This window comes from Salvelinus namaycush, chromosome 35 (genome assembly GCF_016432855.1).
Source record: "Salvelinus namaycush isolate Seneca chromosome 35, SaNama_1.0, whole genome shotgun sequence".
NCBI classification, from domain to species: domain Eukaryota; kingdom Metazoa; phylum Chordata; class Actinopteri; order Salmoniformes; family Salmonidae; genus Salvelinus; species Salvelinus namaycush.
In genome coordinates this window covers 17829078-17954045 of record NC_052341.1, presented here as the reverse complement: position 1 = coordinate 17954045, position 124968 = coordinate 17829078, and the positions used below count along the sequence as shown (strand labels likewise).

General features: G+C 44.2%; 2 protein-coding genes across 3 annotated transcripts; one reads left to right on the top strand and one right to left on the bottom strand.

Moving 5' to 3' along the window:
• Positions 1-5971: 5971 nt before the first annotated feature.
• cep170aa (centrosomal protein 170Aa) lies at positions 5972-68445 on the bottom strand. Of its 2 annotated transcripts, XM_038975110.1 has the most exons (18): positions 68271-68445; positions 57029-57188; positions 49569-49658; positions 43409-43487; positions 43089-43147; positions 39232-39439; positions 36220-36357; positions 29464-29925; positions 21161-21750; positions 18939-19082; positions 16868-17003; positions 15182-16750; positions 11806-12061; positions 9645-9804; positions 8942-9198; positions 8744-8837; positions 8568-8619; positions 5972-8384 (listed from the first exon to the last, which is right to left on the bottom strand). In XM_038975110.1, exons 2-18 carry the CDS (start codon positions 57131-57133, stop codon positions 8128-8130), a joined length of 4656 nt encoding a protein of 1551 aa, XP_038831038.1. In that variant the 5' UTR covers positions 57134-57188; positions 68271-68445; the 3' UTR covers positions 5972-8127. The 2 variants fall into 2 exon arrangements, 1 of the variants encoding a protein (XP_038831038.1); XR_005473601.1 differs by lacking the exons at positions 5972-8384; positions 8568-8619; positions 8744-8837; ... (10 more) ...; positions 43089-43147; positions 43409-43487 and adding exons at positions 47515-47983; positions 48748-48807 and having other exon boundaries at positions 49064-49658; positions 68271-68425.
• Positions 68446-68703: 258 nt separating this feature from the next.
• Positions 68704-121161, top strand: sdccag8 (SHH signaling and ciliogenesis regulator sdccag8). The gene is made up of 18 exons (XM_038975214.1): positions 68704-69071; positions 69372-69518; positions 72294-72379; positions 72702-72815; positions 73061-73186; positions 73290-73394; positions 73569-73633; positions 73774-73965; positions 74449-74587; positions 75914-76066; positions 76495-76629; positions 82309-82425; positions 82798-82940; positions 103837-103964; positions 105982-106090; positions 110433-110564; positions 119061-119187; positions 120784-121161. Exons 1-18 carry the CDS (start codon positions 69005-69007, stop codon positions 120823-120825), a joined length of 2127 nt encoding a protein of 708 aa, XP_038831142.1. The 5' UTR covers positions 68704-69004; the 3' UTR covers positions 120826-121161.
• Positions 121162-124968: the final 3807 nt, after the last annotated feature.

The window sequence follows — 124968 nt, the reverse complement described above, 5'->3', positions numbered from 1 at the left end:
TGTCGTGGAAGCTCTGGACTGTGGAGGCGCACTGAAGGCCTGATGCGTGGGACCGGTACAGGTGGTACCGGGCTGATGACACGCACCTCAGGGCGAGTGCGGGGAGGAGGCACAGGACGCACTGGACTGCGGAGGTGCACTGGAGGTCTAGAGCGCAGAGCTGGCACAACCCGTTCTGGCTGGATGCTCACTCCAGCCCGGCAAGTGCGGGAAGCTGGCACAGAACGCACTGGGCTGTGAAGACGCACTGGGGATACAGCGCGTAGAGCCGGCGCAGGATATTCTGGTCCGAGGAGGCGTAATGGATACCAGGAGCACTGAGCCGGCACAACCCGTCCTGGCTGGATGCTCATTTTCACACGGCAATTGCGGAGAGCTGACACCGAGCGCACCGGGCTGTGAATGCGCACTGGAGACACAGTGCATATCATCGCATAACATGGTGCCAGAACGGTCACACGCTCCTTAAAGCGAGTGCGGGGAGTTGGCTCTGGTCTGAAACCTGGCTCCGCCAACCACCCCGTGTGCCCCCCCCAAATAATTTTTGGGGGCTGCCTCTCGTGCTTGCGTCTTGGTTGCGAACCCCGGAGTCGTCGTTGATCCTCCTTCGCTGCCTCCGTCTGCTTCCCCGGTAGGCGTTCATATCTCTCCAATACCTCCTCCCAAGTCCAGGCTATTCTCTCCTCAACCTCCTCTATAGACCAGGATGCCATCTCCTCCCGAGTACGCTGCTTGGTCCAGTTGAGGTGGTGGGATCTTCTGTCACGGTCGTCATAAGGAATGGACCAAGGCGCAGCGTGCGTAGAGTTCCACATATTTTAATAAATAGAAAAACCAAACAAGCACAAACGAAACGTGACATTCTGGACTACTCACAGGCAGCTACACAAACACAAGATCCCACAAAGCACAAAGGGGAAATGGCTGCCTAAATATGATCCCCAATCAGAGACAACGATAAACAGCTGCCTCTGATTGGGAACCATAACAGGCCAGCATCGACATATAAATGCCTAGATGGACACCCTAAATCACACCCGACCTAACCAACATAGAGAATAAAAGCTCTCTATTGTCAGGGCGTGACAGTACCCCCCCCCAAAGGTGCGGACTCCGGCTGCAAAACCTGACTCAATAGGGGAGGGTCCGGGTGGGCATCTACCGTCGGGGGCGGCTCCGGTGTGGGGCGAAGTACCCACTCCGCTCGTGGACACATCATCGGAGGAATCGGACTGTGGGTCGTCGCCAGAGGAACCGGACCGTGAATCGTCGCCGGATGCTCCGGACCGCGGACCGTCTCAGGAGGTTCCCGGACCGCGGACCGTCTCAGGAGGTTCCCGGACCGCGGACCGTCTCAGGAGATTCCCGGACCGCGGACCGTCTCAGGAGGTTCCCGGACCGCGGACCGTCTCAGGAGGTTCCCGGACCGCGGACCGTCTCAGGAGGTTCCCGGACCGCGGACCGTCTCAGGAGGTTCCCGGACCGCGGACCGCCTCAGGAGGTTCCCGGACCGCGGACCGTCTCAGGAGGTTCCCGGACCGCGGACCGTCTCAGGAGGTTCCCGGACCGCGGACCGTCTCAGGAGGTTCCCGGACCGCGGACCGTCTCAGGAGGTTCCGGACCGCGGACCGTCGCCGGAAGCTCTGGACCGTGGAACTGTCGCCGGAAGCTCTGGACTGGGAACTGTCGCCGGAAGCTCTGGACTGGGAACTGTCGCCGGAAGCTCTGGACTGGGAACTGTCGCCGGAAGCTCTGGACTGGGAACTGTCGCCGGAAGCTCTGGACTGGGAACTGTCGCCGGAAGCTCTGGACTGGGAACTGTCGCCGGAAGCTCTGGACTGTGGAGGCGCACTGGAGGCCTGATGCGTGGGACCGGTACAGGTGGTACCGGGCTGATGACACGCACCTCAGGGCGAGTGCGCGAGGAGGCACAGGACGCACTAGACTGTGGAGGTGCACTGGAGGTCTAGAGCACTGAGCCGGCACAACCCGTCCTGGCTGGATGCTCATTTTCGCACGGCAATTGCGGAGAGCTGACACCGAGCGCACCGGGACGTGAATGGGCACTGGAGACACAGTGCATATCATTGCATAACATGGTGCCTGAACGGTGCGGGGAGTTGGCTCTGGTCTGAAACCTGGCTAAATAATTTTTGGGGGCTGCCTCTCGTGCTTGTGTCTTGGTTGCGAACCCCGGAGTCGTCGTTGATCCTCCTTCGCTGCCTCCGTCTGCTTCCCCGGTAGGCGTTCATATCTCTCCAATACCTCCTCCCAAGTCCAGGCGATTCTCTCCTCAACCTCCTCTATAGACCAGGATGCCATCTCCTCCCGAGTACGCTGCTTGGTCCAGTTGAGGTGGTGGGATCTTCTGTCACGGTCGTCATAAGGAATGGACCAAGGCGCAGCGTGCGTAGAGTTCCACATATTTTAATAAATAGAAACTCACCAAACAAAATAAACAAGCACAAACGAAACGTGACGTTCTGGACTACTCACAGGCAGCTACACAAACACAAGATCCCACAAAGCACAAAGGGGAAATGGCTGCCTAAATATGATCCCCAATCAGAGACAAAGATAAACAGCTGCCTCTGATTGGGAACCATAACAGGCCAACATCGACATATAAACACCTAGATGACCCACCCTAAATCACACCCCGACCTAACCAACATAGAGAATTAAATCTCTCTATGGTCAGGGCGTGACAATAACAAACACAGAAAGTTGGCTAAAGCACAAACAGACTGGACCACCAGGCTAACAGGGGCCAGTGGAGTTCAGACACGGTTCATACCGTGTCTTTCTGGGCCCTCATGGAGACAATCTGTAGTTCACTGTACTGTAGGTTCCTAGGCTGGGTTCTTCAGCTCTCTGTGGTGCTCACTGGTGCAAGACAGGAGTAATGGATTAGTATCACACACACACATTGTAACGTGATTGTGTGTGGGTGTGCAGTAGTGAGTGTATGTGTGAATGAGAGGGTGTTTGTCCATAGTGCAGGAATTACCTCAGGAGGAAAAACGACCTTGAACACTTTCTTCCACAGATCTAGAGGGTTTTTAGCATGCAGAGTCCCAATGTCAACATCAGTAATTGGGGGAGAACCTGGGAAGTAGAGTGAGATCAAGTGTATCATATTAAAATAACAGATACAGTAAGACCAAGGAGCTGATCGTGGACTACGTGGGGTGCACACCCCCATCCACGACAAGATGGCCGCAATTTGGCATGGTCCCTCAGATCCTCAGGAACTTTTACAGCTGCACCATCGATAGCATCCTGACTGGTTCTATCACCACCTGGTATGTCAACTGCACTGCCCTCAACAGGAAGGCCCTACAGAGGGTGATGCAGACGGCCCAGTGCATCACTGGGGGCGAGCTCCTAGCCATACAGGACGTACATGACAGGCGGTGTGTGAGAAAGGCCCCAAAAAATTGCCAAAGACCCCAGCCACCCCAGACATGGACCGTTCTCCATGCTGCCGTCCGGCAGGCTGTGCTAGTACATCAAGGCTCAGACCAACTCCTATACAGCTTCTATTCCCTGGCCATAAGAGTGTTAAATGGCTGACAACTACTGCTTTCTCTCTCTCACAGACTATCCACACTGACTCTATGCCCATTCACAGGTCTCTACCCACTGACATACATACACCTTCACTCTTACACACACACACCTTCACACCTACACACACACACACACACACACACACACACTGCGCCAGTGACCGCTGCGCCACTCCTACTTATCCTGCTACTGTTCACTATTACTCCTTTTTATATGTATATATTACTATTATATGTATATATTACTATTAGTATATTACCATAAGTATTTATATATTCCTGCTACCAGTCACTTTTCAGCCCTGTTTACATGTATATACTACTACAAGTCACTTTTTATGTATAAACCTACCTCAACCACTCGAGTACCCCTGCACAGGGAATAAGGTACTGGCTCCGACCTGTCTATATTCACATTTTTTAAATGTTTTTCCCTCCTATTTTCTCTTTTTTGGTGCTGAGGAGTATTTCTGTCTGTAATAAAGCCCTTTGTGGGGAAAAACTCATTCTTATTGGCTGGGCCTGGCTATTGGCTGGGTCTGACACCTGCCCAGTCATGTGAAATCCATAGACTAGGGCGCAATTAATTCATTTCAATTAACTGATTTCCTTATTTGAACTGTCACTCAATATTTTGATTTTGTCCCACATTTTGCTAATTTTCTCATCTCCGAAGCATTTGATCTCAACACAATTTTATGTTTGCATAACTAGAATCTGTTATGAACAGAGTTGACTAGGTTTTGTAGACTTTACCTTTTGCCAAAGTTTCAAAAAATGGCGGTCTTTAGGAGTGTAAGGCTGAATTGAGTTATTGCACACGCGCACTTCACAGAGTAGGCGTTCCCTAATGGAAATATGCAACTACATGCTGGAATTTATGGGATTATTGATGACAGAACTACTTGAGTTTGTATTTTGAATTTCGTGGTCCACATTGAGATGCGTTGTTGCAAGTACAATTCGCAAATGTGTAATTACATTTTTGCAAGCTTGTGTCATGATGTGTGAAAGATGTAACGGTCGCAAACTTGTAACTTGATATTTGAATACATTAAATAAGTTTTGCAAGTATAATTTATTTTCAGAATTATTACAAGGCCATTTACGAGTATGAATATTCTGCTGTGAATCAAAAATACATATGCAGATTTAGAATCTACGAGCGCTCAGAGTTCTGTCACTGTTGTTACGTTACCAAGAGATATTTAAACTTGTAAAACGTTTTGTAAATTTGTAGACAGATATTTGCAAGTGGAAATGTGATTGGCACTCTGGACCTTTTACTCCTGACCAATCACTCCCCTCTGGCGAAACCACAACCGCCTAACCATTGGCTGGATTGTTCCATCAATCAAATCTCAGGAAGTAGCTCCCAATATGAGCAAGAGAGGATGAGGGTAAATTAAACGAAAACTATCTACTTGAAAGTAATCGTCTCTTTTATCTGTGTACATCAAAAAAATGTATGTGAAAAGGCATGGCAGTAGTTTGTTTATCATGTCGAATATAATGGTACATTTCAGACGAACTTCAGACCAGTGTTAACTAGCTGGCCTCTGACATTCGTCCTAGTTTTACTATCAACTGGCTAGCTTTATCAGGCAGCGAGGGTAAAATGAATTTACAGTACCAGTCAAAAGTTTGTACACACCTACTCATTCCAGTTTTTCTTTATTTTACTATTTTCTACATTGTAGAAAAAGAGTGAAGACATCAACACTATTAAATAACACATATGGAATTATGCAGTAACCAAAAAAGTGTTAAACACATCAAAATATATTTTATATTTGAGATTATTCTAAGTAGCCGCCTTAATGACAGTTCAAAATGCAGAAATACAAATTGTTGAAACTGTTTGCGCCCCTTTCTACCAGATGTGACATATAGGTCACATTGCATAACTATTGCTAGGAGTGTTTATTTATTTATTTTACAAATATGTTATTTGGGGTGCCCTTGGCCAGTCCTAGTCACTGCTTAATTTTCATTCACGGAAAAGTGGGTCCATGGGATAAAATGGTTAAAGTTCAAAAAGTTAAAACAGTATCAACAATATTTTGACAAACAATCTATGTTCAGTCCGTTTGTAGATGCTAAGTTGGTTTGGTGTTTGTAGCTTTCAACTATTCAAGAACAGTGGCGAATCAAAATATTTCCCATTCAAGCCTATGGAGCTTTTATGAACCTTTAAAGGACAACCACACCTCAAGTATTCCAGACCGGTCTGCCTGTTTTAAAGTTTGAATGGCATTTCTAGCTTAACTAATTGAATACCAACCTGTTTTGTTTCACCAGCTAAAAGAAATGTCAATCGGGAAAGGATCGACACTTTTTATTTTATTGAAAATAAGTAACATATGTAAAATAACAAAAAACATAAAACACATGAATTGCAACAATAAAATACATTGAATGAACAACAAAATAAATAAAGTTGTGGTTTATACAAAACATGAAACAGAAAAGTAAAACACTGATAAGATAACAAATGTGTAAACTTTAAAAATAACCCCCCAAAAAGTGTACTGAGCACTTAATTTTTCCCATCGCTTTCTTTTTTTTAAATGTCATATACTGACAAACATGAAGGTTATGGTTAAGATAGTGTACTGAGAATAGCTACACAGAGGCAAGGCATCTAATTCTGATATCTGTTGTTGAATTTAGGTTTTTGGTTTTGTTCTTTTGTATCCAAAAACCACTCATGGTGACACTTGAAGAGCCTTTGACACATTTCATATTTTCTCACACTGCGATGTGCAAATTATATCATTTCAGCCCACTACTTGATGATTACTCATAATTTAAAAAATGCCATTCTACTATTCAAACTGGGCACTTAGTGACATCAAAAGTCTGTATACAAAGCAGAAAAGATGGAGAGCATGTCTTCTGGTACCTAACTTCACTATTGCTTAAGTGTCTAAATACTGTTGCACTATCTTGAATTATTTTATACTACAACACATAACTTTACATGGAAAGGCTTGTACAATGGTCAGGCTAACCCTCCAAAAAGGAACTACAGAGAAGCAGCAAACTCAATGCGGAGGTCTAGGTATATACACACATACCGTATGAGTACATGAAAACATCCTCCCTTATGGAAATGTAGAAGAGTGAGCGATTCAATGTCAGTAAAAGGCTAAAGAAATCAAATGACTTATGATCATCATTCATACATGAAGTAATGACAGTGGTTACAGCGAATGAAGCTTTGACAGTAAGCTCTTTGCAGTCATGTTGTCTGATACAATTTCAAAAAACTATGTAAGGTCCTTGTAAATAAACACTAAACAGACAGAGGCCCCTTTGAAAGAAGACCCACCAGCTTTCTCCAACCAAGGCCATTCAGGGTGGACATCTTGTAAACTGTTATGGACTCCAGAAAAAGAGCATGTTACTGTATGAAGTGTTACAGTAAATAAGGCTGATTCAAAACAGCCCAAGCTGAAACAAATAGGGTCATAGTCAGATTTTTTCGTTTCCACTTCCAGTTTGCAAAGACACCACATATAAAGTAATGCAAATCATATGAAATATGTCACTCAGGTCAAGGACCAGGCTTACAAGCAGCACTGTACTGTAATATAGTCTAAAACCGTTTCAAACCGTATCAAAATGGTTTTGTGTGAATTGCATATCACCATAACAATGTATTTGATTCGCTGGGTACATAATTGCTCAGAAAAGTTTAAATTCAGTATTTTAGTCAAATGTGTGCAGAAAACAGATAGAAAACATATTACCAGCAAAACAGATAAATTGCCATTCAAAATACAATACGTAACATTTCTTGAGTTTGCTCCACAGTACACTTATTTCACTTCAGGAAACTTGGCTCACATTAAAAAAAAAATCTGTACTGTTAGCTTTGGTAAGTTTGAATTACTATAGTATAAGAAGAACATTTGTTTCCTGAAAGCAATTGTTTTCATACAATCGACAACTCCTACTAAATTAGTATGATTAATTTCGATGACACAAACAAGTTTTCCGAAAGAGAACGCTCTACTCAGTCGATCTTGATACTAAATGTCAATGCTACTTGTTGCGACACAAATACAAAGTGTTCACTGTTTAGCTGGTGCCAGTATGAAGGGTAAGAAGAAAGATGGGGAGGCACTCTAGAAGTTGTCTTTACCACAGGGTGTGTCTGTGGCCAGTTTGCATGGAGGAGGATGGTAACCAAACTCCAGAATGCAAATATGCCTGGCTAGAGGTCGACCACACACATTCCTGACTGCCACTCCTCTGTGTGTATCGATTGATGCGAGCTGCTTGACTTAGTGGTGTTGTTCATGTCCATTGACATTAATAAATAATATGCCATTTAGCAGACACTTTTACCCAAAGTGACGTAGTCATGCGTGCATGACTGTACGTCTAAAGAGAAGGGAAGAAATCCTGCTTAAGGCCTGTCCTGTTGGGTTCTGACATACAGGAGACTATAGGATGGTGGATCTTCATTCAGAAAACTTCAGAAAGAGGGGAAATTGTTCTTTGAGGTGGGTGTTCTACATATGAAGCTGCGCAGAGGGTGTGAATGTCACTTCTGGGGGATGGCACTCTCTTCTCCACTGGGGTGGATGCGGTTGAATTGCAGGCCTCCCAGGTCTCTGGCTGACCCAGACCCCTCAGTGGGGGCTGAGGAGGCGGTGTTGCCCCTGGCTGAGGCTGTGGGGCCTGGGAGGGCCTCCTGGGGCCCCTGAGAACCAGGAGTGGGCTTGGGTGTAAGGGGGCTGGTCAGGCCAAGGCTGCTCAGGGCATCCAGGGTGCCGTCAGGATCCACCATTACATTTATCACTAAATGAGAAATACAGGAGATTGGTTCAAATGAATGAGCTTGTGTTTGATTGGGATCATACAGTATATGAAAAAGCAAGTGGAATGTATGTAGTGAAACTAAATGTGTTTATAAGTCTGAATCTATTTGCAATACTGCTGCCCACAGAGTCTTCTTAGTGGTGGTCTACCATGCTATCTTACCTTGTAGCTGCTTCTCCACTCTCTTCAGCTCCACGAGGATAGAGGAGATCTGCTGTTCCAGGAGAGAAAAGGGGAAGGCAGTGACACGAGAGAGGAATAAAAGGTTGCTTCGTCATGACAATTCATTTCTAAAAATAAATAAGGAAAAATACCTTTATAACCCGTTTCTTCCTTACCTTGTTAGAGGTTTTGAGAAGTGGTATGTCGCTCTCAGATCGGAGTTTGCTCTCAATCTCATCCCAATTCCTGTCCTTGTCTTTGAACAATATTCTGGAAAAATCATTGACCATAAAGTTGCTTTGCTTAATATCTCCTTGATCTCTTGTGAATGTCAGATATACAGATATAAACAACTTAAAGAGCTTGATTGTTACCGTATTTTTCCTGCTGTTTTGTCAACAGACTGTCTGATTTTAGCTGACAGCTGAGAGACAGATGTGAGCAGCAGACTGTCCACCACTGCCTCATCCCTGTTCCATGTGCGTCTGCGGAGGGCAGAGTGGGAGTCCAGGCTGTCTGGGGCGCGGGGACGGAGCTCCACAGGGCGTCCGTTTATCTCAGGGGCCTTGTTCTGCACCATGGGAGGAATCTTCCTGAAGTTGAGGCTCTCGTCAAAGACACGGTCAACCAGCTATGCGGGGCAGAGGAAGACTTTGTTAGTTATATGGGGCAGCTGTATGATTGTTAACCATGAATGGAACATTTATACTGTATCTTCTCTGTATGAATGTATGTATGCTATGGCCATGCTACAGATTAACTAGATTATCATAGTTATGAGTTACATAGTTATGAATTAGGTATTAAAGAAGTTAGCAGAGAAAGGTCAATGAAAGCTTGTTAAGAGAATGCATATACACCTTTTAGTCATATCTGATCAGTATACAGCAGGTATACTCAAAATGGGATACAAGAAATGCAGTTCACAGTCCACACCTTCGGCAGCAGATCAAAGATAAAGCGACGCTGAAGCAGAAGCCATTGAGCGTTAGTAGTTTAGAAAAGGAAGGAAGGAAGGTAGGAGAGAATAAAGTAAATGTCAAGCACCTTTTGCATGCCCTCCTGCGTGCGGCCTACCTCTTCGCGGGTATCGATGGCGGAGCCGGGCGTCGTGGCGGCGGTGCTGACCGTGGTGCTGGGAGCCGTTCCAGAGGAGCTGACCGAGTCGATCTCTCCGGCCACGTCATGGATCTCCCGGGCGAGGATGGCCAGGTCCTTGGCCAGGTCTTGACTGATCCTACGCACACAGGGAAATAACCTATGATACATCAGACGGGCTGCTGGAGCTGGGCAGAGAGTGACACTTCAATAAATCAGTACACACAAACAGATATCTCACAATGATATAAACCAAGACTACTCATTAGACATTGAGAGACGTCTGCATGTCAGCCTCAACAAAAAGCAATTTGTTTAATGTATAATTAACTGACACAGCACAACACAGAACCATTCTACATACTGTCCACTAGATGGAGGTAAGACCATTTTCAATGTGAATTAACAATATTCACTTGTAAATGATCATATCCTTTACAAGCATTTTATGCAAGGAACCTGAACTTCAAAAATGCTTTACTAAGAGCTGCTTACGATAACATATTGTCCTCCATTACTTTAAATGTCCTTGTCTGATGCGTAAGAAATTCCTTGTGCTTGCTCTTATGAGGCTGGTTGAATCAATCCTTTTCTCACTGCTGTCTGCTCAGTTCAGTCTCCCTGTGACTACTAGGTCAAGTGGAAGATATGCAGGATGAGGAAGGGTGCAGGGAAGAGGAGAGAGACAGTGACTAACGATAAACCAACCTTTCCTTGCAGGAGAACACAGGAGCTCTATGTCTAAGATGGTATGGTTCTATCTCATGACCACCATACTGTGTGAAAGTCCCTGCTGAGTCGGGAACCATTTATTACAGCTTCACAGAACAGAGTCAGAGTGGACTTACTAAAGATGACCGTTGTTTGATCAGACAGAAAACACTAAGCCATTCATTGGGCAGCCCTATCTACAGTATCTTATTTACCAATTGTGCCATGTCCATGAGGCATATAAACTGAACTGAACTTCCTTGTGGATTCAAATAACAAATATTTGTGATATGAATGAGTAAAAGTAGATGGATTCTTGTGTGTGTGTTTGTGTGTGTCCCAGCTAGCACATTTGGTTCCATGGAAGTTGTGGGGACGTACATTTTTTGTTTCCCATTAGTTCTGGGAATGAAGCCATAAGTTTCCAGACCGGTAAAACTGAGCGTTTTTTAAATGAACATTTTGCCTGTTCTGGGAGTGTACATTTTTAGGTTGCAGGGAGGTTCTGACAACATTTTACTATGGTTCCCTGAAAGTTTACGTTCTGAGAATGGAAATGAAAAAGGTAATTAAATAATGTTCTGAAAACATGTTTCAATAATGCTTTTAATAATGCTGCTAGCTTAGTTTGGGTTAACTGTTTTGAACTCCATGTACAGATAGGGCACATGGAAATTCATTTGCTTAGGCATCAGTCATATTTATTTTTTATTGTGGCACACAAACCTATGATCTTCTATTATCTATCCATGGAATTAGTCCACTGCGCCACCAGGATGGAGCTCACATGTCATGTTTTTTAAATTCATACAAAGCTGTTCATTTTAGTCTATTCAAACAGACCCCATTTTAAAGGAAACAATCATTAATTGAGATCAGGCGTGGCCAATTAGTGGGTGCAGCCAACTCACCTGAACACTTAACAACATAGGTGGGAATTTCAGTACTTCAGCATAACGTTTTCTACATGTTTCCTTATGGTTCTATTTAAAGTAATGTTCTCAAATTGTTCTGAGAATTTTAAGAAACACCTTTCTTCTGTGGGAATTTCAGTTCTTCAGCATAATGTTTTCTGCAAGTTTCTCAGAACACAAAAAACATTAGTAATGTTCAAAGAACGTTCTAAGAACGCTATTTAAAAATATCCATTCCGTTCTCAGCTCAACAAAACTCTTTCTATCTTCTAAGAAACATATGGTTCTCAGAACATTATGTACTAGCTGGGTATCCTGCACCATTCCCAGAACGTTGTGGGAAGGTTGTATGCTAAATAACCATAGGACAACCACGCTCTCACCAAGCTCTAAGAAACATATGGTTCTTAGAACATTATGCGCTAGCTGAGGTGTGTGTATATGTGTTTGTGTATGTACACGTGCAGTCTTGTGTATGCATGTGTGAGTATGTATAAGTCGGAGTAGATGAGTACCTGGCAATCTCCTCGCTGTGAGCAGTCCAGTCCTTGATGTACTCCTCCTGCTCTCTCATGCGGTGTTTGAGGACCACGCCTCCAGGGCCAACCTGACCAGAGTTAAGGCTGCTGGTGGAGCCCCCTAGTCTGGTACCCCTCAGGACCGAGTGGGGGCGCAGGGGGCGCCCGGGTTTGGGGGAGTTCCTGTTGGAGCCAAACTCCTCCTCTGAGGTGGATCCGTACTCTGGGGGCAGCCGTCTCCACCTGTTAGAGGCTAAGGTCAGGGAGAAAGATATAGTTATCAAGAGATAATTTGTGTTTTGTTTGAAGTAATTTCAGTCACTCAGAAAGCACCGGATGCTCACAGTGTCTAACGCATTCTATCTTAAAGTTAAAGCCAAGCAGATTTCTGTAACTCTGAACTCTAGACAAATAATAGACAAGATATTCTGTAGGCTGATAGCCTGACATGAGGCTGGTGGAATGTAGGCTGATAGCCTGACATGGGGCTGGTGGAATGTTGGCTGATAGCCTGACATGAGGCTGGTGGAATGTAGGCTGATAGCCTGACATGGGGCTGGTGGAATGTTGGCTGATAGCCTGACATGAGGCTGGTGGAATGTAGGCTGATAGCCTGACTTGGGGCTGGTGGAATGTTGGCTGATAGCCTGACATGAGGCTGGTGGAATGTTGGCTGATAGCCTGACATGAGGCTTGTGGAATGTTGGCTGATAGCCTGACATGAGGCTGGTGGAATGTTGGCTGATAGCCTGACATGAGGCTGGTGGAATGTAGGCTGATAGCCTGACATGAGGCTTGTGGAATGTTGGCTGATAGCCTGATATGAGGCTGGTGGAATGTTGGCTGATAGCATGACATGAGGCTGGTGGAAAGTGGTCTGGTGGTGGAAATGTATATGGTTTTAACAGTGGCACATAATCAGAGAAGGTATACCACTTGCTCTCTCCCTCTAGCCAGACAATATTAACATATATTGTTATAGTAAGTTATAGTATTGTCGGATGTTGCCACAGTGTCCCCCGACCCCCCCTGACTCAGCCTCCAGTATCTATGCTGTAATAGTCTATGTGCCAGGGGGCTAGGGTCAGTAATTCTCCTGTTTTATCTGGTGTCCTGTGTGAATTTAAGTATACTTCCTCTAATTATCTCTTTCTTTCTTTCTCTCTCTCTCTCCCCTCCCAGAGGACCTGAGCCCTAGGACCATGCCTCATGACTACCTGGCCTGATGACTCATGGCAGTCCCCAGTCCACCTGGTCGTGCTGCTGCTCCAGTTTCAACTGCTCTGCCTGCGGCTATGGAACCCTGATATGTTCACCGGACATGCTACCTTGTCCTGCTATTTTCGACTCTCCCTCTCTCTACCACACCTGCTGTCTCGACCTCTGAATGCTCGGCTATGAGGTGCTGATCTGTTGCACCCTGTACAACCACTGTGATTATTATTTGACCCTGCTGATCATCTATGAACATTTGAACATCTTGAAGAACAATCTGGCCTTAATGGCCATGTAATCTTATAATCTCCACCTGCACAGCTAGAAGAGGACTGGCCACCCCTCAGAGCCTGGTTTGTCTCTAGGTTTCTTCCTAGGTTCCTGCCTTTCTAGGGGAGTTTTTCCTAGCCACCGTGGTTCTACATCTGCATTGCTTGCTGTTCGGGGTTTAAGGCTGGATTTCTGTATAAGCACTTTGTGAAATCTGCTGATGTAAAAAGGGCTTTATAAATACATTTAATTGATTGATTGTAATGTATCTTCCTAGGTAGACCTGAATCCAGTCCTTGACTGTCTCAGTTTCCTGTTTCCAGTGACGACACTCTTTAAAAAAAAGGTGCTGTCTAGAACCTAAAAGGGTTATTCAGCTGTCCCCATAGGAGAACCCTTTGAAGAGCCATTTTTGGTTCCAGGTAGAACCATTTTGGGTTCCATATAGAAACTTTTCCACGGAGAGTTATATTGTACATGGAACCCAAAAGGGTTCTACCTGGAACCAAAAAGAGTTCTACCTGGAACCAAAAAGGGTTCTCCTATGGGGACAGCTGAAGAACCCCTTTGGAACCTTTTTTTCTAAGAGTGTACTGCTCTGTTAGAAGGTGAGGTCACTGCCACACTCATGGTGGATTAGTTACTCATTTTAGGGAATGTGTTAAGCCATCCCACTGGGCAAAAACAGCTTGAATCAACGTTGTTTCCTCGTCATTTCAACAACAAAAAATCTATGTGATGATGTTGAATCAACATGGAAAACTGATTAGATTTGCAAAATGTCTTTTTTCACCCAACTTTGAACCTAAATCCAATAACACAGTGATTTTTTGTTTGTTTGTTGATTTCACATTGAATTCACGTTAGCTGACAACTCAACCAAAGGTGAAATTAAAAATAGACATTGAACTGATGTCTGTACCCAGTGGGATCACAATGTCACATCTGCGCCTAATGGCCTGTAGCCTGTACATGGATGACTTAATGCTCTCTCTAGATTTCAAATATATTAATTGGATTCACTGTAGTAACATTTTACTTAACTACATGACAAGTTCTAATATGCTATGACAATGTCTTAAATTAATATTTCCACTAGGCGGAGTACAGCCACTAAATAACACAATCCAGCGCTGCCCACAACATTTGCTCATCTTGCATCAGCAATGATGTTAGGTTGGCTCAGTAACACTTGATGTAATCATTTTGGCTCTGTAACCCTTAGCTTATTGGCAATTAAGATTGAATAAAAGATTGGTCAGCTTTTGGCCAATAAGAGGGTTTGGGCAAATAACAATTCACTTCTATCCAATTTGAAACTTGTGTCCATAGTAATTTAGGGTACCTCTACATCTAACAGACATAAACAGTTCCAATAAGATATAAGGTTGGAGTAGAGCATTAGGGTTATCATTGTAATGGCAGGTTGAAGAGAGGGACACATCACACACACACTTAACACACCACACTAAACACACACACACACACAGAGCTCTCTCTGGTACAGTACCCATGAGCTCCTCCTCTGAAGGGTCAGGCTCAGGCTCAGGCTGAGGGCTCTCTGAACAGGACAGACAGCCAGACAATGAGAGTGATTTACACTGATCACAACACACACATGGACAAGGACAAACAATGACCAAGAAAGGACAAGAAGCAGGGCGAGCCTATTCAAAAACTGCAATGATGTAATAGTGGAAAAATCCTAAACATTCCTTTACACCAGAATGGGGGGGAGACAAAGGGCTGGGAAAAAAACACACAAGATAGCATTTGACTTGCTCCTTTACCCCTTAACTGTTTTTTACATTAAATAATAGAATACTGAATGTTTCAAGCTGTACCTTATATCAGAGGGAATGTATCGGAGATGAGAGCAGGATCTCACCTGAAGGAGTGCTGTGAACGGAGGGGCTGATTCTGGACTTGGCCTCGGTCAGCTTGGACACACTGTTGGCCCTCATGCGAGGAGCCATTTTGTTGTCGGTGGGGGTGGAGGAGCGGAGTCCCAGACGCAGGGCGGTCTCTGCAGACAAGCGAGGGGAGGAGGTGCTGCTCCGGCCCACAGTACACTCTGAGTCACTACGGGCCGAGATGGAGCCCAGCCGCGTCCTCCTGGGCTGGGCCAGCATGTCCAGCCGCGAGGGGCCTTTACGACCAGACGGAGGCTTGGATGTGGAACTGGTGGTGGACACCTCGGAGGCCACAGACATCCTGTCTGCATCGGGCAGGTCCGTGTCGGACGTGTCCCCCAGCCGGGCCCGGCGGAGCAGGGACGTTCTGGTAGGCCGTGGCTGGGGCAGAGAGGCCTGTTTCCCCAGAGAGGAAGCTGTGGCGGCCTGGAGGGTCTTACTGGACTTACTGGAGCTGGTCTTGCTGCTGGATTTGGCCTCCAGTTTTGAATGTAGCAGGTCATCCGTAGAGGTGAAGTGGCTGCGGCCGTACGAGCGACTATACAAACTCTCCTGGTCAGAGGAGAGGATGTCGGAGATGGGGAAAGACGAGGTCTGATCGTCATCCGTGAGGTCCTGGGATGGTTGGCGTGCCCGCGAGGAGGCAGGCTGGACGGAGCGGCGGACATCTGGCCGGCTGGGATCGGTTCTGGTTTTGGTCTTTCTCTCCAGGCGCTCGCGGGCGTTGGTGCTGGCAGCGGTTTTGGAGGTTGAGCTCAGGTTGCTCTTCTCCTTGTGCAGGCTGCTTAGGGAGCGGCGTTTCTGGTGGGCTGCTTTCTTCTCTCCCTCCCCTGCTGCCTGGCTATAGGTGCTGGCCGTGTCCACGTCTGACTCGGGGGAGATGGAACCTGCCCGGTTGGCTCTGTCCAGCTTGTTCTCATCCCTCAGCTTGGCCTCCAGGAAGGCCATGACAGCCTCTGTGTCCTTCAGCAGGGTGGCTGTGTCCATGCTGCCCACAGAGTCGCTGCGCTCGCGGCCCAGGACACCAGCACCACATTTGATCCGGGGGATCAGCTCAATGGGCACCACACCACTGGGCTTCTCGATGGTGAAACTGCCCTGGCGGACCAGAGGCTTGCCCCCTGACTTCTCCCCCCCGTCCCCTCCTTCTTTGCTGTGGTGCTGAATCCTGTCCTCCGCCCACCTCCTTCTCTCCTCGGACCTCTTCTCACTGCTGCTCATAGGTCTGAGAGGGGGCTTGGAGGAGGCCTGTAGCGGGGCCTTGGTCTGTTTCTGTTTGCCCTTCATCATATCCCCCTCCTCTACGGAGGTAAAGCATGCCCCGTCTCCTTTATGCTCCACCTGGCTCTTCTCCTGGGGCTCCGTGTCCTGTTTCTCCCCGATCTCTGAGCGATGCAGGCCTAGGCCGGACAAGCTCTTCCCTGGCTTAGCCCGGGGGTCGTCGATAGGGAGCTGGGGGAGGGTCCTGCGTTTGCGCTCGGTGAGACTGGAGGTGGCAGAGCTGGCGCTTCGGATGGACACGCCCGACTCAAAGGCATCCGCTTCTGGTAGAAATAAACAAAAATAGTAAAGCTACATTTATAGAAGAAAATACACCTTCACTAATACAGATGCAGATCCACATGATCCTGGTTTTGGTAAATATATGAGCCCTACTGTACCTCTCTGCTGATGGACGAAGGCAGGTGACTCAGCCCCAGACCCTTCTGGGTCAGTCCTGGTGTGGTTAGCAGATAGACTGGCCCACTGAGACACCCAGCGACTACTGCCCACTGCCACCGGGTTCTCAGACACACTCTGACGAGAGAGAGACAGAGAGAGAGTGCAAGAGAGAGAGAGAGAGTGCGAGAGAGAGAGAGAGAGAGAGAGATAGACAGAGAGACAGAGAGACAGAGAGAGAGAGAGAGAGAGAGAGAGAGAGAGAGAGAGAGAGAGAGAGAGAGAGAGAGAGAGAGAGAGAGAGAGAGTTAGCCTCTCTTGACAGACTCATGGCACTTCACCCCATTGAGATATAGTGGCTGTGGGAAGAGCCAGTTAACCTAGCAAATCAACACGTCCCTGCTACTGGCCACATAGAGCTGGAGGGAGTATCCACATGTAGCAGGACACAGAACACAATGCTGCTGACATTCGTTCACCTCTGAATGGTCTTATGTTTCAGTGATGAGCCTGAAGAGTCAAATCATATTCATTATGTATTAGCTGATTCATATTTTAAACTAAGCATGGGAATGTCAAATGATCTGTCTCTGGCTATATCAGTTTTTTTATTACACTCTAGTGCTACTGAGGAGAATATATTGTTTTCACAGAGCCAAAGTGTATTCCTTTGCATGGAGTCCTATCAGAAAATCACAAGCTAAAGCAGAAATAGTACTGAACAGAATATCGAGATCAGAGATCCACATATACATCAGATAGACTATTGTAGCCTACTGTATATAAAGTCTCCTTCCTCCCCTCGTGCTTGAATGGAACTTGCCTGGAGGGGGAAAAGTGTAATTTCTCATCGCTCTATGAACTAGGTCAGGCACTGAGTGGCCTACTCTGTCAATAACAAGGAAGTGGTCAAGTCAGGGAGTGCCTGGTTGACACAACTAGTCCACTACTCCCCTTCCAACAGAGTCATCTTTATGCAATCAGGAGCTCTTGCTTTCCTCCATTTAGAGTAAATAGATATGCCACTTTAGACAGGCCTCTGTCACTCATTTCTGGTTTGTGCATCATTCCCCTCATAACACGAAAACAATGGGAGTTCCACTGGAAAATAAATGCTATTTTGGCATATTAACACTCAACAGTCTTCAGAGGCTGTCCCGTCCCTGAGAAGGAATCTGAGGGTCACAGAAAAAGACAGCGAGCGACTCCACCCTAGTACGTCAGGGTCATAGTAATGAATCTCAGTAATGTTTACATTTCTCAAGCATCACATCACTGAATGAGATACAGTTGAGGTTTACATACACCTTAGACAAATACATTTAAACTCAGCTTTTCACAATTCCTGACATTTAATCCTAGTAAAAATTCCCTGTTTTAGGTCAGTTAGGATCACCACTTTATTTTAAGAATGTGAAATGTCAGAATAATAGTAGAGAGAATGATTCATTTCAGCTTTTATTTCTTTCATCACATTCCCAGGTCAGAAGTTTACATACACTCAATTAGTATTTGGCAGCATTGCCTTTAAATTGTTTAACTTGGGTCAAACGTTTCAGGTAGCCTTCCACAAGCTTGCCACAATAAGTTGGGTGAGTTTTGGCCCATTCCGCCTGACAGAGCTGGTGTAACTGAGTCAGGTTAGTAGGCCTCCTTGCTCACACACGCTTTTTTATCCTATCAGAAGCTTATAAAGCCATGACATCATTTTCTGGAATTTTCCAAGATGTTTAAAGGCATAGTCAACTTAGTGTATGTAAACTTCTGATCCACTGGAATTGTGATACAGTGAATTATAAGTGAAATAATCTGTCTGTAAACAATTGTTGGAAAAATGACTTGTGTCATGCACAAAGTAGATGTCCTAACCGACTTGCCAAAACTATAGTTTGTTAACAAGAAATTTGTGGAGTGGTTGAAAAACGAGTTTTAATGACTCCAACTTAAGTGTATGTAAACTTCCGACTTCAACTGTAGATGCTATCAGGTGTTGGTAGCCTGGTGACTATGATGACTAAAAGCTGTGAGAGATTGGGTATAATAATTTGTGTCTCCATGGAAGGGGTGTTTTACCTCAGATGGAAGGCAGCTTGGTTTCGCAGTTTCTCCCGTCTCTGTGGTCTTCCTCCTCTCCTTCTTCTCCTTCCCCGCTTCTCCCTGTTGGTGTTCTACTGGTCCTGAGACAGACGGGTCCTGTTTCTGCTCCACCCCAAACACCTGGGCATCAAGAAAATAAAGAGCTTCATGACTCATCACTGCCACTCACGGTAGTCTACTACATAGACAAAGGTGGCTGATATTGGACCAACATGAGGGCCAGTTGGATCAAAGCACTGCCCCCACACACTTCATACATCCATTACGGCCATGTAAAAAGACAGGGAGCAGTATGCCAATTACTGTGTCAGCTAATTATAGGAATTACCATCATCACACTTCTAGTTTAGAGAAGACTACCCAGTCTATGCTCTAAATAAATCTGACAACCAATGCCCCACCCACTCTCCACTTACTCCATGCCCAAATTACCATCTTTTAAGTCCCATATAAATATTTAATGAGTCAAAAATGACATCTCAGGGCTACATGTTGAAAAGTTTAAACTGAGCTTTTTGGGGGGAATCTTAAGCCAGCAGTAAATCCTTACTTCTCTACTTCTGAGACTTGCCCTTTTAGAAATCTTTTCATTCAGCATGAGAAAGCATGCAGGCAGCTGTTACATAAGCAAACCGGTGGTTTTCTAAACTCCCTGGAGGACGATCGAATAATGGAGAGAGCTCGATGGTGAGCCCCATTAGATTTGCTCAACAGCGGTATGTAACATGTGGAATGCTGTGTTCAGAGTGAGCGCTAGCTAAAGGCTAACCTTGTTTTGCAGCAAGGTATTATGATCATAAACTAGTCCCTAGGTGTCAATAGAACAGTGCATTTGGAAGAAGGCGAGGATGGATGATGACATTTCTGCTCATCTTTTCTAAATTGTGTATGCTTAAGGGAGTTACTCATGAGTCTTATGAATGAGTCTTGTGCATGAGTCTTATGAGTGAGTCTTGTGCGTGAGTCTTATGAGTGAGTCTTGTGCGTGAGTCTTATGAATGAGTCTTGTGCGTGAGTCTTATGAATGAGTCTTGTGCGTGAGTCTTATGAATGAGTCTTGTGCGTGAGTCTTATGAATGAGTCTTGTGCGTGAGTCTTATGAATGAGTCTTGTGCGTGAGTCTAATGAATGAGTCTTGTGTGTTGAGTCTTATGAATGAGTCTTGTGCGTGAGTCTAATGAATGAGTCTTGTGTGTGAGTCTTATGAATGAGTCTTGTGCGTGAGTCTTATGAATGAGTCTTGTGCGTGAGTCTTGTGCGTGAGTCTAATGAATGAGTCTTGTGTGTGAGTCTTATGAATGAGTCTTGTGCGTGAGTCTAATGAATGAGTCTTGTGTGTGAGTCTTATGAATGAGTCTTGTGTGTGAGTCTTATGAATGAGTCTTGTGCGTGAGTCTTATGAATGAGTCTTGTGCGTGAGTCTTATGAATGAGTCTTGTGCGTGAGTCTTATGAATGAGTCTTGTGCTGTGTTAACTGTGTTTTTTATTATGGCAGCTGTTGCACTGGATTGTGACAGCCAGGTTATGCAGCAGGTTATATAGCTCACTCTCTCATTGTGTATGGCTGTTTATATGAGCTAACCCTAATTAGAACAGAGAGACTTAAGGGAAATTGATCGCCACATCAGCGCAAAGACCTATGCTGCTGGGTATACCATTTCCTGACAGAAACATTTCTTTGTTATTATACCATTGAAAATGTGTATATTAGTGAGTGCCTGATCAAGACCTTCAGTGTATAAAAGTGTTAGACTACATATTGTACAATGTAAATATTTTCAATTGGTCTCGCAACGACCACATTCAGTTGGAAATAAAATACATTACAAAATTAAATCCAATATACTTTTACCCATGGGTCAGAGAGCATCAGAGGACATAGTAAAATGCTTTTCATTCGGAAAATAGCGATGTAATAATTCATTATGACAGATCATTACAGCTTCAAAAGCTCAGCATGCTTAGTGGATGTTATTTATGGAGAACATTTTAGAAAACTGAAGAAAAATAACATGACCTTTGATACAGTTAATTCAAGACACATAGAACTTGGCCATTCTTACATTCAAACCAGGTCAGCTTTCCTACCTGCAATTCAGAAAATATTTTTTTCAAATAAAAATCGGATTCACAGCATCCCAACCCATAACGATAAATCCTTGAGGTGTGTGAAAATACTTCAGAAAGCTGCCCATACCTTGTCTATCATGCGCCTGGCCTCCTCCTCCTCAGGGTTGCGGTTCTCCAGCTCAATGGTGTAGGTTCCCTTATCGCTCTGGTCATCCTCCTGCTCCCTGTCCCCCTGAGACCGAGGGTTCCTCAGACCCTCCTCACTGGGGCTGGGCTCAGTGGTCTGGTGACCCGTACTGACCGAGCTCCTTCCTATGCTCTGGTCCTCAGACCTCTGCTTCATCAGGACCCGGGCGGCCGTGGGGGCACCCGCTATCAGTGCCGCTGATAACGGGGCCTTGCTGAAGTCTGTGGCTGTGGTCGTGGTAGAGGGGGACTTAGGGTGGGAGGGGGGCGTGGGGCACAGAGCCTCCCCGGCCACGCCCCCAAGCAGCGGTGCAGTCTGGGAGAAGGAGTAGGATCGTCGCTTGCGGGGGTTGTCGTCATCGTAGAACTCGATCATGAAGGCGGTCCTGTTGCTGGTGGTCCGGCCCCCCTGACCCCCCTGTCCTCCCTGCGCCACCCTCAGCCTCTCCTCCAAGGCCAGCCTCCGGTTGCCGAAGCGCAGACCAATCCCGTTCTCGGAGTCGCTCTGGGTGCCGTCCTCATGCTTGCTGCCTGGGAGGGCCAAAAGAGGAGAGCACATACCTGAGTTACTGTGCATACAGGAAACACTAAACCTCTAACCTCTGACCATTCAACTGCTAATTATGACTTAGCGCGAGAAAGCGAGAAGGACAGGCCTCCATAGCCCTCTATGATGCAATCCAATATGCGGCAGCACTCCAGACTTCACCCAGCCACAGTAATACCAGCTCTGCCTCCTCAGTGGGCAGAGGGGGAGAGAGGAGGGGGTTGGAGGAAGGAGCAGGAGCAGGAAGGGTGGAGGGAGGAGGGAAAGTGGGTATTCTTTAGCGGGGGCTCAGGAAATAGCATGAAATCAGACCTGACAGTAGTGGGTTCAGAGGCAGAAATCACCAGGCCACTCTGGAGCCTTTCATGCAGCAGCCCCAGACAAAGGAACTGTTAGGAGCCTCACAGCGCTGCCTGTCTCTGAGTGACTAGAGCTGGCTGGCCCCGGGCCCACATGAGTCAGACTGCAACTCCTCCACCTCATCACACACAGCACATAGACACATCTAGCAAAAACAACACAGTTAACCCTACTACACAGTACAGAACAAACAACACAGTTAACCCTACTACACAGTACAGAACAAACAACACAGTTAACCCTACTACACAGTACAGAACAAACAACACAGTTAACCCTACTACACAGCACATAACAAACAACACAGTTAACCCTACTACACAGTACAGAACAAACAACACAGTTAACCCTACTACACAGTACAGCACAAACAACACAGTTAACCCTACTACACAGTACAGAACAAACAACACAGTTAACCCTACTACACAGTACAGAACAAACAACACAGTTAACTCTACAAAGCACAGAGGCACATCCAATCAAATAACGTTATTAACCGTAATATACAACATAAAGAGACAGCCAACAAAACAACAGTTAACCCTACTACACAGCACAGCAGCGTTAACCCTCTAACACACGGACAAATGTAAAAACACACAAGAACATTCACAACCTTCTACAGTAAGTGAGTAAAACCACCAAAACGTAACATAATTATTAAACTGTTGGTTAATTTACATCACAAACAACAAAGTTAACCCTTACTTTGCAGTGTAAAAGCTACACAGTATCTCCAGGCGGTCCCCATGCACCCCGTGCACCGCATGCCTCTCCATCCATTGTGTTTCAGAGACCCACCTGAGAACATGAATATTAACACAGCAGCCTCTGGCTCGTCTCGCTTTCCCGTCCTCACGCTTGACGGCACACACACAGCTCTCTGTCCCTGGGGCTGACGGCAGCACTGAGCACCACTGAGCACGACTCAGACACACATGTACGGTTTATACACACACCAGGCTCCTAAGCTCCCAGTCCTGACTGCCTGCAGCATGACAACTCCAACCTCAACACCGACCCCTGTTTCTCCCTCCTCTCGGTCCCACAGCTAGACTCCCACCACAGCCTCTGGAAGGCACAGCTTCAGAATAAACCCCAGAAACCGAGTACAGGAGCCACACCTAAAACTGGAAAGACTGCATTGTCCAGCAGCATTGTATGTACTGTAGCACCCAGCAGCCCAGCCTCTGACTTCACCTTCATACATGCTATGTGCTTCATAAATCTCTATTCATACCATCCTGTCTGCGCCCCACCCCCAGACACAGCTATCGCACACCATAAATTAGCAGCCATTTAATTAGCCAGCTCCAAAGAGTAGCTAGCGCCCAGCCCGCACTCTCTCCTGTGTCCTGTCAAATAGCATCCCACAGCAAAATAACCCTACTCAGCAGTTAGCAGGTAGAAGAGGTGGGGAGAAAGAGAGTGAGAGAGAGCAAGAGAGAGAGAGAGATTCATGTTGTCATACCCAAAAAGTGCATTACAAAAGGCCCAGTGATGGTAATAAAGATGCAGACAGAGATAGTGTTCAGGCTCCAATTAAAATATGAAACAAAGGGAAAGCACAACTAAAGCACTATGTGGATGAATCATTAAGGAGATGGGATGGATGTGGCCTGGCTCCTTGGTGTTCAGCAGGAAATGAGTGCCGTAGGCAGGGAGAATGGAGAAAGGGGGAGGTAGACAGGCAGGTAGCCCACTGTGCCATCCATGCTAAGCTCAGACAATGGGTGTCAGAGCTGGGAGACGGCTGGGGGATTTAGAAGTACTGGTGACTAATCCTGAGGAAGTAGACAATATTCTGACTGCCATTAACAGAGCCATACTGTATGTAGTCTCTGGGTTTATGTAGGGCAGAGAGCCATACTGTATGTAGTCTCTGGGTTTATGTAGGGCAGAGAGCCATACTGCCTGTAGTCTCTGGGTTTATGTAGGGCAGAGAGCCATACTGTATGTAGTCTCTGGGTTTATGTAGGGCAGAGAGCCATACTGTATGTAGTCTCTGGGTTTATGTAGGGCAGAGAGCCATACTGTATGTAGTCTCTGGGTTTATGTATGGCAGAGAGCCATACTGCCTGTAGTCTCTGGGTTTATGTAGGGCAGAGAGCCATACTGTATGTAGTCTCTGGGTTTATGTAGGGCAGAGAGCCATACTGTATGTAGTCTCTGGGTTTATGTAGGGCAGAGAGCCATACTGTATGTAGTCTCTGGGTTTATGTAGGGCAGAGAGCCATACTGTATGTAGTCTCTGGGTTTATGTAGGGCAGAGAGCCATACTGTATGTAGTCTCTGGGTTTATGTAGGGCAGAGAGCCATACTGCCTGTAGTCTCTGGGTTTATGTAGGGCAGAGAGCCATACTGTATGTAGTCTCTGGGTTTATGTAGGGCAGAGAGCCATACTGCATGTAGTCTCTGGGTTTATGTAGGGCAGAGAGCCATACTGTATGTAGTCTCTGGGTTTATGTAGGGCAGAGAGCCATACTGTATGTAGTCTCTGGGTTTATGTAGGGCAGAGAGCCATACTGTATGTAGTCTCTGGGTTTATGTAGGGCAGAGAGCCATACTGTATGTAGTCTCTGGGTTTATGTAGGGCAGAGAGCCATACTGTATGTAGTCTCTGGGTTTATGTAGGGCAGAGAGCCATACTGTATGTAGTCTCTGGGTTTATGTAGGGCAGAGATATTTACGTATGAAGAATCACCAGTCAGAGTGGTAGGTTGTACGTAGAGAGCCGTAAGTGTGTGGGAGGGTGATTATATTTGTCCTATATTTACTGTATATTTGTACAAGTGTGTATTATTCACATGTGTGAATTATAGAATTACATAAATCAGACACTATTTGAGATAAAGGACCTTTAAATAGTGCAGACAGCCACCTATCATTTCATGGAGATGGTGTGACTTCATAGGGAATTTTGTCTGAGCAGAGTTTCCTGGAGGAGAATAATCATACAGCTAGATAAACCACTAAGATGAGTAGCGAGCAAAGCCTTCTCCCAGGATGAAAGTCAGATCAGGCTACAGGGGGAGTAAACACGCAATGGCCTTTCTTTACCTTCTCTCCTGTCTGCCTGCCTACTGTAGCTTAGAGTACGACTGCTGCTACCGGCATTAGCAAAGTAGAAGACATGCTTCTACTGGAAGGTAACATTACCTCCTCCACAGTGATCCTCAACACGGGGGCCCAACAAGGATGCGACTTCAGTTCCCTCTTGCACTCCCTGTATACCCACGACTGCATGAGCTCACACAGTTCCAACTTCATCATCAAGCTCACCGACGACACGACAGTACTAGGCCTGATTACCAACGGCAACGAGACGACCCACGGACATGAGGTAGGCACTCTGACGATGTGGTGCCAACGCCAGCAAAACAAAGGAGCTGATTATGGACTTCAGGATTAACCAGGCTGGGCATGACCCCATCCTTATCAACTGGGCCGCCGTGGAGACAGCGAAAAACAAATGGTCAAACCAGGCGGACACCGTGCTGAAGAAGGCACGACAGCGACTTTTGAACCTCAGGAGGCTGAAGAAATTCTGTCTGTCCCTGAAGGCCCTCACAGTGTTGTACAGGAGCATCATCAAGAGCATACTGTCGGGCTGCATCACAGCCTGGTACGGCAACCTCCCCACCGCTCCCCGCAAGGCTCTACAGAGGGTGGTACGCTCAGCCGAACGACACCATGTGTCACAGGAAATCCAAGAAGATCATCAAGGCCAAGAAGATCATCAAGGACCTCAGCCACCCGAGCCACGGCCGGTTCTCCCCGCTTCCATCACTCAGACGTGGGCAGTATAGGAGCATCATGGCAAAACTGTCAGTCGGCCAATAGCTTCTACCCCCAGACCATCAGGCTGCTGAATATTTAAAAAAAAATGTATATATTAAATTGTTTATTTTACCCTTATTTTACCAGGTAAGTTGACTGAGAACACATTGTTATTTACAGAAGTGACCTGGGGAATAGTTAGAGGGGAGACGAGGAGGGATGAATGAGCCAATTGGAAGCTGGGGATGATTAGGTGGACATGATTGTATGAGGGCCAGTTTGGGAATTTAATAATAATAATAATAATAATCATTTATAAAATGTCTATAGTACTTTTCAAAAGCAAAAAACCAACACGCAATGCATCACCATGAGTAGCCTAGCTAGTACATCACATTGAGTAGCCTAGCTAGTACATCACATTGAGTAGCCTAGCTAGTACATCACATTGAGTAGCCTAGCTAGTACATCACATTGAGTAGCCTAGCTAGTACATCACATTGAGTAGCCTAGCTAGTACATCACATTGAGTAGCCTAGCTAGCTAGTACATCACATTGAGTAGCCAAGCTAGTACATCACATTGAGTAGCCTAGCTAGTACATCACATTGAGTAGCCTAGCTAGCTAGTACATCACATCCAGTGATGTACTGGTTGACCTAACTATAGGTCAACCAATAGAGGCCAGGTCTTTGAGTGCATGCATCCCCCAAAGATGGAGATGGACAGTTCATGGCTTGATCAGAGGAAGGTGATGAGGGAGATGGTTGATGAAGAGTCTGGTGACAATCATACAAAGGGGTACTCTGGGAACCAGCCTGAGTCGTGTAGCTACTGGACTTCTCCTTCTTCCCAATGTATGGTACCCACTTGGGTGACGCCTCAGCAGCTCTGGGCGCCAGAAAGCTCACCCCACAGAGTTCAGAATTGTAGCCAGTCGTCCTCACTATGAGCCCTCTGCCTCAGCAGCTCTGGGCGCCAGAAAGCTCACCACACAGAGTTCAGAATAGTAGCCAGTCGTCCTCACTATGAGCCCTCTGCCTCAGCAGCTCTGGGCGCCAGAAAGCTCACCCCACAGAGTTCAGAATTGTAGCCAGTCGTCCTCACTATGAGCCCTCTGCCTCAGCAGCTCTGGGCGCCAGAAAGCTCACCACACAGAGTTCAGAATTGTAGCCAGTCGTCCTCACTATGAGCCCTCTGCCTCAGCAGCTCTGGGCGCCAGAAAGCTCACCCCACAGAGTTCAGAATTGTAGCCAGTCGTCCTCACTATGAGCCCTCTGCCTCAGCAGCTCTGGGCGCCAGAAAGCTCACCACACAGAGTTCAGAATAGTAGCCAGTCGTCCTCACTATGAGCCCTCTGCCTCAGCAGCTCTGGGCGCCAGAAAGCTCACCCCACAGAGTTCAGAATTGTAGCCAGTCGTCCTCACTATGAGCCCTCTGCCTCAGCAGCTCTGGGCGCCAGAAAGCTCACCACACAGAGTTCAGAATAGTAGCCAGTCGTCCTCACTATGAGCCCTCTGCCTCAGCAGCTCTGGGCGCCAGAAAGCTCACCACACAGAGTTCAGAATAGTAGCCAGTCGTCCTCACTATGAGCCCTCTGCCTCAGCAGCTCTGGGCGCCAGAAAGCTCACCACACAGAGTTCAGAATAGTAGCCAGTCGTCCTCACTATGAGCCCTCTGCCTCAGCAGCTCTGGGCGCCAGAAAGCTCACCACACAGAGTTCAGAATAGTAGCCAGTCGTCCTCACTATGAGCCCTCTGCCTCAGCAGCTCTGGGCGCCAGAAAGCTCACCACACAGAGTTCAGAATAGTAGCCAGTCGTCCTCACTATGAGCCCTCTGCCTCAGCAGCTCTGTGCGCCAGAAAGCTCACCACACAGAGTTCAGAATAGTAGCCAGTCGTCCTCACTATGAGCCCTCTGCCTCAGCAGCTCTGGGCGCCAGAAAGCTCACCACACAGAGTTCAGAATAGTAGCCAGTCGTCCTCACTATGAGCCCTCTGCCTCAGCAGCTCTGGGCGCCAGAAAGCTCACCACACAGAGTTCAGAATAGTAGCCAGTCGTCCTCACTATGAGCCCTCTGCCTCAGCAGCTCTGGGCGCCAGAAAGCTCACCACACAGAGTTCAGAATAGTAGCCAGTCGTCCTCACTATGAGCCCTCTGCCTCAGCAGCTCTGGGCGCCAGAAAGCTCACCACACAGAGTTCAGAATAGTAGCCAGTCGTCCTCACTATGAGCCCTCTGCCTCAGCAGCTCTGGGCGCCAGAAAGCTCACCACACAGAGTTCAGAATAGTAGCCAGTCGTCCTCACTATGAGCCCTCTGCCTCAGCAGCTCTGGGCGCCAGAAAGCTCACCACACAGAGTTCAGAATAGTAGCCAGTCGTCCTCACTATGAGCCCTCTGCCTCAGCAGCTCTGGGCGCCAGAAAGCTCACCACACAGAGTTCAGAATAGTAGCCAGTCGTCCTCACTATGAGCCCTCTGCCTCAGCTCTGCATTCCTCTACTGCATCTCCCATTCCTCTCAAGCTTCAGGTGACTTCAATTTATGTTTTCAAAACATCAGGGACCAGCAGCCAGGTGAAACACAAAAGCTGATACAGTGTCCAGATGCATCATTCAAACAAAAACGATTAGCCAGCTAGCTAGCCAAGTCGAAACGAGTTGACCTGCCAGTCCATCTGCAAATCTGTGGGTCAAAACCACCAGAAATATGCAATAAAACTCAACGTTATCAAAAACAAAACAGCTGATAAAAAAACACTTAAAAACGATTAAATATGTACATATTTCCAGGAGCTCTCTGCTTAGGTTGCTACTAGGGCGCCATTGCAACTACAGAACTACTAGCCACCGCTAGGCTGCTACCTGCTCCCTCTGATGTATCATTGTTACAGTTGTAAATATGTATATATTATTATTTGTATTATTGTTTCATTCACTTCTCACTTCCCCCCTGATGCTTCCCCTATGGACATTCCCTCTGGGACCCCTCCCACCAATGGACAGATATCATTGTTATTGTTGTCAATCCGTAATGCGGAAATTCAGCGTTACAGCGTGATTGTAATTTAAAGGCAATGTTCCCGTGTTAGTGGAGACTGCATTCACAGCAAACGCTGCATATGTCAGCTCAAAAGTAAATTACCTTTAATTTCTAGCGGGCAATCTGTAACGCTTCAGCGATACAGATTGAATAGCGCCCTAGGAATTTCTGGGTCAAACACAAGTCTTCTTTTAGAGGATCAGATTGACCAACATTTTAGGATCTGTTAGTAGCGAGTAAGAGATAAGCTTTGTTAAGAGGATGCATTTTATAGGATCTCCCCAAAAACCTCCCAAAATAACACTCAAACACTCATGGTTTTTAGCAGTAAAACACATGTTGATCAGCTTAATTGTGAGGTTAGCAAGGCCAGATGTAGAACAGTTAGTAGAAGATACTGTAGTGTAGCTATAGGGAGGAATAAGTGCATTCGCTGATCTGGCAACAGATGGGAGACAGAGAGAAAGACAGGCAGGGATATAGGGAGGAGAGCAGGCAGGCTATGGCCCTCACCTTTGAGCCTCTTGAAGTGGACAGGGACATCACTCTTGATGCTCTTGCTGTCCTCCGTGGACTCACTGCGCACCGTGGGGGGGTCGTTCTGGGCCAGCCAATCAGCCACCTTGCTCTCAGAGACCATCATGGCGGCCTGCAGGGTGCTGAGGTCCTTGCTGCCTGAATGGGAGGCCTTCTTAGGCCGGGGCCGGTGGTCCGGAGTCAGCTTGGACACGTGGTCCTTGATCGTGACCTTGCCAGGGGAGGTGTCGTCAAACTCGATTGTGAAGGCGTGAGGGGAGGCATGGCCCTGAGGGCTGGCGCTGGCGGTAGCAGCAGCCCCCTCAGTGTCTTTGGTGGGGATCTCATGAATGCTGTCCTCGGCCATCTGAGCCTCCTTGGTGGGGATCTCAAAGTAGCTGGGCTCTGGGTCCAGGCCGTCCTCCCTAGGCCTCTCACTCCTCTTAGGCTCTCTGCCGTCTGTAGGTTCACAGAGAGGAGAACACTGGGGATCAGTATCTAGAGGTCAGAGGTCATGCGCCCCACATGGGCCGTTCAGCTGTGTCTGTTCTGAGTCTCACCATTAGTCTGAATCAGTGTCTGAGGCCCTGGCAGAACACAGCCCTCTAAACAAAACAGGTCAGGCTGAGCTGGGGCCCAGGTAGACAGGCACAAAGCCATGTAGTTTCCACTTTGACAATAACTGATGAGGAAGCCAATCAAAACCCCTTTAGGCTATTACATAATAATGATTGTGTAACTTAATTTGATTACATTAAGTGGCAAGGCATTATGGGATGTGGAGATGATGGATGATCTGATTGGACCATCTGGTTTATATGTATGACAAAGTGAGTAGCTGTGTTGTTCATGTAACATACAAAAAAGTTGGCTTTGCACATTTCCTCCCTAACAGAGTAAAGGAACTATATCAAAGTCAAATATTGAAGATATAATACCTACAGGGATTTACGACCCCCTATAAAGCCAAATCTTTCTTGAAAGTTATATCTTTCACTTCAACTTAAAAGTACTTTTTGTCTCTTTTTGAAAACAGATAAACTCCCCATGTCTGCAACGAACTGGGGCTTTCAACAAAGTAAAAAAAATTGTGAAATGAGACATAATGTTGTCCATATAGAGAACTACAGTACCTTTGGAAAGTATTCAGACCCCTTGACTTTTTCCACATTTTGTTACATTACAGCCTTATTCTGAAATGGATTAAATAAAAAAATCTACACACAATACCCCATCATGACAAAGCAAAAACAGGTTTGTAGACATTTTTGGAAATGTATAAAAAATAAAAAAATAAAAAATGAAATACCTTATTTACATAAGTATTCAGACCCTTTGCTATGAGACTCTAAACTGAGCTCAGGTGCTTCCTGTTTCCATTGATCATCCTTGAGATGCTTCTACAACTTGATTGGAGTCCACCTGTGGTAAATTCAATTCATTGGACATGATTTGGAAAGGCACACACCTGTCTATATAAGGTCCCACAGTTGACAGTGCATGTCAGAGCAAAAATCAAGCCATGAGGTTGAAGGAATTGTCCTTTGAGCTCCGAAACATAATTGTGTGTGGAGGCACAGATCTGGGGAAGGGTACCAAAACACCAAGACCACAGTGGCCTCCATCATTCTTGAATGGAAGAAGTTTGGAACCGCCAAGAGCTGGGCGCCCGGCCAAACTGAGCAATCGGGGGAGAAGGGCCTTGGTCAGGGAGGTGACCAAGAACCCGATGGTCACTCTGACAGAGCTCCAGAGTTTCTCTGTGGAGATGGGAGAACCTTCCAGAAGGACTACCATTTCTGCAGCCCTCCACCAATCAGGCCTTTATGGAAGAGTGGCTAGACGGAAGACACTCAGTAAAAAGGCACATGACAGCCCGCTTGGAGTTTGCCAAAAGGCACCTAAAGTCTCTCAGACTATGAGAAACAAGATTCTCTGGTCTGATGAAACCAAGATTTAGCACTTTGGCCTGAATGCCAAGCGTCATGTCTGGAGGAAGCCTGGCACCATCCCTACGGTGAAGCATGGTGGTGGCAGCATCATGCTGTGGGGATGTTTTTCAGAGGCAGTGACTGGGAGACCAGTCAGGATCGAGGCAAAGATGAAAGGAGAAAAGTACAGAGAGCTCCTTGATGAAAACCTGCTCCAATTTTTTACAAGTTAGCAAACACTTCTAAAAACCTGTTTTTGCTTTGTCATTGTGGGCTATTGTGTGTAGATTGATGAGGAAAACAAACATTTTAATACATTTTAGAATAATGCTGTAACGTAACAACATTTTAAAAAATGAAAGGGGTCTGAATACTTTCCGAAGGCACTGTACTTTCAAACTGGTACCACTTGCATCAGGTCCTAGATTATAGTCACCAACAGGTCTGGCGGTAAATAAGGCTGTGCTTTCAGGTTTCATCCTATCCAAGCATCAATAACACCCACTGCTTCCCCGAACAAGACAATCAGAACTTAAGCATAGAACTTCCCTTTTTTATAAATACTACCACCCTTCCTCTAATGATCACATTAAGACTCATGTGACTGATGTGAAAACTCAACTCAAAAGCACTGAGGGTCATGGTGGCCATTCATTTAACATGGACACTCAGTGTACTACTGTACATTAGAGTCCATGAGACATACAAAGCATTACTAACAACACCCATGTCATTACATATTAATGACAGGAACCAAATGTATACTTAACAATATAATACATCTAAGTAATCTGGCAGGACTTTAGGTGTTTTACACTCATTAATCCACTGCCCTGAAGTGACCAGAGTGCCTTTAAAAGTGAGAACACATACCTCAAAGCTGAAACGGCCTGACTGACTGAATATCCTCCTGAAAAGCCACAGGTGACCAAAGAAAGTGCAAGTTCAGGCAGAGGTGGTTCCCTCTTCAAAATTAAAGCCTCAGTTCGGATTCCCAGTAAACTATGTCCTTAAATTGACTAATTAGCAAAACAATATATATAAGGACTTTAGCAAGTTACTAATTTAGCAAGTTACTATAGACTAGATAGCGAATGAGAGTTTCAGTGTTGGAGAAAGCGGTTTGTTTCAGCGCCCTGTGAGAGCTGGTGCAATGGCGTAACCCAATAGCCCTGAGTGACAATACATAAGGATGGGGGCTGGGGGCGGCTACAACAGAATCTATTCAATAGTACATGAGACCGTTCCTCTAAACTATCTCACTTCCCCTCCACTGCTACCTTCTGTTGTTAGTTAGCCTCTCTCTACTAGGGCAAGTGGGGGTAGTATGCCCTCTCCACACTACAGAAATAGCTATGGGAGGAGATTAGATTATAAATTGGCTCTTTGATGTGGGGAACTGTATTGTGTGTACACCTTATTGGCGTACCCTTATTATGTGCCTTCTTTGGGCTCCCAAGAGACTAGGCTTTCAGGAAAATAATGCTGATTCATTAAAAAGGTTTTCTATCTCTCCTCCACACCAGTCGAAGTTCCCTTTGTTGACTAAAGAATGCCTGCAGATAATGCTATTCAAAGCTGAAGGTTCCTTGGCTAGATAAACTCACAATGTATGCTCCTGCGAGAGAAAGAGAAAAAGAGAGAGAGCGAGTGTAGCTGGACGGTGAGGAGAGGAGGGTGGATATGGTGTCTTGTTTTGAACAGAGAGAGTGTTGTCCTCAGTGACTTCCCTTAAGTGGCATTCGAGGAGGAGGGTGTGAGTGCTTTCAGATTCAGTGCAGTTTGAATGAGAAGACGGAGCAGTTTCTACACAATCACATAGAACTCCATAACATTATATGGGTATTCTATAGACTTCAGCACCCACTACCAGCCTACCACCCACGCTCACTGCAAGCTGTCTACACTGCACACATATCATTTACATTGAATGACCATGAATATAACCCCGGATCTGTTTTTATGCCGCCGTAGAGACATGGCTTACAATTACATACATAACATGCCAGTGCACTCTGTTGAAGCTTGGGGCTGTCACTAAAGACTGGTCAGGAAGGCCCACTGTTTGTGACACTTTCCTTGGGGATGCTGCCCATATCAACAACGGCTGACAGACCAGTCAACTGCCCTCTACTGTGGGCCTCTCAATACCAGAGATAAGGACAGGTCAGTGGTCACAACATACCATCTACTGCACATAAGAGCACTGCTTTCACAATAATATTGCAATTTTACAGTTGAAGTTGGAAGTTTACATACACTTAGGTTGGAGTCATTAAAACTCGTTTTTCAACCACTCCACAAATTTCTTGTTAACAAACTATAGTTTTGGCAAGTCAGTTAGGACATCTACTTTGTGCATGACACAAGTCATTTTTCAAACAATTGTTTACAGACAGATTATTCCACTTATAATTCACTGTATCACAATTCCAGTGGTTTAGAAGTTTACATACACTAAGTTGACTGGGCCTTTAAACAGCTTGGAAAATTCCAGAAAATGATGTCATGGCTTTAGAAGCTTCTGATAGGCTAATTGCCATCATTTGAGTCAATTGGAGGTGTACCTGTGGATGTATTTCAAGGCATACCTTCAAACTCAGTGCCTCTTTGCTTGACATCATGGGAAAATCAAAAGAAATCAACCAAGACCTCAGAAAATAAATTGTAGACCTCCACAAGTCTGGTTCATCCTTATGAGCAATTTCCAAACGCCTGAAGGTACTACATTCATCTGTACAAACAATAGTACACAAGTATTAAAACCATGAAACCACCCAGCCGTTATACCGCTCAGGAAGGAGACAAGTTCTGTCTCCTAGAGATGAACGTACTTTGGTGCAAAAAGAGAAAATCAATCCCAGAACAACACCAAAAGACCTTGTGAAGATGCTGGAGGAAACAGGCACAAAAGTATCTATATCCACAGTAAAATGAGTCCTATATCGACACAACCTGAAAGGCCGCTCAGCAAGGAAGAAGCCACGGCTCCAAAACCGCCATAAAAAAGCCAGACTACGGTTTGCAACTGCACATGGGGACAAAGATCGTACTTTTTGGAGAAATGTCCTCTGGTCTGATGAAACAAAAATAGAACTCTTTGGCCATAATGACCATCGTTATGTTTGGAGAGAAAAGGGGAGGCTTGCAAGCCGAAGAACACCATCCCAACCGTGAAGCACAGGGGTGGCAGCATCATGTTGTGGGGGTGCTTTGCTGCAGGAGGGGCTGGTGCACTTCACAAAATAGATGGCACCATGAGGGCGGAAAATTTGGTGGATATATTGAAGCAACATCTCAAGACATCAGTCAGGAAGTTAAAGCTTGGTCGCAAATGGGTCTTCCAAATGGACAATGACCACAAGCATACTTCCAAAGTTGTGGCAAAATGGCTTAAGGACAACAAAGTCAAGGTATTGGAGTGGCCATCACAAAGCCCTGACCTCAATCCTATTGAAAATGTGTGGGCAGAACTGAAAAGGCATGTGCGAGCAAGGAGGCCTATAAACCTGACTCAGTTACACCAGCTCTGTCAGGAGGAATGGGCCAAAATTCACCCAACTTATTGTGGGAAGCTTGTGGAAGGCTACCCGAAAGTTTTCACCCAAGTTAAACAATTTAAAGGCAATGCTACCAAATACTAATTGAGTGTATGTAAACTTCTGACCCACTGGGAATGTGATGAAAGAAATAAAAGCTGAAATAAATCACTCTCTCTACTATTATTCTGACATTTCACATTCTTCAAATAAAGTGGTGATCCTAACTGACCTAAGATAGGGAATTTTTACTAGGATTAAATGTCAGGAATTGTGAAAAACTGAGTTTTAATGTATTTGGCTAAGGTGTATGTAAACTTCAGACTTCAACTGTACATTTCCCCCCAAAATGAACATGGTCATAATACAAATATCCTTACATTAATCGACTGTTGTTTAATAGAATTGTAATTCAAAGGTAGCCTACACTATACTTTCTACACATGTCAATGGTCACACAAAGAAACTGTTAAATTGCTTCAACTTACTGAGTTCCATGGTAGATGCAACCTCTCCCATACTTGAATTAAAATAAAAGTCCTCCAGGCTTTCCGATCACAAGCCTCAATTTATCCCAAAATGTTGGCTTTCCTAAGGGCTGCCGAGGACAAGCACTGCACTGGTGCTATTGTCCAGCTCTGACTGTTGATAGTGTAAGGACAGCTCTATGATCTAATAGTCTAAGAGGTCTGGTCGGCCTTCCCCCAGTCCACCCCAGCACCCATTGGGTGTCCTGCTGCGTCCAAGCCTGGCCTAATCTCTAATCCTGTTACTCCTGCCCAGCACAAGTTAATGGGATCCCAGTCCTCCGGACAAACACAGACACACACACAGTGTATATACACACTGTGTACTGCGAGTCCGGATGGCCATTACCCTCAATACACAGAAACAGGATAAGCCTGGGAATTAACATAAAGCCACCATTTCACTATTTACAGAAAGTATTCTGCACTTTATGTTCCAACGTTGGCATGCTATAGTTCTGTTATAACCACGGGATTATTTCAGAACAAACATTGCATAGGCTACAATGATCAACCAGGAACGTCTACAAACAAATTGCCAGTTCAAATTCCCTGCCAATTCATAAAAACTAAACACGAGTAAAAAGATAGCAGATCAGTTTATCTTGATTTGAACTCAAGCCATCAGGAATGTCATTGGATCATGTTCTTTAGGCCTTAGAGTATACTGTACAGTATGCATGTATCTGAACATCTTGCCATGTACACATTTGTTTTTATTTGAGATATGATGAGGTCATTTTTTTTGGTTCTTACCTGCTGCAGAGCTGTCATGCTTCTTCCCACACGTCTTGGTCTCCTGCTTGAAGGAGTTCTCATCATCTGCGTCCCCATCCCCCCACCAAGATGGCTGTCCATACAGAGGGGTTCCCCGGTGCAATGCTGCTATGTCACCTATAACACAAACACAAGAAGTTTCACTAGATTTAGATTGAATAATCTACCCATTGTGCTTGTGAAACATGCATGTACATGAATGAAATCAATGGACACAGCAACAGACCAGTAGTTACTGTGATGGTCATGCAATACTTCCTGAGCACAGCTGCACTAATGTATTTTAATCCCTCTGTCTTAAAGCTGGATGATGGGTCATGGAGCATTGATTTGGCTTTAGCCATTCCACTGACCTACATAACCCAGTCAGCAGGACACAGAGGGACAAACCCATCAACACCATGCTCTGATCCCTTATCACCAATGAGCTTAACTCAACACACAACTAACACATATGGCAGATCTGACTTCAAACAGACTGGCTGGAGGTTGGCTGTGTTTATCGGTTGAAATGTTTAAGAGGAGAATCTCTTCCTGGACTTTGTCTGAACCTCATTTGACCCAACGGACACATTTCTCGGTGTTACAGATGGGATATTTCTACCTTCTCCTCTCCCCGCTGCTAAAGGCCTGGAGTCATAAATAGATGTATGACTACCAGTGTATCCCTCTAAGACTTCACAACAATACTCTGACTTCACCCAGCTGAATCCAGCTATGATGTTTACATTGGTGTGACCAGTGCTTGACTTGGGCAGGAGTTCACCAGAGCTGAGTACCGGCATCTATTTCAGTCCAAGTCAAGCCCAATAGTATGTTGCTAGTTGAACCCAGGTCGGGACATGATGTGTAGGCCAATTTACTACAAATAAAGTCACAATAGCTAAATGGAACATAATCACTTCAAGTTTAAGTAAGCACTGACTTTGCATGCAGATGCCGGATCTTCATTTGATCACCCTGTTGCAGGGCAACTTTTCTGAAATGCAAGACATTTAAAACTTGTTGTATATTTAAGGTTTAAAAGACTTCTGAAGTTTGTAATTCCCACTTCAGAATTTCAGACTTGATTTTTCCTTACGAAAAACCGATCAACCCCTACAAAAACCACCATTAATTATAATCCACATAATAATTCACATTTCCTGTTGCTGCAGGATAATTTTTCTGCTGTGGCAAACTAGCTCAAATTAAGATCCTACATATGTTGAACAAAACCCAGAGAAAGCATTAATTGCAGCGCATACTTACAGATGCTTGTGTTAAAAATGCCTATAAATGCCTATTACTGCTGCAAGATTGGTGAGGAGCCTATAAATGCTGCAAGCTTGGTGAGGAGCTATGCCTGCTTGCGTAATATCTCCAGTGAACCTATGGTGGTATGCTGCAGAGAGGAAAGGGAACATACAGTGATTCCCTGAGTCTGAGTCGTCAGGGGGGACCAAGACATTAGCATCAAACTGACAATTAACAGGCTAAAATATCCAGGTGGCAGCGAAGGAGAAACACATGTAAACGCTTCCTGCCTCCTATTTTTTAAGGGCCGTCGGGTAATGGAGGAGACGCATGTGGATGTGCCTCTGCCTATCATTATAGGCCTTCTGCTGAAGGCCCCCACTGCAGATGTTGTAATTAAACACATAGTGGGTGGCAAGCAGGGTTGCATGTAATGTTGGTACACTGGACTTATGGATTAAGCATGATGCCCCATATGACAGTGTTAGAACATCTGTTGTTTTGATCCTGAGACTATAGACAATGGCTAAAACCATTCATTAACGACATCTTCTCATATTTCAGAACAAACTACTCAATCCATAGGGACCAAACAGCTTAACATTTAAGTCATTTAGCAGACACTCTTATCCAGAGCAACTTACAGGAGCAATTAGGGTTAAGTGCCTTGCTCAAGGTTATGTAGACAGATTTTTCACCTAATCGGCCCAGGGATTCGAACCAGCGACCTTTCGATAGCCTAGGCTACCTGGCACCCCAGGTAACCTACTGTAAAAGGCCAGTGCATAGCAAAAACTCCCTCTGAGATTCCTAATGTAATGACAATGAACCATGTACTATCACAATGCAAAAGCCATGGTTCCCCTGTTAAAAGCTAGACAAATATACTGTGCCATCTGTAATACAGCAGCTATTCAACTCAAGACATCCCCTCAGCCTCCCACAGAGTATCCAGTATCTGTACCACACACTGTAAGAAACACTAACATCAGTAAAATATCCACTGTTACCTACACCAACACCAGCATAAGCTCTCACTCCAGCTGAGTGAATTGACTATTGAGCGTGTAAACGATGCAAGTGTAGCGGACATTCCTCCTGCCAAGAGCACAGGGGAGAGATGACAGAAACAGAAACAGAGAGAGAGGAGAGCAGGAGCAGCTGCAGACACTCTACTGCCTCCTGTAGATAATTATAGCTATTTGATTGGAATAATACTCATTCAGCTACTGATAGTGGGCACAGGAGCATGCTAGGCTGGCCAATCAGATAAGACCCTCCAGTGGTACAGGGACAGTTGTTCAGATTATTGTGTTGTTTTTAAGGTTGCTTTAACGAGATTCAGCTGGATTTACAATGTGTTATTTAAACATCCGCCCTAAGCCCTCACTCTTTTATTACAGGCAATACATGAAAAGAAAAAGCTCCAGAAGAGACAGGCAGTGAAAAGTAGAGGTTGATTAGTCTTTTCAGATGACATGTCTATCTATACTGTATAATCTACGGTAGGATCTTGACATTCGTTGCTTACTCATTTAGAATACTGATTCTAAAATGCTATCGGTATTAAATGGAATTATGAATCTAGTCACAACTTGGATGCAGAAATTGCCAAAATCTCCAAATACTGCGTAATGACTGAATCACTTGAAGATCAACAATGAAATATCCCATTAAGTTATTCCCTGAAATGACTGGATCATACCGTAATGTACAACATACATGTCATCTCTTATATGTGCTTCCTGCTCTCACCTGCCATCTTGTCATCTCCCTTGTGTGATTCGGCAGGTTTGGCTGATGGCTCCATGGTCCCCTCGGCTGCCTTGCTCTCGGCTGGTCTGCAGCTGGAGGACTTGGGGGTCTTAGCAGGGGACTTGGCAGGAGATTTGGCAGGTGACTTGGTGGGCTCACAGTTGGAGGGCTTCTTACTCAGCTGGAGCTGGCTGGTGAACTTCTCATGCTGATGGAGGGAAAGAGAGGGAGGGAGGGAGACAGTGAGGGGGCAAGGGAGAGAGAGAGTGGAAGAGACACAGCAGGGGAAGACAGAGTACACGGTCATGGCCAGAAATATCATCTTTCATCTAATGCTGACACACATGCTGACACACACACACAGACACGCTGACACACACACACACACACACACACACACACACACACACACACACACACACACACACACACACACACACACACACACACACACACACACACACACACACACACACACACACACACATACACACACACAAACACACACACACACATAGCCCAAAGTTATATTTGCATGGGGCAAGCTATGAGCTCATGAGTCTACTTACAGTCGTGGCTGTAAGAGAGAATGACACAAATATACATTTTCACAAAGTATGCTGCCTCAGTTTGTATGATGGCAATTTGCATATACTCCAGAATGTTATGAAGAGTGATCAGATGAATTGCAATTAATTGCAAAGCCCTTCTTTGCCATGTAAATTAACTGAATCCCCAAAAAACATTTCCACTGCATTTCAGCCCTGCCACAAAAGGACCAGCTGACATCATGTCAGTGATTCTCTCGTTAACACAGGTGTTGTTGAGGACAAGGCTGGAGATCACTCTGTCATGCTGATTGAGTTTGAATAACAGACTGGAAGCTTCAAAAGGAGGGTGGTGCTTGGAATCATTGTTCTTCCTCTGTCAGCCATGTTACCTGCAAGGAAACACGTGCTGTCATCATTGCTTTGCACAAAAAGGGCTTCACAGGCAAGGATATTGCTGCCAGTAAGATTGCACCTAAATCAACCATTTATCGGATCATCAAGAACTTCAAGGAGAGCAGTTCAATTGTTGTGAAGAAGGCTTCAGGGCGCCCAAGAAAGTCCAGCAAGGTCCAGGACGTCTCCTAAAGTTGATTCAGCTACGTGATCGGGGCACCACCAGTACAGAGCTTGCTCAGGAATGGCAGCAGGCAGGTGTGAGTGCATCTGCACGCACAGTGAGGCGAAGACTTTTGGAGGATGGCCTGGTGTCAAGAAGGGCAGCAAAGAAGCCTCTTCTCTCCAGGAAAAACATCAGGTACAGACTGATATTCTGCAAAAGGTACAGGGATTGGACTGCTGAGGACTGGGGTAAAGTCATTTTCTCTGATGAATCCCCTTTCCGATTGTTTGGGGCATCCGGAAAAAAGCTTGTCCGTAGAAGACAAGGTGAGCGCTACCATCAGTCCTGTGTCATGCCAACAGTAAAGCATCCTGATACCATTCATGTGTGGGGTTGCTTTTCAGCCAAGGGAGTGGGCTCAATCACAATTTTGCCTAAGAACACAGCCATGAATAAAGAATGGTACCAACACATCCTCTGAGACCAACTTCTCCCAACCATCCAGGAACAGTTTGGTGATGAACAATGCCTTTTCCAGCATGATGGAGCACCTTGCCATAAGGCAAAAGTGATAACTAAGTGGCTCAGGGGTCCATGGCCAGGAAACTCCCCCGAACTTTAATCCCATTGAGAACTTGTGGTCAATCCTCAAGAGGCGGGTGGACAAACAAAAACCCACAATTTCTGACAAACTCCAAGCATTGATTATGCAAGAATGTGCTGCCATCAGTCAGGATGTGGCCCAGAAGTCAATTGACAGCATGCCAGGGCGGATTGCAGAGGTCTTGAAAAAGAAGGGTCAACACTGCAAATATTGACTCTTTGTATCAACTTCATGTAATTGTCAATAAAAGCCTTTGACACTTATGAAATGCTTGTAATTATACTTCAGTATTCCATAGTAACATCTGACAAAAATATCTAAAAACAGTGAAGCAGCAAACTTTGTGAAAATTTATATTTGTGTCATTCTCAAAACTTTTGGCCACGACTGTACAAACACTTTTTTATACTATGATATAACCGGTGCTATTTTCATATTTAGCATTAATTAGATATTTCAGCACAATATTGAGAACAAAATAGATATTGTGCACAGTGCCTTCAGAAAGTATTCACACCCCTTGACTTTTTCCACATTTTGTTGTGTTACAAAGTGGGAGTAAAATGTATTTAATTGTCATTTTTTTGTCAACGACCTACACAAATTACTCAAAGTGGAAGAAAAATTCTAACATTTGTAAAAAATAAACCGCTAATATATCTTGATTAGATACTGTAAGTATTCAACCCCCTGAGTCAATACATGTTAGAATCACCTTTGGCAGCGATTACAGCTGTGAGTCTTTCTGGGTAAGTCTCTTAGCTTAGCACACCTGGATTGTACAATATTTGCTCATTATTCTTTTCATATTTTTTCAAGCTCTGTCAAATTGGTAGTTGATCATTGCTAGACAACCATTTTCAGGTCTTGCCATAGATTTTCAAGCAGATTTAAGTCAAAACTGTAACTCTGAGTCTTCTTGGTAAGCAACTCTTGTGTTTTAAGTTATTGTCCTGCTGAAAGGTGAATTCATCTTCCAGTGTCTGGTGGAAAGCAGACTGAACCAGGTTTTTCTTAGGGATTTTGCCTGTGCTTAGCTCCATTCTGCTTATTTTTTATCCTGAAAAACTCCCCAGTCCTTAACGATTACAAGCATACCCATAACATGATGCAGCCACCACTATGCTTGAAAATATGGAGAGTGGTACTCAGTAATGTGTTGTATTGGATTTGCCCCAAACATAACACTTTGTATTTACAATAAAAAGTTAATTGCTTTTTGCTGTATTACTTTAGTGCCTTGTTGCAAACAGGATGCATGTTTTGGAATATTTTTATTCTGTACAAGCTTCCTTCTTTTCACTCTGTCATTTAGATTAGTATTGTGGAGTAACTACAATGTTGTTGATCCATCCTCTGTTTTCTCCTATCACAGCCATTAAACTCTGAAACTGTTTTAAAGTCACCATTGGCCTTATCGTGAAATCCCTGAGCGGTTTCCTTCCTCTCCGGCAACTGAGTTAGGAAGGACGCCTGTATCTTTGTAGTGACTGGGTGTATTGATACACCATCTAAAGTGTAATTAATAACTTCACCATGCTCAAAGGGATATTCAATGTCAGCTTTTTTATTTTTACCCATCTATCAATAGGCGCCTTTCTTTGCGAGGCATTGGAAAACCTCACTGGACTTTGTGGTTGAATCTGTGTTTGAAATTCACTGCTCGACTGAGGGACCTTACAGATAATTGTATGTGTGGGGTACAGAGATGAGGTAGTCATTCAAAAATCATGTTAAACACTATTATTGCACACAGAGTGAGTCCATGCAACTTATTATGTGACTTGTTAAGCACATTTTTACTCCTGAACTTATTTAGGGTTGCCATAACAAAGGGGTTGAATACTTATTGACTCAAGACATTTCAGCTTCACATTTTTTATTAATCAGTTTAAAAAATAACATAATTCCACATTATGGTTCAGTGTGTGTAGGCCAGTGACAGAAACATCTCAATTTAATCCATTTTAAATTCAGGCTGTAACACAACAAAATGTGGAAAAAGTCAAGGGGTGTGAATACTTTCTGGAGGATCTGTACATGTAGGTCTGTGTCTAGTGAAGGTTGCATACACAGGGCTGTGTGGTGTGTGTTGTGTAATGTGTGTTGTGTCTGGAGTTCAGCGATGCAGGAAGTGTCTTACCTGCAGAGCCTCGTCTGGGACAGTCATCTCGCCTCGCACCACCGTGAACAGGTTGGTATGTGAGACAGGTTAAGGAAAGACACTTGTTTGTATCTATCACTGTTTGCATCTATCCTCACAGCCACTTCATTATACACACATAAGTCATTCAAGGCCAAAACCACAATAGAGTGAATGACAGCTTGACACTTAAAAACTATACAGCTTGACAAATGATCAGTGGGACGAGAGCAATTAAATTAACAGATGGTACATGTTTTTAGGGATTGAAGTACTGTTGTGTCACTAAGGTTGTAACAACGGAATGATTGAAAGGATATCATATCCAAACCTTAACTTGTCATCAATCTTCAAAGTGATATACATCTGCTCCTGGATTCGAACATCATTCACAAATGTCTGTATGAAGAGAAAAGAGAAAAAACCTTTTTGAACATGGATTGCATTGTAAATTCACTGCTCTCGGACTCTCTCCAGTGCCAGGCATGCCAGCCCAGTTCTCATTGCTTAAAACCCCCACGGGTAAATACATAATGAATTTAGGGAAACTGTTCCCAGCACACTTAATTTCAGGCTACACTTAACCCAGAATACAATCATATCACCTTTCATTCTCAGATACAAATCATCAAAAATGTAAAGGTGAAAGGGTGATGGCTGGATCAGGGTTGTATTAGATCAGGACTGTAAAAATAATAAGTAAATGTGATTTCTGGTTTTCTTGCAGGTCTCTCCATTACCCCCATAAGAACCAGCCAAAGTGACATTATAAAAGAAAAGACAGCTCTATTTATTTTTTAATGTTTTGAATATACACTACCGTTCAAAAGTTTGGGGTCAGTTAGAAATGTCCTTGTTTTTGAAAGAAAAGCACATTTTCTGTTCATTAAAACGACATCAAATTGATCAGAAATACAGTGCAGACATTGTTAATGTTGTAAATGATTATTGAAGCTGGACATGGCTGATTTTATATGGAATATCTACATAAGCGTACAGAGGCCCATTATCAGCAACCATCACTCCTGTGTTCCAATGGCACGTTGTGTTAACTAATCCAAGTTTATCATTTTAAAAGGCTAATTGATAATTTAAAAACCCTTTTGCAATTATGTTAGCACAGCTGACAACTGTTGTTCTGATTAAAGAAGCAATAAAACTGGCCTTCCTTAGACTAATTGAGTAAAGAGAGAAAAAAAAATTGGACTTGGATTGCATTGTAAAATCACTGCCCTCTGCTTTTTCTCTTTCTTTTTTTCTCTCTCTCGGAGGACCTGAGCCCTAGCACCATGCCTCAGGACTACCTGGCCTGATGACTCCTTGCTGTCCCCAGTCCACCTAGTCATGCTGCTGCTCCAGTTTCAACTGTTCTGCCTGCGGCTATGGCACCCTGACCAGTTCACCGGACAGACCTGCTGTTTTCAACTCTCTAGAGACAGCAGGAGTGGTAGAGATACTCTGAATGATCGGCTATGAAAAGCCAACGGACATTTACTCCTGAGGTGCTGACCTGTTGCACCCTCTACAACCACTGTGATTATTATTATTTGACCCTGCGGGTCATCTATGAACATTTGAACATCTTGGCCATGTTCTGTTATAATCTCCACCCGGCACAGCCAGAAGAGGGCTGGCCACCCGTTATAGCCTCGTTCCTCTCTAGGTTTCTTCCTAGGTTCTGGCCTTTCTAGGGAGTTTTTCCTAGCCACTGTGCTTCTACACCTGCATTGTTTGCTGTTTGGGGTTTTAGGCTGAGTTTCTGTACAGCACTTTGTGACATCAGCTGATGTAAGAAGGGCTTTATAAATACATTTGATTGATTTATTGATTGATTGAGTATCTGGAGCATCAGCCTTTGTGGGTTCGATTACAGGCTCAAAATGGCCAGAAACAAAGAACTTTCTAATGATATTCATCAGTCTATTCTTGTTCTGAGAAATGAAGGCTATTCCATGTGAGAAATTGCCAAGAAACTGAAGATCTGGTACCATGCTGTGTACTACTGCCTTCACAGAACAGAGCAAACTGGCTCTAACCAGAATAGAAAGAGGAGTGGGAGGCCCCGGTGCACAACTGAGCCAAAGGACAAGTACATTAGAGTGCCTAGTTTGAGAAACAGACGCCTCACAAGTCCTCTATTTTAAGTCCCTCTGACCATTTTTTATTCTTTTTACCCCAATTGGTAGTTACATTCTTGTCCCATCGCTGCAACTCCCGTACGGAATCGGAGAGGCGAAGGTCGAGAGCCATGCATCCTCCAAAACACGACCCTGCCAAGCCGCACTGCTTGCTTAACCCGGAAGCCAGCCACAAGGAGTCTTTAGAGCACGATGGGACAAGGGAATCACGGCTGGCAAAATCCTTCCCTAACCCAGATGACACTGGGCCAACTGTGCGCCGCCTCATGGGTCTCCCAGTCACGGCCAGCTGTGACACAGCCTGGGATCGAACCCGGGTCTGTAGTGCCGCCTCAAGCATTGAGATGCAGTGCCTTAGACCCCTGTGCCACTCGGAAGGCCACTATTTAAAGTCACTCTAAAAGAGAAGCAGGGTTGAATTGGGTAATTGAAATCTTTGCTGAGAGGTTGTTACAATGTCTATTTAGGAGATGCAGTTATGACTATAGACTAGCTGTTGTTGTTATCAGGATTTATCAGAACAGAGTCCTGGACAGACAGATTGAGTATACACCTAATAAGTCATACCGCTGACTTTCCTTATGATTCAAGATCTATCCTAAAGATGAGCAAGATGTGCAGGTCATTCAGCAGTCAGGCTCTGATTGGCCCAGCATGGGATGGAGTGCTACTTCCTGTCGCTACGGGCCCTTGGACTGCGGGGGAGGAATGCTGGAGCATGATTCAGGAGAAAGAGGTTATGACTTCAGCTTCCTGCCTTAGATAATGTGTCACAGTGGTTCCAAGCTAGTGGGTTAGCCTACACACTGAGTGATTTACACACTGAGCCATCAGCAGAACTAGGCCTAACTAACACATTACTCACACCATGTGGCGGGAAGAGCACTTCAACATGGTTTACTCTGCCGTGAAAAATCATGGTGTAGAATATGGGCACGTCATATGAGAATACGTTCTGTTAATGCCATATGACACACATTTACAGATGAGGTAATAAACCCAGCCCTCTCAAGACAAAGCTGGAGCAAATTTTATTAGCCTAGAGATGAAGCACTTAAAGGGAAACTTTACCGCTCAACACTTTGGGATGTTTTTCCAGTCTCCCCACATAATTATGAATGATAAGACTGTGTTTCAGACATAATTATGCACTATAGCTGTATTTTCTATTTTCGCACTGGGAGAGTTCAACCAATGACGTCATTGGTTGTTTGAGCCTGCTGTCTGATCTAAAAATGAATGGAGTCATGTTTTGTAGCAATTATTGTGGCCTTTGGGTTTCGCCGATTGCACGATCAGTTAGCAGCGAGTAGATATAGTTGTCCTTGTTCAATAAAGCCATTGAACTTGTCTCAACCATGTGCCTATCTGCCAGGCCATTTCAGGATATTTAGGTTGACTCATTTTCCATTTCCCTGGCTTTGTAAAGATTACAGCCTGACGGGAGCCCTACTTCCTTGTTCCCACCCTTAAAGGCAGACTTTTCCAAATGGGGGCGGTAATAGTTTACAGGTTCACCGGAGCTATGTTACCGTCTATCCGGGATTGCTAAATAATTAGCTACAGTGGTTGCTTCTGATGATTCCTCTTTTCAAGAAAAGCAGGAAGACAAAAACATGTTTTAATGTTCTTTTACATAGGAACATAGATCCCTATTTATTTGAGCCGGAATACACTGAAGAGGAGTTGAGACAGTGAGAAAAACAATTGCAAGACCAAATAGCAGCGGTGGCAGCCTAGACCCGCTAGACCAGGACTCATGAAGGCAATTGACAAACGAGTAAGCTGTTTTGCTGCCGGTAGCTAGCTAGCAATATAAGCTCTCTTCTTACACGCGGTAATGTTTTTCAGGTCATGCTTCGGCTTGCTAGTACCACTACAAGGCAAGCTAGCCAAACTAGTTGTGCATTTGCAATACCTAAAATGTATTATAGTCACCCAAACACACCATATGCATGTATTCCCTTTGTTGAACTGTAGCATCTATTATAAGCGTTAGTGGTATATTTTTCTACTGTATATGTCATACATTGCCATAACTGTTCCTGCATACTGCTATGTAAACTCACCTCGGTCTCCAGAGCAAATAAACCTTGTCTTGAATACAAGCCATGTCTACTTACAGTATTTGCTATATTGACAGACTAATCTACTGTTTTATTGAAACATGTTAACTTGCCAACAAATGTAAGTTCAAATGCTACACCAACTCCCTGCATCATTTGTTTTAGCTGTAAGACTGAAGCTAGTTGATCCAAATACATTTCATGAATATTAGAATGAACTGCTCCAGAAGTTGAAGTCAACTCTTTATTGGTTTCTTATGCAGATGGAATAATTTAGACACTTGTCAGTACAGTTTAAAAATATATATAAAACACCATTATATACATACTGTATGTACAACACCTACTGTAACAATATCTATACCACAATGCAGTTGTGCGCATACTGGGCATTCTATATTATATTACAACATCAGTCTAACTGAATATGGATGTTGTGTTGGTTGAATGTTCCAGGCAGGTTCTAGAATGTTCTTCAGCTGGTGAACCTCTTCTTGTGTTCTTCTTGCTGGTTTTGCAGGCTTTTGCGCTGTGGCGATGTTGGGTTTGTGGGGCTGTGACTCTGGCTCCTTGTAGACAACCATCTGGTTCTTCCTGCACTCCACAGCCAGGTGGACTAGTCTCTCATACACTTACTTCACCACCCACTGATTTGACCTCTTGCAGAAGATTTGTTTGTACTGCAAGTCTCCTGGAAAGATATGAAGACTGATCATGGGGATGTGTAACCATAGAATAAACCATGTTAATCTGTAAACAAAAAAGGGTACAGTAGACTGGTATGTGTTTTGTTACACTCAGAGTCAATAATGGGGCATTGAAATAGGCTGTTAGTGTGTATGAGCACCTACAGTTGTGCTGTTGAGTAGAAAAACACTGCTAACAATAGAGTGAATAGGCTAGAAGAGTATTCTATCAGCCCCTCACCCATGCCAAAGAACTGACTGCAAGAGTGTGAAACGTTTTTAAGAGCACTTGTCTTGTAGACAGTTCAGTGTATTGGTGATTTTGCTTTCATAAATACCTTTGGCTGACGTGGCTTGTTTTAAAGTCAGATCATGATGAGTTTGAGCTATTTCAAGGCTGAAATCTTTCTTCCAATGGGTCTACAGGCTCTGTACTACTAAAGCTGGTGTCAAAGTCTGTCATCAGCAGCAGGATTAGTGTGTAGAACACACAGTAGTCAGTGATTAGCCAACATTTTACAACTGTTTCTCCACCAATACACACTTAAACAAGGTACTACATCCACCCACACCCCTCATGTCAAAAGAGCATGCCTTCACACACAATACCCACTCAGTCACTCACACCATACAGTAGAAGTTGCAGCCTACAGTACTTGTAAACGCACCAACGATGACAACACGACTATGTTCATGCCTAGTTCCAGTATATTTATTTGCTCATCATGGAGTCATGGAAATATTTAGTAGATTTTAGAAAGTGACTTACACTAGTTCCGGGTGCTGAGCTTGATGTTGATGCCTCTGCATATGTTGATGGAATCGGACTCTAAATATAACACAGTCACATTAGCCTCTGCGGTAGTTAGTTAGCTAGCTAATGGTTAGCTAACGTAATCTAACGAAGCTAACGTTTACTTGCAAAGTTACAAATCACATCACCAGATAGCAGCTGGCTAACTACATTGATATAGTTTGGAATGTCTAGCTAGCGTATTATGAAAGCTAGCTATCTAGTTTTTGGTTTAGATAAACAAATGAAGTTCAACGCTAGCTAGTTAGCTAGTTATCGTTAGCTACGTTACCTCAGCTCGACCTCTTTTCTGCTGTTCTGATGTTGGCGGATCAGATGCCTTCCTCTTTGAAGTGAAGGGGAAAATCGATGGAATAGCATCACTTTTCAACATTCGGTCGACATGGTAACCCCATTAGTTGAGACTTCAGTTCCGTTTCGAAACCTTCTGGCTGAAAGTGCTGGCTACAAACACAGATATTTTGATATTTCTCACATCAACTGGATACACCTCCACGGGTGGTACTACGTCCTGAAATCGATATGAATTCTGGATATTGTGGTTTGCTTACAGCCCGGAAATGTAGCTGGCCCGTTTCTACTGGTGAGATGCAGAAACGCTCGTATTTGCGTGTAGTGAGGAAATTCAAAATGTTTATGACACATATGATATGTTAATAGCACATTAATGGACATATATAGTGAAATGGAACAGCGGTGAAATGTCCCTTTAACCCCTGACCCCTTTACATCTCTTCTCTTCTCCTCCCCTACACCTTCACCCTCCTCTCACTCACCCCGTTCAGGCTGCCAAGGTCCTTGACTTTGTGCTCATCGCTGGTTAACTCGTAGTTGATGACTGCATGCTGCTTGTCAACACTCCGCGACTGTAAACACAAACACAACAGTAATGGTGTTACACATTGTTAGATAAGAACTTGACATCAATGCTGATCTTGAAATGTTTTTGACATGAGATAACAGAGTGTGCATTATCATATCAACATCCAATCATGCAGCAATGTCAGTGTTTGAAGGAGGAATAACATGCATTGTTAAAGTCAGATTACATTTTTGAAACACAGAGGTACTGACTGTATATTTCCATTCATAATACTTTTTATTTTTTATATATACTTTTTATTTTATATTTTACTTTATTTTATATATACTTTTTAAAATAATCACAAACCCCAGATAGGTGCAGTGAAACATGTTGTTTTAGAGGGTCAGCCTTAGTAGTACCGTGCCCCTGGAGCAAATTAGGTTGAAGTGCCTTGCTCAAGGGCACATTGACAGATTTTTCACCTTGCCGGCTCGGATATTCAAACCAGCAACCTTTCGGTTACTGGCCCAACTGCTAGGCTACCTGCCACCCTTTTTTACAAGACAGTTAGGCCCTGTATTATTCTCAAACAGACAGAGATGGAAGCACAAACACATATAACACAATATGTAGGGGGGAGTGGAGGGAGGAAGCGAGATAGATAGTTTCGATGTTTTACCATCTCCCAAGAGCACCCTATCAGCTCTATAGAGTTTGATTTGAAACATCTAGATACTGCAAACTTTAGGGAATGTATCAGGGATGTACACTAAACAAAATAACACTTTCAGCATCTCTGGATTCAATGCCAAATTCCAGTCATAATTCTAATTGTCATGAGTGATGGAAAATGGCACTATCATGATCAGACTATGGATAAAGGACACATGGAGAATTCTTTCACAGAGCAGATACTGTATTCTGATGCCATATACACATTTGTTGAGGGCAAACCTTCCCCTGTAGATTAGGTTTGTGATCAAACAAGATCAAACCAGATTAGACCAAGAGACTAGTGTCTGTGACACAGTACATACCACAGCACAGGGACTAGACACATACAATACAGTATAGAGATGAGACCTTTCTGATATCGCTCTAGCCAAGTAGCCTAGGTCTGAGTAATATTGTCTGTTTTGAATACCAGTCCATTTTGAAGCTGTAAGGGAATAAGTGTGTATGTTTGCATGTTTATATGTTTAACTGCCGGTATGGCTAAGTGACGTGTGACAGATATCCTAACTTCACACAAATCTTCCATATTGAATGCGCGACCCAGGCTGGAAAAATTATGGATCATTGCTACTCTAACTTCCGCGACGCATACAAAGCCCTCCTTTCGTCAAATCTGACCACGACTCTATTTTGTTGCTACCAGCCTATAGACAGAAACTAAAACAGGAAACGCCCGTGCTCAGGTCTGTTCAACGCTGGTCCAACCAATCTGATTCCACGCTTCAAGATTGCTCGATCACGTGGACTGGGATATGTTCCCGGATAGCCTCAGACAACAACATTGATGTATACACTGATTCGGTTAGCGAGTTTATTAGCAAGTGCATCGGTGATGTTGTACCCACGGTGACTATTAAAACCTTCCCCAACCAGAAACCGTGGATTGCATTCGCGCAAAACTGAAAGCGTGAAGCACTGCTTTTATTCATGGCAAGGTGACCGGAAACATGACCGAATACAAACAGTGTAGCTATTCACAGTGTAGCTATATCAAACAAGCTAAGTGTCAGTATAGAGACAAAGTAGAGTCGCAATTCAACGGCTTAGACACGAGACCAGCCCCGTAGCGGACACCGACATCTTGCTCCCAGACAAACTAAACAACTTCTTTGCTCGCTTTGAGGACAATACAGTGCCACTGACACGGCCCGCTACCAAAACCTGCGGGCTCTCCTTCACCACAGCCAACATGAGTAAAACATTTAAACGTGTTAACCCTCGCAAGGCCCGCCGGCCCAGATGGCATCCCTAGCCACGTCCTCAGAGCATGCGCAGACCAGCTGGCTGGTGTGTTTACAGACATATTCAATCAATCCCTATCCCAGTCTGCTGTTTCCACATGCTTCAAGATGGCCACCATTGTTCCTGTTCCCAAGAAAGTTAAGGTAACTGAGCTAAACGACTATCGCCCCGTAGCACTCACTTCCGTCATCAAGAAGTGCTTTGAGAGACTAGTCAAGGATCATATCACCTCTACCCTACCTGACACCCTAGACCCACTCCAATTTGCTTACCGCCCCAATAGGTCCACAGACAACACAATCGCAATCACATCGCACACTGCCCTAACCCATCTGGACAAGAGGAATACCATGTAAGAATCTGTTCATCGATTACAGCTCAGCATTTAACACCATAGTACCCTCCAAACTCGTCATTAAGCTCGAGACCCTGGGTCTCGACCCCGCCCTGTGCAACTGGGTCCTGGACTTTCTGACAGGCCGCCCCCAGGTGGTGAGGGTAGGAAACAACATCTCCACCCCGCTGATCCTCAACACTGGGGCCCCACAAGGGTGCGTTCTCAGCCCTCTCCTGTACTCCCTGTTCACCCATGACTGCGTGGGCATGCACACCTCCAACTCAATCATCAAGTTTGCAGACAACACTACAGTGGTAGGCTTGATGACCAACAACGACGAGACGGCCTACAGGGATGAGGTGAGGGCCCTCGGAGTGTGGTGTCAGGAAAATAACCTCACACTCAACGGCAACAAAACAAAGGAGATGATCGTGGACTTCAGGAAACAGCAGAGGGAGCACCCCCCTATCCACATCGACGGGACAGTAGTGGAGAAGGTGGAAAGTTTTAAGTTCCTCGGCGTACACATCACGGACAAACTGAAATGGTCCACCCACACAGACAGCATGGTGAAGAAGGCGCAACAGCGCCTCTTCAACCTCAGGAGGCTGAAGAAATTTGGCTTGTCACCAAAAACACTCACAAACTTTTACAGATGCACAATCGAGAGCATCCTGTCGGGCTGTATCACCGCATGGTACGGCAACTGCTCTGCCCACAACCGTAAGGCTCTCCAGAGGGTAGTGAGGTCTGCACAACGCATCACCGGGGGCAAACTACCTGCCCTCCAGGACACCTACACCACCCGATGACACAGGAAGGCCAAAAAGATCAAGGACAACAACCACCCAAGCCACTGCCTGTTCACCCCGCTATCATCCAGGAGGCGAGGTCAGTACAGGTGCATCAAAGCTGGGACCGAAAGACTGAAAAACAGCTTCTATCTCAAGGCCATCAGACTGTTAAACAGCCATCACTAACATTGAGTGGCTGCTGCCAACATACTGACTCAAATATCTAGCCACTTTAATAATTAAAAATTGGATGTAATAAATGTATCACTAGTCACTTTAAACAATGCCACTTTATATAATGTTTACATAGCTTACATTACTCATCTCATATGTATATACTGTACTCTATACCATCTACTGCATCTTGCCTATGCCGTTCGGCCATCGCTCATCCATATATTTATATGTAGTTATTCATTCCTTTACACTTGTGTGTATAAGGTAGTTGTTGTGAAATTGTTAGATTACTTGTTAGATATTACTGCACGGTCGGAACTAGAAGCACAAGCATTTCGCTACACTCGGATTAACATCTGCTAACCATGTGCATGTGTCCAATACAATTTGATTTGATTCGACATCAATGCATGATTTACACAACCGTCAACTTATTGTAAGTGCACAGATCTCGAATGAAGATTCCCCCCTGAAGCGAGAGAAAGAGAGAGGTGGCCTGCTGGGAGCTTCATCTCTAATCCCATGCACCTAATCTCTGTGTGCCACACTGCATGTCTTATAACAGGGCTTGTTTGATCTGGCCTGACTCTGTAGTAGAGATACAGCCCACCTACAACAGAACAGTATCTCCCAGTTCCCACACTACAGAGGAGACGAGCCATATCGAGTATCCATACAGAGACAGAGCTAAAGCACCCACACATAGGCATACTGGAATCTCGTCTTTTCCATCTCTGTTCAGAGCATGAAAACATTCTATGTGATTCAGGAGAATGAAGGGAGAGCGATTGTCTACAAAATCATGCATGTCATTGCTGAATTTGAAGTAACTAAGTGTCATGGTGAAAATGACTTGTTATATATAAGTGACAAATAAAACACACCATTCACACTCAAATAAACCTACTGTAGATATACTATATACAGTATTGTAGAGAACACAGCATGAGAGACTGTTTCCTCCATGAAAAAAAATATTTCAAACATAAACATAATGCTTTGATTTGACTGTTACTAACTACAAGAGGCCTAGTTGGGAGGGGTCCATATTTGAGTCTGATACCCTTGAGTTGGGAAGCCATGCAACGGATCTTAAACCCGTACATTGCTGAGATACCCATGTGACAACAAGACTGTGGCCGTAAAAACAGTCACATGGCCCAGACCTCTAGGCGTATTTTCCGTTGGCAGACTCACACTAAACAAAGTACCCAGTCTTCTCCTCTCTTTCCTCCAGGTCATCAGAGAGACCCACACAAGAAAAGAGGATCCCTGTTTAAAAGACAGCCTCCTTGTTCCTTTCATTCCAACCCTGATGATTTCAGCAGTAAAACGTTTAAGTATCTTGCTGGCACTCTGAACTGTTTGTTCTTTAGAAGCCATTTAGCACGGTACCTTCTCACTTCTATTGGGGATGTGCTGATGTATTAATGACCTGCTGCTTAATTATATACTCATTAGTAGACAGGGACAAACTGAGGATTGCTGAGGTTGAAGGAGGACTTCTTGATTTGTGTCTCCAAGAAAGTGTATGTGAAGCCTGGGTTTCAAGTGTCTCAGAGTTAAGGAGCAGTGGTATAGTGGAGGGTAAGTAAACGCAGAGTGCCCAACTTTTACTTTTGCCCAACAGTTTACCCACCTTTTGCAGAAAAATACATTGTAAGTATAGGTAGCGTTACTTTTTTCACCGTGTCCGGTGATCTGAGTTTACCCACCATTTTTTTTACCACTATCTACATCACTGTTAAGGACTGAAGCATCATCGGTATTGCCACACATACACTACAGGCAATTCAGTTACTTGTAAATAAATGTACTCGTTGTACAGAGTCATGGCTGAAAAAGGGACAGGCACTAAGTAAACTTGGCCAGTGAGTAATCAACTACTTAAGTTGTTCTGGAAAGTCTAATTTAGTTAGATTCACAGAGTTGACGTCAAGGAGCACAGAATGTACATTTGTATCGTTGTACTGTGACACTTTTTGAAGGATAGTTGTACAACCATTGCCGTTGCTTTGAAATCTATGTTGCTTTAGAATCTATGTCTAAGGCCTAGATTCAATCCGTAGCGCTGAAGATCCGCGCTGTAGCGCGATTGAAATGTAAAAGTAATTTCCAATTGAGCCAACATATGCAGCGCTTACTGTGAATGCAGTCTCCGCAAACGCGGGAACATTGCTTTTACATTTAAATTGCACTATACCGCGAATTGAAACTTCCGCGATACAGATTGAATTGAGCCGTTTTTTCATAAGTATTATATGATATACTGTTGCTACACCACACCCATTCTCTGCGCTACACTTGGCAATGCAGCAGCCACTCTACTTCCTATGGAGCCAGTTCAGTCAGGATAGATCTAACTCAGGAGGTATCTGCCCCACTTTCTATAAATATCTCTGTCTGGGACTTTCTCTCTCACACTTTCATGTGTGGACACACACACACACACACACACACACACACACACACACACACACACACACACACACACACACACACACACACACACACACACACACACACACACACACACACACACACACACACACACACACAGCCTAGAGTGAGGTAGACTACCATTCCCATGCAGCATGCCCTCCCTGAGTACTCCTTAACAAAGCCCATTCAGTTACTATCAGTCTTTATACTATTACTCCTGACTTCTCTAATAACAACAAATGCAGGTCTGTGTGAGGTTAGTGGCTCACAATTCTCCAATTGTCTGAATTACCTCATGAGACAATGTAACAACACAGAACCAAAGAGGCAGAACAGAGGGGGATAAGAGGTTATATAATCAGGTTTCATGTGAATATTCAGGTTATGACAGTTTTCAGGGAGAGCTTCTCCTTAGAAGACACCCCTGCTGAGCCCTGCTCAGATGTCAAGCCTGGTACTCTGCTGAGCCCTGCTCAGATGTCAAGCCTGGTACTCTACTGAGTCCTGCTCAGATGTCAAGCCTGGTACTCTGCTGAGTTCTGCTTAGATGTCAAGCCTGGTACTCTGCTGAGTCCTGCTCAGATGTCAAGCCTGGTACTCTGCTGAGTCCTGCTCAGATGTCAAGCCTGGTACTCTGCTGAGTCCTGCTCAGATGTCAAGCCGGGTACTCTGCTGAGCTCTGCTCAGATGTCAAGCCTGGTACTCTGCTGAGTCCTGCTCAGATGTCAAGCCTGGTACTCTGCTGAGCCCTGCTCAGATGTCAAGCCTGGTACTCTGCTGAGTCCTGCGTAGATGTCAAGCCTGGTACTCTGCTGAGTCCTGCACAGATTTCAAGCCTGGTACTCTGCTGAGTCCTGCATAGATGTCAGGGCTGGTACTCTGCTGAGTCCTGCGTAGATGTCAAGCCTGGTACTCTGCTGAGTCCAGCTCAAATGTCAAGCCTGGTACTCTGCTGAGCCCTGCTCAGATGTCAAGGCTGGTATCCATGGGGTGGTAAAATGAGACCCTAGATGAAATAGTACTAAGAATGACACAGCTATTCATGCATAAATTAAATATTTTACCCGTCTCAAAACTTGCAAAGCTCAGATACATTATCCTCAGGAGATACAAGCTTTGTAAAATAGCATTGTAAAAATGCACATATCACATTTAAACTGAACAACAGGGTTGTTCAAAAGGCAGTGAGCTTGATGCATTCCCTTCCTCCTAAAACCATGCAACATAGGGGTCACTAGCTGTGTTCACATGACCTAATCCCCAGGGGTTAGAGGTCATGCGTGTGATATAAAGAAGGTGCTCTCAGCCATATCACTTTCACAGCGGCAGCAGCCTGCTTAGCTGCGCCAGGCGTAGCCTCTGGAAACACCAACAGCTCCACTAAAAACAAAGAAAGTTGTCTATTTAAACCAGGCTGCCTGTGGATATATAATATTGCCATTGTCTGATTATGTTGCATGGTGTTTCCTTAGATACAGCCCCCGCCCAACGTATCAACGTTTATCAAAATGGTCAGATCACCCCTGGGAGCTAGCATATAATGGAGAAAAATAATAAAAGACTATGATACTTTCGGCAAACAGTCTGTGAATCCCAAGTAGTCATTAATTCAGGTATGCTCTATGTCTAACAGTGTGAGTACAGTGACTGGGGTTGTGTTGTGTTGAATCAAGTTTATGTTCTAGCAGTTGGAGCTGTGCTCACCTGCAGCATGAGCTCGCAGTCGTCTCGGCCGACAAAGATCATCTCCCGGGGCAGACGGTGGCGAGTGCCCCCGCTGCTCACCAGGAACCATGACGTGAGACTCATCTCTGCTCTGCTACGGCTCGATGCTACTCACTCCCACCTCCAACCCTACGTCATCCTGAGAGGGAGAGAAGGAAAGACAAGGTGGATGAGGAAGAGAAAGAGGGGTGGAAAAAGAGTGATTGATGAAAGAACTAAGAAAGAAGAAGTTAAATGTATTTACAAAACAGCTATTCTTTAAAATGTTTTTGCATCTGGAGTAGCTGTGTGGTTTGGAGTAGCTGTGTGTTGACGGGCGCTTGCACAGTCTGGGAAAGCTACATCCTCCCTAGCTGTGTCTGCCCTGGCTGGCCCTGATCATTGCCAGATGCTACAGGAAGTGATGTAAGAATCTTGGCTGAGCTGAGCAACCCACCCTAAAATATATTTTTGGGCTAAGAAGGAGGTCAGACAGAGCAGTTCCAAGTCCAAGCTCAGGGCTGGAGAAAAGAATCAAGCAGCATAACTGCCTGACGTACAGACCTGCTCCTCCATAACCTCTTGAAAGTGTCACAAAAGTCACAACACTGTGAATCATATTCAATTTACCATGGCTATGGGAAAGGTACCCTGCATACCGCTGTTAGTTCCGTACTCCAATACGCTGCATTTAACTGCTTGTTTAAATAGAAATGTGAGGCTACAGAGTGTTGCATGCTGATACCAGAAACTGGAAGAGCTCAGTGCCATTTTGCAGCCTTTAAGTAACGTCAGAGGATAGATTAAACACAGATTAAGGAGCTGAACTGTTATTTCTCTGATCTCTTAAGTAAGTCTACTTAATAAATGCCTATTCAACAATCCTCAAGTCAAACTTTAAGATTTGACTTGCACACACATTTCTTGTGGTAGGCAATGAGGCAATGCTGCACGAAGGACTAATACAATGAGCGCAGCAAGACCAAAATCCTTTTTTCATGCACGCATGCATATAAACAAAGGCATTGAAACAAGAGCCAAGTGGCCGTGACAACGTGACAGTCTCTCTTCACACTTCATGTTTTGGATACACATGGCTTGTTGCCATACACAAAAAAGGACTTGGAGAAGAGACACTGTTCTCCTGCTCTGCCAAATATTGTATTGTGTTCTTGGGTGCTAAAACTGGTAGATCTTTCTCCCTCACAATCCCTCAGTCCCCCGTGCACACATTAATGGTGTATTATTATGAGAACATATTGTGTCTGAGTTATGAGTGCCTCTCCCACGTCAGAGTGTCTGCAGAACATGAGAACAGATGATATTATGTCCGCGTACAGATTAACCTGTAAACCAGGGATCATCAACTAGATCAGCCGCGGGACCATTTTTTATTGAGAGGATGGTCAGGGGGCCGGAACATAATTACAAGTCATTTTCCAATTGACCGCAAGAAGGCTAAACAAATATCATATTTTACTAAAACATAATAATTTAAAACCTTGGCTACGTTTGTATACGATCACATACACTCAGTGACCAGTTTAATAGGTACACCAGGCCGTTCACGAAAATTGCTTGCGCCTACATACAGTGAGTCACGTAGCCGTGGCTTGCTATGATAATCAGACAGACAGGCAACAAGGCATTCAGTTACTGATCGATTGAACACTAGAATGGGCAAAACGAGTGACCTAAGCGACTTTGAGCGTGGTATGATCGTCGGTGCCAAGCGCGCCGGTTCCAGTATCTCAGAAACAGCCGGCCTTCTGGGCTTTCCCGCATGACAGTGTCTAGGGTTTACGAGAATGGTGCGACAATAAACAAAAAACAATAAACAAAAAACAGCTAATTGATGAGAGGTCGAAGGAGAATGGCAAGAATCGTGCAAGCTAACAGGTGGGCCACAAACAGGCAAATAACGGCGCAGTACAACAGTGTTGTGCAGAACGGCATCTCGGAACACACAACTCGTGCTTCCTTGTAGCGGATGGGCTATTATTGAAGCAGACGACCACACCGGGTTCCACTCCTGTCAGATAAAAACAAGAAGAAGCAGCTCCACTGGGCAGGTGGTCCCCAACACTGGACAATTGAGGAGTGGAAAAACATTCCCTGGTCCAACAAATCCCGGTTCCTGTTGCGTCATGCTGATGGCAGAGTCAGGATTTGGCGTAAGCAGCATGAGTCCATGGCCCCATCCTGCCTAGTGACAACGGTACAGGCTGGTGGCGGTAGTGTAATGGAGTGAGGAATGTTTTCCTGCCACACGTAAGGTCCCTTGATACCATTTGAGCAATGTTTCTATGCCCAGAATAATTCAGGCTGTTCTGGAGGCAAAGGGGGGTCCGACCCGGTACTAGATGGGCGTACCTAATAAACTGTCCACTGAGTGTATATCTCTCTATTATGAGTGGTAAAACTTTGGAACATATTTCTAAAATGAAAATCACTTGGAGCGTAATAGCTGGTGTTTTTAGAGTCTTATGTCTAACAATAGAATTGAAAGAAAACTTGGGGGGGCCAAATAAAATCTTCCACGGGTTGCCAGTTGGGGAACCCTGCTGTAAATTATTCTCCCTCACCTCCCCTGCCTCTCACAGACACTATTGTATATGACGCCTCTCCCATGACCTCTCAAATTGTATTGTTATTTGGTGGTGTGTTCATGAAAGAGTGGCATTAATATTTGATCATGTTTCACAGACAAACCCCTGGACACACTGATTATTCCACAGAATGGACAGAATGAAATAGTGTTCTAGGTTTTATCTGGGATGGGTTTTGAATTACTGTACCAAAGGCATAGAAAGAGCTTATTGGGTGCACATCCTGCACAAGAAGGTTTTTTATTGTAATATTACCTGCCGTTCAACATTTTGTCCTGCATTAATAGGCCTTCACATTGCTTTGGATCAAGTAGAACATTTGTGTGCATGCATCTGCTTGCCAGTTGTCTCCCATTTCACAACATTTGAATGAATTTCTGAAATTTCCTCCAAAATCTATTGCATAACAGCCCAAGTAAGCATGTGTATCCTGTACATATGAAAAATAAAACATGAAACTTTAAACCATATAAAAGGTATATCCTTGTTAGAGTATGTTTCAATGTCAAGTTATTTGGTGAAAAGAAGATTCAAATCACAAAATAATTGCGATTAAGAATGAAGGAAGGGCATTTTCTGTACATGAATCGAACGACTGTAGCAGGAAAACATGATAATAGTGTGTGGTGTTTCTCCCCCTCGGAGCCCAGGAATCAGAGGCCTAACCACAGTGGAGTCATTAGTCCAGGAGGAACCACCGCAGAATCCAGGGATATGGAGAACGTAACGTGGCACAGCACAGCCAGGAGTCTCAGTACAAGCCAACCAGTGTAAAGAAAAAGCCTTCAATTAATCCCACATAAAAGAGTATTCACAGTCTTCATATTCCCAGCTGGGGAATATACTGGGTTAGGTCTGTCTGTCTGTATCTCTCCTGCAGCACACATGCAGCTCTGACAGGACTCAAACCCTGCTAAACGACTAACCTACAACCCACAACCCACAACCCACCGCATGCATGCCAATGTTAATTTGTTATTGGCTTCAAATGGTTGGATCTGAGGGGGAGAATGTTTCAAAGGTTGAGACATGAGGCAGGCCTGCAAGCCAGGTGGATCTCTGGCAGAGTACTCCTCTACAGTGCAGAACTTATGGCACTGATACTGTACAATATGTTTGTCTTGTTTGTCATGTCCTGTGAGGACTGTGGATTGGTAAACAATTTCATGCCATTTCAAAACAGATGAGTTATTGCAAAATCCTCATCTCTAACCCTATCATCCTCTAACATCCTTGTTGTGGGTTAAGGGATGACGTCATGGTTTTGGCTGGGTAGAGACCCTTTACCCCACCCCCACTAGGTCAAAGAGCTGGATTGTTCTGAGCTGACTGTGTATGCTTTGTGAGGAGGTGAAGGCATGCAAAGCAGGAAGTTAGCTCAATGCTTCCTGAGGATGGCCCGCGCTCATCTTTGAATTCACTTGGACAGGAAGTTAGATTGTTACACTGCATGTGTGATTTGAAAAACTGCTTTGTGTTTTAAACAGATTCTCATACAGTAACAGTAGCCTCTTGAAGGCAACACAAGCCTCTTTTCCACTAAGCCAGTTACTCTCATGAGATTTCACAATGTGTATGATTAGCTGTTAAAGGAGAAAAATAATAATTAGAGAGAAAGCTAAAGCGAATCTAGCATAATCAGCTCTTTGACTAATCCCTTCTAAGCTTTATCATTACTTAGTCTAAATACAACATACCGAATAGTATGACTAATATGGTGCTCTCATTCCAGCCATTCAAAATCCTTCCCTCCTCTCTAAGCCAATCAGATCCCAGGCTCCCTCTGTAAGGAAGTGACAGAGATGAACGGGGCGTTCCCTTCCGAGTGTCTCTAATGTGTTTCCCTCCTGTGACCATGGATCCTCCACGTAGCGCCATGACCAGATGATGCAACAGCTGTGTAAGTGCCCGTCCCTCTGCCTCCTTATCCCAACATAGGCCAGAGCTACTGATTCAGCCCACCTATCACAGCAAACTGCAACCAAAACTGCAACCAAACACACAGTTGCACAAATGCACCTACACATAGGCAATCTGTGCAAGCACTCCCACATTATTTTCAAGATGTAGAGGCAAGTGTTTCAGCAAAGGGTTGGGCTGTGATGTAAAATGTGGCCTACTGTCAACTTGCACTAAAATGAACTAGATTGTTTGCTGTAAAACCTCATAAAGTAAATGGCATACTACAGTACGCTTGTCTGATCTTCTTCTTTGCTTCAGCAGGCAATGGCCCAAAGCTAATGAGAGCCCATTACTTTGATACATGGCTGCATCCAGACAGTCAGAAAGCATAGGTAGGCAAGACAACAGCCCAGGGCAATAAACAACAAAAAGGGCTGTATCACCCAGGATAAGACAGTAGTATTCTGGTCCCAGATGAGTGCACTATTATTTACAGCCAGACAGATCAGACCAGGCCCAGCAGACTGTCACGTTCCTGACCTGTTTTCTGTTGTTTGGTATGTGTTTATTGGTCAGGGCGTGAGTTTTGGGTGGGCAGTCTATGTTTTCTGTTTCTATGTTGGTTTTGGGTTGCCTGGTATGGCTCTCAATTAGAGGCAGGTGTTTGACGTTTCCTCTGATTGAGAGTCATATTAAGGTAGGTTGTTCTCACTGTTTGTTTGTGGGTGATTGTCTCCTGTGTCTGTGTTTGTCGCGCCACACGGGACTGTCTCGGTTTGTTTGTACGTTCGTTCTTTTGTGTAGTCATTTTCCTGTTCGTGAGTTCTTCGTTTTATGTAAGTTCGCATGTCCAGGTCTGTCTACTCCGTTTTGTTATTTTGTTAGTTATTCAAGTTAGTTCGTTTTTTGTCTTGTCTAATAAATCATTATGAATTCACACCCCGCTGCATTTTGGTCGAATCACTACTCCTCCTCTTCGTATGAAGAGGAGGAGGAATGCCGTTACACAGACATAGAGGTATACATCTAACCCTACACAAAAGGAGAGATCAGACACAAGGATCCTTTCTTTAAATGACTTACAGCTAGGCTGCATAGCGCTCCCATCTTAAATATCTTACGTTTTTGGTATGGGAGTAGTTACTCATCACTAGGAGGCAAAATTTGATATAACCACACAATCGATTGATCTTGTGTATCCATTCCTCCAGAAATAGGCTTTCGTCAGGGAAGGCTTAACGGCGTCATGGCCTCAGACAACATCCCTTGCTAGTATTAGACCTGATTACAATTTTAACAGCTATCGCAGACACTATCTGGTCATTTGGCGGGAAATTTGACTATGCATACATTGAGGGTTCAATGACTTATTCCCAGGGGAGTGTTACAGTTTCATGCTGACTGTCAATCTGTATGAAGACAATTTACTTTGACGTTTGTACCAGAATGGCTTACTTTTCCTGTGCACATACATGAAAAAGATATTGATGTGTCACTCATTTACCTAACCACAATTTGCCACTATGCTAATTGCTCAAATAGAATAGGCTAGTATTTGTATTGACATAATTTAGTAATCTGCTTATCCTTATATGATATCAGTTGGTCTATGGATCCATAATAACATTGTTATCTATATTCATTAATTTGATAATAATTATTTGGTGACAGAATAATTTGGTGATCAAAATAATTATCTTCAAGGACTCAGCACTGAGATGGTTGTCTAGGTGAGATGGTTGTCTAGGTGAGATGGTTATCTGGGCTGACTGCAAAGTTTAACAATAGCTAACAGTCTCCCTCTGTTATTGAACCATATTGCTGGGTGCTATGGGGACAGAAAAACATATAGGGAGAATGGCTACAGACCAACTCTGTTTGACTAAATAAACTCAAAGAGCCCATAGCCCTACAAAACATTATCTTGTAATTGGAGGTTGGAAGAACCTTTAAACTCTTGAATAGGTCGTAGTTGGGGTCTCTTGTGTCAAGGTTTGTCATAGTTTTAGTGATGAACCTTGTTTAACATGGTAAACTCCACTGAGGGATGCTCGAGCACTAGCTAAAACCAACAGAGCAGACAGAATATGTTGATGGAAAGCTTCTCTAGCCACGTAATGAACATGTAGTCATGTGCCTGAGTCTGGGAAACTGTCTCTTTCTTACTAGGCTTAAAAGATACAACATTAATCTAATCTAAAATAGTGATTTAACTACTGCTCTCTAGTTCAATCACCCACAGGGTGAATTATGTCATGGTTATTGTAACGACTCAATAGTTAGCTCTTACTAGCAGTTCCTATTCCTAATGTGAGCATGAGGCCATTCTGGGTGAAGGTTAAGTGACGAGCATTGTTCTCTGCCCTTGTCAGTCTGACAGACCAAGAACATTCAAGGGGACAAATGCATTTGCCATTCAGACATTGTTCTATTACCTTGGCTGCACATATCCAATAATAAGTACTGATAGCAGAAACTATACAACAAAAATATCAGCATACTGTATTTTGTTGTAAATCATGAATGGCTTTCCTTAATTTGTCACAACTGGAGCAAGTTATCTCTGAGGCTTGGTAAATTGGTTTGTTAAAAATGCATAGAGGGGCCTCCTGAGTGGCTCAGCGGTCTAAGGCACTACATGGCAGTGCTAGAGGCGTCACTAGAGACCTGGGTTTGATCGCGGGCTGTGTCACAGCCGGCCGAGACTGGGAGACCCATTGGCCCAGCGTCATCTGGGTTAGAGGAGGGTTTGGCCGCCCGGGATGTCCTTGTCCAATCACACTCTAGCAACTCCTTGTGGCAGGTGAAGGGCGCATGCACGCTGACCAGTTGTACTGTGTTTCCTCCGACACATTGGTGCGGCTGACTTCCTGGTTAAGCGAGCAGTGTAGATTGGCAGGGTCGTGTTTTGGAGGACGCATGGCTCTCGACCTTCGCCTCTTCCGAGTCCGTACGGGAGTTGTAGCGATGGGACAAGACTGTAACTACCAATTGGGGAGAAAAAGGGGTCAAATATTTTTGGAGGTGCTGCAAAAATACCATATGGTCCGGAAACATAGTCAGCACATTTACCACATGAGCAGTTGGTTTGAAAAACAAAACCCTGCAAAAATCCTACATCAAGCCTGATTGTGATCAGTATGTAAAGCCAAAGTTAAGAAGTAATGCACATAAGGATCTATAGGACCTACATATGTAAATACATTTACATTTAGCAGACACGTTTATCCAGAGCAACTAGGGTTAAGTGTCTTGCTCAAAGGCACCGACAGATTTTTCACCTAGTCGGCTCAGGGATTCACACCAGCGACCTTTCGGTTACTGGCCCAACGCTCTCAACCACTAGGTACTTTTCGCCCAATGCTGGCCATATGTTTTTTACTCAGATGGGCTTCACTGTACAGACTGTAGCTGATGCCAGTAGTACTACTGATACTAAAATATCTTACAGTACATGTTTTAGGTACAGCATGGCTTAATTGTTTACATTAAAAATAGCCATGAAAACGTATATTCAAGTGAATCGCGTTTGGGAAGCCATTTGTATCCATTCAACATCAAGCAATAGATGCTCATTGTCCTTTTACAATGTCATTGATAGATTTTCATTGAAATCCCTAATTCAACTGTTTAACATAACATACGGCCTCAAGCTATATATTTAAGCAATAAGGCACAAGGGGGTGTGGTATATGGCCAATATACCACAGCTAAGGGCTGTTCTTAGGATACAGCCCTTAACCTGGATACAGCCCTTAGCCGTGGTATATTGGCCATATACCACAAACCCCCGAGGTGCCTTATTGACTTATAAACTGGTTACCAACGTAATTAGACAAGTAAAAATAAATGTTTTGTCATACCCGTAGTATACGGTCTGATATACCACGGCTGTCAGCCAATCAGCATTCAGGGCTCGAACCACCCAGTTTATAATAAGCTATATATTATATTAGAATTATTATTATTACAATTATTATTTTAAGATATATTGATATAGGTCACAGGTGATGTTGCACACATGCAACATTGTCATGCTGGATTTAACCATAACATTCTCTATGGATATGGGGACCCTGCACTAATGGTGACCCTACTGGCTTATGCCAGACAAGGATCAATTTGGACATCAAGAATTTATTTGATCAATATGTAGATGAGACGGGACACTGAATGCATTGGTCACAGTCATGCACCAGTTAGGATTTGTTCCATTCAGGTCAGTAGCAGGGAAAGGAGGCGAAATTTCTCCAGACACATAAATACATGTATGTTTTATTTTAGAAAAACAGATTATAGAAAACATACAGATTATAGAGCAAGTAAAGCAAATGTTTGGTTTAGTAAATACACTGTCCATAGCCTGTGAGGCTGAAACATTGGCTCTACCTTAAGCTGTGGCCTTAATAGTGACATTAGCACTAGCCATGCCAAGTTGACTATGACACCACCTCTAATATTATCCAGAGATAACCTTCCTATTTTCACATCACGATAAAAATAGCCATGTCTCTCACACAGAAACAGAGACTGGCCCTCGGAAAAATATCATCCATACTGGCAAAGATAATAGGAGTCAATTGAACAAATATAACCAAATATAAACTACTGGTCACACCCCAAAACAGATGTGAAGAAGATTAAATGTTGTTTGAGACACTTATTCTACATGTTGAAAAAGTTGACACACCAATGTTGTTTTATAACATGGGACTGGCTGATGAAATAGATGAAAAGTAGTCTACCTATGGTATGCCAAAAAATGATCACTCTCCTTGAAAACAAAAGAGGCCATTATTCTTTCAGGCCATTAACCCATAAACCTCTAGTAAAACAGACCTGGTAGAAGCTTCAGTTCTATTCTTAATATGTGTGTATAATAACACTATTATAACAACACTGAAAAGGGAACTGGCCTCATGGCAGTCTCTGTATTAGAGTGAAGGAGGCAGGGTCTCATGATGAACAATATACAAAATGCCATAGTAAAGTGAACTAATTTCCCAAGCTTCCCCGTGGCTGTTGGGATACAATGGCAGGGCAGGACAACAAAGTCCTCAAACAAACAAAAAAGTTATTATTCAAAGGAAACACCCTGCCTCCATAAACATTGTTGGTACCAGGAGGTCATTGAGACTAGACAAAAAAAAAAGCTTAATGAGTGACATGATGACCTTGATAATAAGGTACTGTATAATTGATGCAGAACTATATTTGAAGTATTCTAACTACAGCATCATAAAATGTGTCAGTACTTAGGCGTAGGCTAGTTCTGTGTGCTGCATGTCCAGTCGTACAATGACTGTGACATACTTCCCAATAAGCAGCTGCCTACAACCAGCGGTTACAGTTGGAGGAGTGCTGGCTATCATTATCAGTGGCACAGGTCCAAAACTTGAATTCCTGCAGGAGGAGGAGACAACTATCCCAAAAGAAAACGGTCAATGTAGTACACTGGCCCGCTCTCAAAGAATACCAGTCTGTTTTCACACAGACAAAAGGCTGTTTAATGTACATACATAGGTTTAATGTTCTAGCTATTATAAGCAAATTTGCCTGACAATAAATGTTTAATAAAGACTTATGATTGCACTGACCACCGTATGCCTGATTCACATTCGCTTATAACTTTTAATGAGCATAAGGAAAAGGCAGAATCTCGAGCTTTTCTGATAAAAAAAGAGAGCTCTAAGCAAAACACCGCTCTAATTAATTAATGGGAGTTTGACATTAGGTGACATCTTGAGAGATTCGAGCATTAATTACCTCCCTACGGAGAGGCCTCTTCATTCCCAATTAAACCAAACATATCAAATTATTCAGATGCACTGTCAGCACTTTTTAAAATTAAAGTCTTGTGTTGTGAAAAAATCTACACATTACACAAAGAGAGCGGATGCAAACCAGGCCAGCTGTCTGGCTTCACAACAAAGCCCCCCATCTTCGGGTAAGGGGTACATCTTCGGGAAAGAAAAAACAGCTAAACCAAAACGAAAGGCATAGCTTTTCGCATAAAAAACCCTCTAAACATTACAAATAGACGACCTAATCGAATGAAAGCCCGTAGCCTCCACTGATTAACTGGGAACAACTGGACATCCTGACCGGTCTAGCGCTGCCTAGCCTGAGCATAGCCTGGTTGGCTAAAGCTAAAGGCGAGCATTAGACTATCAAAATTGTATCAACTAAAGAAAATGTAGCAAATAATCAAACGCTACTGTAGCTAGAGTACAGCGTTATCTTTATTGCTTCTCGGATACACAGTAGCCGATTACATGGCAAGGAATATTTGCAACAATGTAGCAAGCCCACAAAGGCTGGAGAAGTAGTCATGCATGCAGCATTACAATACACTGCCACTAGCCAAGCCAGTCTCACTACTCTTTCTCTCAATCTACATATCGTTAACCAATAAGACATCAGACTTTATAGGCTACGGTAATCATTCTGCATAGGCCCATTGTGAATTATGAGATTTATAATTTAGGCCTTACTTTCATCTATTATTTAATAATTTACCAAAATGCCCTGGAATTAAAACGTTGTAGCCTATTTTATCATGGGTTCCAGATCTTCCAGTTACATTGACAGAAAGTAAAAACCGAAACTGCATTTATCTATTCATTTGTACAGTTGGTTTACTTGGAAGATTTGGTTGCAATAAAAACATTCTCCCCAAGATAATCACACAGCTGTGGAAAACGTTTTATTATCATGCATTTCTCACTTACCCTTTCTTTGCTCCTCTATTCGGCTGGCTGTTATGGAGACTTGCTATATCCAATGGAACTGTACGCTGATGTCTGTGCCCAGCCCTGTCCTTATGCGCGTTGGACTTCTCTCAGTTGCGCTGCAATAACGCTATTCCACTACAAATAGCGGAGAGTTGCCTACATCCTCCATGCCAGCGTCTGCAGTTCCAGCTCGACCCAGTGGGAGTGTTTTTCCAGATTGATTGGCAAATGTACGGACGAATGGGGATTTGGGATAAAATAAATGCAAAGATTAAAACCAAATATGTACTACAATTTTGGGAAATTCTGCAAATAAATTCGCTTAACATGTATTAGTGTGCATTGTTTTGGCCGAATAAAAGCAACTTTATGTGATTACGAAGGCTGATCTCGCGATCATACCAATCTGATAGGCCTACCAACGCGATCTTGTGGTTACAGTTTTTATTTTCAAAAGTTGGACATCGCGTCCAGAATAAAACGACAAGTTCCAAGGCTCATTGCTTGGTTTACGGAAGTATTTGTAAAGCTGCTCATTTCAACGGTTGCCATCTGAGAGGAAACTAGGCATAGCTACATATACACCTCTGCTAGTCTCCAGAGCATATCTCTGTAGTCTCTTTTGTTATGTACATGATAGCAACGTTTTTGGTGGGATATTTTAATGTGATATTTTAATGTGAAGCTAGCTAGCTACATCAAGAACACACACATACGTTCACAAGTTATCCATGAAGCCACTGTTGGATTCTGATGAGGAGGAAGAAGAGTTGGGAGCATATCAAAAGAAACTCAGAGGTAACGACATTAGGCTAGTTAGCTAGCTTAAGATAAGGGTTGAGTTTAGCCAGAAAAGTATGCACAATAACTAGCTAGCTGGCATTTTGTTCTATTTTGTAGTTAACATTAGCCATACACCTACTTCAAGTGTTCCCGACAAGAGCTGGCTAAATAATCAAGACAACACCCCCACGTTTACTCTCTAGTCTGTCTCTTCTCAAAAGAGAGATACATTGTCATTAGTTTGTTATTCAGCCTTACAAATACAGTCATATCTGTTACACAGTAAACCTTTCAACATGATGATTTGACCCCCAGAGAGAGCAAACCGCAGCATCCAGCAGCTCAGCAGTGCACTGGAAGAGCCCAGCTCAGATGCAGAGGGCATGGAACCAGGCAGGGCTGGAGACACAGACAGCATGACTGGAGAGGACTCATGGAACCAAAGGCAACAGAGTGAAGCTGGTACTTGAGCCTGTGATCAATGTCATCACTTGGGTCCCATAGACCAGGGTTTTCCAAATCCAGTCCTGGAAAGCTACTGGGTGTGATGGCTTTCATTCCAGCCCTGCAGTAACACACCTGATTTGACTAATTATAGTCCAGATTGAGGACTCTCATACTCCAGTCTCAGGACTATGGTTAGTTGAATACTTTGGCGTATAAGAGATGGGCTGTAGCAGAAACCTGCTCCCCAGGACTGGAGTTGGAGTAGCTATAAATTGTACGCCAGTTATGTGATAACAATGTTTCCATTACTGGGTGTTACAGATTAGCTTATACAAAACATAGCCATATATGTTTAAACTAACCTGCTCTTGGCGATACCGTCTTCGTTCTCGATTTGGGGGAAAGGGTATCTTATAAATGTCCGTGTCCGTTTGATGTTGCCCCCCCCCCCCCCCCCCACACACAAAAAAAAAGAGAACTCAGAAAGATATTAAATCAATGTCTTGTACTGTGCAAGGAGGTTCCTCACCATCTTAGCTGCCACACATCTAGCGTTTCCCAGCATCTTTGCAGGATTAGTCATTTCTATGCGGCCGCGTGAAGTAGATGACAGCGTGACACACAGTGCGACCAAAACAACTTCAAAACAACTTGCACGAGGCATTTCTCACTCGATACAAAACATGGTTTTAATATATTTCTGAGTTCTCTGGTTTATGTAGAGCTACTTGCAAATGTACACTGACATTTACAGTGCATTTGGAAAGTATTCAGACCCTTTGACTTTCCACATTTTGTTACATTACAACTATTCTCAAATGGATTAAATCGTTTTTTCCCCTCAATCTACACTCAATACCCCATAATGACATAGCAAAAACAGGTATTTGGAAATTTGTGCAAATTTATAAAAATAAAAAAAACACATTTACATAAGTATTCAGGCCCTTTCGTCAGTACTTTGTTGAAGCACCTACAGCATCAAGTTTGGCAGCAATTACAGCATCAAGTCTTCTTGGGTATGATGCTACACGCTTGGCACACCTGTATTTGGGGAGTTTGTCACATTCTTCTCTGCAGATCCTCTCAAGCTCTGTCAGGTTGGATGGGGAGCGTCACTGCACATCTATTTTCAGGTCTCTCCAGAGATGTTCGATCGGGTTCAAGTCCGGGCTCTAGCTGGGCCACTCAAGTACATTCAGAGACTTATCCCGAAGCCACTCCTGTGTTGTCTTGGCTGTCTGCTTAGGGTCGTTGTCCTGTTTGAAGATGAACCTTCACCCCAGTCTGAGGTCCTGAGCGCTCTGGAGCAGGTTTTCATCGAGTATCTCTCTGTACTTTGCTCCGTTGATCTTTCCCTCGATCCTGACTAGTCTTCCTGTCCCTGCTGCTGATAAACATCCCCACAGTGTGATGTTGTCACCACCATGCTTCACCGTAGGGATGGCGCCAGGTTATGAGATGCTAGGCATTCAGGCCAAAGAGTTCAATCTTGGTTTCATCAGACCAAAGAATCTTGTTTCTCATGGTCTGAGTGTCCTTTAGGTGCCAAGTGGGCTGTCATGTGCCTTTTACTGAGTGTCTTCCGTCTGGCCACTCTACCATAAAGTCCTGATTGGTGGAGAACTGCAGAGATGGTTGTCCTTCTGGAAGGTCCTCCCATCTCCACAGAACAACTCTGGAGCTCTGTCAGTGACCATCAGGTTCTTCGTCACCACCCTGACCAAGGCCCTTCTCCCCCTATTGCTCAGTTTGGGCTGTCGGCCAGCTCTAGGAAGAGTCTTGGTGGTTCTACATTTCTTCCATTTAAGAATGATGGAGGCCACTGTGTTTTTGGGGACCTGCAATGCTGCAGAAATGTTTTGGTACCCTTCTCCAGATCTGTGCCTCGACACAATCCTGCCTTGGAGCTCCACGGCCAATTCCTTCGACCTCATTGCTTGGTTTTTGCTCTGACATGCACTGTCAACTGTGGGACCTTTTATATAGACATGTTCTTTTCCAAATCATGTCCAACCAATTAAATTTACCACAGGTGGACTCCAATCAAGTTGTAGTAACATCTCAAGGATGATTAATGGAAACAGGATGCACCTGATTTCATTTTCGAGTCTCATAGCAAAGGGTCTGAATACTTATGTAAAGGTATGTTTTTATTTTTTTTTATACATTTGCAAAAATGTCTTAACGTGTTTTCGCTTTGTCATTATGGGTTATTGTGTGTGTGTAGATTTATTAGAAGAAAAAAAATATTTAATCAATTTTAGAATAAGGCTGTAATGTAACAAAATGTGGAAAAAGTCAACAGGTCTGAATACTTTCTGAATGCACTGTATATGATGCCTTTTTCTCCAAATCGAGAACAGGTCAGAGTTTTGTATAAGCTAACCTTTAATGCCCTGCAACACACACACATTATTCTTAGTCATGTAAAATTGTAATGAAAAAATTGAGCAATGTACACTTGTTATGTAATAATGAAGCAACACAGATGTGTATGATGTAATGTTTTATTTCTGTTTGAACCCTAAGAGTAGCTGCTGCCTTGGCAACAGCTAATGTGGATTCTAATAAAATACTAAATGGAAACATAGTTATCACATATCTGGCGTACAATCAGTAGCTGAAGTTGGAGAACCCTACCATAGAGACACATCTTCATGCATCAGCACTGATTTAAAAAAAAATAACATGCACACTTCCTTATTATCCCCATGGATATTTTTTGCAATCTGTTTTACCTGTGTATTTGCACTGCTACATATGCTAATTGATTATTTTGTTTTTCAGTAAATCAGCTGCGATCACTCCTGCAAAAGCAGCAGAAAGAGACACTTTCACTCACTTCTCCTTCAAAGAGAAAATCTTCTCCAAAGGTACTATCCTCAAGACCGTGCATAAGTGTCTGTTAAGATTTAAGACAATTAACACAACACAGATGTCTAGATGTCTTTTCCCTTTACAGGCCTACTTAGATCAGATCAACTCCACGTCATCAATTCCATCCTACAGCAATATATTGATTGATCACCAAAAAACCTCTTGGAAATAACTATGTAGTTATTGAGTTCAGACACTGGTGGTGTGGCAGACTAGTTAGTTTTTTGCACAATTTGTTTGGGTGCAACGCTTTTGTTGTCCGATAGTCATCAACAAACTTACAAACAGAGACAATCCTTCTTTAATCCATTTTACCAGAGGTGTCAAGATGATGTGAGCTCTAGCATGCCTGCCGTTAAAGACCTGGTCCCCATTCTCCACAACCAGTCAGAGTACATCCAGCACCTGGAGGCTGAGGTCAAGTTCTGCAAGGTCTGTCTGTATGATGACCCCACAGAGTCTCGTTACCACTGACTCATTAAAGTTCTTATTCAATTTGTTCACCAATGGATATTCATTACATGGAATGAATTACAGTGGTAGATGTTCATCTTGCTGGACATTTGTAAAATTTGTAAAACATAAACAAAATTCTACCAGCATCTACTGACCTAAGCACAACTGTGTGTATGCCTGTGTATCTGTTGTTTGTGACTGCTCGTTGATGTTGTTGGCAGGAGGAGCTTCTGGGGATGAAACAGAGGATAAGGGTGGTGGTGGTAGAGAATGAGAAACTACATGGAGAGATCAAGTCCAAACTGGTGGAAGACACCCTGAAAGACTACACTCTCTTAGATGGCACGGTAATGGGTTTTCACAATGATGGTTCTGGGTTAAAATTCCATTGTGGAGATAAGTGCAGAAACGACAGAAGGACCCATTTTTCATCGTTGTATTCTCTCCTAGGGGAATTCCGAGCCGCCCAGGGAAGACAGTCCTCAAAGAACAGCTTTCATACCAGCTCATATTGTCTTTCAACAAGCAGAGGAACACAAGTGGAAGAAAGAACTGGTAGGCCTGTATGACTATGGTCACCTAACCTTCTGTACTGAGTACAGCAGCTGACAGCATTTCTACATGTAGATGCATTCTTTTATTACGCTAGCTTTTACATTTTTAAGTGACTTGAGAGTAATGTTGACAGCTAATCTCCTCTCCAACATCACATTATCAACTTGGCCTCAGGAGCAGCTCAAATCCCTCTATCTAGCCCAGACAGAGACACTGGAAGCTCAAGTAAGGTCACTGAAGTAAGTGAACTGTATGACTTTATAGATCAGCATTAATTCACAGAGATCTTGCATATGTGATTAATCAGGGTTGAATTTTTCATCCTCTTCGTGCATCCTGTTTTTCCTGATATTCTGTTGTTTTGATCACCTCCATTCAGCAAGAACCTGGCCAGCAGTCAGAAGGAGTGTGAAGAAGTCAAAGGTCGTCTGAGACATAAGGAAGCGATGGCAGCGGCGGGCAGTGCCAAGAAGTGCGTAGGCGGCCTCTGTCTGAAGTGTGCCCAGAATGAGGCCGTGCTGGCAGAGACACACTCCAACATGCACATCCAGGCCATTGAGAGACTCACCAAGTCAGTGATCATGCATTTGTCTCCTTTTGTCCTGATATTTTGTCCTGTATTGATTAGAGTAGTTGGGTTCCTACAAGGTCTCATCCCCCTCATACCACCATACCAAGGGACATCTTTCCTTTCTAGTACGCCTCTGGCTTTGCCATTGATCACAATTGATTTATTCCCTTGTTCATTGGTTGGTCAGTGCCTCTGAGCTATGTCAAAGGAAGAATGTTCACATTGAGATGTCATCTCAATCAATCCAGTTGGCATATTCTGACACAAAGCAATCAATTTTTCATCCCCTTTAGCAAGGTTGTCAGTAATTCAGTCTCCATGTCAATCACAAATGACAAATCTGGCTTTGTTTGGGCATGGCATGTATACAAGTGACTGTGAAAATTAGTATCCTTACACCAAAATGATTATTGATGAACATAGCTTTTATTTGCCCACATTGAAATGAGCATGTGTGTTTATCTGTGTGTGTGTGTCCCACAGAGAGCGTGATGAGCTGATGAGTGTGCTGTGCTCTTTGAGGGCCAGTCAGAGCGAGGCCCAGCAGAGAGAGTGGGCAGCCTACCAGCAGGTCAAACAGGCTGTAGAGATGGCTGAGGAGGCCAACCTGGAGAAGACCAGGGTGAATCAGACAACCACTCACTTGCGGAACATTACTGAGCAGCAGTGACATCTACTGGTCAGGCTGCTCAACTACACACTTTAATGGCTTGGACCCAGGCCCCCAGTGTCCGGTCTGGAGCGTGAAGTCACAAGCTCTGCTGGTCGGCTACCTGCATAGCAACGTACCGGTGCCAAAAGCCCTGGTCTACCCTAGAAAGCCTATGTAAATTATGATCGCCAGAACAAAAAAATATAATAATTGATTGCCATTTTAGGCTCTAAAATGTGTTTATTATGATCAAGTTTGATCCCCACGGTGAATTATTTTAAAGTTGGCTACAAATCAAGATATTTAATGAAATAGTGATCCATTCTGACTACTACATTTGTCGTTACACAGGAGCACATGCTGAAACAGACCAATCACAGGCCAGCATGCTACGAGGAGGCGCATAGACATTAAGGTTGACTCTTAGTCAGGATAAAACGACTACATTGACCGTGATCCTTTGCTAGTTATGGCCACTTCAAATACTTCCGGCTTCATGCACCATTTGGAGTTTTCCATAGGAATGGATGACGTCAGCGTTATCACGATACTGGTTTTAATGTTTTTGCTTGGACCCTTTTGTACGTGATTAGTCTCTCTAGACATCCGGTTTGCCTCCCACAATGTTCCAATGTTCCGGCTTAACACGTCTGTACATAACAGAACGTCAGTTTTGCATAGAGTAACTGTCACTGGCTACGCACTACCTGATCTGCTTGAATAAAATACAAAATAGTAGCTAGCAAGATAGAGATCAGAGGTTATTTTTAATTCCTGCATTTCACAAGTAGCTAGTTTGCATCAACTACCTTCCCTAAAATCACTTTCGTGCTGTATCGAATCCCCGAGCTGAGGATGTTGATTTAAGGCAGCACCTCTCTGATTCAGAGGGGTTGGGTTAAATGTGGAAGACACATTTCAGTTTAATGCATTCAGTTGTACAACTGACTAGGTATCCCCTTTACCCTATGTGTATGTTTAGAATCGCAACGTTCTGGCATGTCTGACTTTTTTTCTCTTATCGGACTGACCAAGAGAGTCTGTCATATCTAGCAGACTAGTCACTGCTGTTGCCTAGGGTCGGCTTTTCGAGACTAGTACAGTACCTTATTAGAACAGTGAATCTGAAAGGTTTATATGATGTTGTACATGTTTTCAAGATATAGAAGTGGTAAACATAAGAAAGGTAATTTTTTTGTGAGACACTTGAAATATATTTTTTGCTGTATCCTCCTCCCTTTGACACTTGTGTGTACCCGTCCGTGTCTGTGTGTACTAGTTTTGTTCTTCCTACAGGCGGTGGTGCAGTGTGAGGCATTTGCCAGGGAGCTAGCCAGACAGAGAGATAGGCTGGAGACTGAGATGGCTGCAGAGCAGGAGAAAATCTCTGAGGCCAGAGAGGGGGTACGCAACGAGGCCCTCAAGGAGAAGGAGACACTAGCCCAAACGGTCTGTCCTTCTGCCTTTGAAACTTTCATTAAAGCTCAAATTGAGATGTGTTCAACTTTCTCTATTTATCCTAGTCGCTAATTAAATGTTTTATTAAGTTAATACAATAGCAGCAAGCATAAAATATATTGAAGATGCAGTATTTGAGTATTAAAAAACTATATTTTCTATGTAACTACTGTCAAGGGGTCTGAATACTTTCTGAAGGCATTGTATACATTTAAAACAGTTACATTTGTTCTCTGAAGAAGGAATGGGCCAAAAAACAAAATAATTAGAATATTGACCACAGATCACAAAGGCCATATTTCTCATATTTGCCACCATCTAGTGGAATAACTACACAATTACATCTATGCAAAACGTATGAAGCGTTCTTCCATACAGTAGGATTTCAGTTTGATCAATTTCTTTGTCTCCACTCCCAGGTGGCCAGCCTATCCCAGAGGGTAGCAGAGCTGGAAGGTCAACTGGCCAGGGGGGAAAGAGAGAGGGGCTCCCTGAGCACCCAGCTGGATGAGACCCTACGCAAACTCAAATCACAGGAGCAGGACACCAGCAAGGTACTGGAGCCACCTTACTACTGTACAACACATAGAGAGGTTCCAGGTTTGAGCCTGTTGGTATAGTGGCTAAGGTGTTGAACTGGCAGTTACAGACACAGTACACACTACTGCAGTCCCTAGAGGAGAGGGATTTCAGTGACATCTTTTTAATGCATTTTAAAGCCACTGGGTGGCACCAAAGCCTTGTCTATATCAATATTTTATTTGGAAGCTTCAAGCTCTAACCATTCCAGTTCTAGGAGGCAGTTGGGTCATTCCACCTCAAAAGCACAAAAAATAGGATTCCAACACCCACCATCTCAGATTGTTCTGAAATTGTTTCTGTTGTTAGAAACAGATTAGCATTCCTGCAACATTGTGTTGAAATATAATTTGATCTGAGAAATTAAGTTAATTGATTCCATCCAAATTTGCCATTTTTAATTTGTAGGATTCATATAATATTCAATAGGTACTATATTTATCTATTTTCTAACAATTAGTTAGACATGAGGAATCCAAAGAAATGTTCAAAAGCCACCCATGGACCCCCCCCTACACACACACACTCCATGTCAACAACGAGTATATATTATCAGTTTTTCTGTGTTTGACAACTATGGAGCTGCGGCTCTGAGTATTGTTTCTTCTTGCTATGTAATGTGTTCCCAGTGAACTTGGGGATGTTTTTTTCCCCCCTGTTCAGATACATTTGTCATTGAAGTTGTTAGGTTTATATCCCATCCTACATCCTGATATTACCAGATTCTGACCACTAGATGATACAAAAAAATAATCTCCACTCAATGTTAAAGGGATAATTCGCTGTTTTTCTTACCCTGTAAGCAGTCTATTGACAAGGTATGACAGCAACCCATGCATGGGTTTTGTTGGCCACTGTTTCACATGCAACATTTTTAGCATTTGTGGCAGAAATCCAATGCAAGAAAATGGTACCTATATTAGCATTATCACGCTTCATGTTAAAATTATCAAAATTAATTTTGTATTTACAGATTTTAATATAGGTATTATTGACTTGCATTGGATTTGTGGCACAAATGCTAAAAAGTTAGCATTTGAAACAGTGGCCAGGTAAACAAAGCATCAAAGCATGGGTTGCTGTCATACCTTGTCCATAGACTGTTTACAGGGTAAGTAAACCAATGTCATTTTGTAATTTGGATGAACTATCCCTTTAACATTGAGGGGAATTCTTTTTTTGTATCACCTAATAGCAGGAACAGTATCATCTAGTGGTCAGAATCGGGTAATATCAGGATGAAGGATGGGACATAAACCTAATATATTTTTTGACAATTAGTTTTTTAAAATAGTTTTTCTACAGGACTTCACAAAAACAAAATGGCAACTATACAAAACACATTTTAAGGTGATCAACATACAGTATGTTTTTCAAAATTCTGTCAAATATTTCAGGTTTCTGTTTAACTTTATAATATACCAAATTTAACGGGATGTATGTATCTAGATAGATAGTTAATTCCACCTGTTTGTTGTTGAGGGTGAATATGAGACTTTCCATTTGATGGCTATATATGTTTTTGCAGCAATTAGACCTACATTGCAAAATTTCTCTGATCACCAATATTTACATTTCCCAACAGACATAATCGTGGAGATGGAAGGATATACATTCCTGGACTCAATGAAATGATAGCGCATACATTATCCCAAAATTGTGTCAGTTTATCATAAGACCACAGCATATGTAATATGGTTCCTTTGTTCTTGTTGCTTCTCCAAAAGAGATGTGACATTTCTGGGTGCAATACATGTATTTTGGCAGGAGTGTAGTGAGTCCTATGAATGATCTTAAATTGCAGTAGTTTATCTCTTAGGTTTTAAGAGCAGGTTTGAACATTTTCACATATCTGTGACCAATGATTCTCCTCAATTTCTTCCTTTGGATCGGTTTGTAATTTTTTCTTTATAGGTTCTGAACCATCAGGTAGAGTTTCAAGCAACCCTTTATATAACTTGGCAATCAACTTCTTTGGCGCAGAAACTTCTTTCAGTATTTTTTCTATGCTTATTCTGTTGACGCGATTGAATAAAATTTCTGAGTTTTAGGAAATTAAAGAAATGGGCCTTTGATAATCCAAATCTTTCCTGTAATTGATTCAATGACAGTAGAGGTCATCATAGTACACATGTTCAAAATTCACAATGCCACTTTGGAGCCAGGACTTAAAGGTGTTGTCATGAAGCGCTGGAGGTAAGGTGGGGTTATTCCAAACAGGGGTGTCTGGTGAAATAGGTTCTTTCCACATAGGGCTGTGGCGGTCACAAATGGTCAGTCGTTATTGTCAAACGGTAATTGACCGTTTAATTAACATAAACACATTTAGCATCTCCTGGCTTCCACACATAGCCTACAAGCCATTTAAAAAAAGTCTAATTCATCCATGTAATATAGCCTACACCTTCACAATAAATCCATTATTTATTTTAGACAGGTCTAAATAAACATGATATGAAGAAAATGTAGTCTATTTCAGAAGAACAGAATAGCAAACTCTGAGTTGTCCTTATGTGGCTATGCCAAATGGCTGTGGGTTACACTAGTTAATTTGGCAGGCAAGATTTGCTTATAATTCCGTGGCATTATTTTATAGAATGAAGGATACAATTGAACAAAGCTGAATGAAATATTAATATTTTCTCCAAACGATTTGAGGGAGTGCACACATGTGGCTTTTCTGTGTTGAGCAATTTAACAAAGAAATAGGTACTCCTATATGCTTAATTTAGAGTTATTAATGTAACTTTAGTAGTTCTACAAACGTTGGGCTATACGTTTAGATTTTTAATACATGATGAGACTAATGATGATTTGAAAAAAGTCCCTTGAAAGGCATGATCTCTGCTTTGTTTTTTGCGAAGGCTGTACACACTCCAACAGTCTCTCATTCACATTTTGACAAGCACTTGATAATGCCTCAAATTTCACGGTGGCATCCCCTTTGTGGCCGTAATGCACCCTAAAAAAATCCATGCCTTTTGCAGCCCGGAGTGCTGCGGTGTGACCTCCCTGAGTGTGCTGCGCAATCCGATGCGCTTCTCACTCACATGGTTCTCCGTCATGTTTTATTGGGTCTTTCTAACAGGCTACAAGTGAAGACCGACACATTGGGAACGCAACTGCGTGCATCCTTATCCAATTCTGAGGTGCATATTGAAGATATTGGAAGAACTGTCCACATTTACTTTTCGTCAGCCAACAAGATGAGTAGGCCTAATGAACAGCAAAAGCACTAGCCTACATTAATCTACTATCCCCCATAGTATAAAAGTTGACCTATTGTGTGCAAGAAATACATATTCCATTCTGGGACAGTTGTGGGATACGATAGAGCCCAAATTAATACAACCACTACCAACAAAAAAACGTTTTTATGCAATGTGGCTGGCGCAACAGATCAGAAGGTTTAGCTTAAAATGTTGTTAAACTATTAGGCTATTTCTTCACATTATAAGGGCAGCAGTGAGCACACGGCAGTAGGCTAGAAGCGTGAATGTTCCATTAGCGGAAAACACTATTATCAAAAGTGACCGCAAATGTGATTATGCATGTAATGCTTTTATTATAAGGGTGCATTTTTATGGTGAAAATTACCTTCCCCAAACTTGAAACTCACATGCCTCTTATATATGCCAGTTAGGCTCTATACACCTTGTAAAGTAGAATAATGTGCTTAATTCTAAGAAGTTATCTGGCCACTTTAGTTGTGATACAAACCTTATTAAAACATATAGGCCTATGGGCTAGGCTACGTGTTTGACTATGATTTAGAAAAAATCACACAAAAAAGGCATTGATTCTTATTGTCACCCATCAGACTATTCTTGATTTAATCTTGTCTTTACATATAATATATGTGTGACATTTGTTTTAATTTAGAATGGACCATTATCATGCACCTGTATCGAAACGAGGAAGCGGGAAAAAATACATGTCATCTATGCACTTAAATAGTGAATGGAGGATGCTTTTCCCCGTGGTTTATTTTCATGCCAGCCAGGTAGGCTTTACTCCTGCTGTAAATATAAGCAATGTGCTTAATATTAGGAAAGTTGAGAAATAAATATAGTAGACCTAGCCTATAGAAAGCTGATGGGATCATCCTCTTTTTATTAGCGGCCATCACTCTGTTTTCTCCCGCAATTGCATAGCCTATAGAAATGTTGAGCAACATGAGCTCTCATGAAGTGTTTGATTAGATTTTCAAATACATTTGCATTGATGTCAGACTGATTAGAGGGACAATAGAGTGCAAGTTTGGTAGGCTACTAATGACCAGCAGCAGCATCAGAGCTTGGAGAAGCCTAATTACAGTGACTAAACAGTCATGTGGAATTTGACTGCCTTCAGACTCGTGACCACCTGTGTGGCGGTAATACGTCTCCACAACAGCCCTATTTCTACCTCGTGAATTTATGTAAATTTTCCCAAACACGAATGGGATTGAAAATCATTGGATTGTCAGATTTTCTTTCTTCCATGCCTTGGACCTGAAGTAGTGAATATATATTTTAGATCATAAGGTATTATATTTATGGCTTCAATACACCTCCATGCACAAGGATAGTCTGCTGTCCATCGTTTAAGTGAGCACAGTTGTGCAGCCCAATAATACATCTTCATATGAGTCACTCTAGCTTTATGATTATGTTGACCCTGCCTAAGATAGAAATAGGGAGAGTTCTCTGTCTCTGAACATCAGATTCAATCCTATCTATTAAAGGAGAGTAATTTATTTTATATGCCTCCAGATTGCATGGTATTAATACACCCAGGTATTTCATGTCTTTGTACATTTCCACTGAAATCTACTTTATAAGCTTGATTTGTCATGATTAGAAATGGGAATTATTTCAGTTTTCTCCCAATTCACTTTGAATCCTGATACAGCACCATGTGTCAAACATTAGTCAAATAAATGACAGAGACTGTTCTGTTTCAGATAAAGTAAAATGTAATCTGTATACAATGATGAAACAGTGGCCTACAAAACCAAACCATGCGCTGCAGTCTTCTTGTCAATAGGCTGCTTACAGGGTAAGGAAACCAATGTCATTTGGGTGAACTAGAGAACTGATACTGTACACTGGTTGGTGTGGGGGGTCCGTAGGTGGGGGGTCCGTAGGTCCTCACCTCTTCATTGTTATAAAAAGTTTGGTCCAAAATGGATAATTGGTACTATATTTTTTTCATATTATATGAATATTATACATTATAATGGCCATTTTGGGTGCAATCAATTAGCTTAATTTCTCAGAGATCAAATTACATTTCAACAAAATATTGTTACAGGAATGCTAATATTATCTGTTTCTAACTACCAAAACAATTTCGGAAACAAACTGAGATGGCGGGTGTCATGGCTTGCAGTTGAGTGCATTTAGGGGTATGTCATTACAACCAATGCAATCATTAGCTACTGATTCTGAATGAAGACTGTGCATTGAGCTTTATTTAGGTCAACTTCATCTTAATTCTGTTTATTATTACTGATCAACAACATTTAGTACTATATGTCAAATTCCTGTACATGCAAATGTATTTGGTAAGGTTATTCTAATGAAAGGGCTATAGTAGAAAACAACTAGGAGCAGACACAATGTCAATTTCTACTGTGACCCCTTATCCTGTCCTGTCTCCTGTGTGTCCAGGTGTGTGGGGAGCTGCGTTACCGGCTCAGCCAGGCTCAGCTGAAGAGAGAGGAGGTAGAGAGGGAGCTCCGAGACTGCAGCTCCAAGACAACACGGCAGCTAGAGATGACTGAACAGGTGAGGCCGGGCATGGCAGGGAGAGTGAAAAAATCCACAACCTTTTTATTGACTGTGTGCTGGTGTCACTTTTATGCAGGAACGTTTTAGAAAATGTACTTTTCTCAGGTATTTGTGTAAAAGATTGGCAGCCCCTCTCAAGCAACTCTGAGTCTCAGTATGTCTGTTCTTTTTCGGGATTGATTTATTATTCATCCTTATTTGTCATGTTGAAAACATGGGAATACTATTCCTTTTTTCAAGTTGGAGAACGTAGCATATTTGAGGTTGCATCGTGTTGCCTCTATTATTTACAGGCAAATATTATAGCGAAAAAGGGCACGGGTGATGTATTACATATAACTCCCTCCGTCTCTCTCTCGCTGGGGGCAGGAAGTGGAGAAGCTGGGTGTGGAGCTGAGCGTCTGCCGGCAGCATTTGGACCAGGCCCAGAGGGACGCGGGCCGACTGCAGGCGGAGGCTCTGAGCCTGACGGAGCGGCTGGGCCGAGCTGAGCACCAACTGCACCTCACCAGGTAACCCCTAATCCTATTATACATGCCACAACACCACCGTGCCCGCGCCACCCTGCCCTGTTCTGTTCTGCTGCCGCCCGCCACTGCGCCAGTGCTCAGCCCCTCAGCGCCCAGCCCGGGCACCAGTCTGCGCCAGCTCCACAGTCAGGAAGCACCGTACCTTATATTAAACTCACCCAGACCGGCTGCTGTCTCCTCTCATACAGACCTCAGTTTCTCCTTATGTGCCAGGGGACAGGGGCTTGGGGTAGGGACCGAGACAGGGGACAGGGATAGCAGTATGGACGGAGCTAGGGAGAGGGATAGCATTATGGACAGAGGTAGGGACGGAGATGGGGGACAGGGATAGCATTATGGACAGAGACGGGGACAGGGATAGCATTATGGACAGAGGTAGGGACAGAGACAGGGACAGGGATAGCAGTATGGACAGAGACAGGGACAGGGATAGCAGTATGGACAGAGACAGGGACAGGGATAGCAATATGGACAGAGGTAGGGACAGGAATAGCATTATGGACAGAGGTATGGACAGAGGTAGGGACAGGAATAGCATTATGGACAGAGGTAGGGACAGAGACGGGGGACAGGGATAGCATTATGGACAGAGACAGGGGACAGGGATAGCATTATGGACAGAGGTAGGGACAAGAATAGCATTATGGACATAAGTAGGGACAGAGACTGGGGACAGGGATAGCATTATGGACAGAGGTAGGGACAGAGACTGGGGACAGGGATAGCAGTATGGACAGAGATAGCAGAATGGACAGAGATGGGGGACAGGGATAGCAGAATGGACAGAGATGGGGGACAGGGATAGCAGTATGGACAGAGATGGGGGACAGGGATAGCAGTATGGACGGGGACAGGGATAGCAGTATGGACAGGGATAGCAGTATGGACAGAGATGGGGGACAGGGATAGCAGTATGGACAGAGATGGGGGACAGGGATAGCAGTATGGACAGAGATGGGGGACAGGGATAGCAGTATGGACAGAGATGGGGGACAGGGATAGCAGTATGGACAGAGATGGGGGACAGGGATAGCAGTATGGACAGAGATGGGGGACAGGGATAGCAGTATGGACAGAGATGGGGGACAGGGATAGCAGTATGGACAGAGACGGGGACAGGGATAGCAGTATGGACAGAGACAGGGACAGGGATAGCAGTATGGACAAAGGCAGGGACAGGGATAGCAGTATGGACAGAGACGGGGACAGGGATAGCAGTATGGACAGAGACGGGGACAGGGATAGCAGTATGGACAGAGACGGGGACAGGGATAGCAGTATGGACAGAGACGGGGACAGGGATAGCAGTATGGACAGAGGTAGGGACAGGGATAGCAGTATGGACAGGGATAGCAGTATGGACAGAGGTAGGGACAGAGACGGGGACAGGGATAGGAGTATGGACAGAGACGGGGACAGGGATAGCAGTATGGACAGAGACGGGGACAGGGATAGCAGTATGGACAGAGACGGGGACAGGGATAGCAGTATGGACAGAGACGGGGACAGGGATAGCAGTATGGACAGAGACGGGGACAGGGATAGCAGTATGGACAGAGACGGGGACAGGGATAGCAGTATGGACAGAGACGGGGACAGGGATAGCAGTATGGACAGAGACGGGGACAGGGATAGCAGTATGGACAGAGACGGGGACAGGGATAGCAGTATGGACAGAGACGGGGACAGGGATAGCAGTATGGACAGAGACGGGGACAGGGATAGCAGTTTGGACAGAGACGGGGACAGGGATAGCAGTATGGACAGGGATAGCAGTATGGACAGGGATAGCAGTATGGACAGGGATAGCAGTATGGACAGGGATAGCAGTATGGACAGAGACGGGGACAGGGATAGCAGTATGGACAGAGACGGGGACAGGGATAGCAGTATGGACAGAGACGGGGACAGGGATAGCAGTATGGACAGAGACGGGGACAGGGATAGCAGTTTGGACAGAGACGGGGACAGGGATAGCAGTATGGACAGGGATAGCAGTATGGACAGGGATAGCAGTATGGACAGAGACGGGGACAGGGATAGCAGTATGGACAGAGACGGGGACAGGGATAGCAGTATGGACAGAGACGGGGACAGGGATAGCAGTATGGACAGAGACGGGGACAGGGATAGCAGTTTGGACAGAGACGGGGACAGGGATAGCAGTATGGACAGGGATAGCAGTATGGACAGGGATAGCAGTATGGACAGAGACGGGGACAGGGATAGCAGTATGGACAGAGACGGGGACAGGGATAGCAGTATGGACAGAGACGGGGACAGGGATAGCAGTATGGACAGAGACGGGGACAGGGATAGCAGTATGGACAGAGACGGGGACAGGGATAGCAGTATGGACAGAGACGGGGACAGGGATAGCAGTATGGACAGAGACGGGGACAGGGATAGCAGTATGGACAGGGATAGCAGTATGGACAGAGACGGGGACAGGGATAGCAGTATGGACAGAGACGGGGACAGGGATAGCAGTATGGACAGAGACGGGGACAGGGATAGCAGTATGGACAGAGACGGGGACAGGGATAGCAGTATGGACAGAGACGGGGACAGGGATAGCAGTATGGACAGAGACGGGGACCGGGATAGCAGTATGGACAGAGACGGGGACAGGGATAGCAGTATGGACAGAGACGGGGACAGGGATGAGGATTCATATGCTGTTTTCTCTTCATTCACAATGTGTAGCAATCTATCGAATATGTTGATTAAAAATAAACCTGTTTCAATAGAAACTGATGTTTGTCTTACATTGCCAATGGCACACACACTGTCTAGATGTTTTACCAGCTCATAAAAGGAATCGGGCTGTAGCTACAGTATGTTCTTGTTCTTTCTATTTCTGCATTTCAAAAACTATAAGCCAATATTCAAATGAATATAAAAATGTGTTAAATATTTTTGGGGAATATTCTAGCAGCTGCTGTCATCATGACATCTAGTTTTTTTAAATGCAACTTGTCTTGGACCACCATAAAGTATTTTTGGAGCATTTGCTCATCGTTCCAGCTCCACCTACATACAGAATGCTACATTCCATCCTCTTTACTATAGACTAGAAGATTTACAAGGCTTTTCGTTAGCTCAAAATGGCATGTAGCAGTGGATAGCAGCAGCCGACAGTTTCTGCTTCCTTTGTTTCTCCTCCGTGTGGCACTGGGTCGGCTGGCGGTCAGCGGCAGATTGGCCCTGCTGGCACCTGCCTGTGCCCTGTGCCCGTCCGCCCAGCACACGGCGGGTAGGATCAGCGCCTCTCTCTCCTTCCGATGGCCTGCCAGCCGCTCAGTTCAGCCTCCTCCTCCCGCCACCTCCTCACCCCCGGCCGAGGTGTTAGATCAGAGCCAGGCACAGATGTGCCCCGCTGCCATGCAGAGGAGAGACAGAGTGGTACAGAGTGAACCGTGGTCTCATCCCCTGTCCGACGCTGTGGAGCTCTGATCTGTCTTTAAGTGGGCTTGTCTAATCCAGACAGCTGTGGAGATGGACGTGATGCTCCACCATGTGTGTCTTTCTGACAGTACTGTACTGTGGTGCACTGAGACCTCTGGTGCTTTCCTCTGTCATACAGCAAGCTTCTGGGATCTAGCGAGAAGTACGGTAAAACTGTGCTCCATCTATCAGAGTTTCCTGTTAGCTCCTTCCTTCTGTTGTAAAAGCTGAGATGACCTGAACAAGAAGGATGGTTGGTATTCTCTAGTCTGGCCTTACTGTGGCTCACAAGTCTGCTCAAGGAGATGCCTAAACACAGAAGGCCTTGATGTACACCAGACACCAGGAGAGAGAGAAATGTCCTTTTCAACTGCAACGAAAGCCTTCACTCTACTTGCTCAAATAATTCTTATGTGGAAGAACAACATTCAACATTGTTGCTTTTCATTGAACTGGCCCTTTAAGTGAGCCAGTGACCAGTGCAGCCAGCCGTTGGCAGTGGAGGGCTTTTTGTTAGGCAGGGGGTGTTTATGTGAACTACAGGGGGAGGTTGGCGAGAGAGGGCCAGCAACGGAGCACAGATGCAGCAGACATCTGTCCATGGCCACACTCCTCCTTCAGGCCAATCTAACAGGCCTCTCTCTCTTTCTCCCCTAACGCAAACTCTACCACACTACAGACACAAATCCATCTAAATCCCTTTCGGGGGTTGTCTCTGTGAGTGTCAGTCAGTGCGGCGCCCCCGCTGTTCACTTTGGGAGGTACGGGGCCTTTGTAGAGGGGGACGCCCTCTCTGTGTCACTTCCAGGGGAAGAGGGGGCTGGAAGGCAGGCATCTGTGTGACCAGGCTTCTGAGACGGGCCTTTGATTCATGCTTTTTTTGTGTCTTCATCTCACGGGCCGAATGATCACAGCTCCCCTTGAAATGGGGGGGACATGAAGCACTTTTTGCCTTTTGTTTGTTTTTTGGGAGCTCTCTTCTTTCCACACACACACAGAGCACCCCCCAGGCCCTGTGGCGGATGGCACTGAAAACGAGCCCCCCGTCAGCTCCAGCATTGGATCATCAGCCAGCTGTGCATTGGGCAGCCGAGGATCTGTCCTAATCCCCCCACTCTGTTCAGCTCCTTCTGACGCCTTTGAGCCCGGGCTTTAGTCCCATTGTTTGTTGGTTTGTTTGCTCCTGTCTTTTTGTCGTTCCCCTCCCTCTCCCCTTCCCTCCTCTGCTCTACTCAGGGGACCCCATAGGGCGAAATAAAAAAAACATGCATAAAAACTCAACAGCATTCTTTCATTCCCATCACTTGCCAGATATTCAAAACCTCAAAATGTCCACTTTGTGTTTGGTGGCAATGCTCTATACTGAGGCTTGGAAGGGAAATGGGCTTTCATCCTCATTTCATCCACATGAAATTCTGCATCCATTTTAATGATGGTGTTTGAGAACTGTCGTTGGCAATGTGGGGCCCAAAGTTTGGATAGATTGATAAGCATGTCCCTGCTCGAAGGAGGAACCTGCAGGCGTAGACATGCACATCAAACTCCCAAATACTAATGATGCCTCTGTCAAAGCAAACCCAGACAAGCTTTCCATCTGTTTGTGGTGAACGGATGGACAGAACATTCTAGATACATCACAATACTCCCAAAGAAGGAATGGTCATCTGGCCAGTTCACTTGGTAGATCAGTGTTTGTGTGGATGAATTGATGAGGCAACTACGTGACTGTGTGGTTCCGTGTACCTTGACCATTCTGTTCCTTTGCTGCCAGTCTGCCACAGACATATTGATAGTATTTACCTATTTCAGATGGCTGACTGTACCTGGGTCCTGTTCAAATTAACGCTACAGTAGTGAGAATAACATACAGACATTTGAACCCACAGGCATTGCAAGGACATTCATTCGCTGGCTCGGTTTGGTTCTGATATTTTCAATGACCTTTTCCATTGAGTTGGATGTGGCAATTGATATGACAGACACCTTCGATACACTATGAACTGTCTGAGAGTCCCCTCTCTCCTTCATGTGGTCTTTCACCCCCACAGCAACAGGGAACATTTGGGCTACAGAAACAAAGCTGCGACCACCACTGTGCCTGGGATCAAAAGTTTATCATTTGATCTCAAAATTCCATTAAACACGACACGCTTCTCTGCCCTCCCTTTTTCTGTTTTTCATTCTCACTCCTGTTAGTGCAGAGAGGGGGAAACAGGCCCTGAAAGGGTGGGAATCTGAAAATGAATAAAATAGTGAGCAGATGCAGCTAGATGCCAGAGGGAGATTTATGTGGAGAATCAAACTGCTGCAAACCAAGTCAGTGGGAGGTGGTTGTACAATCAGAGGCAGGATAAAAGAGCCAGTGGCACACAGGCCTCGCTCTTGTCAAAGTAGTAGTAATGAAATCTCGTCCGCTGAGCCTGCTGCCAGCCGAGAGAACCTGTGTTAGCACTTTGGGGTAAGCGCAGGCGCCGGTGCTGCCAGGTAGGAGGGCAGGCACTGAGCGGGAGCTGGGCGGCAGCCATCTTGTTCGGTAGCAGATGGCGGCAAGGCTGGCAGGGGAGGGGCTGCTTAGCAGAACTAATCAGACAGTAACGGATAGGGCAGCTGGGAAGGCTGGCGGCCAGGCGGGAGTGTGCAGGGGAACCGCAGAGTGTCATGATGTTGACAGTGGTGTGCCCATTGGCCTGGGATGAGACCTTGCCGTGTCTTCTCGCCTCGCTGTTGGGTGCCCCTCTCCCTGCCACCGTGCCTCGGCCAGCCCGGCCCTCTCACGTGTCAAGGTACAGAGACCAACCTGCTCCAGAGAACGTGTCTCCCCCCCCCCCCCCCCACTCTTTTTATAACCTTTGCGAGGAAGGTACAGAGGGCATCACAGCTATTTGTTGGGATATTGAGTCAGGTTTTAGGATGTGCCTCATGTCAAGTCAACTGTTTATAGGTGCTACAGTATAACCACACATAGAAATGGAAGATTAATATTTACATTTTCCTTGTATTATTTGACTTGTTATGTACTAGTCACTGAATGCAGATGGAGTATATTGATAATGGTATTTTATGGGGTTTGGTGACAATGCTTTTTTTTCAGTGTTTTTTGTTTCTCATCACAAAATAATAGGCTGTTCTTTCAGAATTGAGCAAGGAAATTCCAATCACAGCCTTATCTTACATTTCAGAGTGTGTTGTATCTATGAAACATATACATGCGTCTTGAAATTGGTGCTGACATAACCATACTTACTTTAATTCTTTAAATGTTTAAAATATATTTTTAGGAAGCATTTCATGGCAGGCAGCCTCCATTCAGGACCAGACTTTCTTTTGACCAAACACATGCATATAGTCTTCTAGTGACACAGTATCAATGAACCACTCTTCCTCAGCAGATAGGGCAACAGTCCCTTTCCCGGCTTTCTATCTCTCCATCTCTCCATTCCCCATTCCTCCATCTCTTCATGTTGCTGGGTGGTACATAATAGAACGCTGAGAGTCCTCAGGCAAAATGGAGGCAAATCTGTCGGGTGCAACTGTTCCCGCTCGGGCCAAGTCTGTCCAGAGAGAGTGCCCTACTTACTGTTTCTGGAAGATGGGTTACCATCCCTGCTTCCCTCCTCTCACCAAGACACAGGCACACTCTTTCTTCCATTTACTCCCTGGTCAATATCTCTCTTCTATCATGTGGAGCAGGTAGACAGAATCTGGGTTGTTACAGGTACAGCTATTCGCTACATACTCTCTAAATACAGCTAGAATACACTTATTTAGTTCAATTATTTACATTATTTTGTTGTTAGTGTGCATCTAACGGTTACACTCTAACCCCACAATTGAAATTCCTAATAGAATATGTTATAAATATGCAATATTATGCATCAGATCCTAAAGGTTTGATAAAGAGCAAGCAAGTTATGTGATGCAAGTTTTGCCTTTTCAGATCCATTTTCCTCAGTCTTTCAATATATCAAATTTAATTTGTCTCTTGCGCCGCATACAACAAGAGTAGACGTTACTGTGAAATGCTTACTTACGAACCCTTTCCTAACAATGCAGAGTTAAAGAAAAAATTGCAAAATTAAATATTAACACAATAAAATAACGAGGCTATATACAAGGAGTACCGGTACCGAGTCAATGTGCAGGGGTACGAGGTAGTTAAGGTAATATGTACATGTAGGTAGGGGTAAAAGTGACTAAGCAATCAGGATAGATAATAAACAGAGTAGCAGCAGCGCGTTTGTGTGTGGCATCAATATGCACGTGTGTGTGTGTGCTGGAGTGTCAGTGTAGTATGTGTGAGTGTGTGGGTAGAGTCCAGTCAGTGTGCATAGAGCCAGTGCAAGAGAGTCAGTACAAAAAAATGGGGCAACGCAAACAAACCTGCCAAGAGAGGGCCGCTCACCAAAACTCACGGACCAGGCAAGGAGGGCATTAATCAGAGAGGCAACAAAGAGACCAAAGATAACCCTGAAGGAGCTGCAAAGCTCCACAGTGGAGATTGGCGTATCTGTCCATTGGACCACTTTAAGCCTTACACTCCACAGAGCTGGCCTTTACGGAAGAGTGGCCAGAAAAAAAGCCATTGCTTGAAGAAAAAAATAAGCAAACACGTTTGGTGTTCGCCAAAAGGCATGTGGGAGACTCCCCAAACATATGGAAGAAGGTACTTTGGTTAGATGAGACTAAAATGTAGCTTTTTGGCCATCAAGGAAAACGCTATGTCTGGCACAAACCCAACACCTCTCATCACCCCGAGAACACCATCCTCACAGTGAAGCATGGTGGTATGTTTTTCATCGGCAGGGACTGGGAAACTGGTCAGAATTGAAACAATGATGGATGACGCTAAATACAGGGAAATTCTTGAGAAACCTGTTTCAGTGTTCCAGAGATTTGAGACTGGGACGGAGGTCCACCTTCCAGCAGGACAATGACCCTAAGCATATTGCTAAATCACTCGAGTGGTTTAAGGGGAAACATTTACATGTCTTGGAATGGCCTATTCAAAGCCCAGACCTCAATCCAATTGAGAATCTGTTGTATGACTTAAAGATTGCTGTACACCAGCGGAACCCATCCAACTTGAAGGAGCTGGAGCAGTTTTGCCTTGAAGAATGGGCATAAATCCCAGTGGCTAGATGTGCCAAGCTTATAAAGACATACCCCAAGAGACTTACAGCTGTAATTGCTGCAAAAGGTGGCTCTACAAAGTATTGACTTTGGGGGGGTGAATAGTTATGCACGCTCAAGTTTTCTGGTTTTCTGTCTTATTTCTTGTTTGTTTCACAATAAAAAAGATTTTGCATCTTCAAAGTGGTAGGCATGTTGTGTAAATCAAATGATACAAACCACCCAAAAATCTATTTTAATTCCAGGTTGTAAGGCAACAAAATAGGAAAAATGCCAAGGGGGGTGAATACTTTCACAAGTCACTGTAAATGAAAGTCAAATTAAAAGCCACTTTTTTTTTTTTTTGCTGTGGTCTCAGGACTGATGGGGTTAAAGGACACCGATCACCTTCTTGTAAGCGGAGAGAGAATTTCTGTATGGACATCTGTGGTCATATAAACAAAAAGGTGATAGTGTTGACGACCTATTAATTTTCCATTTTGATATTAATTGCAACTCATCTAATGAAAATGCATTTGCTTTTTATCATATGTTGTTATTTATTTTCGTTGGGTTCGGAAATAATAGGAAATGTAAAACTGTAAAAATTTTACTCCATCTATACAAACATCCCATTTCATTCATTGAAATGGCACGATGAGATAAACAATTAGCGCAATAGCCACATTATAAGTAAAACATTTAGAATTCGAGTAAGCTACTGAGTGAAAGATTGCGGAAGCGAGACCAAAGACAGAAATAATATAGAGTTTCTCCCTCTGCGAAACGAGCTTGTAACAACACCTGAATTGTGGCTTACACCCACATCATGACGCACTGCTCCTCCCCCCCCCCCCCCCCCCCCCCGCCACATTCCAAACTGGAGGGCCTCTGTCGAAGCCCAACCTGTGCCCCCTACCTGTTCCCCCTACGCTAACACAGAGGGAAGTTGCCATCCAACCCACCTCAGCGTCACACAAATCAACACCATTCTGTAACATGAAACACAGCCGTAGCTCTAATGGTCAGGAATCAAAAACCTTCTACAGAAGCAGTGGCCATTGAATGGAGGAAAACAAAGAATGTGTTTAACGCGACAGGAGATGGGAGCTGGAGGGTCGCGGGGGCTGTGCCCAACTCATCCCTCTCAGTACCACCTCTTTGTGTGGGCTCCTCTCTTTGTGATCAACTCCTGATGCCATCTGCTCTGTGTGGTACCGGCGCTGGGCTGACGGAGGGGAGCCCGGCAAGGCCAGGACAGAAAGGGAGAGATTGAAAGAGAGAGAGGGAGGGAGAGAAAGGTTGTTCCTCTGGATAAAAGCACTGGCCACTGGGCCGCAGGGCTGAGAGAGCCACTGATGCTGCCTGCCACACAGACAGGGCTATGTGAAGTCACAAAGGTGATACCTCTCGGACTGTCTTTCAAATACACTCACTCTCCGCATTTCATCTTTCAACTCATTCTGTCTCGCGCACATATGTACACAAACACACAAACCAAAAACAGCTGGTGCACTTATCCATTCCCGCATACTTGATGCCAATGTGTGACATATAGTATCCCTCTGCAACTAGATCCTAGACTTCCTGATGGGCCGCCTGGGATGGTGAGGATAGGCAACAACACATCCGACACGCTGACTCTCAACACGGGGGCCCCTCAGTGATGTGTACTTAGTCCCCTCCGTTACTCTCTGTTCACCCACAACTAGGTGGCCGCGCACGACTCCAACACCACCATTAAGTTTGCAGACGACACAACGGTGGTAGACCTGATTACCAACGACAATAAGACAGCCTATAGCAGGGGTGGGCAATTGGTCCCCCTTTTGAAGGCCCTCGGATCAATTCCCCCCCCCCCCCCCCCCCCCCTTAACTCAATTGGGGTCTTAACTTACTGTTGCAAGTTACAATAGTAGAATACGCAAGGTGCAATTTCGAAATTAGCCCGTGATAGATTTTTTTTTTTTAGATTGGTAAATTAGTCTTGCGGCCAGCTATCTAAATTTAGTAATCCTGGTCAAATTACCGGCCGGGGGGCCCGCATTGATTTTGTTATTCAGTCTCACTCCGATATCATATTAAAAAACTGCAAACATTTCTCTCCACCCTACTGTATGGCAAAATGTGTAGAATTTTCAGAAATTTGCTGTAAAACAGCTCATTGCACGAAATGAGTTGCAGCAAACTTGCTTTAAAACTGCAACATTTTCTCTACGCCGCATGGCAAAATGTGGAGACGTTCATGAAATTACCACTAAAACACAAAAAAAGCGTATCTCCGCTGTCAAGAAGGGGGCCGCTAAAATATTTTGCTTGCAATGTAAGGGGTGGCGGGTATGGATGTGGCTATGCAAAGGATGCGGCACCTCATGAGGAGTTCAGATTTTTTTGTGGTCCCCACCTCCATCAATGTTGCCCATTCCTGGCCTATAGGGAGGAGGTTAGAGACCTGTCAGCGTGGTTCCAGGACAACAACCTCTCCTTCAATGTCAGCAAGACAAAGGAGCTGATCGTGGACTACAGGAAACGGAGGGCCGAGCACACCCCATTCACATTGACGTGGCTATAGTGAGCAGGTCGAGAGCTTAAAATCCCCCGTGTCCACATCACTAAGGACCTATTATGGTCCAGACACACCAACAAGGTAGTGAAGAGGGCACTGAAAAGATTTGGCATGGGCCCTCAGATCCTCAAAGTTCTACAGCTGCATCACTGACAGCATCTTAACTGGCTGCATCACCGCTTTGTATGGCAACTGCTTGGCATTTGACCATAAGGGGCTACAGAGGGTAGTGTGTATAAATATTTAGGACTAAAACTTCTCCAGCTCCTTCAAGTTGGATGGGTTCTGCTGGTGTACAACAATCTTTAAGTCATACAACAGATTCTCAATTGGATTGAGGTTTGGGCTTTGAATAGGCCATTCCAAGACATGTAAATGTTTCCCCTTAAACCACTCGAGTGTTGCTTTAGCAGAATGCTTAGGGTCATTGTCCTGCTGGAAGGTGAACCTCCGTCCCAGTCTCAAATCTCTGGAAGACTGAAAAAGGTTTCCCTCAAGAATTTCCCTGTATTTAGCGCCATCCATCATTCCTTCAATTCTGACCAGTTCCCCAGTCCCTGCCGATGGGAAAAACATACCCACATCATAATGCTACCACCACCATGCTTCACTGTGGGGATGGTGTTCTCGGGGTGATGAGAGGTGTTGGGTTTGTGCCAGACATAGCGTTTTCCTTGATGGCCAAAAAGCTAAATTTTAGTCTTATCTGACCAGAGCACCTCCTTCCATATGTTTGGGGAGTCTCCCACATGCCTTTTGCCGAACACCAAACGTGTTTGCCTATTTTTTTTCTTCAAGCAATGGCTTTTTTCTGGCCACTCTTCCGTAAAGCCCAGCTCTGTGGAGTGTAAGGCTTAAAGTTGAGCTATGCAGCTCCTTCATGGTTATCTTTGGTCTCTTTGTTGCCTCTCTGATTAATGCCCTCCTTGCCTGGTCCGTCAGTTTTGGTGGGCGGCCCTCTCTTGGCAGGTTTGTTGTGGTGCCGTATTCTTTCCATTTTCTAATAATGGATTTAATGGTGCTCAGTGGGATGTTCAAAGTTTCTGATATTTTTTAAAACCCAACCCTGATTTGTACTTCTACACAACTTTGTCCCTGACCTGTTTGGAGAGCTCCTTGGTCTTCATGGTGCCCCTTGCTTGGTGGTGCCCCTTGCTTAGTGGTGTTGCAAACTCTGGGGCCTTTCAGAACAGGTGTATGTGTGTGTGTACTGAGATCATGTAACACTTAAAGTCCACCTGTGTGCAATCTATTTAACTAATTGTGACTTCTGAAGGTAATTGGTTGCACTAGATCTTATTTAGGGGCTTCATAGCAAAGGGGGTGAATACATATGCACTCACCACTTTTCCGTTTTAAATGTTAAAAATATTTTTTTAAATAAGTTATTTTTCACTTCACCAATTTGGACTATTTTGTGCATGTCCATCATGAAATCCAAATAAAAATCAATTTAAATTACAGGTTGTAATGCAACAAAATAGGAAAAACGCCAAGGGGGATGAATACTTTTGCAAGGGACTGTATCTGCATATCCAGCCCTTATATTTAGCCTCACAATGAAGTGTTTTACCATGTTCTTTTCAGGACACCCAGGGCTACAAGTAGAACACAACAATTTTACATAAACAGTTCCATTCATTAGTTTTATTGACAAATGTTGACAGAGCAAAAACCTGATTTAAAAATATGTACGCTTGTAAGTATAGACATGTTTTTTTTTTTTTAAGTCAGTGACAACTGTTTGGAGTTTGACTTTTTCCACATTTTGTTGTTACAAAGTGGGATTAAAATGTTTTTAATTGTCATTTTTTGTCAACGATCTACACAAAATACTCATGTCAACATGGAAGAAAAATGTTAACATTTGTAAAACATTTATGAACGATTAAACACTAATATATTGTGTCTTGATTAGATAAGTATTCAACCCCCAAATTCAATATATGTTAGAATAAACTTTGGCAGCGATTATAGCTGTGAGTCTTTCTGGGTAAGTCTCAGAGCTTTCCACACCTGGATTGTGCAACATTTGCACATTATTCTTTTCAAAATTCTTCAAGCTCTGTCAAGTTGGTTGTTGGTCATTACTAGACAATCATTTTCAGGTCTTGCCATAGATTTCCAAGCAGATTTAAGTCAAAACTGTAACTCGGCCACTCAGGAACATTCACCGTCTTGGTAAGCAACTCCCTTGTAGATTTTAGGTTATTGGCCTGCTGAAAGGTGAATTCATCTCCCAGTGTCTGGTGGAAAGCAGACTGAACCAGATTTTCCTCTAGGATTTTGCCTTTGCTTAGCTACATTCTGTTTTCTTTTTTTTATCCTGAAAAACTCCCTAGTCCTTAACGATTACAAGCATACCTATAACTTGATGTAGCCTCCACTGCTTGAAAATATGGAGAGTGGTATTCAGTAATGTGTTGTATTGGATTTGCCCCAAACATAACACTTTGTATTCAGGACAAAAAGTTAACGGCTTTGCCACATGTTTTGCATTATTACTTTAGTGTCTTGATGCATGTTTTGGAATATTTTTCCTTCTTTTCATTCTGTCAATAAGGTTTGTATTGTGGAGTAACTACAATGTTGTTGATCCATCCTCAGTTTTCTCCTATCACACCCATTAAACTCTAACTGTTTTAAAGTCACCATTGGCATCATGGTGAAATCCCTGAGCAGTTTCCTTTCTCTTTCGGCAACTGAGTTAGGAAGGACACCTGTATCTTTGCAGTGACTGGGTGTATTGATACACCATCTAAAGTGTAATTAATAACTTCACCATGCTCAAAGGGATATTCAACGTCAGAATCTACCAATAGGTGCCCTTCTTTGTGAGACATTAGAAAACCTCCCTGGTCTTTGTGGTTGAATCTGTGTTTGAAATTCACTGCTCGACTGAAGGGCCTTAAAATGATCTGTATGTGTGGGGTACAGAGATGAGGTAGTCATTAAAAAAATCATGTTAAACACTATTATTGCACACAGAGTGAGTCCATGCAACTTATTATGTGACTTGTTAAGCACATTTTTACTCCTGAACTTATTTAGGCTTGCCATGACAAAGGTGTTGATGCTTATTGACTCAAGACATGTCAGCTTAACATTTTTCAGTAATTTAGTATTTTTTGTTGTTGTTGAAAAACATACAGTTGAAGTTTACATACACCTTAACCAAATACATTTAAACTCAGTTTTTCACAATTCCTGACATTTAGTCCTAGTAGAAATTCCCTGTCTTAGGTCAGTTAGGGTCACCACTTTATTTTAAGAATGTGAAATGTCAGAATAATAGTAGTGATTTTATTTCAGCTTTTATTTTTTTCATCACATTCCCAGTGGGTCAGAAGTTTACATACACATACAAACGTTTTGGGTAGCCTTCCCCAAGCTTCCCACAATAAGTTGGGTGAATTTTGGCCCATTCCTCCGCACAGAGCTGGTGTAACTGAGTCAGGTTTGTAGGCCTCCTTGCTCGCACACGCTTTTTCAGTTCTGCCCACACGTTTTCCATAGAATTGAGGTCAGGGCTTTGTGATGGCCATTTTGCCACAACTTTGGAAGTATGCTTGGGGTCATTGTCCATTTGGAAGACCCATTTGCGACCAAGCTTTAACTTCCTGACTGATGTCTTGAGATGTTGCTTCAAAATATCCACATAATTTTCCGTCCTCTATTTTGTGAAGTGCACCAGTCCCTCCTGCAGCAAAGCACCCCCACAACATGATGCTGCCACCCCCATGCTTCACGGTTGGGATGGTGTTCTTCAGCTTGCAAGCCTCCCCCTTTTTCTTCCAAACATAACGATGGTCATTATGGCCAAACAGTTCTATTTTTGTTTCATCAGACCAGAGGACATTTCTCCAAAAAGTATGATCTTTGTCCCCATGTGCAGTTGAAACCGTAGTCTGGCTTTTTTGGAGCAGTGGCTTATTCCTTGCTGAGCGGCCTTTCAGGTTATGTCGATATAGGACTCGTTTTATTGTGGATATAGATACTTTTGTACCTGTTTCCTCCTGCATCTTCACAAGGTTGTTCTGGGATTGATTTGCACTTTTCTCACCAAAGTACGTTAATCTCTAGGAGACAGAACACATCTCCTTCCTGAGCGGTATAACGGCTGTGTGGTCCCATGGTGTTTATGCTTGCGTACTATTGTTTGTACAGATGAATGTGGTACCTTCAGGCGTTTGGAAATTGCTCCCAATGATGAACCAGACTTGTGGAGGTCTTGGCTGATTTCTTTTGATTTTCCCATGATGTCAAGCAAAGAGGCACTGAGTTTTAAGGTAGGCCTTGAAATACATCCACAGGTACACCTCCAATTGACTCAAATGATGTCAATTAGCCTAACAAGCTTCTAAAGCCATGACATAATTTTCTGGAATTTTCCAAGCTGTTTAAAGGCACAGTCAACTTAGTGTATGTAAACTTCTGACTGAATTGTGATACAGTTAATTATAAGTGAAATAATCTGTCTGTAAACAATTGTTGGAAAAATGACTTAGCACAAAGTAGATGTCCTAACCGACTTGCCAAAACTATAATTTGTTAACAAGAGATTTGTGGAGTGGTTGAAAAACGAATTTTAATGACTCCAACCTAAGTGTATGTAAACTCCACTTTGACATTATGGGGTATTGTGTGTAGGCCAGTGGCATTTTTTGTGTGCAATTTTTAATTCAGGCTATAACACAACAAAATGTGGAAGAAGTCAAGGGTTGTGAAGGATCTGTATGTGAGCTTACCACAGTATTATAAACACTATGTCCTGGGATTTCATATGATCTTCTATGTAGAAGAACCCCTTACATTCTAATGGCTCTTGTGTAGCTTTTGAGTGTCATAGCGCCCCGGGCCCTTTCGGGATCCGCCCTTGTCTCACAAACACTGCTCTATCTCAGTCCCGTTAATCACACAGACTAATGGTATCTACAGATGCAGAAGAAATATAATAATCCAATGGTACAACCCAGAAGTCTGTAGCACACCATACAATGTTTTAAAGGGTCTGGAAGTCCAAAACGTGCCAGCGTTATGGTGGGACTCATTGGGTTAAGCTTTTAAGATTTGTTTAACTTTACAACCGTGAGAAGAAAAATTGTTTTACATTTGCAGAGGAGTGAAATATGTTTCTGCAAAAGAATGTGCACTCTCCCTCCGTGGGTTGTGAGTATGGGGGTGTGTGTAGCTGTCCTGAATCAGGGGAGTATTTGTTAAATTGGTGGCGACTGCATTTCGCTCTGCCCGTGACCTTGAGGGGGCTTTGCTGCTCCTTGAAGAAGAAAAGCAGAAGCTGGCGGTAAACAAAGTTCACTTCTGACAGATGGATTGAATGACAGAGAGGTTGCGAGTGCCAGAATAGCCCTGGCAGCGGAGGAAATGTTCAATGCGGTCCAACAGGAGAGGAGGTGTGAACAGGTGCAGGGCTGCTGAAGGAAGAGGGACCAGATGGAGGGAGCCAGAGCCAGTTTAGTTAAAGGAAAAAGGGTGGGAGGGAGAGCAGGGGAAGGGGGAGCGAGGAATGGAGGGGAATGAGAGAAAAAGGGATAGGAGCAGAGATAAGAGCCCCCAGGACGGAGAAGAGCGGAGGAGAGAGTGGAATAATGCACAGAGCAAACTGTGCTGTGCTATGTAAGTGATAGCCAGGCTAGAAGGGGCTGCTTTTGATATTTCTCTATCTTAGAGAGTGAGGGGGAGATGTGTTAGTTAGATTGAAGGACATGGGTGAATGGAGTGCAATTGACACACCAGCGGCTGAATAAATGTGTTAAAATATACACGGTGTACTTTAAAGTGTGTCTGTGTGTGGACACTGAACTTTATTCTTCCCTGAGCTGAGTACATGGTGTCATTAGACCACATTCCTTGCAAGCGCCCAATATGCCACAAATACCCCCAGTTGGCAGTGCCACACCAAATCAGCATTCATTAGTTCTCTTTATACTGTTATTCTTAGCATCAGGATCTGTCTTTATAGATATCATTTGACATCAATGTAAATGTATGAAGGAAGGGATGAATGAGAATAGTGAATGGCAACTGGTTCAATATATGTTTTCCAGGTATAATGTAATTGCAATAGAGTATTGTTGTGATGAGTATTTACAGTTTTCAGAGTTGGGTAAGTCATTGAATAAATGAGTTTGCTTGGGAACATGCTGTCTGTTGTGCACTGAGCACTGCTAGATGGCTACTGTTATCACACATTGTTTATTTGTTCTGTTTTGGACTGGGTAGGAACATCAGGCCTACTGTGCTCTTTGAAGACTGCTTCTATTCCTCATATTCAAATAAATCCTAGTTCCACATGTACTATACCATGTTTTTCAGTTTAGATTTTCACTGTAAAAGTGTTGAAGTTGATGTTATCTAAGTTGACAAATGTTCACAAAGTTAGTCTTGAGAGAGAGAGGTTGACGCATTATCACACTAAACAGTAGCTGGTGTTGCCAAGCGGCTGACTCCAATTTGCGCTCGTTTTAGGAACCGTAGCATTTGGTCATTCCTGGCTGTGGATCATGGAGCACCGCGGGGTGCTGCAAACTCTGCGCTCGAATGGGCTGTGGTATTCCAAATCAAATGGGCAACAGCTTGACTAGTACCCACTTAGGCAGCCCTGGGCCCTCACTTAGTGCTCTAGCACCCAGGACCTAGCCACAGAGCCTGGTGCTGGGACGGGATAGTATAGCTCCCCCTATCAGGCTGGTCGACCCTGCCCTGCCTCCTGACTGACTCACTGACCATTAGGCCTCGCTCACTCACATAATTATAGCCAGTGAGCAAACAGAAAGTGACCCCTGGACTGAGAGATATGGAACTGTGAGAAATCTCTGTTAGGGGAGTTCTAGGCGGTTGCTCTCTATGTAGGGTTGGAATACCGATAGAGTGGGTCTCAAGTCATCCTAAATCAGGTTCAGAAAATGAGGCAATTCGTTTTGCAGCAAAAGATTTCATTTTACACATGAAGTCACATATTTAAAAACAACAAAAGATAGCAAAGGATATTTATTAATAATAAGGTGGGTGCTTATATCTGTCCTATTTCACACATGTACAAGTGTGTATTATACGCATTTGTGAATTGGACATTTTGTTTTTTTTGCATATCCCAGCTCCCCCTCAGACACCCTCGGAGATTGGGGTCACGGCCAAAGTCAGCCATGATCAACGGCGACCCTGGAGCAATTCGGGTTAAGTGCCTTGCTCAAGGGATCATCGCCAGGTTTTTCATCTTGCCGGCTCGGGCATTCGAACTAGCAACTTTTTGGTTACTGGCCCAACACTCTAACCGCTGCTTTACCTGCCACCTAGGCTACATGTACATGTTATGTGCTGAAGTGCATCTCCGATATAAAAGCACTACTTACAATATATCATCATTTACTATCATAATGTACTATAGAAATGGAAATAAGGTTCAGGGCCATCTTCACTAGAGCTTCAGAAAGAACAAATCGAACTTCCGCTCTTTCGCTCTCTTCTGACCATGGCTCATCTTGGCCTTCTGGCTCAAAACTCCCAACTCTCGTCAGTCGTCATCAGTCCTCTCTGAAACTTTCTGGCCGGCTGTCTCATGCTAATTGGTGGATAAACACCACCGGTGCGAGGCTGGGAGGCTGGGGCCCCCCTGGAAACAAACAGTAACAAATGGCTGGCTGTGAGGGCTCTGCAAGCCCACGCTGGGCGCTGGTGTGGGGATGGATGGTGTTTTAGGCCGCTGTTCAAGCACCGCAGGGGGCCGGGCGGGTGGCCGCTCTCTCTCTCCTGGTCTCCTAGGCAGGCGCACCACCACAACCCAACACCCCGCCCCCCTGCGTTCACACTCCAGACGACAGCAGGCCTGGAGAGACGGTCACTTTGGAGCCCTGTTCCAAAACCCAGTGTGGGAGAAAAGTTTGGTCGTTTTCTTTCGTTCTCTCCCATAATTAACACTTTTTAAAAACTTTTGTGCAATTTTTGGGGGGGTTGCCGTTGTCGTTAGATTTCAAATTGATGTTTTGTTCTTGTTGAATTTGCTATAGATTGATTGATTGATTTGATATTTGTTTTAGTTTATTTTGTTAGAAATGAAAAGATAAAAGTCTTGATACGAGATCTCATTTTTGATGGCGGTAAAAAGCACAACATGACATTGTATTCTATGAGCAACATTAGTAGTGCAGTAGTTTGATCGCAATTTTCATTACTGTATTGTCATTCTATATATATCACAGACAGTATCACCAGCAAAGCACCCTCACACCACCACCTCCATGCTTCACGGTGGGAACTACACTTGCAGAGATGATCTGTTCACCTAATCGGCAACTCACATTTAGACTCATCAGACCAAAAGACAGATTTCCACCGGTCTAATGTCCATTGCTCGTGTTTCTTGGCCCAAGCAAGTCTCTTCTTCTTATTGGTGTCCTTTAGTAGTGGTTTCTTTGTAGCATTTCATCCATTAAGTCCTGATTCACGCAGTCTCCTCTGAACAGTTGATGTTGAGATGTGTCTGTTACTTGAACTCTGTGAAGCATTTATTTGGGCTGCAATCTGAGGCTGGTAACTCTAATGAACATATCCTCTGCAGCAGAGGTAACTCTGGGTCTTCCTTTCCTGTGGTGGTTCTCATGAGAGCTAGTTTCATCAAAGTGCTTGATGATTTTTGCGACTGCACTTGAAGAAACTTTCAAAGTTTTTGAAATGTTCCGTATTGACTGACCTTCACGTCTTAAAGTAATGGTGACTGTCGTTTCTCTGCTTATTTGAGCTGTTCTTGGTATTTTACCAAATAGGGATATCTTCTGTATACCACCCCTACCTTGTCACAACACAACTGATTGGCTCAAACGCATTAAGAAGGAAAGAAATTGCACAAATGAACTTTTAACAAGGCACACCTGTTAATTGAAATGCGTTCCAGGTGACTACCTCTTGAAGCTGGTTGAGAGAATGCCAAGAGTGTGCAAAGCTGTCATCAAAGGGTGGCTACTTTGAAGAATCACAAATATAACATATTTTGATTTGTTTAACCATTATTTTGGTTACTACATGATTCCATATGTGTTATTTCATAGTTTTGATGTCTTCACTATTATTCTATAATGTAGGGGGGGAAATTAAAAATAAAGAAAAACCCTTGAATGAGTAGGTGTGTCCAAACTTTTGACTGGTACTGTATCTAATATATATCCTGCCGAGACGCACTATCCCTTTAAAAGCATGAGATTTTTGCAATTAATCCCCTTTATCTACTTCTCTAGAGTCAGATGAACTCATGGATACCGTTTTTATGTCTCTGCATGCAGTTTGAAGGAAGTTGCTAACTAGCGTCAGCACAATGACTGGAAGTCTAGGGGAACAGCTAGACTTCCAGCTTGCTAGCTGTTCCCATAGACTTCCAGGCATTGCGCTAACGCTAGTTAGCAACTTCTTTTGAACTACATGTTATATAAAAACAAAAAATATTTAAAATCATATTTTTGGGAGTGGCGGGCCTAAATGTCCCGCCGCTGCTAAATTAATATAGGGGAAACACACGATACAGCTTTATTGTTTACCATTAGTCCATCACATGTACAGTACATCTCACCCCCTCAGTATACACTGTGTTCTGTTGCATTGTGTAGTGGACAGCTGCCTCAACACCCAGGGGCCTATTGTCTAGGGCGTGACACTTTTACCCTTCCACCCCTCATGAGCTGTCTTTATTTCCCTCCTCTCTATCTCTCTTCTCTCTCTTTCTATCCTCTCTCCGTCTCTCTCGCTCAGGCAGGAGAAGGAGAGTGCGGAGCGCTGCCGGGGCGAGGACATGGATGCTCTGACCTTCTCTGCACAGCAGCGCGAGCAGGAGCTGACACAGAGGCTCCAGCAAATGGAGGCGCAGCACGAGCGGAGCGGTGGGTGTCCGGTGGCGCAGCCACAGCCTGCCAAAAGAACACCCCCACCTTTCTCCACCCTCCATGCCCCCATCCGCACCCCGGCCCATGCCACACTGTGAGGGACGGCATCAGGAACACCTGTAACCTTTGGCTGGCCGAAGGGAGCAGATGCTTGGCACTCCAGAGATTGGCCATTACATATTAGTTATCGTTTAGAAAGGGAAAAATGGGCCGCGTTCTGGGCCCACTGTCTGTAGATTTCAGAGTGCTGCTCTCACATCTGTTGCACCATCTGGATCCAGCGAGTTTATTTACCTGTGTTTTGAGAAACTTGAAGCATGCTGATTGCCAGAACAAAGCCTCGGGAAAACAAAGGGCTTCTTTTTGGCGCAGCTCGGCAGCACACATGTTGTCTAAAGAGAGATGACATCAGAAGCTCAGCAGGAAGCTCTCTGGGCCTATGGAATTAGTCCTTTAATACCACAGACCACTTCCTTCTCTAAAGCGTATAATGGCCACTCTCACCAGCTAATTAGTTTTCTCTCTCTCCCAACCACCCCCTCCATCCCTCTCTTCCTCCCCCTCCCTCGCTTTCTAAACAGTTTGGTTTTTAGTAGTTGTAGACAGAATAGCCTCTAGACGATATGTTTTTTTTCTTTCTCTCTCTCCGCTGTTTGTTTTTACTCCCAGTTTGTTTGTCTTTGTATCTTGTTTGTCTCTGTGGCCTACGCATGCCCAGCCGCTTTCAAAGCCTGTTAGCTAATTACGATTCTTTTGGGCACGTTTTTTTTACTGCTCCCAGCCTGCGACACAACTTTTTTTTGTAAAGTTTAATTTCGCAACATAAAAAAAAAAAGATTTCCACACCACGTCCCAAATATCTGTATTTGCTTTGTGTGTCCATGCTGTGCGCTTTGTCTATTTATGTCCAAATGGCTAGCACAGAGCTTTCTGGAGTCTTTTCCTCTGTACACTGGCAGACTATGTCGATAAGCCACCATGACAAAATCATTTTAGCGAGAACATGAAACCAGCTCTGTTTTCTTGACCAGATTAGCTGTGTGGAGTTAGTAATTGCTCCCTACTTTATGTACAGTCACAGTTCATTTCACCCCTGAGCATCATCCCTTAAGTCGCTCTCCTAGTTTAGTGGTAATAAACTCGACCAGTGGAATCCAACCTCTTGTCTGAATAGCAGCTTCTTTCGCTTCCTCTGAATTAAAGGAATCTGACTAGCATGTCTCAGCACTACAGAAGCTAGAACATTTTACTGTAAACTACCCTTACTCAGCCAGAATGTACAATGTTGAAGTCTAGTTCTACCAATTTCCCTGTGAATGCCAGGTGATGTAAAACACTTCATAAGCTCTCCTGCATGAAGCACTTGAGATCTAAGCCTGGAAGAGTCATCTGCATATCCACTCGGCTGCTATTTCACAGAATAGTAAATAGTTGAAAGGCTCTTTATAAATCTGAGGTACTTTTCAAAAGACTGGAGTCCTTCATGAGTTCTATTGTGACAGAATGGTAGAGCAGGTGGAATGGACACCATTCCAAACTTGCAGCATTGTTTTAAAAAGACATATGTTGGTGATGATACCGCCGCACAACATTTCAAAGACTGATCAAAGTCGAGCGTTGGATCGTTCCAAAAGAGTCTTGAGTCAGTCTATGGGCACTGTAGAACAACACATTTCACTGCACCTACTGTGTGTGGTGTATGTGACAATAAAACATGTCATTATTTTTATTTATTTTACATGACAAGGTTAAAAACCTAGCAAACGGAAAGAGTTTCAAACAACTCTATTTACAATACAATCCTTACTTTAAACAACTTTATTGCATGGTGAATCTGCACAAAGATACTATACTTCATTCATTGCATGAATTTAGGCACAAATAAACATACTGTATGTAATTCACCATCTTTTTCCGATACCTGTCCAGGATGCAAGAAATTTGATGTTGAGTGAATGTACAGTATGCCTCATGACTGTGGTCACTGACCCTGCTATCCCATGTTCCCTTGCAGTGGGTGAGCTGGAGGCCCTCCTCAGCTCCCAGAATGCCCTGATAGGGAAACTGAAGGATGAATGTCTCAGTCTGGGGACCAAGCTGGAGACGCTGACAGAGACTAGCAGGTAACACACCCACACTGGACATTTATCAGTCAATCAAAGCCTTTTTTACATCAGCAGTTGTCACAGAGTGCTTTACAGCTACCCAGCCTCAAACCCCAAAGAGCAAGCAATGCAGAAGCACAGTGGCTAGGAAAAACTTAGAAAGGCAGGAACCAAGGAAAAAACCTAGAGGGACCAGGCTCTGAAGAGTGGCCAGTCCTCTTCACACACGTTTATCACTTATTTAATACTATTTATGTCACTCTGTCAGACTTTTTTAATGCGGTCATGATAACCAGCAGTTAAAAACCAAAAAACAATTCAAAGCATGACATATTTTCATTGCCTGACTTCAGTGCTTGATTGAACCTGGAATTGCGTTGCCGGCGAAAGACCTTTGTTGTCTTTGACCATAATGTCAGATATGACATTGGATGAGAAGAACCATTGCGCATACCTCCAGATTGTGAAATCTGTTCTTCGTGGCACTGTTCCTTTGCAATGTTGTCACGACACTGTGCTGTATCAGAGCTGCTGTCATTATGCAGTGGGCCACGCCAGTCTGTCCACAGACAGACACACACACACACACACACACACACGTTTGTCACCTCAGGCCTTTGGGCCAGTCAGCTGTTAAAACAGTGTAAAGCACATTAGTCACATCACAGCCCCCAATCTGCCACAGCCAGACCGCCCAACCTGCATAGGTCCTACCAACCTCATATACAGGACGACACACTCTCATCTGAGAAGAGAATACACCCATACACACAGATACATACTCAGTAATGCTAACACAGAGGACAACAGCTTGTAAACCAACGTTTAAATGCTTTCTCTCTCTCTCTCCTAAACACACATACACACAATTGTAAAACCACTACATCCGCTGCGTAGCCCTCATTCAGTGTTGCACTGCGGTGGCCTTTTGTTGTGTGTCTGCAGGCTGTTTCAGCTCCCGATGCCTCATGCTCAATGTGCCAGCTAAAGCGCTGCCGGCCTGCTAGCCAGATGAATGCACTGCGTTCTTCTGCACCACTACACCCAACAGTAAACAAGGCAAAGGCCTCCTCCTCCTCCACAGCCCAGTGCAGCCTGTTGAGAGAAGAAGAGGAAGAGGGGAGGCCAATAGCCTGCTGGCCAATTTGGGCTCCTCAAATGTGGGATGAGTAGACCTCAACTTGGGTAAAGGATGGAGCTCCTTATCTGGAAGTCTCGATTGCCACAGTGCTGTACATCAGTGGTTCTCAATCCTGGTCCTGGGGACCCAAAGGGGTGCACATTTCGTTTTTTGCAATAGCATTACACAGCTAATGTCTAATGGTCAACTCATCATCAAGCTTTGATGATTTGAATCAGGTGTTAGTGCTAAGGCAGAAACTAAAATGTGCACCTGTTTTTGGGTCCCCAGGACCAGGTTTGAGAACCACTGCTGTACATACAGTTGAAGTCTGAAGTTTACATACACCTTAGCCAAATACATTTAAACTCAGTTTTTCACAATTCCTGACATTTAATCCTAGTAAGAAATCCCTGTTTTAGGTCAGTTAGGATCACCACTTTATTTTAAGAATGTGAAATGTCAGAATAATAGAGAATTATTTATTTCATCTTTTATTTTTTCCATCACATTCCCAGTGGGTCGGAAGTTTACATACACTCAGTATTTGGTAGCATTGCCTTTAAATTGTTTAATGTTTCGGGTAGCCTTCCACAAGCTTCCCACAATAAGTTGGGTGAATGTTGGCCCATTTCTCCTGACAGAGCTGGTGTAACTGAGTCAGGTTTGTAGGCCTCCTTGCTCGCACATGCTTTTTCAGTTCTGCCCACAAATTTTCTATAGGATTGAAGTCAGGGCTTTGTAATGGCCACTCCAATACCTTGACTTTGTTGTCCTTAAGCCATTTTGCCACAACTTTGGAAGTATGCTTGGGTCATTGTCCATTTGGAAGACCCATTTGCGACCAAGCTTTAACTTCCTGACTGATGCCTTGAGATGTTGCTTCAATATATCCACATAATTTTCCGTCCTCATGATGCCATCTATTTTGTGAAGTGCACCAGTCCCTCCTGCAGCAAAGCACCCCCACATCATGATGCTGCCACCCCCGTGCTTCACAGTTGGGATGGTGTTCTTCGGCTTGCAAGCCTCCCCCTTTTTCCTCCAAACATAACGATGGTCATTATGGCCAAACAGTTCTATTTTTGTTTCATCAGACCAGAGGACATTTCTCCAAAAAGTACAATCTTTGTCCCCATGTACAGTTGCAAACCGTAGTCTGGCTTTTTTATGGCGGTTTTGGAGCAGTGGCTTCTTCCTTGCTGAGCGGCCTTTCATGTTATGTCGATATAAGACTCGTTTTACTGTGGATATAGATACTTTTGTACCGGTTTCCTCCAGCATCTTTACAAGGTCCTTTGCTGTTGTTCTGGGATTGATTTGCACTTTTCTCACCAAAGTACGTTCATCTCTAGAAGACAGAACGCGTCTCCTTCCTAAGCAATATGACGGCTGCGTGGTCCCATGGTGTTTATACTTGCGCACTATTGTTTGTACAGATGAATGTGCTACCTTCAGGCATTTGAACATTTTTCCCAATGATGAACCAGACTTCTGGAGGTCCACAATTTTTTTTGTGAGGTCTTTTTAATTGTATTTCCTCATGATGTCAAGTAAAGAGGCACTACGTTTGAAGGAAGGCCTTGAAATACATCAACAGGTACACCTCCAATTGACAGAAATAATGTAAATTAGCCTATCAGAAACTTCTAAAGGCATGACATCATTTTCCAAGCTGTTTAAAGGCACAGTCAACTTAGTGTATGTAAACTTCTGACCCACTGGAATTGTGATACAGTGAAATAATCTGTCTGTAAACAATTGTTGGAAGAATTACTTGTGTCATGCACAGAGTAGTTGTCCTAACTGAATTGCCAAAACTATAGTTTGTTAACAATACATTTGTGGAGTGGTTGAAAAACCACATTTGAATGACTTAAACCTAAGTGTATGTAAACTTCCGACTTCAACTGTAGATGTCCGTTAACACTACAGCTCCTCCCATTCTCTCCTCTCATTTGTTACTTGGAATGCAGTGTGTCAATGGCTCCTATCTTTCAAAGAACAACCAACTGGCTAAATGTCATTCATAGCTATGGCAGCAGCCTTCTCTCGGATCACACAGTTGGAGAAATGAGCGATCGCTATCACCTAATGGGGTAGACTTGGCAGAGTTGGAGCACTGTTGTTGCTGTTTTTGAGAGAATCCTTAAGGTTTCAACAACCTGGCTATTCACCTTTTGGAAGCTTTGGAAACTCTGCAACAAAATGGTGGTAAAACCGTTTATTCACTTGGTGTGCGTTCAGTACAAATCAAATGTTATTTGTCACATGCTTCGTAGTTGTAGACTAACAGTGAAATGCTTATTTACGGGCCCTTCCCTACAATGCAGAGAGAAAAAATAGAGCAGTTATAGAAAGATCATAACACAAGGAATAAATACACAATGAGTAACGATAACTTGGCTATATACGCAGGGTACCAGTACTGAGTCGATGTGCAGGGGTATGAGGTAATTGAGGTAGATATGTACATATAGGTAGGGGTAAAGTGAATAGGCAACAGGATAGATAATAAGCAGTAGCAGCAGTGTATGTGATGAGTCAAACGAGTGAGTGCAAGGGGGGGTCAATGCAGATAATCCAGGTAGCTATTTGGTTAACTATTTAGCAGTCTTATGGCTTGAGGGTATAAGCTGTTCAGGGTCCTATTGGTTCCAGACATGGTGCACTGGTACCACTTGCTGTGCGGTAGCAGAGAGAACCGTGTATGACTTGGTTGGCAGGAGTCTTTGACTATTTTTAGGGCCTTCCTCTAACACCGCCTGGTACAGAGATCCTGGATGGCAGAGAGCTCGGCCCCTGGAATTTTGCAACCCAAGTCAAGATGCTCTCAATGGTGCAGCTGTAGAACTTTTTGATGATCTGAGGGCTCATGCCAAAGCTTTTCAGCTTCCTGAGGGGGAAGAGGAAATGTCGTGCCTTTTTCACGACTGTGTTGGTGTGTGTGGACCATGTTCATTCCTTAGTGATGTGGACACCGAGGAACTTGAAGTTCTCCACCTGCTTCACTACAGCCTACAGCAAACGTACTTCACATGCTATTGAAGAACAGTGCACACTGTTTTGGGGAAACGTGTCGTTCAATACAAACTGTCACGCAACGTAGCAAATGTTGAATCGAACTGAACGCACCCCTGGTTGGCAACAAAATTACATCTCTGGCGAGACTGATAGCTGAACACTCAATGCCGTTAAAAGCAACAATTGTAAACATTTATTTGTATGTGTGGTTGACAGGAGTGAGGTGGAGCAGCTCTCCCTGGAGAAGAATCATCTGGAAGAGAGTGTTGGGAAGCTGAGAGCTCGCTGTACAGAGATGGAGGAGCAGTGTGTACAACATGGGAGGATGCACCAGCGCATGAAGAACAGGTATTAACTCACGAGCACACACGCACACAAGAACACACACACCCTGGTCTACACAAGCACAGGGATAGCTGATATGTATTATGGAAGGAATATTGCTAAGCCATGAAGTGCGAATTGATTTTCTAGGATCTAGGATCAATCGCTCTCATGTTGGAGTACTGTAGCGATTAAAGGACAGGTTGAAAGGAGAAGATGAAGAGTGAACAGAATTTGAAGTCTAAACATCCCGTCGGTAGAGATGCAATACAGTGTATGCACTAGTGGTCAGTACAGTAGCACAGTATCTGGTCTACAGTAGTCTTTTTAAAGACTGTTGTGTTGCGGGGGCCTCTTCCCATCTGACTTGGTAGGGTGTACAGAACTTACTATACGGCCCACAGCGCTGAGCCCAGGGCCGCTTGGCACACAGCCTGGCAGTGCCACGTGGGTGAGGGTGTGTGGGCGTCAGCGCCGTGCTTCGGCGCTCCACTGAGGATTCTTCTAGGAGCCTGTATCCCCCCCCGCCCGCCCCCCCACCCCCAATCCCAACGTAACACTACATATTGTTTAACACCCACTGTCAAAAACGTGCCGGGAAGAAAAACAATAGGTAAAAGAAGTTGAGAGAATCGCAGCTGTACGGTCTGTGATGTTGTTCACGTTGTGAATCCCCACATCGCAGGAGACACAGTGGGAGAATAGAGGTCTGTTTTCTATAGGTGTGGAGAAATTTTAAATGTGTAATTTTTTCTTTCCAATTGAGTTGTACTATCAGTTATGTTTGGTGAATGTCTTGTTTGAGCACTGTAATTGAACCTTAAAGGCGAGCTTCATTTTTACTGCGAAGACGTATAGGTACTTATTTACAGTGATGGCAGTTCTTCTCTGTTGTGATTGCATTGAAAGGATCTAGAGAAATCTGGAGCCTGGTTTAATCTTTAATGTACCTACCTCACAAATGTAAAACAAGATCTCTGTTGTTGAAGAAGTGGAGATGTGGCTGCGTACAATTATGAGAACCATTATGACGCGTGAGGCATTTAGTTTGAGATTCTGGTGTTTTGCCAAGTTCCCTTCCTCACTAATCCCAGCAGCACTATGCTAAGGGTGATTCTCCTGTGTGTTCAGTGCTCTGGGAATAGGTGGTACAGCGGGTATGCTGCCCTGGCACACGGGGGTTAAGGTGTACGTGTTAACAAGCAGGTGCAAATGGGTTCACCCAACATGCAAATAACCAAGGCTCTGCCGCTCTCACATATTCTACATTGAGCGCAATCTGTGCTGTGAAGAGCTGCAACAGCGCGGCGCGTATGAAACATTTGGAAAATCAGCTTGATTTATTTTTACATTTGGGGAGAGAATGCCAAGCTACAGAGGGGTTTTAGCACACAATGTTTTCGCTCCTGCATTTATTTATTTATTATAGTATTTCTGGGTTTTTTTGCCCGGAGATTAGGGAGAGATGTCCGAGAAACAAAGCATGCAACATGATATATATTGTAAGGAACACAATTGAATGATTTGAAACACAGCCTAGTTATCTGGCTATAACAACATTTTGTTCAGAGAATGTATCAGGAACTAACATGTTGCATTGTGGTTTGATATTTGATCTGTCATTTTATTCAAGGCACATTTTAAACACAGCTCCTGATTTGAGGCTCTGTTTTTAATTATGATGAAAATGATATCATAATCAAAGTGATTCATCAAGAATAGAATAATAACTAATTAAAACACTGTTGTGATAAAAGGTTAACCGCATTGAATTAAAACTAAAACATTTTATTAGAGTAGGTATTATCTATTCAGAGAATTTCATTTAGTTAGTCATTTAGGAAAATCTGAAGAACTATCTTATGATCCAAGGACTCTCATGTAAAGCAATATTTTAGTGTAAAACTTGTACTTTAACTGACAGTGGATGTATCCTATAAATTGCACAAGGAAAACGTGTTTCTGAAGCATTTGTGTGATGTGTAGTCGAAGATTAATCAAATTATTCAATCAATAGATTGAATCAAATTGAATTGAATTATATGCAATGAATAGATAGATTATTTAATTGGATAGGTTTACACAGTATGGAGTCAGTTATCAAATTGCCAATTTGTGAATTATTCTTTCAAGAGAGAAAAACAAGTTCCTGGTGAGCATCTTTGTAATGAAATAATTGGGTAAATAATATAATGACATGTTTTAATTGTTTCAGTATCGTCATGTAATCTGTTCCTAATGTTTGAGTGACTATAGAAAGCAATAATTAGTTGGATGATAGAAGAGATTCAGCAGCAGGCAGATTTTTCCTTCCTCAACAGGAATGCAATTAAGTCCGGGAGTTACAACTGTAGCTTAATCAAGCACACTCCAGTCCTATTGACACAGTTTTCTCACCTGTGCAGTGTGTAATCTATCAAACTCTAAACAGATTTATCATTACATTGACATGTATATAGAAATTCTCTTCAAGAAACCAAGCTACATAAGTGAATTGAAAAGTTGTTTAGGGTTTAGGTTGTACACCAATATACTTTAAAATGTTGTGTGTACACCACTGCTCTGCCCCGTCGCTTCAGTTGTTGTTTTAACCGCACTTCTGCCCGTCTGCACCAAGTGCCACACCGTCCCTTCACCCCCTGCCAGCATGCTCCTTCAGCAATTATCACCAACACTCTGACAAACACACACTGGCGTCTTGCATCACGGCCCTTTAAGGAGAGCAGTAATGTATACGCAGATGTGTCGCTAAATCTACTGGCTTCTGTCAGCCATATGGCCCCATAAAGAAAGGTGGTGTGCATGTCTGGAGTAGAAGAGAGAGGGATGGAGGGCTATGTGTGGAAGAGGTGCAGGCAGTTGTTGGAGCTGTTGGGCAAAAGGCTCCAGGAGATTGGATAATAGAACAAACGGTGGACGGCGGTCCGGGAACAGCCTTGCCGCTGCTGGGGGAGACCGAAGGCCCCCAGGCGAGGGCTGCTTCATCTGGTTCTCTGCCACCCACCCCCTCCTCCTCTTCTCCTTCTCCCCCCACCCCATCTTCTCCCCCCCAACACACTGTGCTGCCATCTCCCCAAAACAAGAAGACGCTCCTCAAACTTTTCATTTGCAAATGAAGTTGGCAGAGGCAAGGAAGATGCAGAAGGGGTTGTGTGTGAGAGAGAGAAGCGCGGGGGGGGGGGGGGGGGGGGGGATGATTTGGCTATTGTGACCCTGAGGAGTGGTTATTATACTTGATTAATCTGACCTCCATTTCAGTAATTTACTAATATGTGAGCAGAATGGGGGGGTACAGTACATCAAGACAGTTTTAGACCATGTGTTTTTTTTCATCCTTCACGTTTTTCCCTAATCGAAATAATCATACAATGTTCACGTTTGTGAAAATATGAGACATCCATTGCATAGGAATGGAATCAGCACATCAGAGGCTATATCAGGACAGTCTTCCAGCCTGAGTTCCTTTTACTCTTCAGTATGGGCTCGTTGTTCTCCTTTCTCCCTCTGGGTGGCACTGATGCTCCCTCTCTCTCTTCATCCTTCCATCCCTTGCTCTGCCTCTCTGTCTCACCCAGCTGGCCTGTGTAGCCTGGGGCTGAGGCTGGGCGGCCTGCTGAAATAGCATTGTCAAACGGTGGCTTTACAGCTCCGATGCTGTACGCCGGGCCGCTTCCCAGAGGCATGCAAGCTGGAGTGCTGTGTTACTAACCAGAGCATCACATCAACAGACCTCTCAGCGTCACACCGTCCACAAAACCAACTAAAACAGCAACATTAGCTCTTTTAGAACTATGACTTTCATTGGTTTAGTTTGTTATTTTGGAGTTTTGTTTTGTGTAACAGTTTGTTGTTACATTACTGTGGTAATTTTGGCTCATTTTTACCACCAGACAGTGTTTTTATTGGGAGTATCTGAAAAAGGTCTAAGGTTTTAGGAAGACTGGATGCTGTGTTTAGCTTGTGTTCTATTGGAGACCAGGACGGTGTCAGCAAATCCACTGTTCTGTTGTCTACGTGAGCTATTCATCATGCCAAGAATTACATGGATTAAAGATATCAAACTAATAAAGGGTACCATGATCAACAACGGGCCAGTCTATTCCTAACAGGTTGGGGTATGATATTCATCATGGCCTCCGGGCATACACTCCACCCACCCCTGTGCCATGCCAGGTTTAGGCTTAGGCAGGGTGGGTCGGGCTGAGCTGGGGTGGGTACGTTTTTTTTAAGGGGGGTGAGGTGGGGTGCTGAGCAGCTGTAGCCGTGCTGCCCCTGGCGGTATGGTTTTAACCAGGCAAGCCAAGGCAGTCTGCCTTCATTCTTCACCCCCTCTCCTCACCCACTATCCCCCATGATCCCCAATCTGGGCTGGGTTGTTAGTGGTGGTTCATCTACTCCCATTCAAATGAATATTGCATAATGACAGATTGAACATGGGTCAGACTCTTGCTAAGGAGATATGCTTTTTCCTGTGACCGTATAATGTCCCTTATGTTAGTGCAAAGTGATGCCAAATTCAGACTTCTATCCTCACCAAGTTGTATTCTATAGGTTTAACTGGTCGGACGGTCCTAATGTTATACTGTAGTATTCAGTTCCAAAGAAGTTTGCAGGACACTCCTCTGATATGGGGAAAGAGTGGTGTTCTTATTAATGCTGTCCAAACCGGCCTTAGGCAACCCCCCCCCCCCCCCCCCCCCCCACTGTTTATTAAACCGGTTTGTAAATTCCTGGACCTGTGTGTGTTTTCCCAACTGTTGGACAAGCAGAGCCAACACACCTCTGAAAAAGCATCCTCAGGTGATATTGGGTTGTGCCAAGCAGGAGGTAGACTAGAGCTGGGTAAATGAACAGAGTAGACTAGAGCTGGGTAAATGAACAGAGTAGACTAGAGCTGGGTAAATGAACAGAGTAGACTAGAGCTGGGTAAATGAACAGAGTAGACTAGAGCTGGGTAAATGAACAGAGTAGACTAGAGCTGGGTAAATGAACAGAGTAGACTAGAGCTGGGTAAATGAACAGAGTAGACTAGAGCTGGGTAAATGAACAGCGTAGACTAGAGCTGGGTAAATGAACAGAGTAGACTAGAGCTTGGTAAATGAACAGAGTAGACTAGAGCCTCCCAGTGTAACTAGAGCCAGACACACATCCCCAGGCCACAGCAGGGCCAGGCTCAGCCTGTGAGACTGGGCTTAACGTACGCTCCCCGCTCCTCGAGCTGAGCCGGTGTGCCGTCTGCAGGTTCCTCAGTACACACAGAGACACAGACACCAGGTTCCCCCCTGGAACATCGCTGTAGGCCACACAGCAGTGCTGCTCCACACTTTGTTATACAAACCTGAAGAGTCTCCTCTGTTCCACCGCTAGCCTCCATCCTGTAAACAAACAAACAAACAGCATCACCTGGGAACTTAGGCACAAGCTGTGGGCGACGGCAGGTCTCTGTTGCAGAGGTGTGTGTGTGTGTGTGTGTGTGTGTGTGTGTGTGTGTGTGTGTGTGTGTGTGTGTGTGTGTGTGTGTGTGTGTATGTGTGTATGTATGTATGTATGTATGTATATAAAATTAAGTGTCCATAAGAGTGATAATCAGATTTTGCCTGGATGGATGGAAGTGTACACATTGGAAGGTGCTTGTAAATCAAGGCACATTTGGCAGATCAGCTTTAAAAAGTTTAAAAAGAAAAAAGACATTGATAATTTGCCGTTGCTTTTAGGGAGTGTGTGTGTGTGTCTCAGTGCATCCGTCCTGTCTTCAGTTAGCCTGGGAGCCAGCAGATGGTGTCCTTTCACCAGGTCAGCGGGGAGGCCTGAGCTCGGCCATCTCTGCCATCCATCCATCCATCCACCCGCCCCTCCACCCAACCAGCAGCGGGCAGAGCACAGGCAGCAGTGGGCACTGGCCAGCCAGTCATCCAGCCAGCCAGCCTGGGCAGGGGGAGAGCCCAGCGCTAAGCTGTATTAAAAACCTAATTAAGTTGTGTGCCAGTAAATGTAGGGCAGTTATTGGATTTGCTGCTTTGGCTGCTGGACGGGCCCCTAATTTAATCAGACCCCCATTGTGATTGCTTCTTCAGAGGAGGAGTTCGCCTTTTTCTTCAGTTTGAGCTTTAACCCCCCCCTTTCACCTCTTGCCTCACCCCTCCCCAGTGCCCTGGGTTGGGGTTGAGGCGCCTGGGTTGTTGTTGAGGCGCCTGGGTTGTTGTTGAGGCGCCTGGGTTGTTGTTGAGGCGCCTGGGTTGGGGTTGAGGCGCCTGGGTTGGGGTTGAGGCGCCTGGGTTGGGGTTGAGGCGCCTGGGTTGTTTTTGAGGCGCCTGGGTTGTTTTTGAGGCGCCTGGGTTGTTTTTGAGGCGCCTGGGTTGGGGTTGAGGCGCCTGGGTTGGGGTTGAGGCGCCTGGGTTGGGGTTGAGGCGCCTGGGTTGGGGGTGAAGACAAAGGTGGTTTTGGAGCTGGATTAAGGTCAGGAGGATTGTGTAATTAATAGGCTAATGTGTCAGATTGAAACAGCATGGTTCCTGAAGTGGCGAGGTAAGGTGTTGTGTTGGTGAAAGCATTAGTTACAAAATTACACAACCTGTTTAAGTGGTTTAATATGCATGGCATTTGCACTGACATCTTAAAATACATCTTGGCTGCAACTCTTGACTGCTGCTGCAGGTTGGCCTTACACAAGAGTGCTGTTATAACAGGGTCATGACCTTTTATCACCTGAAGGAAATTCAAATTCCTCTGGAAAATGTAACAAAATTGATAATTTATCATATTTATGGGAAATGTTTTTTAACCACTTTAAAATAATACCAAGGCTCTACAAGAATTATGTTCAATTTCTTAGCTGCTCCTATTAACCGGCTCGTCTTGTGACATTTCAAAATGTCCCTCACACTCCTATAGTAGGTTTGCAGTACAGTCCAGCGTTATGTTCAGCACTCATTTGAATGATATGCAAAAACATAAAATGTCATCCATAATAAGAATGTTATTATGTCTATTTGATGGCCTCGTCATCACGACTCAAATGGCAGCAAGATGCATCATACAAAATACATTTTCATTACAAAATGTACCCGTTTTCAAAGTTTACCATCTAGACATCTCACTGCGTCAAACCTCTTGAAAACCTCTGAAAAGTCATTATCCTCCCCCACGTCAGTCCTGTGGAGTGTTTCCATCCTGGCTCTGCGGGGCTCCGGAGCTGGGTGTCTAACGTGGCGGTGTCCTCCCTGCTGTGTGTCCGTGTGGGGGCGGGGGCCGGCTGACGCAGGCTGCATCCCCAGATCTGACAGCTCGTTGCCAGGCTCTGGAGGCCAGGCGAGGGGGAGGCAGCAGCTCCAGCCTCCAGCGCAGCAGGGCCTGAGCCCGGGACAAGCTGGCCAGTGCAGCCGGGGACGGGGAGGGCCAAGGAGGGCCCGCGTGCTCCAGCTCTCACGGGGGGGAAGCGGGGGCCGCCTGCTCTGCCTTCCTTCCCACTGCACAGACGGCACTGCCCCAGCCAGAAGGAGAGGGGCATCTGTCTCCCCCCTTCAGCAACAGCTAGAGGCCTCCCCTCGCATGGCGCCTACTGTGCTCAAGGAGTACATCCCCTCCCTGGGCACCCGGGCCCCTCCTCAGCTCCACCATGGCCCTGGCGACGTGCCCTCCTGTGGGATCTAGGACACTGGGACCTGGCCTGGATCTCATCTGATCCAAGGACCCATGATGGTGGATGACTATAGCCCATGGACAGTCAAATAATAATCTATAGCCATCCCATTCCCACTACTATATGGATAGCCTATCCTGTGTATAGCGGTCCACTTATGCTAATGTATGCATTCCTCGCGTGTGAGTTAGCTCTGTGTTATGGGGGAGGGGCCATGTTTAGTTGGGCTGATCTGATGTGTTTGTTGGACGTTGAGGGCCTCCCCAGCATCAGCTGAATGGACCCTTTGTATTGGGACACACTGGGAAGAGGGAGGCCTCTTCTTCTGAGGGGTATTTGGCATTGTCTTGCCTCTTAGTTTTATAACTATACATCATATACCTCTGATGACAAAGATCATCAAATATATTTGCAATCTTTTTTGTGGGTGAGAAGCAATATGAGTCCTCCATTTTGTGCTGCTGCCATGTTGTTGTCATGTGGTGTTGCTACAATGTTGTGTTGTCTTAGGTCTCACTTTATGTAGTGTTGTGGTGTCTCTCGTCGTGATGTGTGTGTTGTCCTATATTTTTATTTTTAATCCTAGCCCCTGTCACCGCAAGAGGCATTTTGCCTTTTGGTAGGCCGTCATTAGAAATACGAATTTGTTCTTAACTGACTTGCCTAGTTAAATAAAAATAAAATAACTGGATCTGTTGCTACACTCTATTCTTTTTATCAATCTACTTTGTCTATCATATTAATCTTGTTCATCATACGTGTCGGAAAAGATTGTGTTGAATTGTACATTATACAAGGTGTTGCATTGACTATTGTGCTGTGTGTTCACTGTGTCTGTACTGTGTGTGTGTGTTCATTGTGTGTGTGTGTGTATCCTGTAGACTGCAGCAGTTGGACCAGCACAGTCAGTCCAGTGCCCAGCAGGTGATGGAGCTGCTTGCCAAACAGAACCTGTTGATGCAGGAGCGCCACCTCCTCACTGAAGAGATGCAGAACCTACGCATACAGGTACAGTCAGAACCATGGTTGTCATCTACACTGAATTTACTGTTCATCTCTATATATAGTGCTGGGTACAGCTCACCCCTGCACCCGAACCACAGAGACGAGCCACACTATCACCCAGAGAGAGGGCAAGAGTGAGAGAGAGCGAGCGAGTGAGAGAAAGAAAGAGAGAAGAAGAGAAGGCATACAAGCGCCACAACAGCTGGTAGCCAGGGCCGCACATCACGCAAGACTAGGCGCTCCACAGATGCTCTTCCAGATTGCTGCTAAAGGCGTGTCAGACAGAGAGGGAGAGACAGAGGCTGACATTCTTAAGAGCTTAAGGAGATGGAGGAGAGCCCTGCCGAGTGCCTCTGTTCTCAGCTGCTCTAATGCTGCCAGGCTGTTGTTTTTATCAGCGTTAGCACTTCTGGATTTCCCTCGGAGCATTACTCTAAGAACCACCAATGTGTTGCTGAACAGAACAGCACAGTCATTCCAGGATAGTGCCATTCGAGTCAATCTTAACTGAGGGCGAAAACCTGAATCAATACTTGCTGAGGCTCTAGTAATATGTGAACTCCAGCAATGTGTCCAGTCATGGCTCTACATTTTTTTAAACAAATTGTATCACTGGTGCTCCCAACTTAAAGTTAGGAGCAACATAAAATCCAGGAGCCCCAGAAAATCTGATTTTTTCCCAAATCGATTGAGATACAGCCTGTATTCTTGGGCCTATATTATGAATTCTAGCTACTGTTGAAACAAATGTTGTACCCTAAAAACTAATATGCAAACCTGTGAAGACATTTTTGATTATAAAATCTACAATGTTGATACAAATGCCTGTTATTGAAATTAGTCATTTTGGTAATATTAGGTTTCTACATTGTCCAAAAATGCATTACATAGAAATTGGACGCCGTCTCTTTAAGAAAGTCACGTTTGTGAGTGATGACATGCAAGAGATCTGTCATTCAATCATTGCTCTCCTGAAGAAGCTATCCCTTTCCCTTTTTTTCTGTGCTCCCAAAAGTTTGGATATACTGATGAAGTTACCAGGTTGTTAGTTAATGAGGTAACATGACTGAACAACGTGTAAACAAATGATTAATGACCTGTGACAGTTTAAGATTAAACCAGGTAGCCTAGCTCTTAAGGGCAAGTAAATGAAAGGTCGCTGGTTCGAATCCCCTGAGAAAGGCACTTAACCATAATTGCTCCTGTTAGTCTCTCTGGATAAGAGCGTCTACTAAAATGTCAAATGTGGCCCGCCATTGCTTCAGTGAAATAAAGAAAAGTAGTGCCGGTACTATGGGGTAACTTCAGAACGGTTTGGGATAGAAACAAGCCCTTTTGTCTATAGTAATGGTGCAACCACAACGGTAACAAATATTTTTTCTCTTGGGCACTCGGAAACAGCAGTACAGTGAAGCCTAATCATTACAACAGTAATTATCTGGCCAGTTATTATAATTTTTCTAGGCACTGGTCCTCCCAAATTCAAATTCCAGGTCGCACAGCCAAATATTTAGGAGCATATGTGGACAAAATAGTCCCAATTTAGAGGCCTGTGTCCAGGTGTGTTTTTGCTCTTTAATTTCCTCTTTGTTTCCCCAGTTACCTGCTGGTTCTAGGAGGCCTGACACCTTGTCCACATGACATCCTCTTCATCTTGACTGAAGCACAGTGACAGTAAAAATCTGTCGTTCTGCCCCTGAGAAAGGCAGTTTTAACCCACTGTTCCCCGGGCGCCGTGGATGTTAAGGCAGCCCCCTGCACCTCTAAATGCGTAAGACACATTTCAGTTGAATGCATTCAGTTGTCCAACTGACTAGGTATCCTCCTTTCCTTATAATGATGGTCTCCTACTGTAGAAATAGTGTATATGACCAATTCAGTTATTATTCTCTCTTGGGTTGGTTTTGGGCCACATCCTGTGTGTGTGTGTATTATTTATACATGCGGAAAGTATTCAGACCCCTTGACTTTTCACATTACAGCCCTATTCTAAAATTTATTAAATTGTTATTTTTCCTCAAATCTACACACAATACCACATAATGACAAAGCAAAAACAGGTACATAAAAAAAAAAAATATATATATATATATATATATATATATATAAACTCAGCAAAAAAAGAAACGTCCTCTCACTGTCAACTGCGTTTATTTTCAGCAAACTAACTTGACATGTGTAAATATTTGTATGAACATAACAAGATTCAACAACTGAGCCAAATTGAACAAGTTCCACAGACATGTGCCTAACAGAAATGTAATAATGTGTCCCTGAACAAAGGGGGGGTCAAAATCAAAAGTAACAGTCAGTATCTGGTGTGGCCACCAGCTGCATTAAGTACTGCAGTGCATCTCCTCCTCATGGACTGCACCAGATTTGCCAGTTCTTGCTGTGAGATGTTACCCCACTCTTCCACCGAGGCACCTGCAAGTTCCCGGACATTTCTGGGGGGAATGGCCCTAGCCCTCACCCTCCGATCCAACAGGTCCCAGATGTGCTCAATGGGTTTGAGATCCGAGCTCTCCACTGGCCATGGCAGAACACTGACAATCCTGTCATGCAGGAAATCACACACAGAACGAGCAGTATGGCTGGTGGCATTGTCATGCTGGAGGGCCATGTCAGGATGAGCCTGCAGGAAGGGTACCACGATGGAGGAGGATGTCTTCCCTGTAACGCACAGCATTGAGATTGCCTGCAATGACAAAAAGCTCAGTCCGATGATGCACACCGTGGAGGGTCCAGACCATGACGGACCCTCCACCTCCAAATCAATCCCGCTCCAGAGTACAGGCCTCGGTGTAACGCTCATTCCTTCGACTATAAACGCAAAGCCGACCATAACCCCTGGTGAGACAAAACCGTGACTCGTCAGTGAAGAGCACTTTTTGCCAGTCCTTTCTGGTCCAGCGACTGTGGGTTTGTGCCCATAGACGACGTTATTGCCGATGATGTCTGGTGAGGACCTGCCTTTCAACAGGCCTACAAGCCCTCAGTCCAGCCTCTCTCAGCCTATTGCGGACAGTCTGAGCACTAATGGAGGGATTGTGCGTTCCTGGTGTAACTCGGGCAGTTGTTGTTGCCATCCTGTACCTGTCCCGCAGGTGTGATGTTCGGATGTACCGATCCTGTGCAGGTGTTGTTACACGTGGTCTGCCACTGCGAGGATGATCAGCTGTCTGTCCTGTCTCCCTGTAGCACTGTTTTAGGCGTCTCACAGTACGGACATGGCAATTTATTGCCCTGGCCACATCTGCATGCCTAAGGCACGTTCACGCAGATGAGCAGGGATCCTGTTTTTGAGTCAGTAGAAAGGCCTCTTTAGTGTCCTAAGTTTTCATAACTGTGACCTTAATTGCCTACCGTCTGTAAGCTGTTAGTGTCTTAATGAACATGCACCTGTGGAATGGTCGTTAATTGTTTATGGTTCATTGAACAAGCATGGGAAACAGTGTTTAAACCCTTTACAATGATGATCTGTGAAGTTATTTGGATTTTTACGAATTGTCTTTGAAAGACAGAATCCTGAAAAAGGGACTTTTCTTTTTTTGCTGAGTTTATATATCACATTTACTTAAGTATTCAGACCCTTTACTCAGTGCTTTGTTGAAGCACCTTTGGCAGCGATTACAGCCTTCTTGCGTATGACGCTACAAGCTTGGCCCATTTGGGGAGTTTCTCCCATTCTTCTCTGCACATCCTCTCAAGCTCTGTCAGGTTGGGTGGGGAGCGTCGCTGCACAGCTATTTTCAGGTCTCTGGTGTTGTTCGATCGGGTTCAAGTCCGGGCTCTGGCTGGGCCACTCAAGGACATTGAGACTTGTCCCGAAGTCATTCCTGCGTTGTCTTGGCTGTGTGGTTATGTTCGTTGTCCTGTTGGACGGTGAACCTTCGCCCCAGTCTGAGGTCCTGAGTGCACTGGAGCAGGTTTTAATCAAGGATCTCGCTGTACATTGCTCTGTTCATCTTTCCCTCGATCCTGACTGGTCTCCCAGTCCCTGAAAACATCCCCACAGCATGATACTGCCACCACCATGCTTCACCTTAGGGATGGTGTCAGGTTTCCTCCAGACGTGACACTTGGCATTCAGGCCAAAGAGTTCAATCTTGGCTTCATCAGACCAGAGAATCTGTTTATCATGGTATGCGAGTCCTTTAGGTGCCTTTTGGCAAACTCCAAGTGGGCTGTCATGTGCCTTTTACTGAGGAGTGGCTTCCGTCTGGCCACTCTACCATAAAGGCCTGCTTGGTGGAGTGCTGCAGAGATGGTTGTCCTTCTGGAAGGTTTTCCCATGTCCACAGAGGAACTCTGGAGCCCTGTCAGTGACCATCGGGTTCTTTGTCACCTCCCTGACCAAGGCCCTTCTCCCCCGATTGCTCAGTTTGGCAGAGCGGCCAGCTCGAGGAAGGTTCCAAACTTGGTGGTTCCAAACTTCTTCCATTTAAGAATGATGGAGGCCACTGTGTTCTTGGGGACCTTCAATGCTGCAGACATTTTTTGGTACCGTTGCCCAGATCTGTGCCTCGACACAATCCTGTCTCGGAGCTCTACGAACAATTCCTTCGACCTCATGGCTTGGTTTTTGCTCTGTCAACTGTGGGATCTTTATATAGACAGGTATGTGCCTTTTCAAATCATGTCCACTAAATTGAATTTACCACAGTTGGACTCCAATCAAGTTGTAGAAACATCTCAAGGATGATCAATGGAAACAGGATTCACCTGAGCTCAACTTCGAGTCTCATAGCAAAGGGTCTGAATACTTATGTAAATATGGTATCAGTTTTATTTTAAATCTGTAAACATTTATAATAACCTGTTTTCACTTTGTCATAATGGGGTATTGTGTGTAGATTGACGAGGAACATGTTTACTTAATACATTTTAGAATAAGGCTGTAACAAAATGTGGAAAAAGTCAAGGGGTCTGAATACTTTCTGAATGCCCTGTATGTGTGTAATGGGCAGCAGTAGAGGTAGGGTTAATGATGGTGCTGATGGCAGAGAGCAGGTCTGGGTGATCTCAGGACTCAGTGTGGGGAGCATCTCTGACTGAGAGCACCACAGTGGAGAGCGCCTCATGTCATGGATACTCATGGTCAAACACACTGCCTCAGCCATGCAGAAACAGCAGCAGCACAGCCCTGCTGAGTGTGTGTGCTTAGATTAATATGAGGGTTTTCTATAGACAAAATTTGCTTTTGGAATTACAGATTTGACAGTTTTTGTATTGTTCCTAAATTGTAGTGTTTAATGTTTTTATATATAGATAAGGTTTTTACATGGTAAAAGCTGCATGTTGTAGAATGTCATTTCAATATTTGATATAAACTTCAGTTAAAATTCCAATAAATATTTTACATACAGTGTTGAAAATATTGCTCAATCTGACTTATTGAGTGTGACAACTATCTTTTTTCTCATTGAGAAATACAGTATGACGAGTAGTCAGAAGTAAGTGACAAAGATAGCAGATTGACAAGGTGCTTTATTTAAGCGGTCTGTAAGAAGGAAAATAATGTGTGTCCCTATCATATACATTTACGTGTAAAAATACTAAGGACGTACAAAAACACTTTCTTGCAGATCATATAATTTTCACATCCTTACGGGTCCTATTCACAAGGGGAAAGAAAACGGTTTGTATTCTTTAATGACAGGGAGTACTACAACTGTTCTCTTTTCTGATACTTCATCCCTTCTGCATAAAATCCTTAACCACACGACTATCTCTTAACGTGGATCTAATGACAGAGCTAGCAAGGTCAAGAAAATGTCAAAC

Coding starts and splice junctions, on each gene's coding strand:
- cep170aa (XM_038975110.1), bottom strand. CDS start 57,133: ATGAGTCTCACGTCATGGTTCCTGGTGAGCAGCGGGGGCACTCGCCAC. Junction 29,926..36,219: donor GCATGACAGCTCTGCAGCAG/GTAAGAACCAAA, acceptor GTGAACCTACAG/ACGGCAGAGAGCCTAAGAGG. Junction 9,199..9,644: donor CCATCGATACCCGCGAAGAG/GTAGGCCGCACG, acceptor TGCCCCGCATAG/CTGGTTGACCGTGTCTTTGA.
- sdccag8 (XM_038975214.1), top strand. CDS start 69,005: ATGAAGCCACTGTTGGATTCTGATGAGGAGGAAGAAGAGTTGGGAGCA. Junction 73,395..73,568: donor ACAAGTGGAAGAAAGAACTG/GTAGGCCTGTAT, acceptor ACTTGGCCTCAG/GAGCAGCTCAAATCCCTCTA. Junction 82,426..82,797: donor AGCTAGAGATGACTGAACAG/GTGAGGCCGGGC, acceptor CGCTGGGGGCAG/GAAGTGGAGAAGCTGGGTGT.